Source organism: Ranitomeya imitator, chromosome 1, assembly GCF_032444005.1.
Source record: "Ranitomeya imitator isolate aRanImi1 chromosome 1, aRanImi1.pri, whole genome shotgun sequence".
NCBI lineage: Eukaryota > Metazoa > Chordata > Amphibia > Anura > Dendrobatidae > Ranitomeya > Ranitomeya imitator.
In genome coordinates, this window is record NC_091282.1 from 422,159,086 (window position 1) to 422,277,039 (window position 117,954).

The 117,954-nt window shown below is 44.4% G+C and overlaps 1 protein-coding gene across 1 annotated transcript; it reads left to right on the plus strand.

Moving 5' to 3' along the window:
* The first annotated feature begins 34,823 nt into the window (after nucleotides 1-34,823).
* On the plus strand, nucleotides 34,824-99,540 carry NMRK1 (nicotinamide riboside kinase 1). Its single transcript, XM_069763207.1, has 9 exons — nucleotides 34,824-34,909; nucleotides 53,726-53,779; nucleotides 54,725-54,815; nucleotides 57,195-57,243; nucleotides 60,809-60,962; nucleotides 67,386-67,457; nucleotides 88,273-88,379; nucleotides 96,401-96,469; nucleotides 99,140-99,540. The coding sequence occupies exons 2-9, from the start codon at nucleotides 53,751-53,753 to the stop codon at nucleotides 99,157-99,159; spliced, it is 591 nt and encodes a 196-aa protein (XP_069619308.1). The 5' UTR covers nucleotides 34,824-34,909; nucleotides 53,726-53,750; the 3' UTR covers nucleotides 99,160-99,540.
* The last annotated feature ends 18,414 nt before the right edge of the window (nucleotides 99,541-117,954 follow it).

The following is a 117,954-nucleotide window of genomic DNA, read 5'->3' on the forward strand; positions in this document are numbered from 1 at the left end:
ACCTCCCACCGGCAGCAACACTTTTGCGTACTATGAGAGGCCCTGTGCCAGTGACGTCGCCAACTAGTATTCCTCCCCCCACCTGATGAAGGAACCTGCACTTTCATCTGCACCTTCCTCTTTGTCCCCGTGTAAGGTGGTATGGTATGCGGGAAGAGGAACCTGACTTTCAGCAGGGTCACAATCTTGCTGTGTAGCGTGCACGGGGAATTTTGCGTTATGGGTCAATGTACCAGCAGACTCATCTATCACTGGCTGGGCAATGGGCAGGATGAGGAGGAAACACAGATATAGGCCCAAAGAATAAAGTTGGCTAAATGCAGTTCAAAATTGGTAACACAGGACTAACCAGGGGGCATTGCAGTGGAGGACAACTGGAATGAGAGGCTGACACAGAGAGTAGGCCCAAATCAGTAAGTATTCTAAATGCAGTTCAAAATTGGCAACCGTAGTAAACAGGCGGCACAGCTTTGTTCAGTGGAGGAGAACAGCAAGGAGTGGCAGACACCGATAGTAGGCCCCAACCCAACTAGTAGACCAAATGCAGTCTAACATTAACAACTACTTAACGAGCGCCTGAAAACGGAATTTCAGGACAGGAAACCAGGAGAACAGCAACGAGCGGCAGACACTGTTAGTAGGCCCCAAACCAACTAGTACGCCAAATGCAGTTGTTCCATTTAACCACAATTTAATGAGAGCCTGAAGATAGAAGCTCAGGAAAGGCAACCTGGAGAACACCTTGGAGTGTAACACACCATCTCTCTACACCCCATACCCAATTTGTAGGCCTAATGCAGCGTAGTTTTCAACAACTACTAAACGAGAGCATGAAGATCGAAGCAATGGAGAGGAAACCTGGGGAACACCTTGGAGTGTAACACACCCTCTCTCTACACCCCATACCCAATTTGTAGGCCTAATGCAGCGTAGTTTCCAACAACTACTAAACGAGAGCCGGAAGATCGAAGCTCAGGAAAGGCAACCTGGGGAACACCTTGGAGTGTAACACACCCTCTCTCTACACCCCATACCCAATTTGTAGGCCTAATGCAGCGTAGTTTCCAACAACTATTAAACGAGAGCCGGAAGATCGAAGCTCAGGAAAGGCAACCTGGGGAACACCTTGGAGTGTAACACACCCTCTCTCTACACCCCATACCCAATTTGTAGGCCTAATGCAGTGTAGTTTCCAACAACTACTAAACGAGAGCCGGAAGATCGAAGCTCAGGAAAGGCAACCTGGAGAACACCTTGGAGTGGAACACACCATCTCTCTACACCCCATACCCAATTTGTAGGCCTAATGCAGCGTAGTTTCCAACAACTACTAAACGAGAGCCGGAAGATCGAAGCTCAGGAAAGGCAACCTGGAGAACACCTTGGAGTGGAACACACCATCTCTCTACACCCCATACCCAATTTGTAGGCCTAATGCAGCGTAGTTTCCAACAACTACTAAACGAGAGCCGGAAGATCGAAGCTCAGGAAAGGCAACCTGGGGAACACCTTGGAGTGTAACACACCCTCTCTCTACACCCCATACCCAATTTGTAGGCCTAATACAGCGTAGTTTCCAACAACTACTAAACGAGAGCCGGAAGATCGAAGCTCAGGAAAGGCAACCTGGAGAACACCTTGGAGTGGAACACACCATCTCTCTACACCCCATACCCAATTTGTAGGCCTAATGCAGCGTAGTTTCCAACAACTACTAAACGAGAGCCGGAAGATCGAAGCTCAGGAAAGGCAACCTGGGGAACACCTTGGAGTGTAACACACCCTCTCTCTACACCCCATACCCAATTTGTAGGCCTAATGCAGTGTAGTTTCCAACAACTACTAAACGAGAGCATTAAGATCGAAGCTCAGGAAAGGCAACCTGGAGAACACCTTGGAGTGGAACACACCATCTCTCTACACCCCATACCCAATTTGTAGGCCTAATGCAGCGTAGTTTCCAACAACTACTAAACGAGAGCCGGAAGATCGAAGCTCAGGAAAGGCAACCTGGGGAACACCTTGGAGTGTAACACACCCTCTCTCTACACCCCATACCCAATTTGTAGGCCTAATGCAGCGTAGTTTCCAACAACTACTAAACGAGAGCCGGAAGATCGAAGCTCAGGAAAGGCAACCTGGAGAACACCTTGGAGTGGAACACACCATCTCTCTACACCCCATACCCAATTTGTAGGCCTAATGCAGCGTAGTTTCCAACAACTACTAAACGAGAGCCGGAAGATCGAAGCTCAGGAAAGGCAACCTGGAGAACACCTTGGAGTGGAACACACCCTCTCTCTACACCCCATACCCAATTTGTAGGCCTAATGCAGCGTAGTTTCCAACAACTACTAAACGAGAGCCGGAAGATCGAAGCTCAGGAAAGGCAGCCTGGAGAACACCTTGGAGTGGAACACACCATCTCTCTACACCCCATACCCAATTTGTAGGCCTAATGCAGCGTAGTTTCCAACAACTACTAAACGAGAGCCAGAAGATCGAAGCTCAGGAAAGGCAACCTGGGGAACACCTTGGAGTGTAACACACCATCTCTCTACACCCCATACCCAATTTGTAAGCCTAATGCAGCGTAGTTTCCGACAACTACTAAACGAGAACATGAAGATCGAAGCTCAGGAAAGGCAACCTGGGGAACACCTTGGAGTGTAACACACCCTCTCTCTACACCACGGAAGGGCTGATTCTTAGGAAAGAAGGCTGTCGGAAAGAAGCAGGGCGCGTCCGAGGGTGATTATATTCTTATTAGGTATATACTCACCCTCGGACGCGCCCTGCTTCTTTATTTGTAATGAATGTTTATTTGCAATGTGCTTTTGACTTACTCTATTTTTTTGGTAAATAATGATTTTATTATTTTCATTGTTTTGCATCTTCTTGGCAATAATATAAAGAAGACGCGACAGGACAACACTCGGTGGATGCCATATCTGTGTTTTAAATTGAAAAAAACTTTCAGTTAACTACTTGCAGGAGAAAGTTATTGTAGCTGGTGGCCATTTTTAGTACTGTACCAGATTTTTGTTGTATGTGTTTGTTTTTAATGTTAAAATGTCTGCATTTGATATCTCTCCAGTATTTTCTTTTTTATAAGCAAAATACTTATTTTTATATTTTCTGATGTTGGTTCAAGGGGTACACGGGCAGCAGTAGACAGGTCAGTGGAGGCCTAGTGGAAGGAGGGACCGCAGATGCGCCAATGTTTCCCCCATACCCAATTTGTAGGCCTAATGCAGCGTAGTTTCCAACAACTACTAAACGAGAGCCGGAAGATCGAAGCTCAGGAAAGGCAACCTGGGGAACACCTTGGAGTGTAACACACCCTATCTCTACACCCCATACCCAATTTGTAGGCCTAATGCAGCGTAGTTTCCAACAACTACTAAACGAGAGCCGGAAGATCGAAGCTCAGGAAAGGCAACCTGGGGAACACCTTGGAGTGGAACACACCCTCTCTCTACACCCCATACCCAATTTGTAGGCCTAATGCAGCGTAGTTTCCAACAACTACTAAACGAGAGCCGGAAGATCGAAGCTCAGGAAAGGCAGCCTGGAGAACACCTTGGAGTGGAACACACCATCTCTCTACACCCCATACCCAATTTGTAGGCCTAATGCAGCGTAGTTTCCAACAACTACTAAACGAGAGCCGGAAGATCGAAGCTCAGGAAAGGCAACCTGGGGAACACCTTGGAGTGTAACACACCATCTCTCTACACCCCATACCCAATTTGTAGGCCTAATGCAGCGTAGTTTCCGACAACTACTAAACGAGAGCATGAAGATCGAAGCTCAGGAAAGGCAACCTGGGGAACACCTTGGAGTGTAACACACCCTCTCTCTACACCACGGAAGGGCTGATTCTTAGGAAGGAAGGCTGTCGGAAAGAAGCAGGGCACGTCCGAGGGTGATTATATTCTTATTTGGTATATACTCACCCTCGGACGCGCCCTGCTTCTTTATTTGTAATGAATGTTTATTTGCAATGTGCTTTTGACTTACTCTATTTTTTTGGTAAATAATGATTTTATTATTTTCATTGTTTTGCATCTTGTTGGCAATAATATAAAGAAGACGCGACAGGACAACACTCGGTGGATGCCATATCTGTGTTTTAAATTGAACACGGGCAGCAGTGGCCTGGTCAGTGTAGTAGTAGTGGAAAGAACGGGCCGCAGACAGGCTTCAAAGGCCTAACATAATAAATTGGGCTGGCTGTAGGCAATTTAAAATTGGTTCCAGGGGAACACGGGCAGCAGTAGACAGGTCAGTGGAGGCCTAGTGGAAGGAGGGACCGCAGACAGGCTTCGAAGCCCTAACATAATAAATTGGGCTGGCTGTAGGCAATTTAAAATTGGTTCCAGGGGAACACGGACAGCAGTAGACAGGTCAGTGGAGGCCTAGTGGAAGGAGGGACCGCAGACAGGCTTCGAAGGCCTAACATAATAAATTGGGCTGGCTGTAGGCAATTTAAAATTGGTTCCAGGGGAACACGGGCAGCAGTGGCCTGGTCAGTGTAGTAGTAGTGGAAAGAACGGGCCGCAGACAGGCTTCGAAGGCCTAACATAACAAAAATTGGGATGTAGGCAATTTACTATTTGTTCCAGGGGAACACGGACAGCAGTAGACAGGTCAGTGGAGGCCTAGTGGAAGGAGGGACCGCAGACAGGCTTCGAAGGCCTAACATAACAAAAATGTCAATACAATGGTATTGACAGTGCCAGGCATTGAAGGATGTCAGCGCATAGACTAAACATTGGTGGAGCTGTGAGAGAAAATTTTGCAAGTGGTAGAGCACTGTTTGAGCTGGGGGGGGGGGACTGTCTTGTGGCCGGCGGTACAGGCCCAGGGCCCCTCATATTACAACGGTGTGTCTGACGTTGGGTGCGCACCACCACCGCCAGACACTTTATTGTACTATGAGGGACCTAGTGGCAGTGCCGTCGACCAAAAGCGGGCACACCCACCTCTTCAGACAAACAGTACTCTCACGGGTGCTGGCGCCATGTGGCGATACCACGGCCCCGTGTGGGGACTTTGGCCATTTACGGAGGTGTTAACATGTCGGATGCTGGACAATCAGGTGCTGCAAATTACGAGATTGGAAAAGTCGTTCAGAATAGTCCACAGGCAAGACCTTTACATAGGAAAGCTAGGTGTCAGCCGGGCAAGGTGGGGCAAAAGATTTCGAAATCCAGTTGTGGTTCATTTTAATGAAGGTTAGATCATCTACATTTTGGGTAGCCAGACGAGTCCTTTTTTCTGTTAGTATTGAACCTGCAGCACTGAATACTCTTTCTGATAGGACACTAGCTGCCGGGCAAGAAAGCTCCTGCAATGCATATTCTGCCAATTCTGGCCAGGTGTCTAATTTTGATGCCCAGTAATCAAATGGGAATGACGGTTGAGGGAGAACGTCGATAAGGGAAGAAAAATAGTTAGTAACCATACTGGACAAATGTTGTCTCCTGTCACTTTGAATTGATGCTGCAGTACCTGTCCTGTCTGCGGTCATAGCAAAATCACTCCACAACCTGGTCAGAAAACCCCTCTGGCCAACGCCACTTCTGATTTCTGCCCCTCTAACACCTCTGGTCTGCTGGCCCCTGCAGCTCGTGTGAGAACGTTCACGGGCGCTGTGTGCAGGGAATGCCAGAAGCAAACGGTCAACAAGAGTTGATTGTTTGGTTGCTATTATTAGTTCCAAGTTCTCATGTGGCATTATATTTTGCAATTTGCCTTTATAGCGAGGATCAAGGAGGCAGGCCAACCAGTAATCGTCATCGTTCATCATTTTTGTTATGCGTGTGTCCCTTTTGAGGATACGTAAGGCATAATCCGCCATGTGGGCCAAAGTTCCAGTTCTCAAATCTGTGGTTGTGCTTGGTTGAGGGGCAGTTTCAGGCAAATCCACGTCACTTGTGTCCCTCCAAAAACCAGAGCCCGGCCTTGCCGCGCCAACAATTTCCACTGGCCCCGGAAAAGCTTCCTCATTAAAAATATAATCATCCCCATCATCCTCCTCGTCCTCCTCCTCCTCTTCGCCCGCTACCTCGTCCTGTACACTGCCCTGGCCAGACAATGGCTGACTCTCATCAAGGCTTTCCTCTTCCTCAGCTGCAGACGCCTGATCCTTTATGTGCGTCAAACTTTGCATCAGCAGACGCATTAGGGGGATGCTCATGCTTATTATGGCGTTGTCTGCACTAACCAGCCGTGTGCATTCCTCAAAACACTGAAGGACTAGACACATGTCTTGAATCTTCGACCACTGCACACCTGACAACTCCATGTCTGCCATCCTACTGCCTGCCCGTGTATGTGTATCCTCCCACAAAAACATAACAGCCCGCCTCTGTTCACACAGTCTCTGAAGCATGTGCAGTGTTGAGTTCCACCTTGTTGCAACGTCTATGATTAGGCGATGCTGGGGAAGGTTCAAAGAACGCTGATAGGTCTGCATACGGCTGGAGTGTACGGGCGAACGGCGGATATGTGAGCAAAGTCCACGCACTTTGAGGAGCAGGTCGGATAACCCCGGATAACTTTTCAGGAAGCACTGCACCACCAGGTTTAAGGTGTGAGCCAGGCAAGGAATGTGTTTCAGTTGGGAAAGGGAGATGGCAGCCATGAAATTCCTTCCGTTATCACTCTCTACCTTGCCTGCCTCAAGATCTACAGTGCCCAGCCACGACTGCGTTTCTTTCTGCAAGAACTCGGACAGAACTTCAGTGGTGTGTCTGTTGTCGCCCAAACACTTCTTAGCCAATACAGCCTGCTGACGTTTGCCAGTAGCTGCCCCATAATGGGAGACCTGGTGTGCAACAGTGGCAGCTGCGGATGGAGTGGTTGTGCGACTGCGGTCTGTGGACGAGGTCTCGCTTCTGCAGGAGGACGAGGAGGAGGAGGAGGGGGTGCGAACGGCTACAGCCAACTGTTTCCTAGACCGTGGGCTAGGCAGAACTGTCCCAAACTTGCTGTCCCCTGTGGACCCTGCATCCACCACATTTACCCAGTGTGCCGTGATGGACACGTAACGTCCCTGGCCATGCCTACTGGTCCATGCATCTGTTGTCAGGTGCACCTTTGTGCTCACAGATTGCCTGAGTGCATGGACGATGCGCTCTTTAACATGCTGGTGGAGGGCTGGGATGGCTTTTCTGGAAAAAAAGTGTCGACTGGGTAGCTCGTAGCGTGGTACAGCGTAGTCCATCAGGGCTTTGAAAGCTTCGCTTTCAACTAACCGGTAGGGCATCATCTCTAACGAGATTAGTCTAGCTATGTGGGCGTTCAAACCCTGTGTACGCGGATGCGAGGCTAAGTACTTCCTTTTTCTAACCATAGTCTCATGTAGGGTGAGCTGGACTGGAGAACTGGAGATCGTGGAACTAGCGGGGGTGCCGGTGGACATGGCAGACTGAGAGACGGTGGGAGATGGTATTGTTGCCGCCGGTGCCCTAGATGCAGTGTTTCCTACTACGAAACTGGTGATTCCCTGACCCTGACTGCTTTGGCCTGGCAAAGAAACCTGCACAGATACTGCAGGTGGTGCGCAAAATGGTGGCCCTACACTGCCGGAAGGGATGTTGCGTTGATGACTAGCATTGGCCGAGGGTGCTACAACCTTAAGGGACGTTTGGTAGTTAGTCCAAGCTTGCAAATGCATGGTGGTTAAATGTCTATGCATGCAACTTGTATTGAGACTTTTCAGATTCTGCCCTCTGCTTAAGGTAGTTGAACATTTTTGACAGATGACTTTGCGCTGATCAATTGGATGTTGTTTAAAAAAATGCCAGACTGCACTCTTTCTAGCATCGGATACCTTTTCAGGCATTGCAGACTGAGCTTTAACCGGATGGCCACGCTGTCCTCCAACAGGTTTTGACTTTGCCACGCGTTTTGGGCAAGATACGGGCCCGGCAGATGGAACCAGTTGCGATGTTGATGCCTGCTGCGGCCCCATCTCCTCCGCTTCAGAACTGCTGCCGCCTGCACCCTGTTCCCCCAATGGCTGCCAATCGGGGTCAAGAACTCGGTCATCTATTACCTCTTCTTGTAGCTCGTGTGCAACTTCGTCTGTGTCACGGTGTCGGTCGGTGGTATAGCGTTCGTGATGGGGCAACATAGTCTCATCAGGGTCTGATTCTTGATCACCACCCTGCGAGGGCAATGTTGTGGTCTGAGTCAAAGGACCAGCATAGTAGTCTGGCTGTGGCTGTGCATCAGTGCACTCCATGTCAGATTCAACTTGTAATGGGCATGGACTGTTAACTGCTTCACTTTCTAAGCCAGGGACGGTATGTGTAAAGAGCTCCATGGAGTAACTCGTTGTGTCGCCTGCTGCATTCTTCTCTGTTGTTGTTTTTGCTGAAGAGGACAAGGAAGCGACTTGTCCCTGACCGTGAACATCCACTAACGACGCGCTGCTTTTACTTTTACCAGTTTCACGAAAGGAGGCAAAAGAGCTAGAGGCTGAGTCAGCAAGATAAGCCAAAACTTGCTCTTGCTGCTCCGGCTTTAAAAGCGGTTTTCCTACTCCCAGAAAAGGGAGCGTTCGAGGCCTTGTGTAGCCAGACGACGAACCTGGCTCCACAGCTCCAGACTTAGGTGCAATATTTTTTTTCCCACGAACACCTGATGCTCCACCACTACCACTACCCTCATTACCAGCTGACAATGAACGCCCCCGGCCACGACCTCTTCCACCAGACTTCCTCATTGTTTTAAAAACGTTAACAAACTAACGGTATTTGTTGCTGTCACACAACTTTCACGGTGAGCTATAACTTCAGTATGATTTAGCTACCCCTTTACAGGTGGGTGAGACCACAACGAAAATCAGCCACAATGTTACACACTCTGTTGTTGTTGGCAACAAATGAGAGAGATGCCACACACGCAGGACTGTCACTGAAGCGCAAATGTATAAATTAATCTCCCACTGATTTGTGTTTTTTTTTTTTAAAAGGGAGACTTTAGAAAAAAAAAAAAGAATAAAAAAAAAAAAATTTTAAGGAAGAATTTATAAACCAAATAAAATAAAATGATTGTTTCAGGGAGAATTTAGAAAACAAATAAAAAAAAAATAGGCTTTGTAGGACCCACTGAGTGAGAGAGGACGCACACAGGAGTCAGGAGTGGCACACAAGCCCAGAGGCCAATATTTATCTCACACTGATTGATGTAGTGATTTTTTCAGGTAGATTTTGGAACCCAAATCAAGCAAAAAAATTAATAGGCTTTCTATGGCCCACAATTGGAGAGAGAGAGATGGCACACCCAGGAGTCAAGACTGGCACACAAGCAGAAAGGGCTATATTAATCTCCCACTGATTGATTTAGTGATTTTTTCAAATAGATTTTGGAACCCAAATCAAGCAAAAAAATTAATAGGCTTTCTATGGCCCACAATTGGAGAGAGAGAGAGAGATGGCACACCCAGGAGTCAAGACTGGCACACAAGCAGAAAGGGCAATATTAATCTCCCACTGATTGATTGAGTGATTTTTTCAGGTAGATTTTGGCACCCAAATCAAGCAAAAAAATTAATAGGCTTTCTATGGCCCACAATTGGAGAGAGAGAGATGGCACACCCAGGAGTCAAGACTGGCACACAAGCAGAAAGGGCAATATTAATCTCCCACTGATTTGATTTTTTTTTTTCAGGGAGACTTTAGAAAAAAAAAAAAAAAAATGAATTTTCCAGGAACAATTTAGAAACAAAATAAAATAAAATGATTGTTTCAGGGAGAATTTAGAAAACAAATAAAAAAAAATAGGCTTTGTAGGGCCCACTGAGTGAGAGAGGACGCACACAGGAGTCAGGAGTGGCACACAAGCCCAGAGGCCAATATTTATCTACCACTGATTGATTGAGTGATTTTTTCAGGTAGATTTTGGCACCCAAATCAAGCAAAAAAATTAATAGGCTTTCTATGGCCCACAATTGGAGAGAGAGAGATGGCACACCCAGGAGTCAAGACTGGCACACAAGCAGAAAGGGCAATATTAATCTCCCACTGATTGATTTAGTGATTTTTTCAGGTAGATTTTGGAACCCAAATCAAGCAAAAAAATTAATAGGCTTTCTATGGCCCACAATTGGAGAGAGAGAGATGGCACACCCAGGAGTCAAGACTGGCACACAAGCAGAAAGGGCAATATTAATCTCCCACTGATTTGATTTTTTTTTTTTTTTCAGGGAGACTTTAGAAAAAAAAAATGAATTTTTCAGGAACAATTTAGAAACAAAATAAAATAAAATGATTGTTTCAGGGAGAATTTAGAAAACAAATTAAAAAAAATAGGCTTTGTAGGGCCCACTGAGTGAGAGAGGACGCACACAGGAGTCAGGAGTGGCACACAAGCCCAGAGGCCAATATTTATCTACCACTGATTGATTGAGTGATTTTTTCAGGTAGATTTTGGAACCCAAATCAAGCAAAAAAAATAATAGGCTTTCTATGGCCCACAATTGGAGAGAGAGAGATGGCACACCCAGGAGTCAAGTCTGGCACACAAGCAGAAAGGGCAATATTAATCTCCCACTGATTGATTGAGTGATTTTTTCAGGTAGATTTTGGAACCCAAATCAAGCAAAAAAATTAATAGGCTTTCTATGGCCCACAATTGGAGAGAGAGAGATGGCACACCCAGGAGTCAAGACTGGCACACAAGCAGAAAGGGCAATATTAATCTCCCACTGATTTGATTTTTTTTTTTTTTTTCAGGGAGACTTTAGAAAAAAAAAAAATGAATTTTTCAGGAACAATTTAGAAACAAAATAAAATAAAATGATTGTTTCAGGGAGAATTTAGAAAACAAATAAAAAAAATAGGCTTTGTAGGGCCCACTGAGTGAGAGAGGACGCACACAGGAGTCACGAGTGGCACACAAGCCCAGAGGCCAATATTTACCACTGATTGATTTAGTGATTTTTTCAGGTAGATTTTGGAACCCAAATCAAGCAAAAAAATTAATAGGCTTTCTATGGCCCACAATTGGAGAGAGAGAGATGGCACACCCAGGAGTCAAGACTGACACACAAGCAGAAAGGGCAATATTAATCTCCCACTGATTGATTGAGTGATTTTTTCAGGTAGATTTTGGAACCCAAATCAAGCAAAAAAATTAATAGGCTTTCTATGGCCCACAATTGGAGAGAGATGGCACACCCAGGAGTCAAGACTGGCACACAAGCAGAAAGGGCAATATTAATCTCCCACTGATTTGTGTTTTTTTTTTACAAGGGAGACTTTAGAAAAAAAAAAGAATAAAAAAAAAGATTTTTTAAGGAAGAATTTATAAACCAAATAAAATAAAATGATTGTTTCAGGGAGAATTTAGAAAACAAATAAAAAAAAATAGGCTTTGTAGGGCCCACTGAGTGAGAGAGGACGCACACAGGAGTCAGGAGTGGCACACAAGCCCAGAGGCCAATATTTATCTACCACTGATTGATTTAGTGATTTTTTCAGGTAGATTTTGGAACCCAAATCAAGCAAAAAAATTAATAGGCTTTCTATGGCCCACTATTTGTGAGAGAGATGGCACGCTCAGGACTGGCACACAAGCCCAGAGGCCAATATTAATCTCCCACTTTTTTTTTTTTTCCAGGGAAAATTTATAAACCCAATAAAAAAAATAATAAATAGGCTTTCTATGGCCCACTATCTGAGAGAGAGAGATGGCACGCTTAGGACTGGCACACAAGCCCAAAGGCCAATATTAATCTCCCACTGATTGATTTATTGATTTTTTCAGGTAGAATTTAGAACCCAAATCAAGCAAAAAAAAAAATAGGCTTTCTATGGCCCACTGAGTGAGAGATGATGCACACAGGAGTCAGGAGTGGCACACAAGCCCTGAGGCCAATATTTTTCTCCCACTGATTGATGTTGTGATTTTTTCAGGTAGATTTTGGAACCCAAATCAAGCAAAAAAATAAATAGGCTTTCTATGGCCCACTGAGTGAGAGATGGCACACACAGGAGTAAGGAGTGGCACACAAGCCCTGAGGCCAATATTTTTCTCCCACTGATTGATGTTGTGATTTTTTATGGTAGATTTTGGAACCCAAATCAAGCAAAAAAATAAATAGGCTTTCTATGGCCCACAGAGTGAGAGATGACACAGACAGGGATGGCACTCTAGCAGAAATGCCAATCTTAATCTCCCACAAAAAAAAAAAAAAAAAAGGAACTGTCCTTTCATTACTATCTCCCTGCAGTAATCTCAGCCAGGTATGGCAGGCAGCAATAAGGAGTGGACTGATGCACAAATTAAATAAAAAGTGTGGACAAACAAACAAGATAGCTGTGCAGAAAGGAAGGAACAAGAGGATTTGTGCTTTGAAAAAAGCAGTTGGTTTGCACAGCGGCGTACACACAGCAATGCAGCTATCAGGGAGCCTTCTAGGGCAGCCCAATGAGCTACAGCGCTGAGGAAAAAAAAAAAAAAATGTAGCTTCCACTGTCCCTGCATACCGAAGGTGGTGTTGGGCAGTGGAAATCGCTACAGCACAAGCGGTTTGGTGGTTAATGGACCCTGCCTAACGCTATCCCTGCTTCTGACGAAGCGGCAGCAACCTCTCCCTAAGCTCAGATCAGCAGCAGTAACATGGCGGTTGGCGGGAACGCCCCTTTATAGCTCCTGTGACGCCGCGGACAGCAAGCCAATCACTGCAATGCCCTTCTCTAAGATGGTGGGGACCAGGACCTATGTCATCACGCTGCCCACACTCTGCGTTTACCTTCATTGGCTGAGAAATGGCGCTTTTCGCGTCATTGAAACGCGACTTTGGCGCGAAAGTCGCGTACCGCATGGCCGACCACGCACAGGGGTCGGATCGGGTTTCATGAAACCCGACTTTGTCAAAAGTCGGCGACTTTTGAAAATGTTCGACCCGTTTCGCTCAACCCTACCTATGACTAAACAAGAAAAGACTAGAGTCACAAAACAGCCAAGAGGTGCTTACAAACTTATTGTTAGTGACAATACCCCTATGAATTTGCTGGGAGCAGAGTTGAGTGCTGTCTAGGCACTATACAGTGCTCTCCTGAGGGTATTACAGTCACAAGTCCACTTTCATATAAACACTTGTGGCAGAGGGACGCCAGGGTCTTCCACGTGCACATTATACCACAGGTAAATCATGCCCTATTGTAGTTATACTTAATTCCATTCATTTGCCAGTTTTAGTAGTCTCCTTACACAAAGATGGTATAGTTACTGTGTATTTCTAGGTTGTCTTCATATGATATATAGTTTTTTTAGCCATTCATTATATTGGCTCAAACCATAGTCACTGTTTATTTGTCTTTTCCAGTTCTTATACCTTATCGCAGGCAACTGACATCGATATTTGGTATTTTTCAAATCCCTTCTTTTTGTATTTGGAACTGTTAGTTATGGATTTATATAGGGCTGTTACTTTCTTAGAATAAGCTTGTGCTTTGCCGTGGCCTATGGCATTGTGCTCCCCCGTTTTATGACTCAGTATCTTTCGTAATTATATATATAATTTTCTTTTGGTAACATTTTGTGAATCAAATTTAGTTTTTTTTTTAAGGGGTACTCTACCCAATCAAATACGGGTATAAATATTTGGACATTAATGTGTGACTTATATAAACACTTGTGTAATATTGCAGAAATGGTGTATATGGCAAGAGTAGTGAAAGTAACACCTGACACCAGAATGTCTGAGGACAGGGAAAAGAGTCAGGTACCAGACACCGTTTGGGCAAGGGGAAAATCTGATATGGGTCGGCTGCCCATTCCCCCTGTCATGATAAATCAAGAGAAGTAATCACTCCTCTTTGGTTAAGGCAATACCCCTTAAGTCTAGTCAAATCAATGACCCTGAGCAGGAATATTAAAGAGTATGTTAAGGCAGGGGTTCTAGTGCAGAGATATTCCCCCTGCAACACCCCTTTGTATCCCATTAAGAAAAAAATAAGGACCCAGGTTCCCCTGACACTTACAGAATAGTTCATGACTAACGAGCTATTAATGATGTTACAGTGAGTGTGACATCAACTGTCCCTAATACACACACCGTACGGTCACAGATCCCCGCGACGTCAAAATGTTTCACAGTTATTGACTTGGCAAATGCATTCTTCTCTGTACCACTGCACTCTGACTGTCAGTATCTTTTGTCTTTCACTCACGAAGGTAAACAATACTGTAGGACGGTCCTCCCACAAAGGGGGAAAGAACTCCCCAACCATCTATTCAACAGCGATGGTAGGGATTCTTGAGCAGTGGAAACCACCTCATCCACAGATTGTACTATTACAGTACGTGGATGACCTCTTGCTCTGCTGCCCGGACCAGATGTCCGGAAGCTACAGTTTCCTTGCTGTGTTTTTTTTTTTTTTTTTGGCAGAAAAGGGTTGCAGAGTCTGACGTGACAAATTACAGTATTGCAAACAAAAGGTGACATTTTTAGGACATTGTATTGCTGAAGGTACAAGACACCTGACTGAAGACAGAAAACAGGCAATACAAATCTCCCTTTACCCAGGTCACACCAGCATCTACGTACTTTTCTAGGTTTGGTGACCTACTGTAGGCCTTGGATAAGGTCTGCTTCATAAATGATGCACCCACTCTATGACTGTTTGCCATCAGACACCTACAATCTCACTCAAGAAGCAATTGATTTCTTCCACTCTCTCAAGCTGCTCATTGTGTCAGACATTCCAAACTATGATCAGCCATTTTTCTTATTTTTCACAGAGCAGGGTGGACATGCTAACGCAGTACTGACACTACAACATGGAAAGAAACAGAGACCGATAGCTTACTACTTAGCACAATTAGACCCCATGATTAGAGGGTCTTCTACATGTGTACATGCTGTAAGAGCTGCTGTATTACTGAAAGGCATGTGAGATCACACTGACTTTTTCTTTTTGACAATTTGTTCCCCACGTGACATTAATGCCATACTCGTACAAGTTCAACCAAAATACCTGTACCCAGGCCTCCCATGGATAGGCAGATCAGACAGATCAGACTTGAATGTGCTCTAATACTAATTCCTGAATATGTCACCCTCAAAAGACGTAATGTTCTGAATCCAGCCACTCATCTGCCTGTGGATTCAGAAAAGGGGGAATTGGTGACAGCATTGGCAGGTGGGAAAGAGAACATGACATGACGTTGACATGACGCACGAACATGACTGCATAGGAACTGATGAGTCAGGAGACAGTGGGTTTTACATATGTTCATGGGAAGAAAAAAAAAACCTTTTCCTAATGCATATTTTGAGGTTTTTTATTTTTGTAGATGGCTCCAGATACCACCAGAATGAGCGACTCACCATTGGATATGCAGTAGTATCCTCACATGAGGTAATCCGAGCTGAACCACTCGCTCCTCACATGTCGGTGCAGGAGGCAGAGTTGAAGGCACTCACTGAGGCGTGTAGAGTTGCTGCAGGTAAAGTCGCTAACAGTTACAAAGATTCAAATTGTGCATGGGGAATATCCCATGATTATTGCCCTATCTGAAGAAGCAGAACGTTTCTTACATCAGCCGGTAAGCCCATTAAAATTGCAGAGCTGGTGAAACAATTAGTGGAGGCATTGACGTTATCAGTCCAGATTGGCATCGTCAAGGTAAAAAGCACACACGGACGGTGACTCTGTGGAGGAAAAGGGCAACAGAAGGACGGACGAGGCTGCTAAAGTAGCAGCAAGGCAGCCTAGGGAGCAGTGGACGGTGGCGGGGAGTCAGCGTATTCCAGCCAAACTGAGCCTAGATGTCCTGAAATCCCTCCAGCTGCCCAAACAGAGAAGGAACACTGAGAGAATGGGAGCTGAGCTGAACTCAGAAAGAGTATGGGAGAATCAGGATAAATCGTATATACCAAGATCCCTGCTCCCAGTCATGGCGCAAGCAACACAAGATGCCTTCTGGATCGCTCCCGGTTTCAGTTACGCAGCCGCAAAGCTCGTACGGTCATGCCTCATCTGTGCACAGCACAACCCAGGTAAAACAGTAAAAATCCCTAAGAAAGCGACACCCAGGCCTCTCTACCCGTTTCAGAGACTGCAGACTGGCTACATACAGCTACCCAAGGTAGGAGTGTGTGAAAAATATCCTAGTATGTGTAGATCTCTTCTCTGGTTGGCAGGAAGCCTATTTTTGTAAAATGTGCAAATACTAAAGCGACTGTAGACAAACTCATGAAAAAAAAACTGATCTGCAGGTATGGTGTTCTGGAAACCATAGACAGCGATAGGGACACACACTTCACGGGAAAAATAATGAGGGAAGTCATGCAGGTCCTGGGAGTACAGCAAGCATATCATGCACCATATAGACCACAAAGTAGTGGGAAAGTGATGAGACTAAACGGGACACTTAAACTGGAAAATCAAAGGCCATGGCAGACAAAGGAAAGAGCGGGGTAGAGTGCTTGTCTCTTGCACTCTTTTCAGTCACACACACTCCAAATAGAAAGACAGGCTTGTGTCCTTTTGAAGTCCTGTTTAGTAGTTTGCCAGAGGCTGGTCTGTACTTCCCACAGGTGCTACAAAAGCAACACGGTGCTATGACAGCCCATGTCCAGGCCTTACGGAAAAGACTTAATGTGGTGCATAAACATGTGTTTTCATCCATTCCAGATCTTAATGCCAGTGCAGACGTACATCAGCTGAATCCAGGTGATTGGTGGTCATACACAGATGTACATCAGCTGAATCCAGGTGATTGGTGGTCATACACAGACGTACATCAGCTGAATCCAGGTGATTGGTGGTCATACACAGACACGTGAGAAGGAGCCTAGATCCACGGTTTGACGGCCCGTTTTAAAGTCCAGCTGACCACATTCACCTCAGGGAAACTTGAGGGAAAGCCCACCTGGATCCTTGCCAGTCACTGCAAAAAGATCTTTTCACCAGCAGAATGACTGTTGTCCTAATCACCTTGCTGGCAGTGGTAGCATGTTTGCATCTTACAGCGACACTGGATAAACAAACTTATTCAACATCTTGCTTTTCTTATAAAAGACGCGGAAGGACAAAAACTGCTGGACTGTTGGATCTGTGCACACAGCCCAGTATCTGCAAGGACTATGCTGTACTTAGCCTTACCCCAGGAGCCAAGGAAGGTATTAACACCACACTGCATGCACAGTGAGACTTGGACTCAGATTTTCGTGGTTCCTTAAGGCTCTTAATGAGACTAATACAATATAGAGACTCCTTTTTAAATCCAGCCAATTGGCTTAGCGGCCTAGCGGATGGATTATTTTTGGTATTTTACAGACTTGTATGCAAATTTTGTTGCTTTGCTTATTGTTTTATGTAGCCGTAAAAGCGCTAATATATATATTACCTAAGCTATGGAATAATGTAGGTGTAGAAAAAAATCTAAGGCTGAACCTTCTGTAGTGTATCATAGGCCCCGTGTAGCCACTGCTGACGGGGGAGGTGAGTGTCCACACTGAGGGTGGATGGGCGAAGCAGGTAGGAAGTCCCCTTGTGGGTACTAGACCCATCAGACAGTAGCTCCTTTGTGGACATCAGCTGACCCCGTAGCAGAGGTTATACCATTTACAAAAGGGGGAAATTGATATAGAAGGGTTAATAGTTTGCCTTTAACTACCTTGCCTTTAAGTGCCTTTTGCCTTTAAGTGTTAGAATTACTAGAATCTGTTGACTCAGTACTCTGACGGTCTCCTCTTCAAGGAGACTGTACTTCTTATCATGTATGTTCCCAATAGTCAGTCACAACATGCTCCGGGTACGTGAGAGAATAAAGGTCAGTATGACCCTGGGTGATGATGGGGGCTACATGAGTTACATTGAAATGCATAATGTGCAAATGGTATAAAATATTGCTTCTTCCTCTTTTACTTCAGATATAAGTGACTTGCTCACAGGATATGTGTGAGGTGTCTTTTTGTCTCCAAGCGCGCTTGTAAAATGACGGGCGTAACTCCACAATTTGGTCTCACTGGTGATCTGTAAGCTGACATTTGGGTCAGAATGAAAAACAGCTATAACACTGCCTATGCGCGCTTAAGTGTCGCTATGTGTGACAGGGCCTTAACACTATTGACGTGCGGGCACGTGCCCGCACGTCAATAGTAGCCACCAGCCAATTGGAGGCTGATCCAATCAGAGGCGTCTGATGTCATTTTCAGTCGCCGGTGAGTGCGCGCTTCAGCTGCGAGGAGGGAGCTTCGCCGAAGGAGCGCGGACAGGTGAGGAGAACTCTTTTTTTATTGCGAACGGCAATCCGGGGGGCCCGGGCCAGAATGCTGGACACTGGGGGCAGAGATGCTGGACGCACTGCGGGCAGAGATGCTGGACACACTGGGGCTATATGCTGGACACATTGGGGGCTATATGTTGGACACACTGGGGGCAATATGCTGGACACACTGGGGCACATTGCTGGACACACTGGGGGCAATATGCTGGAGACACTGGAGGCAATATGCTGTACACACGGGGGCAATATGCTGGAGACACTGGGGGCAATATGCTGGACACATTGAGGGCAATATGCTGGACATTGGGGTCAGAGATGCTGGACATTGGGGGCAGAGATGCTGGACATTGGGGGCAGAGATGCTGGACACTGGGGGCAATATGCTGGACACACTGGGGGCCAAATGCTGGACAAACTGTGGGCAATATGCTGGACACACTGTGGGCAATATGCTGGACACACTGGAAGCAATATGCTGGACACACGGGGGCAATTGTTCTGAATTCTGTGGCTGAATTCACTCCTGTGGTCACAAGTGGTACTGCAGCTTCTGAGCTTCCTCCCTCAGGTGTTCTGGTGAGCTCGTTAACTGCTTCATTACTTAACTCCGCCTGATGCTGCTATCCTTGCTCCTTGTCAATGTTTCAGTGTTGGATCTGAGCTTCTCCTGATTGTTCCTGTGACCTGCTGCTCTGTATAGCTAAGTGCTTTTTGCTATTTTGTTGCTTTTTTTTCTGTCCAGCTTGTCTTTTGTTTTGCTGGAAGCTCTGAGACGCAAAGGGTGTACCGCCGTGCCGTTAGTTCGGCACGGTGGGTTTTTTTTGCCACCTTTGCGTGGTTTTTGCTTTAGGGTTTTTTGTAGACTGCAAAGTTCGCTTTACTGTCCTCGCTCTGTCCTAGAATATCGGGCCCCACTTTGCTGAATCTATTTCATCCCTACGTTTTGTCTTTTCATCTTACTCACAGTCATTATATGTGGGGGGCTGCCTTTTCCTTTGGGGAATTTCTCTGGGGCAAGTCAGGCCTATTTTTCTATCTTCAGGCTAGCTAGTTTCTTAGGCTGTGCCGAGTTGCCTAGGTAGTTGTTAGGCGCAATCCACAGCCGCTTTTAGTTGTGTTTAGGATAGGATCAGGTGTGCAGTCTACAGAGTTTCCACGTCTCAGAGCTCGTTCTTGTATTTTTGGGTATTTGTCAGATCACTGTGTGCGCTCTGATCGCTAAGCACACTGTGTCTCTGGATTGCCTTCATAACACCTGTCATTAGCAAACATAACAGGCAATATGCTAGAGACACTGGGGGCAAATATGCTGGAGACACTGGGGGCAATATGCTGGAGACACTGAGGGCAATATGCTGGACACACTGGGGGCAGTATGCTGGACACATTGGGGGCAATATGCTCGACACACGGGGGGCAGAGATGCTGGACATTGGGGTCAGAGATGCAGGACACTGGGGGCAGAGATGCTGGACACTGGGGGCAGAGATGCTGGACACACTGGGGGCAGGCCTGGAGACATGGGCAGAATGTAGATACGGGGCATGATTGGAGAATGAAAGACATGGGGCAGGATTGGAGATAGATCATGCAGGATCATGGGACAGGATGGATACGATGGAGACTGATGGGGCAGGATGGGGAGATCATATGGGGCAGGATGTATACTCATGAGGGCAGGATGGGAGAACAAATGGCTGGAGCCAGGAATGAGATACACGGGGCCAGGATGGGGGATATTATTATTACCATAGGGGCTAATTAAGGGATATGATTACTACAGTGATGTATTTATTTTATTTTTTGAGGACACTGTTTTAAATTGGGCGGTCCTGTTACTGTGTAGAGTGACACTATGTTGCCTCTTTTTCTTCATGTGGTGTAATGTAGAAGTTGATAAAAATTAATTAATTGTTATTTCCTGCAGAGACGAGTCCTGGCTGAATGAAGTGATGGCGGTCTGTGATGGATGAAAGATGAAGGACTTCACCTAGAGACGTCACTGGTGAGTCAGTGTTACCTATACACTAACACTATACACTGTACACTATATACTGAACTGAAGGGTAAATTGACTAGATCAATGGATGTTTGACAGGTTATAGTTTCACACAGCAACTATTTTTCTGGAATAATCTGGTTCAGGTAGAGTTATATGAAAAAGTTTGGGCACCCCTATTAATCTTAAGCTTAATGTTTTATAAAAATTGTTTTTTTTGCAACAGCTATTTTAGTTTCATATATCTAATAACTGTTGGACACAGAAATGTTTCTGCCTTGAAATTAGGTTTATTGTACTAACAGAAAATGTGCAATCTGCATTCAAACTAAATTTGACAGGTGCATAAGTATGGGCACCCCACCAGAAAAGTGACATTAATATTTAGTAGATCCTCCTTTTGCAAAAATAACAGCCTCTAATCGCTTCCTGTAGCTTTTAATGAGTTCCTGGATGAAGGTATTTTTGACCATTCTCTTTACAAAACAATTCCAGTTCAGTTTAGTTTGATGGTCACCGAGCATGGACAGCCCTCTTCAAATGATCCCACAGATGTTCAATGATATTCAGGTCTGGAGACTGGGATAGCCATTCCAGAACAGTGTAATTGTTCCTCTGCATGAATGCCTGAGTAGATTTGGATCTGTGTTTTGGATCATTGTCTTGCTGAAAGATCCATCCCCTGCGTAACTTCAACTTTGTCACTGATTCATGAACATTATTGTCAAGAATCTGCTGATACTGAGAGGAATCCATGCGTCCCTCAACTTTAACAAGATTCCCGTTGCTGGCATTGATGGAACCTCCACCAAATTTTACTGTGGGTAGCAAGTGTTTTTCTTGGAATGCTGTGTTTTTTGGCCGCCATGCATAACGCCTTTTTGTATGACCAAACAACTCGATCTTGGTTTCATCAGTCCACAGGACCTTCTTCCAAAAAGAAATTGGCTTCTCCAAATGTGCTTTTGCATACCTCAGCCGACTCTGTTTGTGGCGTGCTTGCAGAAACTGCTTCTTTCGCATCACTCTCCCATATAGCATCTCCTTGTGCAAAGTGCGTTGTGTAGTTGACCGATGCACAGTGACACCATCTGCAGCAAGTTGATGCTGCAGCTCTCTGGAAGTGGTCTGAGGATTGTCCTTGACTGATCTCACCATTCTTCATCTCTGCCTTTTTGATGCTTTTCTTGGCCTGCCACTTCTGGCCTTAACAAGAACTGTACCTGTATTCTTCCATTTCCCTACTATGTTCCTCACAGTGGAAATTGACAGGTTAAATCTCTGAGACAGCTTTTTGTATCCTTCCCCTGAACAACTATGTTGAATAATCTTTGTTGTCAGATCATTAGACAGTTGTTTTGAGGAGCCCATGATGCCACTCTTCAGAGGAGATTCAAACAGGAGAACAACTTGCAAGTGGCCACTTTAATTAGCTTTTCTCATGATTGTGTACACCTGGCTATGAAGTTCAAAGCTCAATGAGGTTAGAAAACCAAAAAAAGTGCTTTAGTAAGTCAGTAAAAAGTAGGTAGGAGTATTTAAAACAAGAAAATAATAAGGGTGCCCATACTTATGCACCTGTCAAATTTAGTTTAAATGCAAATTGCACATTTTCTGTTAGTACAATAAACCTCATTTCAAGGCAGAAACATTACTGTGTCCAACAGTTATTAGATATATGAAACTGAAATAGCTGTTGCAAAAAAAACAATTTTTATAAAACATTAAGCTTAATAGGGGTGCCCAAACTTTTTCATATAACTGTCTATGATGACCCCATAGCATGACCCCATCACATGACCCCATCACATGACAGGGGGGGTCATAGTGTCTGAACAGCTCGGGGCCCTGGCTACTCTTAATCCACCCTTGTGTGGACGCTAAAAAAAATGGTTTTGTAAATTTTGCTGCTAAAATAAAAAATTGCTGGTCAACTTTTATCCCTTATAACTTCCTAACAAAAAACCAAAAAAAATTTTTGTTCCAAAATTGTGCTGATGTAAAGTAGGCATGTTTGAAATGTTATTTATTAACTATTTTGTGTGACATATCTCTGTGATTTAAGGGCATGAAAATTCAAAGTTGGAAAATTGTGAAATTTTTGCCAAATTCCCATTTTTTTCACAAATAAACACAAGTCATATCAAATAAATTTTACCACTGTCATGAAGTACAATATGTAATGAGAAAACAGTGTTTCGCAATTTTCCAACTTTGAATTTTTATGCAATTAAATCACAGAGATATGTCACACAAAATACTTAATAAGTAACATTTCCAACATGTCTACTTTACATCAGCATAATTTTGGAACCAAAATTTTTTTGTTGTTGGGGAGTTATAAGGGTTAAAAGTTGACCAGCAATTTCTCATTTTTGCAACCCCATTTTTTTTTTAGGGACCACATCTCATTTGAAGTCATTTTGAGGGGTTTATATGATAGAAAATACCCAAGTGTGACACCATTCTAAAAACTGCACCCCTCAAGGTGCTCAAAACCACATTCAAGAAGTTTATTAACCTTTCAGGTGTTTCACAGGAATTTTTGGAATGTTTAAATAAAAATGAACATTTAACTTTTTTTTCACAAAAAATTTACTTCAGCTCCAGTTTGTTTTATTTTACCAAGGGTAACAGGAAAAAGTGGACTCAAAAGTTGTTGTACAATTTGTCCTGAGTACACCGATACCCCGTATGTGGAGGTAAACCACTGTTTGGGCACATGAAAGAGCTCGGAAGGGAAGGAGTGCCATTTAACTTTTCAATGCAAAATTGACAGGAATTGAGATGGGACGCCATGTTGCGTTTGGAGAGCCACTGATGTGCCTAAACATTGAAACCCCCCACAAGTGTCACCATTTTGGAAAGTAGACCCCCTAAAGAACTTATCTAGAGGTGTGGTGAGCACTTTTACCCACCAAGTGCTTCACAGAAGTTTATAATGCAGAACCGTAAAAATAAAAAATCATATTTTTTCACAAAAATTATTTTTCGCCCCAAATTTTTTATTTTCCCAAGGGTAAGAGAAGAAATTGGACCCCAAAAGTTGTTGTACAATTTGTCCTGAGTATGCGGATACCCCATATGTGGGGGCAAACCACTGTTTGGGCGCATGGGAGAGCTTGGAAGGGAAGGAGCGCCGTTTGACTTTTCAATGCAAAATTGACAGGAATTAAGATGGGACGCCATGTTGCATTTGGAGAGCCACTGATGTGCCTAAACATTGAAACCCCCCACAAGTGACACCATTTTGGAAAGTAGACCCCCTAAGGAACTTATCTAGATGTGTGGTGAGCACTTTGACCCACCAAGGGCTTCACAGAAGTTTATAATGCAGAGCCGTAAAAATAAAACAAAAATTTTTTCCCACAAAAATTATTTTTAGCCCCCAGTTTTGCATTTTTCCGAGGGTAACAGGAGAAATTGGACCCCAAAAGTTGTTGTCCAATTTGTCCTGAGTATGCTGATACCCCATATGTGGGGGGGACCACCGTTTGGGCACATGGTAGGGCTCGGAAGGGAAGAAGCACCATTTGGAATGCAGACTTAGATGGAATGGTCTGTAGGCGTCACATTGCGTTTGCAGAGCCCCTAATGTACCTAAACAGTAGAAACCCCCCACAAGTGACACCATTTTGGAAAGTAGACCCCCTAAGTAACTCATCTAGATGTGTTGTGAGAGCTTTGAACCCCCAAGTGTTTCACTACAGTTTATAACGCAGAGCCGGGCAAATAAAAAATATTTTTTTTCACAAAATTATTTTTTAGCCCACAGTTTTGTATTTTCCCAAGGGTAACAGGAGAAATTGGACCCCAAATGTTGTACGCTGATACCCCATATGTAGGGGTAAACCCCTGTTTGGGCACACGGGAGAGCTCGGAAGGGAAGGAGCACTGTTTTACTTTTTCAACGCAGATGTGCCTAAATAGTGGAAACCCCCCAATTATAACTGAAACCCTAATCCAAACACACCCCTAACCCTAATCCCAACGGTAACCCTAACCACACCTCTAACCCAGACACACCCCTAACCCTAATCCCAACCCTATTCCCAACCGTAAATGTAATCCAAACCCTAACCCTAACTTTAGCCCCCACCCTAACTGTAGCCTTAACCCTAGCCCTTAACCCTAGCCCCAACCCTAACTGTAGCCTTAATCCTAACCCTAGCCCTAACCCTAGCCCTAACCCTAATGGGAAAATGAAAATAAATACATTTTTTTAATTTTTCCCTAACTAAGGGGATGATGAAGGGGGGTTTGATTTAGTTTTAAAGCGGGTTATTTAGCGGATTTTTATGATTTGCAGCTGTCACAGCACTCTGTCAGATCAGCGATCTGACTTACAGCAGTGCAGGCTTACCAAGCGCCTGCTCTGAGCAGGCACTTGGTAAGCCATCTCCCTCCCTGCAGGACCCGGATGCCATGGCCATTTTGGATCCGGGCCTGCAGCAGGGAGGAGAGATAAGAGACCCTCGCAGCAACGCGATCACATCGCGTTGTTGCGGGGGTCTCAGAGAAGACCGCAGGGAGCCCCCTCCCTGCGCGATGCTTCCCTATACCGCTGACACACCGCGATCATGTTTGATCGCAGTGTGTCGGGGGTTAATGTGCCGGGGGCGGTCTGTGACCGCTCCTGGCACATAGTGCCAGATGTCAGCTACTATCCCGTTGGTGGTCATGCGGGCCTACCCCACCTCGACGGGATAGCACGTCATATGTCAGATAGGGGTTAATCCCATAGAGAATCTATGGGGTATTGTAAAGAGGAAGATGAGAGACACCAGACCTCACAATGCAGACAAACTGTAGGCTGCTATCAAAGCAACCTGGGTTTCCATAACACCTCAACAGTGCCACAGGCTGATCACCTGCATGCCATGCAGCATTGATGCAGTAATTGATGCAAAAGGAGCCCCGACCAAGTATTGAGTGCATTTACTGAACATACATTTCAGTAGGCCAACATTTTAGATTTTAAAATCATTTTTTCAAGCTGGTGTTATAAAGTATTCTAATTTTCTGAGAAAATGACTTTTGGGTTTTCATTGGCTGCAAGCCTTAATCATCCTCAATAATCAGAACTTCCCACTCCCGTCTCCAAGACTTTACACGTGCTGCGCCGATTCTTTGGAATGCACTACCCAGGTTAATACAATTAATCCCCAATCCCCACAGTTTTAAGTGTGCCCTAAAAACTAATTTGTTCAGATTGGCCTACCGCCTCAACGCATTAACCTAACTATTCCTGTGTGGCCCATTAAAAAAAAAAAAACTTAAACCATAATCAGGTTCCTTGCATCATGTTCTCATACACTTTATACAGTTAATAGCCTCTGTGTCTGTACTGTTAAATACTTTGGCTACGTTCACATTTGCGTTGTTGGGCGCAGCGTCGGCGAAGCGTCGCAACCAACAACGCATGTACACACCGCAGCGTTTTGCGACGCATGCGTTGTCTTAAGATCCTACAGATCAGGAATTTCGGCGCAGGGAAAACGCTACAAGTAGCGTTCTCTGCACCCTGTCTTGTGCGTCTATATGACGCATGCGTCGGAAAATGCAGTACAACGCATACCGGCGCATGTCTATGCGTCCCCCCATGTTAAAGATAGGGGCGCATAACGCATGCGTCGGTATGCGTCGCCGACGCTGCGCCCAACAACGCAGATGTGAACGTAGCCTTAGGCAGTTAACTGGTTCATGCAGCTTTACATGAACACCTGAGCCTTATACTATGGCTGGTCCGAATAACTAAAGCAATTGTTACCATCCACCTCTCGTGTCTCCCCTTTTCCTCATAGTTTGTAAGCTTGCGAGCAGGGCCCTCATTCCTCCTGGTATCTGTTTTGAACTGTATTTCTGTTATGCTGTAATGTCTATTGTCTGTACAATTCCCCTCTATAATTTGTAAAGCGCTGCGGAATATGTTGGCGCTATATAAATAAAATTATTATTATTATTATTATCATCAACATTAACAGAAATAAACACTTGAAATAGATCACTCTGTTTGTAATGACTCTATATAATATATGTAATTCACTTTTTGTATTAAAGAAATAAAATAAATTAACTTTTTGCAGATATTCTAATTTTGTGAGAAGCACCTGTATAAGGTATCTTATATGCGTATTGCAGCCCCTTTCTATTGGCCATCCTGTAAATACCAATATTTTTCATTTTCCTTATTTGCATGTATATTTTAACAAAAAGGTGCCTGTGCACCCAAGCACGCTGCTCATCCCTGTGGTTTTTGTGCTTTTTTTTTTTAAGTCTTCTATGTTGAACCTAAATAAAACGCATGTAAAATTTATTACATTACTTTATTAAAGGGAACCTGTCAGCAGGATTGTGCACAGTAACCTTCACACAGTGTCAGGTCGGCACAGTTATACTGATTAACCTCTTTCTGCCAGCTGATGGAATAGTACGTCAGCTGGCAGAACCCCCGCTTTGAGGTGGGCTCCAGAGGTGATCCCACCTCAAAGCCGCGACATGTCAGACGCTACCGTTATCGGAAAATTGCGCAATTTTTTTTTTTGCAAACTTTGGAATCTTTTTCCACCACTTAGATAAAAGAGAACCTAGACATGTTTGGTGTTTATGGACTTGTAATGACCTGGAGAATCATAATGGTAGGTTAGTTTTAGCATTTAGTGAACCTAGCAAAAAAGCCAAACAACAAGCCCGTTTTGTGTTACACGACATGGTAAAACCAATGGTATCATTCAAAAGTACTACTCGTCCCGCAAAAAATAAGCCCTCACATGGCCATATTGATGGAAAAATAAAAAAGTTATGGCTCTAGAAATAAGGGAAGAGAAAAACAAAAACAAAAAAAGCTCCGGGGGTGAAGGGGTTAAAATGAGACCTTGGTTGATGAAATCCGTCTTGTGTTGTTTAATCTGTATTTGTAGTTTTCAGTTAATGATATGCTTGTGCTCTGGGGCGGCCTGTGGGGGTCTGCATGTGGTGCTCTGATTAGGCATTCATCTGTATGGATTCTCACCGGTCACTGATCCCTCACTGACCTGCCCCCTCTTACATACTGAATATTATATGTATTGGAAAAACAAAAAATCATCTGCACTGCTGCATGATCGCATGTATAATGTGCATTTATTTGTTTTATTTGTTGGTATTAATAAATTCCTGAAAAAAAAAATAGTCTCAAAATGGCACCGGCTATGCAGTAGCATCTATCTTGGTGGAGACCATTCTTTTTTCTCTGGCAAGATGGTGCCACTGGCGCCTGCGCAGTAGCCACTATCAGATTGCCGATAGAGGCTACTGAGCAGGTGCAACCGACGCCATTTGAGACACAATTTTTTTTTTTAGAAATTTATTTATACCAGCAAATAATTAAATTATACATGTGATCATGCTGCAGTGCAGGCGCCGCCACTGGGGATGCCAGAAGGTTAGAGATCTTCAGCCTCCCTTCCAGCCGTCAGGTACCACTGACTTGCACTCTGGACCAGAGACCCAGGAATCCATCCACTCTTCTCTAGCCCCAACTGTCCCGGATTCAGTGGACAGTCCCTGATTCAGCGAACAGTCCGGATTTGGGTTTGTTGTTGTGAATTCCGCCCTTGGGCTCCCTCCGGTGGTTGTAAGTAGCATTTTTGTGAGTTCTGCTCTTTGGCTCCCTCCTGTGGTTTTGAGTGGTATGGCTGCTTCTTGGATTTAGCTTCAGCAGCTGTTTTCACTGATCGTCTTTCTGGCTCGGCTATATTAGTCTGGCCTTATCCCTCATTCAATGCCAGTTGTCAATTGTTCCTGCCTGGAGTCATTGCTCTTAGGACTTTCCTGACACTCTGACCAGTTCATCAAAGCTAAGTCCTTGCTTGTCCTTTTGCGGTTATCTTGTTGTGCACTTTGTTGTTCAGCACTTTCTTTGTTTTTGTTCATTTGTCCAGCTTTTCAGTATGGATCTATTCAGTTAAGCTGGAAGCTCTGGGCAGCAGAGTTTGCCCTCCACACCTTTAGTCAGGTGTGGAGATTTTTGCATTTCTCTGCGGTGGACTTTTTCTAGTTTTTATTATTGACCGCACAGCGTTCTGTCCTGTACTATTTCTATCTAGCTAGAAGTGTCCTCCTGTGCTAAATCTTGTTTCATACTACGTATGTCATTTCCTTCTCCTCTCACAGTCATTATTTGTGGGGGGCTAATCTATCCTTTGGGGATTTTCTCTGAGGCAAGATAGTTTTCCTGCTTCTATCTTTAGGGGTAGTTAGCTCTTAGGCTGTGACGAGATGCCTAGGCCGAGTTAGGAGCATTCCACGGCTATTTCTAGTGTTGTGTTGAGCTTAGGGACTGCAGTCAGTATAGTTGCCACCTGCTCAGAGCTAGACGCATGTCGCTTCTTAATCACCAGATCATAACAGTTTGTGCCCTGGAGTCTCGGGCATCTGCTGAATTTCCCTCACTACCACCGCCCCTCTGACAACTCCTGCCGGGGGGAGAAAGAAATGGTAAATGAGCTTGGATTGCGGTGTGGCCAAAATTTGCCACCACGCATTTTGCATGCCACATGATCTGTCCCTCTTTCTGTTCTTCAAAAGTTGGGAGGTACGCATTTACACAAAGCATTGCCCCATATCTCATTGCTCCTGCAACAGCCATCATTGAACAACAGTCCGATGTGGATCTAATCCAAGGTAATGGATCTTTTACCCATCCTACCGGCCGTCTGTGGTTTGTGACATTGTGCCATGAAAAGAGGTCCTTAGCATGCGTAGCGTGAATCTGCCTAATGTAGCATTGTAAATGCAGAAATATGCCTGTGGACACCCAGTGGTGGTGCCCTGTTCCTCTAACATCTGCTGTTCAGTATATTGTGCAACTTATACATCTGTGGTCACCCTCCATTGTGCAATGACCTTATTTGACTTTTGCGTTTCCTTCACCCAATCTTTTTTCGGCATTCATTTAGCGAAAAATAATCTAAACTAAATTTCTTCTACATTTTTTACAAGTTTGTTTTTCTTATTCACACATGCAGTTTTCTTAAGCATTTTCCTGACGTCTAGTGAAGGCTATGGGGAAACACCTGAAAAATTCAATATCTACAGCATGCTGCGCTTTGAGAAAAAATTACACAACAATGGTAAAAATGCACAAACACAACATAAAAGCCACACAAAAAAGCTGCTTTTAGTGGTTCATTTCCCTATTGACATCACGATAATATCTGCCCACAGTGTTTTTTTTTCTGCTATTCTGTTTATAAAAAAAGGTAAGAAAAATGCAGCATTTTTTCTTAAAACATGAGTGAAACCACCCTGATGTAGGATTCCCGTAAGAGGAAAATATTTTGACGTTGGCAAATATTGTTTAATATGAACCTTTGAATGCTTCATTTTTTTGCTGACTTTTTAATTTTACATCGTAGTAAAAGTTACAACTAGAATCTCTACTGCGACTGTCCTAGACCAGGATTAGGCTGGAATCACACCGGAAGTTTTTAATGCAGAACATAGGAATAGCTTAATCCCTTCATCCATGACTATTTTCTGTTTTTGCACTTTCATTTCTTGCTCCCCTTCTTCCCATAGCCATATCTTTTTTATTTTTCACCAACATGGCCGTGTGAGTGCTTGTGAGACAATACCATTGATTTTACTATATCCATATAATGTACTGAAAAAAAGAAAAAAAATCCCAGCTATACAAAATTGCAAACAAAAGTGGTCAGTGATCGGCAGCGCTTTGGACGCAGCACATGTCCGCTCCGTCCAAAGCGCTGCCGGTTTTTGAACACAGGTGATTCCTCATGTGTTCATTGAACTGTGTGGAATCACCGCACCCATTACATTGGACTAGTGATATTTATCTTGCGAAGACTGAGCGTCTCCGCAAGGTAAATAGACATGCTGCGGTCTGGAAAGGCGCGTTGCATGTCCGTCTCTGCAGGGAAGCCGAAGGCGACCGTGAACGCATAGCGGACATGGGATTTCGTGAAATCCCATCCACTATACTGTAACACCTGGCCGCTGTGAGTTTGACGCTGTGTATGTACACAGCGTCCGGCCCACAGTGTTTACTGACCGTGTGAAGATACCCTAAGTGTACAATTGAGAGCTGATATTAACAGCCTGGGAAGCTCCATGGGTATTACCCCTTTCCCAAGCAGTACTAATTGTATTTGTCACAGACATCTGTATATCTACCTATTCTATTTGTATTTTCTGTATGTAATCCATCTCTTCTATCCTGTCGGCTCCTGCAGTGATGTTACAGTACACAGCAGATGAATTGCCGACTTTTCTTCAATCTATCTATGTATGTAATATACAATGGGTACGGAAAGTATTCAGACCCCTTTAAATTTTTCACTCTTTGTTTAATGGGAGTCTGTCATCCCCCACTGGCATTTTTAACTAAAAGAGCCACCTTGTGCAGCACTAATGCTGCATTCTGTGAAATTGGCTCTTCTTTTTGTGGTCCCTTCCAACACTGCAATATTACTTTTTATAATTTGAGCGCCATACGTTTAGCCTGACCGGGTGGCACGTCTTTACCCCCGGACACGACCACCCCCCAGCCATCACTCAGCCCCTACGGGCGCCGCCTCCTCTGCCTTCAGTAACGTACCCGGTGTCTGCGCTGTGCTTTCCTTTTTCGGGCATGCGCCGTTTGCCTGAAAAAGGAAAGCACAGCGCAGGCGCCGGGTACGTTACTGAAGGCAGAGAAGGTGGCGCACGGAGGGGATGATTGGCGGATGGTTGTGTTCGGGGGAAAAGACATGCCCCCCGGACAGACTAAAGGTATGGCACGCAAATTATAAAAAGTAATATTGCAGCATTAGAAGGGGCCACAAAGCGAAGAGCCACCTTCACAGAATGCAGCATTAGTGCTGCACAAGTTGGCTCTTTTAGTTAAAAACTTGCGCATCAATACCCGGCACTGCCACGACACTCGATATTTCTATGCAGCCGCACACTCCGGTCCCAAGTGCCTGCGTCAGTGCCGGGTATTGATGTGAGAGACTCGTGCGAGTTTCTCGCATTGCAAACCCAAGTGTGACACTGACCCTTCAGAGATATCCTGGATGAAAACCTCTTCCAGAGTGCTCTGGACCTTAGACTTGGCCGAAGGTTCAATTTCCAACAAGACAATGACCCTTAGCACACAACTAAAATAACAAAGGAGTGGCTTCACAACAACTCTGTGGTGATTCTTGACTGATCCAGCCAGGACCCTGACCTAAACCTACTTGCCTCTTCAGAGAAAAAGAGGATTTAAACTCTATAGCGCCACCTGTGGGAAGTAGCGATCCTACAAGTCACAATCAAACCTTTAACGAGTCTTGCAATATCTATAATATAACGCTGGGAGCGTCACTCTGTCCGAAGCCTCTATAGACTGCGCAAGCGCAAGCGCCGGCGCAGTCTGCGCCTCACAGAGCGACACTCCCGGGAGATCGCGGTGTGCGTTCACACTGAACGCACACCGCGATCTCCACCGCAGAAGCAGGGACCGCCAGGAGGGTGAGTATCGGCCTATATTCACCTGTCCCCATTCCATCGCTGAGCGCCGCCATCTTCCCGGTCTTCGGCCTGTGACCTTCAGTTCAGAGGACGCGATGACGCGCTTAATGCGCGCCGGCGCCGCCCTCTTACTGAACAGTCACGACCAGGAGACCGGGAAGATGGCGGCGCTCAGCGATGGAACGCCGGACAGGTGAGTATAGTAAGTGCTGGGGGGGCCTGAGCTGGCGGCGATACCGGCACCTGACCCCCACAGCGCGCCGGTGTCCCCGCCTGCTCAGGCCCCCCCAGCACTCGGCGCCGAGCGGGTCAGAGGCAGTATGGGGACGCAGGATGGAGCAGCACATAAGGATGGGGACGCAGGATGGAGCAGCACATAAGGATGGGGACGCAGGATGCAGCAGCACATAAGGATGGGGACGCAGGATGGAGCAGCACATAAGGATGGGGACGCAGGATGGAGCAGCACATAAGGATGGGGACGCAGGATGGAGCAGCACATAAGGATGGGGACGCAGGATGCAGCAGCACATAAGGATGGGGACGCAGGATGGAGCAGCACATAAGGATGGGGACGCAGGATGGAGCAGCACATAAGGATGGGGACGCAGGATGGAGCAGCACATAAGGATGGGGACGCAGGATGCAGCAGCACATAAGGATGGGGACGCAGGATGGAGCAGCACATAAGGATGGGGACGCAGGATGGAGCAGCACATAAGGATGGGGACGCAGGATGGAGCAGCACATAAGGATGGGGACGCAGGATGGAGCAGCACATAAGGATGGGGACGCAGGATGGAGCAGCACATAAGGATGGGGACGCAGGATGGAGCAGCACATAAGGATGGGGACGCAGGATGGAGCAGCACATAAGGATGGGGACGCAGGATGCAGCAGCACATAAGGATGGGGACGCAGGATGGAGCAGCACATAAGGATGGGGACGCAGGATGCAGCAGCACATAAGGATGGGGACGCAGGATGGAGCAGCACATAAGGATGGGGACGCAGGATGGAGCAGCACATAAGGATGGGGACGCAGGATGGAGCAGCACATAAGGATGGGGACGCAGGATGGAGCAGCACATAAGGATGGGGACGCAGGATGGAGCAGCACATAAGGATGGGGACGCAGGATGCAGCAGCACATAAGGATGGGGACGCAGGATGGAGCAGCACATAAGGATGGGGACGCAGGATGGAGCAGCACATAAGGATGGGGACGCAGGATGGAGCAGCACATAAGGATGGGGACGCAGGATGCAGCAGCACATAAGGATGGGGACGCAGGATGGAGCAGCACATAAGGATGGGGACGCAGGATGGAGCAGCACATAAGGATGGGGACGCAGGATGCAGCAGCACATAAGGATGGGGACGCAGGATGGAGCAGCACATAAGGATGGGGACGCAGGATGGAGCAGCACATAAGGATGGGGACACAGGATGGAGCAGCACATAAGGATGGGGACGCAGGATGCAGCAGCACATAAGGATGGGGACGCAGGATGGAGCAGCACATAAGGATGGGGACGCAGGATGGAGCAGCACAAAAGGATGGGGACGCAGGATGGAGCAGCACATAAGGATGGGGACGCAGGATGGAGCAGCACATAACGAAGGGGACGCAGGATGCAGCAGCACATAAGGATGGGGACGCAGGATGCAGCAGCACATAAGGATGGGGACGCAGGATGCAGCAGCACATAAGGATGGGGACGCAGGATGCAGCAGCACATAAGGATGGGGACGCAGGATGGAGCAGCACATAAGGATGAGGACGCAGGATGGAGCAGCACATAAGGATGGGGACGCAGGATGGAGCAGCGCATGACAGGATGGGGACGCAGGATGGAGCAGCGCATGACAGGATGGGGACGCATGATGGAGCAGCGCATGACAGGATGGGGACGCAGGATGGAGCAGCGCATGACAGGATGGGGACGCAGGATGGGAGCAGCGCATCACAGGATGGGAGCAGCGCATCACAGGATGGGGACGCAGGATGGGAGCAGCGCATGACAGGATGGGGACGCAGGATGGAGCAGCACATGACAGGATGGGGACGCAGGATGGAGCAGCGCATGACAGGATGGGGACGCAGGATGGAGCAGCACATGACAGGATGGGGACGCAGGATGGAGCAGCGCATGACAGGATGGGGACGCAGGATGGAGCAGCGCATGACAGGATGGGGACGCAGGATGGAGCAGCACATACCAGGATGGAGACCATATACCAATCTAAATGCTCGCCACCCGGGCGTAGAACGGGTTCAAGAGCTAGTGACAGTATAAGAGCCAAATCAGTATCTCAATTCGCAGACAAATGAAGGGGATAATGTATAGGGGAAGCTAGAGAGTAAGCTGTAGTGTACAGAAGCTACTCACAATCCAGGAATAAAAAAAATTAAATAAAATAGGATGCCTCAAATAAAAAGTGTGTGGAATAAATCCTACAAAATCTTCTACAATCTTAGAAAGCACTGCCTTAATCCATGTTTGGTCATACATATTATAAGTCCACCTAATAAGAAGCTGCCGATAATTGTACTATGTCATGTTATTTGCTTGGTGTCATCTCTTTATATTCCACAGTCCTTTCCCCTCCAGACGTCAGTGAATTAAACTAAGACTGGAGATTCACGGCCATGTAAGAAAATCTGTCACAATCTCCTCCAGAAATGTGGGATGATTATGTTGTCACTTGTCACGTGTGTCAGAGTGATGTCCGATAAAACATCATATAGCACTTGCCCGAGTCAGGCTGCCGTCACACTAGCAGTATTTGGTCAGTATTTTACCTCAGTATTTGTAAGCCAAAACCAGGAGTGGAAAAATTAGAGGAAGAGTATAATAGAAACATATGCACCACTTCTGTATTTATCACCCACTCCTGGTTTTGACTTACAGATACTGATGTAAAATACTGACCAAATACTGCTAGTGTGACCGCAGCCTTATACGCTCCTGTGACTCCTGTGTAATTTGTCTCCCTTTTTTCTATCTATAGGGCCATTTTCCCTTTCGGTAGTGAATCTCCACCCATCAGCTCCATGAGCACATGATGTGTGACTATGACAGCCATGTGAGCTCGTCCTGCCCACTTCCACTGAGAAGATAGGAGGCGTTCTCCATTGCCCTAAACAAGGTAAGCAGGCGTCATATGCAATGTATTCTCTATAGTAGGCGACACTATTTCAGCTGCATTCAAAAGTGAATGTTAAAACTTCCTATATATTTACCCAAAATAAAATGTATCTGTCTCCTAAATAGAGAGTCCTCAGTGCTGGATACAAGCTTACGAGACTACTTAGCTGTATGGTATCCGGAGAGTCACATATTTACACAACACGACATAGGAATAGTGTAGGAAATAAGACGAGGCGTGATACTAATCATTACGGCAATTATCCGACTTCTCTGAATGTATTTGTGTATTGTATCTGCTCCTTGCTGTAGACATTACAGCATGGCTATAGGAGAACGAGAGCTGTGTCTGCGCAGCTCCTCACCTCAGTGGGAAGATACTACAGGGTATGTTCCCATGTGGCAGACTGACCCAGAGCTATCTACTTTATAGGTAATATACAGAGTGATTCAAAAAGGATGATCCAAACATGATAGCCACCGTGGAACATGTCAAGCATTTATAATACTTGGACGGATAGTGTGTCTTTTCATCTATAATTGTAAAGCGCTGCAGAATATGTGCGCTGTATAAATAAAATTATTATTATCTATACACTTCGGATGTTCAATAGTGAGTTACATTTTTGTCTCAGACCAATTCAGCAATGTTGCACTAGCCTCCATGATCACCAGATCTAACACCCTGTTAGGAGTCGAGTTTTCTCTGCCGCACAGGGGGAATCTCCATCCGTGTCTGCTGCGGTCTCCCATTCTGCATCGGCCGCAGTGCAGCCTGCTCAGCGGAGACGTCGCTCCCAGCGTCTCGCTGAGACTGGTACTGTGCAAAGGGTTACTACTGCCTCTCCAGGCTCTGCTATTGTACCCTGCACTGATCTGCAGCGAACAGGCTTTTCTGGACTAAGTCCTGCTTTACACACACTGAGCATGCCCAGGGCAAGATTTCTCAGTGGAGATCTAGGGTCACATGCTCAGGAAGGTCCTGTAGGTGCTAGGACTAAGTTCTGCTTTGCACACACTGAGCATGCCCAGGGCAAGATCTCTCAATGGAGATCTAGGGTCACATGCTCAGGTACTGCTGCAAATCCATTGGTCCTTGTTTGAAGGGTCCTGAACGTGCTGCAGCTATATAAGCTTCGCATGGCCGCACGACCATGCGCTAGTATACAATTGTTATCGTGTGTGTGTTGATGAGCGCAAGTCGTTCCTTAAAAAACTCATCCCTTGTGTATGACTGTTCACTTAAAGTGTATGGCTGCAATCTAGCACCCGGCTGAACTCACAGCTTTGACACACGAAGCAGCGTCTAACTGCTGTGACCGCCAGTGCAGCGGCGTGCGCTATTAGAGCGCTTACCTTACCCAAGTCTGGGTGGTTAGTGGCATCCGCTAGTGTGGTACAGCATGCACTTCTGTGCATAATAGTTACCTCTGATACCCCAATTGTGGTGTCGATCGCAAGAGGTCTACACTAACTCTAATCCTGTGTCCTGGGATAGAGTTCTGTGGTTCCTTGCTTGCGCTCTCTGTGCGGTACCGCGACCCTGTGACTTAACAGGGATCGCTTCCTTCACACAGGGTGAAGTTAACCCGTGTGTTTATCACATTGTACCGGCATATAGTGCCGCCATTCACTTAGCAGCAGGTTCTTTCCTGCACGGTGGATCCCGAGTGGCGAACGCACCAATCTTACTTAATAAATATAATCGGTGCGTTCCGCCAACCCTAACATTATACTAGCGCCAGGATCTGGCTAAGTAATGGCGGATTAACAGCGATTGCAGGGGTACATCCAGCTGCTGGAGGGCCGGTTGGCGTCTCTTGAGCGTGCAACCTCGGCGGTGGATGTTATCGCAATTGCTGTTCAGGCTGCTAGCGTGGCTGCAGCAGCTTTACCCACTGTCACCCCTGTTCCAACTCTATCTCGCCTCCCTTAGCCTGAGAAATACTCTCAGCGGGCAAAGGTGGGATTCATAATATCTCTCTTGTCGGACAGGGCATTGGAATGGGCTATGCCGCTGTGGGAGCGCAATGATCATGTGGTGCGGAGTGTTCCTCGGTTTCTGGACACTCTGAAACAGGTCTTTGTAGGACCTCAAGTCACCAATGATACAGCGCTCCAACTGCTCGCTTTGACTCAGGGTTCAACCATGGTCAGCCATTTTGCTGTTCACTTCCGGACATTAGCGTCTGAGTTGGAATGGCCAGACAAAACCCTCATTCCTGTATTTTGGAGGGGGCTGGCTGACCATGTGAAGGACACTTTGGGCACTAGGGAGATTCCCGCCACACTGGAGGAGCTCATAGCTGTATCAACTCGCATAGACCTTCGTTTTCACGAGCGAAGGTTGGAGCGAGCCCAGTGTAAGCAGAGGTTTGGGCTGGCTCCCACCTTCGCCAAACCTTTGGAATCTCCAGTCCAGGCGTCCGAGTCACATAAGGTTTGTCATGCTTGCCGGCAGTCAGGACATCTTGCCTCCAAGTGTCCTCAGCGGTCGGGGAAACATCAGCGTCTGGTAGCAGTAGGAGGAGGTACGCTAGACACGGCGACGTTTGCCTCAAAGTTGTCCTTCAAGGGGACAATTACCATAGGCCCATCCACTCTTATGGTAGAGCTATGCGTGTATTCGGGGGCGAAGGGTAATTTTATGTCATCCGCTTTCGCCAAGCAATACCCCTGGTGATGCTCACCAAGCCAGTAACCGTTCGAGTGGTAAATAGGTCGACACTACCCTCACAGATTACCCACCAAACCATTCCTATCACGCTTTTTGTGTCTCCATCACATCAGGAGATTATCTCCCTATTAGTCATTCCTGAGGGAATTGATGAGGTCCTGTTGGGGATACCTTGGCTACGCTATCATTCTCCTCATATAGAGTGGTCCTTTAGGGAGAATTTTGGGATGGAGTAAATCCTGCGAGGGTAGATGTCAGAGGGAGTGCGTTCAGGTTGCTACAACACAGGCACCCGCAGATCTTTCCTCTCTCCCCAAGCACTATTGGCTCTATGCAGACGTGTTCTCCAAAAGGGCTGCAGAGACTCTTCCGCCTCACCCCCTGTATGATTGTTCTATTGACCTCTTGCCTGGTGCTCAGCCTCCCTGGGGTCGAGTCTATCCGTTATCTCTGCCGGAGACGGAGGCAATGTCTCAGTACATTCAAGAGAATCTGGCTAGAGGATTCATTAGGAAGTCAGTGTCACCTGCAGGGTCTGGTTTCTTCTTCGTAGAGAAGAAGACTGGAGACTTACGTCCATGCATAGACTACAGGGGTCTTAACGCCATCACCGTTAAGAACAAGTACCCATTACCCCTGATATCTGAGCTTTTTGATAGGCTACGGGGAGCAAGGGTATTTACAAAATTAGATCTGCGGGGTGCCTCCAACCTGATTCGCATCCGTGAGGGGGATGAATGGAAGATGGCTTTTAACACTAGGGATGGGCACTATGAATATCTGGTGATGCCCTTTGGGCTCTGTAATGCCTCAGCCGTTTTCCAAGACTTTGTGAATGACATCTTCTGGGATATGCTCACCACCTCGGGCATAGTCTATCTGGATGATATTCTCATCTACTCTCCAGATACTGACTCCCATCGGAGAGATGTTCGCAAAGTCTTCGGCCTCTTACGGGCAAACTCCCTCTACGCCAAGTTGGAGAAGTGTGTGTTTGAGCAGGAGTCCTTGCCTTTCCTTGGTTATATCATCTCTGCCCAGGGTTTGGCTATGGATCCTGCCAAGCTACAGGCTGTGATGGACTGGCAGGAACCCCATTCTCTTAAAGCGGTGCAGCGCTTTATGGGGTTCATTAATTACTATCGCCAGTTCATTCCACACTTCTTAACTTTGGTGGCTCCTTTGGTTGCCCTCACCAAGAAGGGGGCAAATCCCAAGTTGTGGTCAGAGGAGGTCTCCAAAGTCTTTCTCTCGATTAAGTCACACCTCGCTAGCGCTCCCATCCTACATCGCCCCGATGTAGATAAACCATTTATCATGTAGGTGGATGCCTCATCCGTTGGTGCTGGAGCAGTCCTTTTCCAAAAGGATGCTCAAGGTCGGAAGCATCCTTGCTTCTTCTTCTCCAAGACCTTCACACCAGCGGAGAGGAATTATTCCATCGGGGACAGGGAGTTGCTAGCCATGAAGTTGGCTTTTTCTGAGTGGAGACATCTCTTGGAGGGAGCTCGCTTTCCCTTCCAAGTGTTCACTGACCACAAGAACTTGGTATATATACAGACGACCCAGCGGCTGAATTCTCGCCAGGCTAGATGGTCCCTGTTCTTCTCCCGGTTCCATTTTACTCTCCATTTTCTCTCCGGGGAGAAGAACATTCATGTCGACGCTCTCTCCCGCTCCGTATTGTCATCTGAGGAGGAGGAGCCTCGGCTTATTGTCCCTTCAAAGAGCCTGAGAACTGTGGCTCCGGTTTCGCTAGAGTCCGTGCCCCCGGGCATGACTTTCGTACCAGCGAATTTGCGACCAGAGGTTCTCTCTTGGGCTCACTCGTCCAGAGTGGGTTGACATTTTGGGACCAAGAGGACATCTGAGCTTTTGGCGAGGACGTACTGGTGGCCGCATATGGCCTGTGAAGTCAGAGACTATATTCGGGCATGTGTCTCCTGCGCCCAGAATCGGTCTCCTCGGCAACGGCATGCTGGGTTACTTTACCTCATGCCGGTGGCAGACAGGCCCTGGGAGATGGTCGGGATGGACTTCGTGGTGGGCTTACCCAAGTCTCGTAGCTGCACCATTATCTGGGTAGTCACCCATCATTTTTCTAAGATGGTGCATTTGGTGCCGCTTCCACGGTTACCTTCTGCACGGGCCTTGGCGGTGTTGTTCATAAAACATATTTTCCGCTTACATGGAATGCCTGATAAAATTGTCAGCGATCGGGGTCCCCAGTTTGCGTCTCCGTTTTGGAGAGAGCTCTGCCGTTTACTCAGCATAGAGCTGAATCTCTCCTCGGCATATCATCCCGAGACGAATGGGTTGGTAGAGAGAACCAACCAGAGTCAGGTGACATACTTGCGACATTTTGTCTCTGCTAGGCAGGATGACTGGGCATCTGTGCAACCTTGGGCGGAATTTGCATTGAACAACGCCGTAGCCAATTTCACTGGTCAGACTCCTTTTCTCCTTAATTACGGCCAGCATCCGCGTGTCCCTGTGCCCATGCCCGTGTCATCCACCGATTCTAGGGTGGCAGACTGGGCGGTGGAGGCACGTGACATCTGGGACCGCACTCAGGATGCCCTCCGGGCCTCCAAGGAGAAAATGAGGGTTTCGGCTGATACACACCGGCGCCCCGCTCCGACCTTTGCTCCTGGCGACTTAGTGTGGCTCTCCGCCCGTAACATCAGGCTGCTAAGTTTGCGCCTCGCTACATTGGCCCGTTTAAGGTTCTGGAACAGGTCAACCCTGTGGTCTACCGTTTGGCTATTCCTCCATGCCTTGGTATCACCGATACTTTTCACGTTTCCCTCTTAAAGCCTGTTCATTTGTCCCGGTTTTCTGAGTCATCTGTTATGTCTGCTAATGAAAGGTGTAATGAAGGCAATCCAGAGACACAGTGTGCCTAGCGATCCGAGCGCACACAGTGATCTGACAAATACCCAAAAACAAAAGAACGAGCTCTGAGACGTGGAAACTCTGTAGACTGCACACCTGATCCTATCCTAAACACAACTAATAGCGGCTGTGGATTGCGCCTAGCAACTACCTATGCAACTCGGCACAGCCTAAGAAACTAGCTAGCCTGAAGATAGAAAAATAGGCCTGACTTGCCCCCAGAGAAATACCCCAAAGGAAAAGGCAGCCCCCCACATATAATGACTGTGAGTAAGATGAAAAGACAAAACGTAGGGATGAAATAGATTCAGCAAAGTGGGGCCCGATAATCTTAGACAGAGCGAGGATAGTAAAGCGAACTTTGCAGTCTACAAAAAACCCTAAAGCAAAAACCACGCAAAGGGGGCAAAAAAGACCCACCGTGCCGAACTAACGGCACGGCGGTACACCCTTTGCTTCTCAGAGCTACCAGCAAAACAAAAGACAAGCTGGACAGAAAAAAAGCAACAAAATAGCAAAAAAAGCACTAAGCTATACAGAGCAGCAGGTCACAGGAACAATCAGGAGAAGCTCAGATCCAACACTGGAACATTGACAAGGAGCAGGGATAGCAGCATCAGGCGGAGTTAAGTAACGAAGCAGTTAACGAGCTCACCAGAACACCTGAGGAAGGAAGCTCAGAAGCTGCAGTACCACTTGTGACCACAGGAGTGAATTCAGCCACAGAATTCACAACAGTACCCCCCCCTTGAGGAGGGGTCACCGAACCCTCACCAGAGCCCCCAGGCCGACCAGGATGAGCCGCATGAAAGGCACGAACAAGATCGGGAGCATGAACATCAGAGGCAAAAACCCAGGAATTATCTTCCTGAGCATAACCCTTCCATTTAACCAGATACTGGAGTTTCCGTCTAGAAACACGAGAATCCAAAATCTTCTCCACAATATACTCCAATTCCCCCTACACGAAAAGCAGGGCAGGAGGCTCAACAGATGGAACCATAGGTGCCACGTATCTCCGCAACAACGACCTATGGAATACATTATGTATGGAAAAGGAGTCTGGGAGGGTCAAACGAAAAGACACAGGATTGAGAACCTCAGAAATCCTATATGGACCAATAAAACGAGGTTTAAATTTAGGAGAGGAAACCTTCATAGGAATATGACGAGAAGATAACCAAACCAGATCCCCAACACGAAGTCGGGGACCCACACGGCGTCTGCGATTAGCGAAAAGTTGAGCCTTTTCCTGGGACAAGGTCAAATTGTCCACTACCTGAATCCAGATCTGCTGCAACCTGTCCACCACAGAATCCACACCAGGACAGTCCGAAGACTCAACCTGTCCTGAAGAGAAACGAGGATGGAACCCAGAATTGCAAAAAAATGGAGAAATCAAGGTAGCCGAGCTGGCCCGATTATTAAGGGCGAACTCAGCCAACGGCAAAAAGGACACCCAATCATCCTGGTCAGCAGAAACAAAACATCTCAGATATGTTTCCAAGGTCTGATTGGTTCGTTCGGTCTGGCCATTAGTCTGAGGATGGAAAGCCGAGGAAAAGGATAGGTCAATGCCCATCCTACCACAAAAGGCTCGCCAAAACCTTGAAACAAACTGGGAACCTCTGTCAGAAACAATATTCTCAGGAATGCCATGCAACCGAACCACATGCTGAAAGAACAAAGGTACCAAATCAGAGGAGGAAGGCAATTTAGCCAAGGGCATCAGATGGACCATTTTAGAAAAGCGATCACAGACCACCCAAATGACTGACATCTTTTGAGAAACGGGAAGGTCAGAAATGAAATCCATCGAAATATGTGTCCAAGGCCTCTTTGGGACCGGCAAGGGCAAAAGCAACCCACTGGCACGAGAACAGCAGGGCTTAGCCCTAGCACAAATCCCACAGGACTGCACAAAAGTACGTACATCCCGTGACAGAGATGGCCACCAGAAGGATCTAGCCACTAACTCTCTGGTACCAAAGATTCCAGGATGACCAGCCAACACCGAACAATGAAGTTCAGAGATAAGTTTATTAGTCCACCTATCAGGGACGAACAGTTTCTCCGCTGGACAACGATCAGGTTTATTCGCCTGAAATTTTTGCAGCACCCGCCGCAAATCAGGGGAGATGGCAGACACAATGACTCCTTCCTTGAGGATACCCGCTGGCTCAGATAAACCCGGAGAGTCGGGCACAAAACTCCTAGACAGAGCATCCGCCTTCACATTTTTAGAGCCCGGAAGGTACGAAATCACAAAGTCGAAGCGGGCAAAAAATAACGACCAACGGGCCTGTCTAGGATTCAAGCGCTTGGCAGACTCGAGATAAGTCAAGTTCTTATGATCAGTCAATACCACCACGCGATGCTTGGCTCCTTCAAGCCAATGGCGCCATTCCTCGAATGCCCACTTCATGGCCAGCAACTCTCGGTTGCCCACATCATAATTACGCTCAGCGGGCGAAAACTTCCTGGAAAAGAAAGCACATGGTTTCATCACTGAGCAATCAGAACCTCTCTGTGACAAAACCGCCCCTGCTCCAATCTCAGAAGCATCAACCTCGACCTGGAACGGAAGAGAAACATCTGGCTGACACAACACAGGGGCAGAACAAAAACGACGCTTCAACTCCTGAAAAGCTTCCACAGCAGCAGAAGACCAATTAACCAAATCAGCACCCTTCTTGGTCAAATCGGTCAATGGTTTGGCAATGCTAGAAAAATTACAGATGAAGCGACGATAAAAATTAGCAAAGCCCAGGAACTTTTGCAGACTTTTCAGAGATGTCGGCTGAATCCAATCCTGGATGGCTTGGACCTTAACTGGATCCATCTCGATAGTAGAAGGGGTAAAGATGAACCCCAAAAATGAAACTTTCTGCACACCGAAGAGACACTTTGATCCCTTCACAAACAAAGAATTAGCACGCAGGACCTGAAAAAACATTCTGACCTGCTTCACATGAGACTCCCAATCATCTGAGAAGATCAAAATGTCATCCAAGTAAACAATCAGGAATTTATCCAGATACTCACGAAAGATGTCATGCATAAAAGACTGAAACACAGATGGAGCATTGGCAAGTCCGAACGGCATCACTAGATACTCAAAATGACCCTCGGGCGTATTGAATGCAGTTTTCCATTCATCTCCTTGCCTGATTCTCACCAGATTATACGCACCACGAAGATCTATCTTAGTGAACCAACTAGCCCCCTTAATCCGAGCAAACAAGTCAGATAACAATGGCAAGGGATACTGAAATTTAACAGTGATCTTATTAAGAAGGCGGTAATCAATACACGGTCTCAGCGAACCATCCTTCTTGGCTACAAAGAAGAACCCTGCTCCCAGTGGTGATGATGATGGGCGAATATGTCCCTTCTCCAGGGATTCCTTCACATAACTGCGCATAGCGGCGTGTTCGGGCACGGATAAATTAAATAATCGACCTTTAGGGAATTTACTACCAGGAATCAAATTGATAGCACAATCACAATCCCTATGCGGAGGTAGGGCATCGGACTTGGGCTCTTCAAATACATCCTGATAATCAGACAAGAACTCTGGGACCTCAGAAGGGGTGGATGACGAAATCGACAAAAATGGAACATCACCATGTACCCCCTGACAACCCCAGCTGGATACCGACATGGAATTCCAATCCAATACTGGATTATGGGTTTGTAGCCATGGCAACCCCAACACGACCACATCATGCAGATTATGTAGCACCAGAAAGCGAATAACTTCCTGATGTGCAGGAGCCATGCACATGGTCAGCTGGGCCCAGTACTGAGGTTTATTCTTGGCCAAAGGTGTAGCATCAATTCCTCTCAATGGAATAGGACACCGCAAAGGCTCCAAGAAAAACCCACAACGTTTAGCATAATCCAAATCCATCAGATTCAGGGCAGCGCCTGAATCCACAAACGCCATGACAGAAAACGACGACAAAGAGCATATCAGGGTAATGGACAGAAGGAATTTGGACTGTACAGTACCAATGACGGCAGACCTAGCGGACCGCTTAGTGCGCTTAGGACAATCAGAAATAGCATGAGTGGAATCACCACAGTAGAAACACAGCCCATTCAGACGTCTGTATTCCTGCCGTTCAACTCTGGTCATAGTCCTATCGCACTGCATAGGCTCAGGTTTAACCTCAGGCAATACCGCCAAATGGTGCACAGATTTACGCTCGCGCAAGCGTCGACCGATTTGAATGGCCAAAGACAAAGACTCATTCAAACCAGCAGGCCTAGGAAATCCCACCATGACATCCTTAAGAGCCTCAGAGAGACCCTTTCTGAACAAAGCTGCCAGCGCAGATTCATTCCACTGAGTGAGTACTGACCATTTCCTAAATTTCTGACAATATACTTCTATATCATCCTGACCCTGGCACAAAGCCAGCAAATTTTTCTCAGCCTGATCCACTGAATTAGGCTCATCGTACAGTAATCCGAGCGCCAGGAAAAACGCATCGACACTACTCAATACAGGGTCTCCTGGCGCAAGAGAAAATGCCCAGTCTTGAGGGTCGCAGCGCAAAAAAGAAATAATAATCAAAACCTGTTGAATAGGATTACCAGAAGAATGAGGTTTCAAGGCCAGAAATAGCTTACAATTATTTTTGAAACTTAGAAACTTAGTTCTATCTCCAAAAAACAAATCAGGAATAGGAATTCTTGGTTCTAACATAGATTTCCGATCAATAGCATCTTGAATATTTTGTACATTTATAACGAGATTATCCATTGAAGAGCACAGACCCTGAATATCCATGTCCACACCTGTGTCCAGAATCACCCAAATGTCTAGGGGGAAAAAAAATGAACACAGAGCAGAAAAAAAAAAAATGATGTCAGAACTTTTTCTTTCCCTCTATTGAGAATCATTAGTTTGGCTCCTTGTACTGTTATGTCTGCTAATGAAAGGTGTAATGAAGGCAATCCAGAGACACAGTGTGCCTAGCGATCCGAGCGCACACAGTGATCTGACAAATACCCATAAACAAAAGAACGAGCTCTGAGACGTGGAAACTCTGTAGACTGCACACCTGATCCTATCCTAAACACAACTAATAGCGGCTGTGGATTGCGCCTAGCAACTACCTATGCAACTCGGCACAGCCTAAGAAACTAGCTAGCCTGAAGATAGAAAAATAGGCCTGACTTGCCCCCAGAGAAATACCCCAAAGGAAAAGGCAGCCCCCCACATATAATGACTGTGAGTAAGATGAAAAGACAAAACGTAGGGATGAAATAGATTCAGCAAAGTGGGGCCCGATAATCTTAGACAGAGCGAGGATAGTAAAGCGAACTTTGCAGTCTACAAAAAACCCTAAAGCAAAAACCACGCAAAGGGGGCAAAAAAGACCCACCGTGCCGAACTAACGGCACGGCAGTACACCCTTTGCTTCTCAGAGCTACCAGCAAAACAAAAGACAAGCTGGACAGAAAAAAAGCAACAAAATAGCAAAAAAAGCACTAAGCTATACAGAGCAGCAGGTCACAGGAACAATCAGGAGAAGCTCAGATCCAACACTGGAACATTGACAAGGAGCAGGGATAGCAGCATCAGGCGGAGTTAAGTAACGAAGCAGTTAACGAGCTCACCAGAACACCTGAGGAAGGAAGCTCAGAAGCTGCAGTACCACTTGTGACCACAGGAGTGAATTCAGCCACAGAATTCACAACAGTCATCTGCCGGGACATCGGGTTCATCCATGGATGAGTTTGAGGTGAATGCTATCGTGGGGTGCAAGGTGGTACGTGGCAAGAAATTTTATCTGGTGGACTGGAAGGGTCACGGCCCAGAGGATAGAACCTGGGAGCCTGTGGAGCACATTCGGGCTCCGCTGCTCATTGCAGCTTTTGAGCGTAGCGAGGCTCAAGGAGGGGGGACCCTAGGAAGGGGGTAATGTTAGGAGTCGAGTTTCCTCTGCTGCACAGGGGGATCTCGATCCGTGTCTGCTGCGGTCTCCCATTCTGCATCGGCCGCAGTGGAGCCTGCTCAGCGGAGACGTCGCTCCCAGCGTCTCGCTGAGACTGGTACTGTGGAATCCCCCTGTAAATTTTCAAACCCAAAAATAACATTTTAAATAAAATTTAGTCTGCATCTAAAAAGCAGTGATCACACCTTGTAGAGCTGTTGCACCAAGTGGACTGACATGAATCATGGCTCCAACACGAGAGATGTCAATTGAAACAAAGGAGAGGATTATCAAACTCTTAAAAGAGGGTAAATCATCATACAATGTTGCAAAAGATGTTTGTTGTTTACAGTCAGCTGTGTCTAAAATCTGGACCAAATACAAACAACATGGGAAGGTTGTTAAAGGCAAACATACTGGTAGACCAAGGAAGACATCAAAGCATCAAGACTGGAAACTTAAAGCAATATGTCTCCAAAACAGGAAATGCACAACAAAACAAATGAGGAACGAATGGGTGGAAACTGGAGTCAACGTCTGTGACCGAACTGTAAGAAGCCGCCTAAAGAAAATGGGATTTACATACAGAAAAGCTAAACAAAAGCCATCATTAATACCTAAACAGAAAAAAATAAGGCTACAACTGACTAAGGAAAAGCTATCGTGGCCTGTGGATGACTGGATGAAAGTCATATTCAGTGATGAATCATGAATCTGTATTGGGCAAGGTGATGATGCTGGAACCTTTGTTTGGTGCCGTTCCAATGATAATTATAAAGATGACTGCCTGAAGAGAACATGCAAATTTCCACAGTCATTGATGATATGGGACTGCATGTCGGGTAAAGGCCCAGGGGAGATGGCTGTCATTACATCTTCAATAAATGCACAAGTTTATGTTGATATTTTGGACACTTTTCTTATCCCATCAATTGAAAGGATGTTTGGGGATAATGAAATCATTTTTCAAGTTGATAATGCATCCTGCCATAGAGCAAAAACTGTAAAAAGATTCCTTGAAAAAAGACACATAAGGTCAATGTCATGGCCTGCAAATAGTCCGGATCTCAATCCAATTGAAAATCTTTGGTGGAAGTTGAAGAAAATGGTCCATGACAAGGCTCCAACCTGCAAAGCTGATCTGGAAACAGCAATCAGAGAAAGTTGGAGCCTGATTGATGAAGAGTACTGTCTGACACTCATTAAGTCCATGCCCCAGAGACTGCTAGCTGTTATAAAAGCCAGAGGTGGTGCAACAAAATACTACTGATGTTTTGGAGTGTTTTTTTTTTGTTTGCTTGGTTTTCATGATTCCATAATTTTTACTCAGAATTGAGTGATTCCATAATTTTTTCCCTATGCTTGGTTAAAAAAATTAACCATTACTGACTGGCACATTTTTTGTTCTTGATTTCTTTTAGTGTTTCTTAAAGCCAGAAAGTTGCCATTTAAAATGACTTTAGTTTTGTGCCATGTCTGTGAGCTGCTTTTTTTCTACAAAATTAAACAACTGAATGAACATCCTCCAAGGCCGGTGATTGCATAATTTTTGCCAGGGGTTGTAGTAATCCTTCTCATGTTGATAAATGTATGTTATGTTTTCTCAGTAGAACATTTTTTTAAATCTTTTTTTATTTCATTATTAATGAAGGAATATTCCCTATGGGATGTGCACAGAGGCTATTACGGTACATTTAATTGATGAGCTGAGTAGATTAGTAAACAGCTCACATGTTCTCCTTTATGCATGGTGCGCAGCATGACAGATTAAAGATTATATACTGTACTAGATGGTGGCCCGATTCTAACGCATCGGGTATTCTAGAATATGCATGTCCACGTAGTATATTGCACAGCCCACGTATTATATTGCCCAGCCACGTAGTATATTGCCCAGCCACGTAGTATATTGCCCAGTCACGTAGTATATTGCCCAGCCACGTAGTATATTGCCCAGCCACGTAGTATATTGCCCAATCACGTAGTATATTGCCCAGCCACGTAGTATATTGCCCAGTCACGTAGTATATTGTCCAGCCACGTAGTATATTGCCCAGCCACGTAGTATATTGCCCAGCCACGTAATATATTGTCCAGCCACGTAGTATATTGCCCAGCCACATAGTATATTGCCCAACAACATGATATATTGCCCAGTGACGTAGAATATTGCCCAGCCACGTAGCATATTGCCCAGTTACGTAGTATATTGCCCAGCCACGTAGTATATTGCCCAGTTAAGTAGTATATTGCCTAGTGACATAGTATATTGCGCAGTCACGTAGTATATTGCCCAGTGACGTAGTATATTGCCCAGTGACGTAGTATACAACACAGAGCAATGTAGTATATTGCCCAGTTACGTAGTATATTGCCCAGTGACATAGTATACAGCACAGAGCCACGTAGTATATTGCACAATGATGTAGTATACAGCACAGAGCCATGTAGTATAATGGCCAGTTACGTAGTATATTGCCCAGTCACGTAGTATATTGCTCAGCCACATAGTATATTGCCCAGTCACGTAGTATATTGCCCAGCAACGTAGTATATTGCCCAGCCACGTAGTATATTGCCCAGCCACGTAGTATATTGCACAGTCACGTAGAATATTGCCCAGTCACGTAGTATATTGCCCAGCCACGTAGTATATTGCCCAACCACGTAGTTTATTGCCCAGTGACGTAGTATATTGCCCAGCCACGTAGCATATTGCCCAGTGACGTAGTATATTGCCCAGCCACGTAGTAAATTGCACAGCGACATAGTATATTGCCCAGCCACGTAGTATATTGCCCAGCCACGTAGTATATTGCCCAGTCACGTAGTATATTGCGCAGCCACGTAGTATATTGCCCAGTTAAGTAGTATATTGCCTAGTGACGTAGTATATTGCACAGCCACGTAGTATATTGCCCAGTGACGTAGTATATTGCCCAGTGACGTAGTATACAACACAGAGCCACGTAGTATATTGCCCAGTTACATAGTATATTGCCAAGTGACATAGTATACAGCACAGAGCCACGTAGTATATTGCACAGCGACATAGTATACAGCACAGAGCCACGTAGTATATTGGCCAGTTACGTAGTATATTGCCCAGTTACGTAGTATGTTGCCCAGTGACGTAGTATACAGCACAGAGCCACGTAGTATATTGCACAGCGAAGTAGTATACAGCACAGAGCCATGTAGTATATTGGCCAGTCACGTAGTATATTGCCCAGCTACGTAGTATATTGCCCAGCCAGGTTTGTCACAGGTTAAAAAATAAACATATACTCACCTTTCCGAGGGCCCCTTGTAGTCCACGGCAGCTTCCAGTCCCAGGGTTCGTATGAGCGCAGGGCCTGTGATGACGTCGCGGCCACATGACCGTGACGTCATGGCAGGTCCTTCTCGCACAGGCGCATGGGGCCTGTGATGACGTCGCGGTCACATGACCGTGACATCATGGCAGGTCCTTCTCCCATACCATCTTTGCCAGCAGAACCTGCAACGGAAGATGGCGGCCGGCGCAAGCGACTACGGAGGGTGAGTATAGCAGGTTTTTTTTAATTATTATTTTTAACATTAAATTTTTTACTATTGATGCCGCATAGGCAGCGTCAACAGTAAAAGTTGGGGGGACAAAGGGTTAATAGCAGCGGTAACGGAGTGCGTTACCCGCGGCATAACGCAGTCTGTTACCACCGGCATTAACCCTGTGTTAGCGGTGACCGGAGGGGAGTATGCGGGCGACAGGCACTGACTGCGGGGAGTAAGGTGCGGCCATTTTCTTCTGGACTGTGCCCGTCGCTGATTGGGTGCGGCAACCATGACAGGCAGCTGGCGAGACCAATTAGCGAATGAATAACCATGTCAGACAGAAGGACAGACAAACGGAAGTGAACCTAAGACAATTATATAGTAGATGTACAATGGGTGAAATAAGTATTTTTTCCACCACATACACAGTACCTATCTCTTTATATCCAAATACAGGATATATGTATATTTTTCCTGCCCACTTAAGGTACATACAGTGAGACAAATACGGTATTTGATACACTGACGATTTTGCACGTTTTCAAGCCTACAACGAATGGAGAGGTCTGTAATTTTTATCGTAGGTACACTTCAACAGCAAGAGTCAGAATCTTAAAAAAAAATCAGAAAATCACATTGTATGATTTTAACGTAATTAATTTGCATTTTATTGCATGAAATAGGTATTTGATACAATAGAAAAACAGAACTTAATATTTGGTACAGAAACCTTTGTCTGCACTTACAGCGATCAGACGTTTTCTGTTGTTCTTGATCAAGTTTGCACACACTGTAGCAGGGATTTTGTCCCACTCCTCCTTGCAGATGTTCTCCAGATCTTGCAGGTTTCAGGGCTGTCGCTGGGCAACATTGAGTTTCAGCTCCCTCCAAAGATTTTCTATTAGGTTCAGGCCTGGAGACTGGCTAGGCCACTCCAGGACCTTGAAATGCTTCTTACGGTGCAACTTCTTAGTTGCGATGGCTGTTTCTTTGGGGTCACTGTCATGCTGGAAGACCCAGTCACAACTCATCTTCAATGATCTTACTGAGGGAAGGAGGTTGTTGGCCAAAATCTTGCGATATATGACCCCATCTATCCTCCCTTCAATATTGTGCAGTCCTCCTGTCCCCTTTGCAGAAAAGCACCCCTAAAGTATGATGTTTCCCCCCCCACCATGCTTAACGGTTGGGACGATGTTCTTGGGGTTGTACTCATCCTTCTTCTTCCTCCAAATATGGTGAGTGGAGTTGATACCAAAAAAATATTTTGGCATCATCTGACCACATGACATTCTCCCATGCTGCCTCTGGATCATCCAGATAGCTATTTGCGAACTTCAAATGGGCCTGGATATGTGCTGGCATTAGCAGGGGTACCTTGTGTGCCCTGCAAGATTTTAAGACATGACGGCATAGTGTGTTACTAATGATAATGTTTGAGACTGGTCAAAGCTCTCTTCAGGTCATTGACCAGGTCCTCCCCTGTAGTTCTGGGCCAATTGCTGACTTTTCTCTGAAGAATCCTTACCCCACAAGGTGAGATCACATGGAGTCCCAGGCCAAGGAAGATTGAGAGTCATCTTGTGTTTCTTCCATTTTCTAATAACTGTGCCAACAGTTGTTGCCATCTCATCAAGCTGCTTGCCTATTGTCCTGTAGCCCATCCCAGCCTTGTGCAGATCTACCATTTTTTTCCTTTGGTCTTAGCCATGGTGGAGAGGTTTGAGTGTGACCGATTGAATGTGTGGACTGGTGTACTTTATACAGGTAACGAGTTGAAACAGGTGCAATTAAATACAGGTAATGACTGCAGAGTAGGAGGACTTCTTAAAGAAAAATGTAAATGTGTGTGAGAGCCAGGATTCTTGCTGGTAGATGGTTGACCAAATACTTATTTCATGCAATAAAATTCAATTTAATTATTTAACAATCATGTAATAAGATTTTTTGTTTTTTGAAATATTGAACACATAACCAATTTTCTAAGTAAATATGTTTCTAAAGGTGCGATTAACCAAACCATAGATGTCCATAAATGAAGTTATGTGTAATAATGAGAAATGACACAGGGAAAAAGTATTGAATACGCTTAATTAAATTTCAGTAATACTTTGTACAAAAGCCTTTGTTGGTGATGACAGCTTCAAGACACCTAGTTGTATGCATTTCTCAGGTGTGATTTTGGCCCATCCTTCCACACAAACACTCTTCAAATCCTGAAGGCTCTGTGGGCTACTTCTATGGACTCTGAACTTTAATTCCTTCCATACATTTCGCTTGGATTCAGGTCAGGTGATTGGCTGGGCCATTTTAGCAGCTTTATTTTCTTTCTCTGAAACCAATTAATAGTTTCCTTGGCTGTGTGTTTGGGATTATGGTCTTGTTCAAATGTTCACTCTTGTTTCATCTTCATTATCATGGTAGATGGCAGCAGATTTTTATGAAGAATGTCTCGGGACATCTGTCAATTTATCCTTCCTTCAATTAAATGAAATTTGCCAGTGCAGTGTGCTGAAAAAAACAGGCCCACAATATGATGTTCCAACTTCAAAACTTCACTGTTGGTATGGTTTTTTTGGGGTGATATGCAGTGCCTTTTGGCCTCCAAACATGGAGTGTATTATGGCATCCAAAAACTTAAATTCTGGTCTCATCTGACCAGACTATATTCTCTCAGTATTTCACAGGCTGGTCTAAATGTTGAGCAAACTTTAAATGCCCTTGAACATGCTTTTTGTTCAGCATTTGAGTTTTTCATGGTGAGTGTCCATGCAGGCTATGCAGGTTGAGTGCATTCCTTATAGTTTTCTCTGAAACAATTGTACCTGCTGATTCTATATCTTTCTGTATCTCTCCTCTGGTGGTCCTTGGTTCTTGGACAACTTTTCTGATAATTCCTTTCACTCCTTTATCTGAAATCTTGTGGGGAGTACCTGCTTGCGGCAGGTTTATGGTGAAATGTCCATAAATTAAGTTATGTGTAATAGTGACCGATGACAAAGGGAAAAAGTATTGAACACATGAAGAAAGAAAGGTGCAAAAATTCATAGATACTTAAATTTTGACTCATCAGTCCTAAACACCTGCTTCCATTTTTCTGCACTCTGTTTCTACATTTTCATGCATAGTTTAGTAACTTTCCATTCTTTCCTTATCAAAGTCATAGTATTTGGTCAAAATTCTTCAATGAGGACCCACTTTTGGCCAGACTTCTCCAAATAATAGATGGGTGTTGCTGGGTCCCACCTGTTGCTGCATTTTATCAGCTGATAGAACTGCGTGACATCTTCCGTTTTCCATGCTGTTAGCAATGGCACCACATGGAAAAGAAATGTCACAAGACATGAGAAAATTGTTGGATTCAGGACTGGGTTCAGGAGCTGCAGGACTACAGGAGACTCGACAGTACCCTGGCAGATCATGACACTTCATCTATCAAGCAGCACAATGTTACCATGTGACAGTATCATTGCAAATGGTGTCCATAGTTATGCATAGGACTGCAGGTATCATCTACAACATTATTTGTATGCTGAGAGGTAGAACTGTGTTATCTGTAGTGTTACTTTTCTATTTTTGGATTGGGGTGACCTTTGCACCACCCCTGGTGTTAGATTATTTAAAAAAGTTTATTTTTAATGAGTTCTTATTGACTTTTATTTAACAGAAAGTGACATTTCTGAATATGATATTTAACATACTATTTTCTGATGTTTTAAACTGTCTGTAAAATATAATACCTTCTTGCATTGTTTTAACACAGAAGTAGAAACAAAGAAGGGCAGGCCATGAAAACGTTCATTGTTGGAATTGGTGGGTAAGTGTTCTTACAATAACATAGCAGATTATACTATACTATAAATGTGGATCCTTAATCACCGCTACATCTTGCCAGTGTCATAAGGTTGACTCTCCTTTCTGCATGGAGCCACCAGATACTGCAGGGTCAGGGTCTATCATAGGGCACGTGCATTATATATAATCGACACAAACATATTTATACAGCTCATGTTAGAACTGTCTGTTCTTCCATATATTTCAGTCAGCCACAATCAGATTATTATATTCAGTAATATACGGTACATATGGAGGATACGATGAGGCTGGTGTACTTACTATGAAAATCCATGATAGAATGGCTGTATAATCTTAATTTTTAAAGTTTACACACACTCTTCCTCCACCTAGCCTGATTGACAGCTCCTTCTCTAGTGTCCAGCCCCGTTCTGCTTAGTTTTTCAGTGACGTCACTGCAATTCAGACCAGCTGGCGGAAGCCGGAAGTCTCTTTTACAATGTAAGTCTATGGAACCTCATCCTGATGCTACATAGACTTACATTGTAAAAGCCACTGCGCTATGCGTGACCTAGAGATTCTGCAGAGTGGAGAAGGTACTGAGAAGCAGAGCACAATAACACAGGATACCGGCGAGAGCACCACTAGGCGAGTATATTAATACACCACACTACATTATATACATGCATATATACACACAATATTCATGGGAGGGATTCTTTAATATATTGTGTTTCAATTGCTCTTCTTGGGAATATTGTTTCCTTTCAGAGACTGGACATTGTTTTAGTGTATCCAGGCAATCTTCTTCCCATTTTTGGGAAAAGCTGTAACAGATCTGGATAGTCATGTTCTCTGCTTCCCTTTATTGTTTTATCCATAATGTTGTTATTATTATTATTATTATTATTATTATTATTATTATTATATATGTGGATTTTGACATATTACCTTTTTATTTTGGTAGTGTGACAAATGGTGGAAAAACAACACTTGCCAATAAACTTCTGAAAGCGCTTCCCAACTGCAGTCTGATCAGCCAGGATAACTATTTCAAGGTATCAATGACAGTAACCATATTGGAGGATTACAATCTCTAAAAGGTAATTCTCAAGTTTCGAAGCAATCCCCTCTCCATGGAATAGGGAATAACTTCTTGATTGCTGGGGGTCCTATACCTGACTGGGATGTCTATCGATTTCGAGAGCTGGGGAAGTGTGAATGGAGCGGAGGTCGATCATGCATGCTGCCTCTCCATTCATTATTATGGGACTGCTGCCGACCGGCTGAGCACACCGCTCCGCTGTATCTAGCGGTCTTATTAACAAATGGAATCCGCAGTGTGCATGATTGACCTCCGCTCTATTTACACGGGGCTCTTTAGAGCTCCTGTTTATGGGATCAGTGGAGATTTCAGTGCAAGAGCTTCAGCAATCGGGAAGCTATCCCCTCTCTCATGGATAGCGAAGAACTTCAAACCTTGGGAATACCCCTTTAATGAACTTTACCTACATGTTTTGGACTTTATTACACAACATCAGAGTATTTTGTTATATTATATGTTTATTTAATAACAAAAAAATCCATCCAAAAAAATGTGTATCCCAATGTGTACTTTTTAGTCTGAAATTTGTGTCACTTCAACAGAAGAAGGCTGTAATACCAGTCAAAGCCACTATTAAAAGTATAGCCCCCCGCCCGGTAAACAATAGAGGGGATTTAGCCCTTGGTGTATGGCTTCACCCTCTCATAGACAGCTGCCGTGAGATCTGACATTGATGGTTATCCCTAAGGATAGGCCAAGAATATTGTTTTTTTGGAAAACTGCTTTAAAGCGACGGAATGACTGTTCAAACCAAGTTCTGTGCGTCATGGTGGAACCAGTCTTTTATATACACCTTCCCATTTGCTTGTTTTCTCTCTATCTCCACCACCCTCTTGTTTGATTGACAGCTCTGGCCTCATGAAACCAGAGAAGGGAGGAGATAGAAGGAAACCAAGCAGGTGGGAAGGTGTATATAAATGATTGCCCCCACCATGAAGTGCAGCGCCCCAGAGACCTGGTCGTTGCAGTAATGTCGCTCTGCCACTAAGGGGAGTGATGGTACGTCTGATGGCACTAAAGGAGTTCACCTGACGAGGTGTCACCAGCACACAGTACACTTCACACTCCGGCCACTAGGGGGGAACAAAAGGTTCTATTTATTAGGCCTCTCCTCACACTGGTAAAACTACGGGTTGGATAGGAAGTTAGTTAGAAGCTGACTGGGTTTTGTCCAGGCAACATCCCGTGGCAGGGGGTGTTGCGGGGAAGATTCAGGGGGGTCCCTGTCAGGCGTGGGAACCTGGCAGGTACCTAGCGACAAGGCAGAACGTTACGGAGCCGCGCCTGCACTACCTTGCGGCGGCATCTAAAGAAAGGACACGAAGCGAAGGTTATTGTGGACAGTGAGAAATGAGATCAAGCACAAAGGAGAGCAAGTAGGAGTCGTTCCCGGAGAACGGCAACATCCTACTGAGGCGTGTAGCCGGTGCCCGGAACACCAAGGAAGTAACTGACTTTATGCCTTACTTCAAATACCGCAGGACAGTTAATTATAGGTTGGCTGTCTACCTTACATCACCTAAGTAGACATAGGGGGCAACCGTGGAGAGGGGCATCTCTAGGGTCCCGGAAGAGCTCCGAGCCTACCCGTCAAACGGGTGCGTCCTAGCCATAACAAACTTGGGGGACGGAGAATAGAAAGAACGAGAAAGAACTACAACTGCTCTGGATTGAGGACCCTGAAGTCACCAGTAAAGAGGTAAAGAGACTGCAACCCTGTGTCCTCGTTATTGACTGCACCTCACACCATCGTCACCTACACTACTGGGAAGCCCTGGGGACGTACTTCACCTGGGGAAGGTATACCATCCAGCTGCCATTCCATCACCGCAGCGGACCCCAAGCAGCGTCGGTCACCCTGACCGAATACCACAGGTGGCGTCACGAAACCTTGACAGACTTGTTTCACCTTTTATTGGACGCCCCTTAGCAGGGTCACGGACCGGGTCCAGCCACCGTGACAACCCCAGAACTGAGCCAGAGAGGACCGGTACCGAGTAACCCGCGGCCCTGCGTCTGGGGGCGCTCCAGAAGCACCGAGCGGTGGGATTTATTTTGAACAGACATTGTGTGCTGACAGAGTCCCTTTAAATCAGGGGCTGCGTAGAAAGCAATCCTACTCCTTTATGAAAAAGCTGTCGCTCTTCTTACAGACAAAATTTTCATATGTTTACTAAAGAAAACATTTTCAAAATAATAATTTTTTTCTTTGCACTTATTTAAACTTCATCATACTGTTTGGGCTTTTTTTTCTCAGAATTTTATATTCTTACTCTTTTTTTTATGGACATGTCATTATGTGACTGTTACATTTTTATCATTTGGAGTTTAGCCAGAGGAAGAAGTTGCAACAGATGAAAGAGGATTTAAACAGTTTGATGGTAAGAACTTGTGTTATCACTATATGCGCTCATAAATGAAGTACGCTTAATTGTCATATCCATACATAGACCTATATACTGTGTATACATAGAAAGGTTTGGATTATCTGTCATTATTATTGCTCTGATCTATGTAAGAATGCTGATAGTGATAATCATATAGAAAGGATCTATGTGATCTGCTAATTATCAGACCTACAGAACATATGTCCCTGATCTGATCATCATATATGCTGGAGGTGCAGAATAGCAGTGATAAGAGGGGTAAACAGCAGTGCTCTAATCCTACCAAACGAAATATTCTGGGTACCTTTGTGATATTCCGATACCTGTAGCGTCTCTAATTTTCATGATCTCAGGTCGGGTGAGGGCTTATTTTTTGTGTGCCAAGCTGATGTTTTTATTGATACCATTTTGGAGCAGATATGATATTTTGATTGCCCGTTATTGCATTTTAAAGGAATGATGTAGCAAACAAAAAAAAATGTAATTCTGGCATTTTGACCTTTTTTTTTCCGCTACGCCGTCTACCAATCAGATTAGTTCTTTTTATAGCTTGATAGATCAGACTATTCTGAACGCGGCGATACCAAATATATGTATGTTTGATTTTTTTTTAATTCTTTTATTTTGAATGGGGCGAAAGGGGGGTGATTTGAACTTTTATATTTTTTTTTAAATATTTTTAAAAACTTTTTTTTCACTTTTGGCATGCTCCAATATTCTCCATGGGAGACTAGAAGCTGCCATTACTCGATAGTTTCTGCTACATACAGGCGATAATCAGATCACCTGTATGTAGCAGAATTACTCACTTGCTATGAGCACCGACCACCGGGCAGCGCTTATAGCAATCTGGCTATGACAACCATAGAGGTTTGCAGGAGACCTCTGGTTCTTGTGCCAACCCATCATTTGTATTTTTTTAGAAACTGTGGATTTTTTTTACACCACTTAAAAAAGAACCTAGACATGTTTGGTAGCTACAAACTGGTAATGCCTTGGAGAATCATAATGCAAGGTCATTTTTAGAATTTAGTGAACATGGCAACAACAAAAGCAAAACAAAAAACAATTGTGAAATTGCATGTTTTTTGCAATTTCACCACAATTGTTTTCCCGTTTTCCAGTGCACGATATGGTAAAATCAGTGGTGCTGTTCCAAAATAAAACTCGTCCTGCAAAAAAGCAAGCCCTCACATGGCCACATTGAAGGAAAAATAAAAAAGTTATGGCTCTGGGAAGAAGGGGTGCAAAAAATGGAAACTCTTAAACGGAAAAACCCAATGCGGTGAAGGGGTTAAATATATACTTTTGAGGTTTCGGTCTGCAATGATCTTCAAATGAAGATGTGCAATTATATTTATATTGTAGCTGTCTCAGGATTAAGCAGCTAGAAAATAAATATAAGGATTCTAGTTGTTTATGGCTTAATGATTTACATTGGAAGCTCTTAAGTAAAATCGATAGGATGACAATTTTCTAAACGTTAGATGCACGTAGAGACAAAAATATCCAAACTGTTCCAACACTTGTATATTTCTATAACCTCTTAAAAGAGTAGATGGCAACATTAATTCATACATTACACATTAGCATAAATAAGCAAAAATGTAGGTGCACAGAATACAGTGCCTTGCGAAAGTATTCGGCTCCCTGGAACTTTTCATCATGCTTCAAACATAAGGATACCAAATGTAAATTTTTGGTGAAGAATCAACAACAAGTGGAACACAATTGTGAAGTTGAATGAAATGTATTGGTTATTTAAAATTTTTGTGGAAATTCAAAAACTGAAAAGTGGGGCGTGCAATATTATTCGGCCCCTTTAAAGTAATACTTTGTTGCGCCATCTTTTGCTGCTATTACAGCTGCAAGTCGCTTGGGGTATGTCTCTATCAGTTTAGTACATCGAGAGACTGAAATTCTTGCCTATTCTTCCTTGGCAAACAGCTCGAGCTCAGTGAGGTTTGATGGAGATCATTTGTGAACAGCAGTTTTCAGCTTTTTCCACAAATTCTCGATTGGATATGTTTACTTGTGAACCATTCCATTGTAGATTTTGCTTTATGTTTGGGATCATTGCCTTGTTGGAAGACAAATCTCCATCCCAGTCTCAGGTCTTTTACCGAATCAAAAATGTTTCCTTCAAGCATGGTCCTGTATTTGGCTCCATCCATCTTCCCATCAACTTTAACCATCTTCCCTGTCCCTGCTGAAGAAAAGCAGGCCCAAATCATGATGCTGCCACCACCATGTTTGACAGTGGGGATGGTGTGTTCAGGGTGATGAGCTGTGTTGCCTTTACGCCAAACAGTTCAATTTTGGTTTCATCTGACCAGAGCACCTTCTTCCACATGTTTGGTGTGTCTCCCAGGTGGCGTGTTGCAAACTTTAAATGACACTGTTTATGGATATCTTTGAGAAATGGCTTTCTTCTTGCCACTCTTCCATAAAAACCAGATTTGTGCAGTGTACGACTGATTGTTGTCCTATAGACAGACGGTCCCACCTCAGCTGTAGATCTCTGCAGTTCATCCAGAGTGATCATGGGCCTCTTGGCTGCATCTCTAATCAGTCTTCTCCTTGTTTGAGATGAAAGTTTAGAGGGACGGCCGGGTCCTGGTAGATTTGCTGTGGTATGATACTCCTTCCATTTCAATATGATCACTTGCACAGTGCTCCTTGGGATGTTTAAGGTTTTGGAAATCATTTTGTATCCAAATCCGGCTTTAAACGTCTTCACAACAGTATCACGGATCTGCCTGTTGTGTTCCTTGGTCTTCATGATGCTCTCTGTGCTTCAAACAGAACCCTGAGACTATCACAGAGCAGATGCATTTATAAGGAGACTTGATTACACACAGGTGGATTATATTTATCATCATTAGGCATTTAGGACAACATTGGATCATTCAGAGTTCCACAATGAACTTCCGGAGTGAGTTTGCTGCACTGAAAGTAAAGGGGCCGAATAATATTGCACGCCCCACTTTTCAGTTTTTGAATTTCCACAAAAATTTAAAATAGCCAATAAATTTCATTCAACTTCACAGTTGTGTTCCACTTGTTGTTGATTCTTCGCCAAAAATTTACATTTGGTATCTTTATGTTTGAAGCAAGATATGTGGGAAAAGGTTGAAAATTTCCAGGGAGCCGAATACTTTCGCAAAGCACTGTATGTAGGCATCCAAAATAGTTAAATATGAGCCTCTTTTCGGTGTCTAATTATCACTCCCAGGCAATGTAAAAATGAAAATTTTATCGAGGAGAGACATGCCAAAAGAAGAATGAAAATATTGTGGACAAGAATGGAGAAAGACAGATATACAGACAAGCTTCACTCCAGGAGTGACTGGTTGTACATTGTGTATTGGGGGCCATGTTTAATCTAATTAGGCAACAGTCGTAAAAGATCAATAACAACCGTGGCTAAAACTTATTAAAACTTACGGACATAATGGTTTGATTATTTTGTGACCTTAATCACCTATATCCTATAATACAAATATATTTATAAGAATCTAATTCTAATGAGTAACGCAAATATATACTATCTTTGTAGTGCTCGAGGCCTTAGAAATGGAAGCAATGATGTCAGATGTACTTTCATGGACCATGCAGCATAAAGGAAAGAAACAACCAAAAACATTACAAGAAAAATATGAAAAACCTGTGCACTTTTTGATAATTGAAGGCTTTCTTCTTTACCACTACAAGTATGTTGTAACAACTCTGCTGGCATCACGGCATGGCCTCACATCTCTCACACAATCTTACCCACTGCTCCAGGCCATGATGTGGTTTCTGTTTCATGCCAGCTCCATGTTCTGTGTCTCTGCTCTGTGCATGCTTCATGGCTATGTGTATAGGGGGCCGGCGCCTGAACTCTCTGGTTCTTATAGGAATCAGGTGCATCTGTCTAATCAGTTCCTGACCAATTACCAAGAGGCCTCCTGTATATAGTGAAGCTCCACCCTGTGGTCTGGGCCTGTGCAACTTACTCCCTCAGTCAGTTCTTGCTGCTGAGGTGCCAGGTCCTGTCTCGGTTACACTCTCTTGTCTGCCACCCAGGGGGGCGTTGTACCCTGGTCTGAGTCCTGTGTAGCCACCCAGTGGGGCTTAGTACCCTGGTCTCTGTCTTGTGTAGCCACCCAGCGGGGCTTCGTACCCTGGCCTTTGTCTGCCACCCAGAGGGGCATCATACCCTGGCTTGTGTCTATGTCTCTGTGTCTTGTCTCGTTCCTGACTCTGTCTTAGTCTAGTCCTATTCCACTTTTTCTGCGCTGTTCGCCACTGTCTGTGGCTCTGCTTCTCTTTGCTCAATTCTACCACAACCTGTGCTTCTGTGTCTCTCAGCTTTTCCCTCAGCTCTGCTCTCTGTAACCTTGCTCTGCACTCTGACCTTGCTTTACACTCTGTGGCTTTGCTCTCTGCTCTGCACTCTGACCTTGCTTCGCACTCTGTGGCTTTGCTCTTGGCTCCGCCTCCAGCATCTCCGCTCTTGGCTCCGCCTCCAGCATCTCCGCTCTTGGCTCCGCCTCCAGCGTCTCTGCTCTTGGCTCTGCCTCCAGCATCTCCGCTCTTGGCTCCGCCTCCAGCGTCTCCGCTCTTGGCTCCGCCTCCAGCGTTTCTGCTCTTGGCTCCGCCTCCAGCATCTCCGCTCTTGGCTCCGCCTCCAGCGTCTCCGCTCTTGGCTCCGCCTCCAGCATCTCCGCTCTTGGCTCCGCCTCCAGCGTCTCCGCTCTTGGCTCCGCCTCCAGCGTCTCCGCTCTTGGCTCCCCCTCCAGCGTCTCAGCTCTTGGCTCTGCCTCCAGCGTCTCTGCTCCTGGCTCCGCCTCTTGCGGCTCCATCCTTGGCTTTGCCTTCTCCTTCTCTTCTCTTAGTTCCACCTTCTACTCGTACTCAGCCTCCTGCGTTTCTGTTCTTGGTTCTAGCTCTTGTGCTTTCGCTCTGCATCCGCTCTTGCGGTCTTTCTCTACTTGTTACTTAGTCCTCCTGTCTGAACAGGTTCCTACCTGTTTCACATACCTGCCTGCCGACCGGTCCCTACCGGTTCTTCCTATGTTCCAGCCGTACCTGCCTGCCTACCAGAGAGCCAGTCGTGTCCGCCTGCCTGCCAGTGTCTGTTGTACCCGTCTGCCTGCCTGTGTCCCAGCCGTGCCCGCCTGTCAGCCAGTGTGCCAGCCGTGCCCGCTCCGTTCTTTAGTGGGATCAGCAGCCACAGCCAGACATTACCCTGGAGTGGCACCTGGTAGCTTCCTATTGCACAAGTCTGACCTCACCATCAGAGGCTCCAGCGAACACCTAGGAAGCTACTTAGTTACGCCCCTTCCAGGGAAGTTTGGTCTGTGGTCCAGTGGGGCCACACCCCCGTATGCCCGCGCCAACCAGTCTGGGCGCGTGCGTGACATATGTAAGTTTTCCTGGCTAGTAATACCTGGTTTATTGTCTACTGCTTATTGCCCGGGTTACAGGCTACCTCTGGAATCAATGAGAAGTGGTTGGTCTCCTAGGCAAGGAGCGCCATGCTTGCAATTTCTTTGCTATGGAATTTGGAAGCTAGCCAGATCTGACTGGCTTCTTTGTCTATGCAGCAGTGGATGAGTGCAGGGGCAAAGCAACAGACAGAATGAGCTGGTAGCGCAAAGATACCCTTGGTCCACATGGTCAGTCAGGAGCACACATCCTCGGCAAGCAGGAAGCTGGGAGGCTGAGGAGAGGTGCACTCCTGCTACACAACTGGAGACAACCCCATCAGCTACAATTCATTGCAACAGCTATAAACTCAACACCATGTTGCACTGTCTACACAGTCCATACAGGAAGGAATTGTGCATTTTCATTTATTTCAGTTCTTTATTACAAAAAGTCAAACTCATATTATATAGTCATTACAGAGTGATCTATTTCAAGTGTTTATTTCTGTTAATCAATAAAAGAATGAAGAAAGACGTGGCAACACTCACCGATCCTGTGAAGCAGATAATGTCCTTTATTCAAGCAATGGTGAAGCCGTGTTCACGGCACGGGGGAGCAAAATACAAGAGGTGAGCGGGGAGAGGACAACAGCCGTTTCGCGCCTACACCGGCGCTTCTACGGGTCCACACTGGAATGGAACAACGCCAGGTGAGATAAGTGCAGAAGCACCGCCCCCCTCTGACGTGTATTCCGTCCAGCGCAGGCAGAAATCAGGTGCACATCGGAGAAGTAAGTGAAAACACATACATATTAAAAACAATGGGAGACATAAATATTACGATGTTATACATATACACCTGGAGTAACGAAACATAGAAAATAAACATTAACTATATACAGTCATGTTGCGCTGGGGACGAAATCATTAAATATTACATTTTTTGTAACATAACCCAGATATCAATAAAGACTGGTATTCAATCTAATTCTGATCTAATTATTAGTCTATTTTAAGCGAGAATTTACGCAATTTGAGAGAAAGAGGGATAATGAGAAGAACGGTCATAATGCACGATAGCGCTTATTTAGCAAACTGGAATTTTAAAGGAACACGGACATGTCAATTTTTTCATTAAGACCGGCCGGCCCTGTCACCTTCTTTCTCATGATCCATCTAGCCTCTCGTTGTAACAGCAATTTTTGTAGGTCGCCTCCTTGTTTCGGTAGAAAGACTTTTTCGATCCCTGCAAATGTTAATACATCAGGATCTCCTGCATGACATTCTCTGACATGTTGAATAAGTCTGGGAACACCTTTCCCTGACTCAATAGATCTTTGGTGTTCTCTGAATCGTGTGAACAGGTTTCTGATTGTCTTCCCTATATAAAATCTCCTGCAGGGACAGAAAATAACATAAACCACGTGATCCGTCCTGCAGGTGATTAATTGTAGAACATAATGCATACAGGGACCAATATGGAGAACAGGAGCCTGAATATGGAAACGACAGTATCGACACTGTCCACACCTATGATTCCCTTTCGGTGTCATCTGTTCTAACCACGTACTTTTATGTTCAGTGATACGGTTTCTCACCAATACATCTCTTACCCTTTTACCCCGTCTGTTGGAAATGAGAGGGCCCTCTATAACGATGTCAGTCAATTCTTTATCTCTTTCCAGTATGTGCTAATGCTTCCTTATTATGGATCTAATGTCCCTATCCATGGAACTGTATTGGAAGCAAAAATTAAAACGCCGGGGAGTAGTTTTTATGTGATCTATCGTTTGCGGACGGGTGTTAACTCGTCTTATGGCATCCTCTATGATTTCTTCAGGATACCCTCTATCTCTAAATCGTTGACATAGATCTTTAGATTGTATTTCAAACCCTCTAGCTGTATTGTTGACTCTTTTAGTCCTTAATAATTGGCTATATGGCAATGACCTTTTTACATGGGGGGATGAAAACTGTCATGGTGTAACAATGAATTGATAGCGGTTGATTTCCGATATACCGATGTACACAGTTTACCTTCCTGGATGCAAACATTGACGTCCAGAAACTCCAGTTTATCACCGCCAAAATTAGAGGTGAAAGACATACCCATTGTGTTACTGGTATTGAGAAGGTCGACAAACTGATTGAATTCATTTTCAGTCCCATCCCAAATGAGGAATATTTCATCTATGTATCTCAAATATGTTCTAATATGCTTCAAAAAAATATTTAGATTTGAGTATACATAGTCTTCCTCAAAAACGACCATGTACAAGTTAGCGAACGTACATGCAGCCGGGGTCCCCATGGCAGTCCCAGTGATCTGCCTATACCACACATCGAGAAAAGTAAAAGTATTGTGAGTCAAAATAAATAATAGACTTTCACAAACGAAATTAACGTAATTAATACTTTTATCTGTTAATGTTGATGATTATGGCTTGCAACCAATGAAAACCCAAAAGTCATTATCTCAATAAGTTAAAATAATTAGCAAAAAACACCTGCAAAGGCTTCCTAAGCATTTAAAAAGGTACCTTTGTCTGTTTCAGTAGGCTCCACAATCATGGGGAAGACTGCTGACTTGACAGATGTCCAGAAGGCAGTCATTAACACACTTCACAAGGAGGATAAGCCACAAAAGGTCATTGCTAAAGAAGCTGGCTGTTCACAGAGTGCTGTATCCAAGCATATTAATGGAAAGTTGATTGGAAGGCAAAAGGGTGGTAGAAAAAGATGGGATAACCACAGCCTTGAAAGGATTGTTAGGAAAAGGCCATTTAAAAATTTTGGGGAAATTCACAAGGAGTGGACTGCTGCTGTAGTAATTGCTTCAAGAGCCACCACACACAGATCCAGGATATGGGCTGCAAGTGTCCCATTCCTTGTGTGAAGCTTATGACCAATAGATAACGCCAGAAGCGTTTTACTTGGGCCGAGGAGAAAAATAACTGGACTGTTGCTCAGTGGTCCAAGGTGTTGTTTTCAGATGAAAGTCATTTTGCATTTTATTTTGAAATCAAGGTCACAGAGTCTGGAGGAAGAGTGGAGAGGCCACAATCCAAGCTGCTTGAGGTCTAGTGTGAAGTTTTCACAATCAGTGATGGTTTGGGGAGCCATGTCATCTGCTGTAGACCAAAGTCAGCGCAGTCGTCTACCAGTAAATTTTACAGCACTTCATGCTTCCCTCTGCAGACCAGCTTTTTGAGGATGTAAATTTCATTCTCCAGCAGGACTTGGCACCTGTCCACACTGCCAAAAGTACCAATTCCTGGTTTAAAAACAACTGTATCACTGTGCTTGACAATCTATGGGGTATTGTCAAGAGGAAGATGAGAGACACCAGACTCAACAATGCAGACAAGCTGAAGGCTGCTATCAAAGCAACCTGGGCTTCAATAACATCTCAGTAGTGCCACAGGCTGATCGCCTCCATGCTACGCCGCATCGATGCAGTAATTGATGCAAAAGGAGCCCCGACCAAGTATTGAGTGCATTTACTGAACATACATTTCAGTAGGCCAACATTTCGGATTTTAAAATAATTTTTCAAGCTGGTGTTATAAAGTGTTCTAATTTACTGAGATAATGACTTTTGGGTTTTCATTGGCTGTAAGCCATAATCCTCAACTTTAACAGAAATAAACACTTGAAATAGATCACTCTGTTTGTAATGACCCTATATAATATATGAGTTTAACTTTTTGTATTGAAGAACTGAAATAAATTAACTTTTTGATGATATTCTAATTTTGTGAAAATCACTTGTACACCTAATTTCTAAAACTTATAGGGGTTGTTCGACCTTAGGGTAGAAGTCTGGGATCACTCTATATGGCTGCAGACTACAGGTGAATCCATCACTGCACGCTGTGAGAATTTACCGGCGCTGGGAATGGTGGTCATGTGAACCCAAGTATGAGTATCTGGCCTACAGTTCTAATCAGTGAGGCCGTGCACGTATACTCAGCCCCTGACTGCATGTATGCAAATCATATACTTGCGATCATGCGCCCGCTTGCTCCAGGCACTGGCACCAGACTGTGTGTGCGGTGTGAGGACTCACAAGTCTGCAGTCACATACAGTAAGTTGTTCGCTATCCATTAGAAAGGAGATAATGTATTATTTTGAGTTTAATACTTTACAGGGATTGTCCTGAGTTAGGCTAAGTTCACACTAGATATTTTTGCCGCGTTTTTTTCTGCAGCAAAACCTGCACTCTTGGCAGAAAAAAGCAGCAAAACGCAGCAAAAATTAGCATAAAAAAGCAGCAAAAAGCCTAGTGTGAACTTATCCTAACTCAGGACAACCCCTGTAAAGTATTAAACTCAAAATAATACATTATCCTATCTAGTGGATAACGAACAACCTACTGCTGAGACCAGCAGGGATCTCTTGAACCAGAATGTGCAGAACATGGGCTTGAGTAGTCAACCTCCACGCCATTCATTGGGACTACTGGATAAAGCCAATAGACACTTGTGGTTTCTGGAAGAGACTGAAGTATTTTAATGAGATACTAGATGCTTTTGATTTTTCTGATAAGATATATTACAAAGTTGCTTATTTTCCCATGTTCTATTGATTTATGTAATAAAAATGAAAATTATAGGTACAGTTTAAATAAATGAAAGTAATATGCTGCCATGTGCGATAAGAATTTAAAATGATTTACATTTTGTTTATATGTGAAAATAATCCATGATGTATTGTTTTAGGAATTTGGATGATGTATTTGACCTAAGGTATTTTCTAACTATTCCATACGAGGAATGTAAGAAGAGGAGAAGGTATGTGTAACATTCTATCACCACTGCATTTATCATCACAATAATATTCTGAAATGTGTGGCAGCTTATTTCAGATGAGAATGGAGAGCTGATTTGCAACACATTAGGAAATTTTGAAATCTCTGATGTTAAAACAATACATTCCACTATTTTATTAATATCATTGCAGATACCTACATATCAACTGCTCCAAAATAGTCTTATCAATTATCCATCTCATCTCGGGAAGTTATCACCTATATCACCCCAAAAAATCTGGGCTCTGAAATGCTCTGTTTCAAATACTGAGCAGATCTTTCTTCAAGAGAACCTGTCACCTTGGAAAACACTACATAACAGCATTCAGGGCCGCTATCAGGGCATTACTGCCCTTACTGGCATATAGGGCTGAATGAGCAGAAGCAAGGAGGGTCAGGATTCAGACGATTCAGTAACTGAATGTGCATCCTTGGACTAATGCTCAGTTAAAATCTATTGCCGTCAGAGGCCGGCAGCTGATGTCAGCATGCACATCACTGGCCTACGACCTCATTGCCATGTGCTGGCGTGTCTGCTTCTCATATGGATGAGTAAGAGGATGCCACTGGACCACGACCAGTTAAGGAGAAACTTTTAGTTTTTTTTTTTGTATGGGGCCAGGATGGGAGATCATATGGTACTTGGGGGCAGGATGGGAGGACAAATGGGGCCTGGGGGCAGGATGGAGCATATATGGTTGCCAGGGGCAGGATGGAGACACATGAGGCCAGGATGGCCATCTCTCTTCTGACATGATATGCATGTCAGAGGAGAGAGAAATTAGGTCCTCAAGTCACCCCTGGTACCTCCGCCAACTCTTCCTGAAAAAAAAAAATGGTTGTGACATGCGCAGTGCGCCTGCCGAGAATTGCCAGCTGGCACCCGGTAACAGCAGGGATTTTTCTTACTGGTTCATTTTCACTTTGATAGACTCTATCACAGTGATCAAAAACCAATAATTAGTATGCCCCCCCTTCCCGTGTCACCTCTTAGTCAGATTACATGTTTTTTTTTTCATTTTTATTTCTTTCATTCTTTACCATTAGGGTTAGGTTAGGGTTAGGTTTGGAGTTAGTCTAGTGTTAGGGTTGAGGTTAGGTTAGGTTTGAGGTTATGCTAGGGATAGATTTAGGCTAAGGTTAGGGTTAACATTTGGGTTAAGGATTTTTCAAAAGCAAAAAAAATGACGATATGACAACTAGTGTTGAGCGCAAGTGCTTGCTACTTGAGTTTGCATCGGGGTCACTTGAGATACTAAGTGCATGCCTGAGCACCCGATCCAAACTAACAACACTAATGATAACATATTCAATATGACAGCCTAATGTTATCAAATTCTGTGTAGTAGGTTTGGGTTAAAAATCCTCACTATACCCCTGGATAAAATTCTTGAGGGGTGTAATTTCCAAAATGGGGTCATTTGTGTTTTTTTTCCCTCTTTATGCACATCAGGGACTTTCCAAACATAACATGGCATCTGCTAATGATTCCAGTCACCCAAATAGTACACCCAAATAGTAGGTTTCCCACACATATGGGGTATCTGCGTACTCAGGAGAAATTGCACAACAACTTCTAGGGTCCATTTTTTCATGTTACCCTTGTGAAAGTATAAAGGAGGCTAAAGCAAAGTTTTTGTGAAAAAAGTAAAATGTTCCTTTTTTCCCTTCCACATTCCATTAATTCCTTTGAAGAAAACTGAAGGGTTAATACACTTCTTGAATGTGTTTTTCAGGACTTTTGAGGATTATTTTGCCTGGCATACCTCTCTGATTTAAGGGCATAAGAATGTTAAGTTTAAAATTTTTGGAAATTTTAATTTTTTTTGCCGAGTTTTCAATATTTTCATAAATATACGCAAATCATATCAACCAAAATTTACCACTAGCATGAATCACATGGTCATGGTCAGATAAGGGCTCGCAACCGGCAGCTGGGCTTACATCATAGCCCAGCCCCAGCTGTCACTGTCAGGAACGGTGCCTGCACTGCCCCTGGCTGTTTAACCCTCTAAATGCCACAATCGATATCGATCACAACATTTAGGAGGCTAGGAGAGGGAAGGAACTCCGTCACCCTTCCGATTGGCACCCCCTACAACATCATCGCGAGTGCCTGATCGTTGTCATGACGACCTCTGGCTCTGCCAGGTACGGTAGATTGTTTAGATAATGCCAGAAGTATAGTCTAGGATGCTTCTGTCAGTGCAGCATTGATATGTATAATGCACTGCTATGCATTACACAAGCAATCAGAGTAATAAAAGGGTTCGGTCGAACTGTAGGTCAAAGTTCGGTGGCCTTGAATTTGACCCCAAACTCCATAGAAGCCAAAGGGGACCCGAACTTTTGTGCTGCAAAATAGTGATAGTAAGGGGTAGAGTGCTGCAAAAGGAAGCAAAATGCGTGTAAGAACAGGATAGTTGCACAGCAAACAAATGTGGATAGGGAAATTACTTAAAATAGAGTAACAAAAATAATAATAATCTTGCACCATGAGGCAGAGGTCCAAGTGGAGGAGGTAGCCAAAACTGTTTCTGTGTTTTTTTGTTTTTGTTTAGGGAAATTACTTAAAATAGCATAGAACAAAAAATAATAATCTTGAACCAGGAGGCGGAGGTCCAACTGGAGGAGAGGGTTGAGGAGGTGGACGTGGCGGTGAAGGTGGAAAAGGCAAACCAGGAGGTAGAATACACTGGTTTTGTTTTGTTTGTTTTTTTAACACTGGGAATGGGAAATCGAACTATTTGCTGTGGAGTTTAACAATGACTGGGTGCGGATGGTATACTTTTCCAGGCAGCCAAAAGTATGGACAAGTCCTGTGGGATCAATGCATGGTTGATTTTAAGCAATGTGAGCTTGCCATGTTGGCTGTGAACAGGCAGATGCAAACACATGTTCCTACAGAACACTTGTTGCAGGGCGGGCCAGTACATTCAAGGTGTAAAGGGCATGCTCAGGCCATGTGTTCAGTTTTGAGATGCAGAAGTTAAATGGGGCAGACTCCTCACTCAGTATGTCGAGACATGTGGACACATACTCTTCCACCATGTTGTTAAAATGCTATCTCCTGGTAATATGAACCATATCAGATGGTGGTGCAGGATGTTGCAACATGCTGAGGAAGGTTTTCAACATTTTGGCCAGGCTGACCCTCCCTTCCAAAGTGGTTCCAGTGTTCCAGTGGTGTTGGCAACTTCCTCCTCCTCTGCCTTGTGCTTCCACTGAGACCCCACCGTTAGGTGGGAACGCCGTCAGTAATGCGTTTACCAGTGTGTGCTTGTATTTCCGCATTTTCTGATTCCCTTTTACTGTAAAGAAGGATGTAAGTAAGGATGGTACGTTGTCCTTGTAGCGGTGATCCAGCAGGGTGGCCACCCAGTAATTGGCAATAGTAACAATCTAAGTAACTTGACAGTCATTGCGCAGGCACATCAGCATGTATTAGCTCATGTGTGCCAGGCCCCCCAGAGGAAACGACAAGCTGTCCTCAGTGGGAGGTGTATTGTCTGTCTCCTCCCAGCCATGCTCCAGTGATGCCCGTGAGCAGCTTTGAGTACCACCCTACTGTGAACACGGTTCCTCCTCCTCAAAAACTGTCCACTGGCTAGACAGTTGTGTACCAGGCTGCTGTTGGTACAGGAACCCACCCTCCAAACCATGTGTGGACCACTGGCCTGATAATGGTGTGAATGGTCCATGTTCTTCCTCTTCTTCCTCCTGTGCCACCACCTCATCCAGCATCACCTGAAGCGTTTTTTCAGGGAGGTATAGAAATGGGATAGTAATGCTAATGATCTTGGCATCACCGCTGGCCATGTTGGTGTAATAGTCGAAGCAGCGCAAGACAACACACATGTCCCGCATGGAGACCCACTTGTTGGTCGTGAAGTGGAGTTGTTCCGCAGAGCGACTCAACTGTGTGTGCTGCAGCTAAAGCTTCATTATTTCCTGCTGCTGCTCGCATAGTCTCTCCAGCATATGCAAGGTGGAGTTCCACCTAATTGGCAGGAAGACAGAAGTGACAATGCAACGCAAACAGGTGAGCAGCAGCAGGGTGAGAATGCCAAAAGCATGCACAGACAGCCCATACTTTATGCAGAATCTCTGACAAATCAGGATAATTTGTCAGCACCACTAAATTCAGCCTATGCACCAGGCAAGGGATGTGTGTCAAGCCAGCTAGGCCCAGAGCTACTATGAGATTTTGTACACCATCAGGCTGAGCTTGAGGTTCAGCGACACCAACCACTCATTGGTTTGTTGTTTGATCCCTGTCCACAGCTCCTGGGCGGTGCGAGAGGAGTTTCAGAACAGCCTGCTGTCATTTCTCCTTGGCTGTGCAGGTGTTATGCTGACAGGATGAGGAGGCAGTGGTGGAAGCGGAGTAGGAGGAGGAGACAACATGGACAGTGAAACATCAGCAATCCTCGGTGGTGATAGGAAATGCCCCAGAATGCCTTCCGACTCAGGTCCTACCTCCACTACTTTTACCAAATGGGCAGTTAGGGAGATATATCATCTCTGCCCATGCTTACTGGTCCAAGTATCGGTGGTTATGTGAACATTGCCACTGATGATGTTGAGCACTGCACACCTGATTTTAGTCAGCAACATGTTTATGTGGGGTAGGAATGGCTCGCTTGGAAAAGTAATGGCAGCTGGGCCGCACATACTGTGAGACAGCCACCGCGATCAGTTTTTTAAAACTTTCTGTCTCCACCTGCCAGAATGGCAGCATTTCAAAGCCAAAAATTTCAAAGGCCAGACATTTTGAAATACTGTCATTCAGGACAAGGGCTTGTGGCTGTGTCGGGGGTACGTCTCCTTTTTTCCAGTATTTGGGGGATGGACAGCTGAACACTTCCATGGGATGGTGTAGAGATGCTCAGTGACGCTGGTGGTGGTGCTTTGGGGAGCCAAGTGGGAGAGGGAGGAATATGCCAAGATCACAGCTGAAGAGAGAACAGGAGGAGCCTCAGATCTTTCTTGGTTTTTCAGGTGTGTACTCCACTGAAGCTCATACTTTAAATTCAGATGCCTCTTCATGCAGATGGTGCTCAGGTTAAGAACATTTATGCCTCACTTCAGGCTCTGATGGCACAGCGTGCAAACCACCCGTCTCTTATAGTGAGCATATTGCCTAAAGAAATGCCACTCCAAGGAGCTCCTGTGAGCTGGCTTTGGTGTGCTCAGTTCATTGGCATGGCAGGCATTAGCAGGTGACGTATTGGCTAGGATCCACCTGGTGTGTTTTTGCACACTGCTTCCTCTTTTGCTATGCAGCTGTGGTAACGTGACCTCCTCCTCTTCTTCTGAACTGCGCACGTCAATCGGATGGCCTTCACTCCATGTGGGGGAGAGGACCTCATTATCACCCACATTATCTTCCACCCACTCCTCACCCCTGTCCTCCGTGCCGGTCTGCACACAGCAGAAAGCTGCAGCAGTTGGCACCTGTGTTCGTCAACATCAGAGATGTGCTGCGGTGGTCCACTGACTGTTTGCACTAATTCCCCCATGTACTCATCCTCCAACGGAGCACATAGTTGGCCAGCAATGCACTCAATCTCTTCCACTTGTGGAGCAGGGCCAGGTGGTTGGGCCACAGAGCTAGTGGAGTAATCAAAAAATAGAAGTCACTGCTGCATGACGTTTTTATCCATTTCCATGTGAAAATGTAAAATCTGGAATTAAAACAAAATTAATGAATTCATTGAGAAGTGTAGTTTGTAAAATGAGGTCACTTATGAAGGGGTTCTGCTGCTCTGGCACTTCAAGGGCTCTGTCAATGTGACATGGCACCCTCAAACTATTTCAACAAAATCTGAGCTCCAATATGGTTCTTCTTCCCTTCTGAGCTTTACACTGTGCTTCAAAAGTAGTTTTTGCTCACATATTTTGTTTTGGTGTATTGAGAAGAAATTGGGTAACAAATTGTACAGTCCATTTTCTCCTTTTAACCCTTTTGAAGATTGAAAACTTGGGGCCAAACAACATTTTAGTGAACAAATTGGTCATTTTCCATTGACTCAGCCCATTTTTGAAACGTGTAGTTTCAAAAATGAGGTCACTTGCGAGGGTTTCTGATGTTATGGCATGTCAGGAAAAAGTAAAATTTTAATTGTTTCCTTCCACGTTGCTTTAATTCCAGTGAAGCCCCTAAAGGTTTAATAAACTTCTTGAATGTGATTTTGAGCACTTTGAGGGATTCAGTTTTTAAAATGGTGGCACTTTTGTTTCTTTCTGTCATATAGGCCCCATAGGCTGTGTGCACACGTTACTGTTTTTTTGCGTTTTTTCCCGATAAAAACGCTATAAAACCGCAAAAAAAACCGCATACAATAAGCATCCCATCATTTAGAATGAATTCCGCATGTTTTGTGCACATGATGTGTTTTTTTCCGCGGAAAAAACTCATCGCGGTAAAAACCGCAGCATGTTCATTAATTTTGCGGTTTATTTGCGAATTTCCCACTACAAAATGCATTGGGAAATGTCCGGAAAAAAACACGGCAAAACCGCGGCAACACCACGGCAAAACCGCATGCAGATTTCTTGCGGATTTCTTGCAGAAAATGTCCGGTTTTTCTCAGGAATTTTCTGCGAGAAATCCTGAACGTCTGCACATAGCCTTGAAGTTACTTCAAATGGAATGTGGTCCTTAAGAAAAAGTGGTTTTGTAAATTTTGTTGGAAAATTGAGAAATTGCTGATAAAAGTTTAACCCTTCTTCCTTATTAAAAAATATAATTTAAAAATTGTTGATGTGAAGTAGATATGTGGTAAATGTTATTTATTAACTTTATTTTGTGCTATAGCCATCTGGTTTAAAAAGTCAAGGTTTGAAAATTGCTAAATTTTCACTTTTTGTTCATAAATAAACGCAAATCATATCAAACAAAATTTACCACTAACATGAAGTACTATATGTCTCGAAAAAACAGTCTCAGAATCAGTGGGATTCGTTGAAGCATTCCAGAATTATTACCTCACAAAGTGACAGTGGTCAGATTTAAAAAAAAAATAAATGGCCTGGTCAGGAAGGTGAAATCAGGCTGGGGGGGTGAAGGGGTTAATAACCACTTTAACAGATGTATTGCAGGACATTGGAGAATGCATGATTTGTAAATGACACTGAAACTGGAGCCCAAAGCAGGGTGTAAGTTCTTTCATTTTGACCGACTCAGCATTGGTAAAATTGTTAAGGGAGGATCTGAAGTAACCCTTCACGGTTGACAGAGTTATTTTCAAATTGATCCAGTTGCCGGCAACTGAAAATGACTAGACAGAGACGTGTGTCTCTGTTTGGGGGAACGAGCACATCTCTGAACCCCCGTTTATTGTGTCACACTTTTCATAATCTTAACAAGTTACACTTCTGTTGTGAATGCCGCTCTTGGGCTCCCTCCGATGGTTGTAAGTAGGGTTGAGCGACTTTTATTTTTTTAGGGTCGAGTCAGGTTTCGCGAAACCCGACTATCTCTAAAGTCGAGTCGAGTGAAATCGGCCGATTATGGCGAAAAGTCGGGGATCGACCGAAACACGAAACCCAATGCAAAGTGAATGGGATTTTATTTTTATTGTTATTTATTTTATTTTTTTTTCCTCTCTCTCTCTCTCTCTCTCCTCCGTCCCTGAACAGAAAAACTGGTGTTACACATTTCAAATCGCTACAGCGCACAAGCGACAAGATGACGATAAGCGTCCACGACTTTGGCGCGAAAGTCGCGTACCTCATGGCCGACCCCACACAGGGATCGGGTCGGGTTTCATGAAACCCGACTTTGCCAAAAGTCGGCGACTTTTGAAAATGAACGATCCGTTTCGCTCAACCCTAGTTGTAAGTAGTATTTTTGTGAGTTCTGCTCTTGGGCTCCCTCCTGTGGTTTTGAGTGGTATGGCTGCTCCTTGGATTTAGCTTCTGCAGCTGTTTTCACTGATCGTCTTTTGGGCTCGGCTATATTAGTCTGGCCTTAGCCCTCATTCAATTCCAGTTGTCAATTGTTCCAGCCTGGAGTCATTGCTCTTTGGATTTTCCTGACACTCTGAACAGTTCTGCAAAGTTAAGTCCTTGCTTGTCCTTTGCAGTTCACTTATTGTGGTCTTTTGTTGTTCTGTACTGTCTTTGTTTTTGCTCTTTTGTCCAGCTTATCATTATGGATCTATTCAGCTAGGCTGGAAGCTCTGGGCAGCAGAGTTTGCCCTCCACACCTTTAGTTAGGTGTGGAGTTTTTTGCATATCTCTGCAGTGGACTTTTTCTAGTTTTTATTACTGACCGCACAGTGCTCTTTCCTGTACTATTCCTATCTAGCTAGAAGTGGCCTCCTGTGCTAAATCTTGTTTCATACTACGTATGTCATTTCCTTCTCCTCTCACAGTCATTACATGTGGGGGGCTATCTATCCTTTGGGGATTTTCTCTGAGGCAAGATAGTTTTCCTGCTTCTATCTTTAGGGGTAGTTAGCTCTTATGCTGTGACGAGATGCCTAGGGAGTGTTAGGAGCATTCCACGGCTATTTCTAGTGTTGTGTTGAGCTTAGGGACTGCGGTCAGTATAGTTCCCACCTGCTCAGAGTTAGTCTCATGTCGCTCCTTAATCACCAGACCATAACACACTTCAACCAATCAACATAGGAACACGCTCACAGTTCTTAGCCTATAAGAATGCAGGAGCAGCCTGTACGTCAAGGTCCCGTAGAACAATACACCTAGTAACAAAAATTTATCTTAAAACAGCAAGATGGAGTCGAAAAGCACAAAATGAAGCCTGCTTTAATTTTTCTTAGTTTAACCCTTCACATACCCCTTAGATACATTTTGTTAACTAATATGCAGCATCAGAGGTACTATCCCGAGCTATAAGCTCGAGGGGTATGGTCTTCACATGACTGGTGCCATGTTACCAGCCATGGCTGTTGCGGCGCACCCGTCCCCCCTGTATGCTACAATTTATGGATAACAATTTTTGATGAAGGTGGAGAAGGTCTTTTGAAGGTAGCCATGCACTTGACTGAAATCGGTGTAGAGAAGAGCAGGGGTGGCAACGCTTTTGGTATCATCATTAGTTGTCCTAGTGCAGAATTTCCTAATACATACAGAAATACACCAAAGAACAAGTTTTAGTATTACATACATGACAAGGATAAAGACAGCGGTGTAACAAACTTTGAAAGATTCCAGCTAACCAGCCCCCAAGTCCCTCAAACCAATTGGCTGGATTGAGAAAGGAGAAGGTGTCTGCTCACCAACTGTCCTTATTACGGTCATTGTCTTTATCATATTGATCTCTGAGTCTTTGAATGTCCTCTAACTTTAACTTTAACTTCATAGTGCTATTGGGATCTATATAATGACAGCAAGTGGGTCCAATAACCTGACACATACCGCCCTGTGCTGCTGTTAAGTAATCCAGTACTATAGTATGTTGATTAGTGACTATGATAAGATGGTTTTGGACAGCAAAAGTAGTATTAAGTATATCCAATATATCCCAAATTTGATCATCTAGATAGTCTGTGGCACTAAGTAATTTATCCCACATTTGTGTAATCATAGGGTAAATTAAAATAGAACTGACAATTTTATTGGCTATACCCATCTGTACTACTAATCTTTCATGATGTTGTACAAACTTATTATTCAAGGATGTTGGGGAATTTAGGCTGTCCCATGTGGTTACCAATGTTATTATATAAAATATGAAAAACCAAAACATTATGTCCCCTTTATCTGCCACTAGTCTGTTTGACCAGATGCAGTGCGATGCATGGATCCACATCGGTCTTCCTTCCAGTTTCAATGACGTAGGAGTAATAAGGAGGACCTGATAAGGACCGTCATACAAGGGTTCCAGTCCGTGTTTTCTGACATGCCTTTTCACAACCACAAAATCACCAAACTTCAAGTTGTGACAAGTGTCGGTTTCTGCTGAATCTGGAAGGGAAGAAGAAACTAAAGCATGGGTGTTAGCAAGATTTTTACTATGCTGAATAACATATGGAACAGCACGGTCAGTTTCCTCTGATAACTGCTGAGGCTGGAAATTTGGAACTGGGGCCTAGCACCAAACAATATCTCATATAAGGACAGGCCATGTTTTGCAATAGGGGTAGTACAAATGTGGTACAGTACAATGGGTAGGAGCTCTTGCCATGGGCCGTAGTCTCCTGCATCATTTTGGTCAATTGTCCCTTCAGTGTGCCGTTAAGCCTCTCGACTTTCCCACTAGATTGTGGATGGTACGGAGTATGGAGGGCTACAGTGGATCCAAGCATTGTCAGAATCTCCTGATACACATGAGAAGAAAAGGCCGGACCTTGGTCACTTTCAACGACTTCTGGGACAACATATCTCCATATGACTTCCATCACCAGTTTCTTTGCTGTAGTTTTTGCAGTTATGTTGGTAACGGGGAATGCTTCCGGCCAACTGGAGAACATGTCGACAACCACCAGGCAATATTCATACCTTCCAGACTTAGGCAACATGATGTGGTCCACCTGGAGCCTTTGGAAAGGATAGTCGGGCTTAGCAAGGTACTTCGGGGATACATGTTGAAGTTGACCGGGATTGCAGGTCTGACAGATGTTACATGCACGGTTGAGTGCTGTCAGGACTGTAGAAATACCTGGAGCCCAGTAGAATTTTTGTACCAGGGCTAGCACCTGGTTTTTTCCTCGATGTGTGGGCCCATGTGCCCACGAGGCAATTTCAGGGTACATCTTAGGGAGACACACAAGTTGGTCCTTTTTCCAGACACCACTGTCTATACGTGCGCCATCAGCCTTCCACCGCTTCACTTCTTCATTTGGGGACATTCTCTGCATCGTCATTAAGCGGTCTCGCGTGGTCCAACAGAAAATCTCAGTCTGGCGCAGATCATCAGGTTCCTGTAGTCAGTGTTTCTTGTAACTGTTTACGCTGAGAGCGTGTGGTCACCATAGTTGGTATGGTCGGTTCAATGGGTAGGAGAGCAGAAGCTTTTGCTTGCATATCCGCAAAGGCGTTACCAACAGTCTGTGGACTGTTCCTAGGACCGTGTGCCTTGACCTTGATAATGGCAACCTGGGTAGGTAATTTGATTGAGTCCATGAGGGTTTTAACAGCTTCAGCATCCTTCACTGGAGTAACGGCGGTAGTAATAAACCCATAGGGCTCCAAAATCATGAGCAATATCAAATGCATTCTGTGAGTCCGTGTATATATTTGCCCGCCTGTCTTTGGCCAGAACACATGCAGTAGACAGAGCCTGAAGTTCTGCTTCTTGTGCTGACTGTGAGGGCAGGAGCGCAGCTGCGTGCACTACAGTGTCTTCTGTAGTAACAGCGTATCCTGTTTGGAATCTGCCAAACTCATCAGCATATCTTGAACCATCCGTGTATAACACCAGATCAGGATTTGGAAGGGGATTTTCGCTGACATTTGATGGAGTAGCTGTCTCTTCAGTCAGGGGTTGGGAATGTTGGAGATAATCCTCATCACTGCCATCCTTCTTGGGGACCGGCAGTAAAGTAGCGGGGTTGATTGTAGTACAGTGATGCAACTTGATGTAGTCAGGCAAAAGGAGTGAACACTGCAGCCGCAAGTGTCGTTGTACAGTCAAATGTCTTGCCTACTGGTTTAACCTTTGCCTTTCCTGCTGATGCAGAGCGGGCTAAGTTCTTCTGAAAACTTTTGACTATTTTCAATGCATCATCCGGAGTGGAAGTCTCGATGTCAGGTCTAACTGACATTATTGCCTCTTCAAATTCAGATTTAAGGCCGGACATTACAGCTGCCACAAAAAGGTGTGAATGGGCTTTATTATACAATGAGAATCCCAAATCTTTAAACTCTACCATAAGACACCCATAAAACTTCTCGGCAATCTTCCCCCTTGTCCTGTGTGACATCTGTGAGGGAGGTAGCTTGGTCCGCTAATCTATCTTGTGCCCAAACTTTTAAAGCATTGCAGAAATCAACACCACTCTCATACGTTCCCCCATCCAGGTTCACATTATACGTTATGCCACCCTCAATAATTGGAAAATACCCCTCCCCAGCCTTCACTTGGAGTAAGTGTAACAGGGGAGTGGAATAAATCTCTCGATTCGCTGCCATTTGTCTATAGAAGGCCATGGGGGAGCTTTCTGGATTGGGTAACTGGTTACTTTGGCCTGTCAGGCGTAACTTTCACATCTTCTTCAAACTCTGATATTACTGATTTGGGGAGGGAGGAGATGGCGGCAGTACGGGTACAAGAGGCATCTGCTGCGGAGGCGGGGCAGGAGGCTTTGTTACAGTTAGAGATTGTATTGCCTGACTGGCCGTTAGGCAGCTATCGAGGACAAATCGGACCTCCCATTTTATGGGGTTTTCCTGTATACACCGCTCTATTGCTGATACTATGACCATGGTGGCATACTTCCTGGGATATTGAAAGATACTGTCAGAGATTAATGGTATAGCCATTGTATGTTGAGGCATCGTACCGGGGGGACAGATACATTTCCTGGAAATCTTCTATCTCCTCTGTATATCCCGTCTCTGACTGAGTGACTAAGGTAGGAGGGGGCGGATACTCATAACAACTAGCAATACTAGGCATGACAGGTGCTGGCGGTGGCCGATAATAAGTGCCGTCAGCGTTTAGGAAGGGAAAGATGGGGGCTACAACTCCAGGTCTTCTCGCTTCACAACTGTAACAGACCTCTCTCCACTGAGAATTTGTAACTCCGCATACATCACAAATCCACCCGGCAGGATCATAGGGTGGGGGCACACTAAGTTTTGGCAACCCAGGATATATTGGTGCTTTGGGATTGAGGGGCACGTAGCTTACAGTCGGGAAGAGAGGTTTGATTTCCTGGGGAGGGACCATATCACCTAACAGGGAGCCCCCCTGTCCCAGATCATTATTTTTAATTATTTGTCTTTCTAGCACATTACCCTCAATCACTTCCTCAATTCCTTCCTATACCACAAAACATCCAGCCACTTTCTCAGTCTTTGTCATAGTAGTAGACAGCTTTCCTTTTTCAACATAACAATAACAGAAACAGTCAGAACTCACTTCCTCTGTTGATCCTCAATTTGCTGTATATATCAATCACTCAACTTGAAGCAGGTGAATCTTTTACCAATCTTTCAATCACACTGATAACCAAACAATCACTTCTAAAACTAGGCACCATATTTTACTTTCAACTTCCAACTTCAACTTACAATATTTCTTTCTACTTCAATACAGTAGTGTTGCTTTAAGCAAAACACAGATCTCCCAGCACGTACTACACCAAGGAGAGAATATACAGAGAATCTTGAGCGCAGCTACATGCCCCATCCCATCCAAGACTTCAGCGGAGATAAGAACTCATAGCATCTCTCCACACAGAAAGGAGAAAGCAATCGCGCAGCTGCTTAGCCTGCCCCCTCCCATCAGATTTTTAAAAATTTCACACAGAAACAGAATGCAGCAGTTCTCAGACTTAATTAATTTCTACAAAACCTTCATCACGCAAATTCTTCTTTTTCTTTCATGGAAACTGATTCTCTTTTAGAGCTAAATATCCTTACTTCATTTGTGCACAGTACTAGAGCGGCCGTATAGTCTCTTCCACCGGGTCTACCTGTCTGTTGTGAGTTCTGTTTTTGGGCTCCCTCTGGTGGTTACTGATGGTACTGGGTGACTTGTGCTTTCTGCGGTCTCTGGGTTCCACCTGTTCCATCAGGATATGGGAGTTTCCTATTTAACCTGGCTTTCTTGTCATTTCCCCGCCGGCTATCAATGTAATCAGTGTGTCTTGTTTCCTCTGCTACCGGCTTCAGTAATCTTCAGGACAAGCTAAGTTCTGTTTTTTCCTGTTTCACGTTTTGTTTAATTTTTGTCTTGTCCAGCTTGCAGATTTGTGATTCCTTGCTGCTGGTTGCTCTAGTGGGCTGTAATTACTCTTCATGGTCCATGAGTTGGAACATGAGTTCAAGTAATTACAGGATGGTTTTTTGAAGGGTTTTTAGCTGACACCGCAGTTCTCTTTTGTATCCTCTGCTATCTAGCTTTAGCGGGCCTCATTTTGCTGAATCTGTTTTCATACTACGTATGTGCTTTCCTCTCATTTCACCGTCATTATATGTGGGGGGCTGCTATTTCTGTGGGTGATTTCTCTGGAGGCAAGAGAGGTCTGTGTTTCTTCTAATAGGGGAAGTTAGATCTTCGGCTGGTGCGAGACGTCTAGGATCATCGTAGGCACGTTCCCCAGCTACTGTTAGTTGTGTGTTTAGGTTCAGGGTCGCGGTCAGCTCAGGTTCCATCGCCCTAGAGTTCGTATTGTGTCTGTGCTTGTCCTTTTGTGATTCCCTGCCATTGGGATCATGACAGTATAGCCGGCCTAAAAGTGGTAATCATTTTGGCTGAAGTAGGAGGAAAAGTAGTCTGAGGAAGGTTTTTTTTTTTTTTTTTCTCCTCCTCAGAGTTTGCTGCCTAGCCTTAATTGCAGCCTGGCTGTTCTTTTTTTTTTTTCCTCCTCTTAATCCTTGAATGGCTCTGACCTAAGCTGTTTATCATGGACGTCCAGAGTTTAGCTTCCAGCCTGAACAATCTTGCTGCTAAGGTTCAAAATATACAAGATTTTGTTGTACATGCTCCTATGTCTGAACCTAGAATTTCTGTCCCAGAGTTTTTTTCTGGAGATAGATCTAGTTTTTTGAATTTTAGGAACAATTGCAAGTTGTTTCTTTCTTTGAAATCTCGCTCCTCTGGAGACCCTGCTCAGCAGGTCAAGATTATTATATCTTTCCTGCGGGGTGACCCTCAGAATTGGGCATTTGCATTGGCACCAGGGGATCCTGCGTTGCTTAATGTGGATGCGTTTTTTCTGGCATTGGGTTTGCTCTATGAGGAACCAAACCAAGAGATTCAGGCTGAAAAAGCTTTATTAGCTCTCTCTCAGGGGCAAGATGAAGCAGAAATTTATTGTCAAAAATTTCGGAAGTGGTCGTTGCTTACTCAGTGGAATGAGTGCGCCCTGGCTGCAAAGTTCAGAGATGGCCTTTCTGAGGCCATTAAAGATGTTATGGTGGGGTTCCTTGCGCCTACAGGTCTGAATGAGTCTATGACTATGGCTATTCAGATTGATCGGCGTTTACGGGAGTGCAAACCTGTGCATCATTTGGCGGTGTCTTCTGAACAGTCACCTGAGATAATGCAATGTGATAGAATTCAGTCCAGAAGTGAACGGCAAAACTATAGGCGGAAAAATGGGTTGTGCTTTTATTGTGGTGATTCGGCTCATGTTATATCAGCATGCTCTAAACGCACAAAAAAGGTTGATAAGTCTGTTGCCATTAGTACTTTACAGTCTAAGTTCATTCTGTCTGTGACTCTGATTTGTTCATTGTCATCCATTTCCGTCGATGCCTATGTGGATTCAGGCGCTGCCCTGAGTCTTATGGATATGTGGGCGATCTAATAACCATGTATAAGTATATAAGGGGACAATACAAATATCTCGCTGAGGATCTGTTTATACCAAGGAAGGTGACGGGCACAAGGGGGCATTCTTTGCGTCTGGAGGAGAGAAGGTTTTTCCACCAACATAGAAGAGGATTCTTTACTGTTAGGGCAGTGAGAATCTGGAATTGCTTGCCTGAGGAGGTGGTGATGGCGAACTCAGTCGAGGGGTTCAAGAGAGGCCTGGATGTCTTCCTGGAGCAGAACAATATTGTATCATACAATTATTAGGTTCTGTAGAAGGACGTAGATCTGGGTATTTATTATGATGGAATATAGGCTGAACTGGATGGACAAATGTCTTTTTTCGGCCTTACTAACTATGTTACTATGTTACTATGATTGGTCATTTGCCAATCGCTGTGGGTTTAGTCTGGAGCCTCTGGAAGTCCCTATTCCTTTGAAGGGAATTGACTCTACACCTTTGGCTATGAATAAACCTCAGTACTGGACACAAGTGACCATGCGTATGACTCCCGTTCATCAGGAGGTGATTCGCTTCCTGGTACTGTATAATTTGCATGATGTTCTAGTGCTTGGTCTGTCATGGTTACAAACTCATAATCCAGTCCTTGACTGGAAAACAATGTCTGTGTTAAGCTGGGGTTGTCAGGGGGTTCATGATGATGCACCTCCGATTTCTATCGCCTCATCTATTCCTTCTGAGGTTCCTGTGTTTTTGTCTGATTATCGGGATGTTTTTGAGGAGCCTAAGCTCAGTTCGCTTCCTCCTCACAGGGATTGCGATTGTGCTATAAGATTTAATTCCTGGCAGTAAATTTCCTAAAGGTCGTTTGTTCAATCTGTCAGTACCAGAGGATACTGCTATGCGGGATTATGTTAAGGAGTCCTTGGAAAAGGGACATATCCGTCCATCTTCGTCCCCTTTGGGAGCAGGTATTTTTTTCGTGGCCAAAAAAGATTTTTCCTTGAGGCCTTGTATAGATTATCGTCTTTTGAATAAGATTACCGTAAAATATCAGTATCCTTTGCCATTGTTGACTGATTTGTTTGCTCGTATTAAGGGAGCTAAATGGTTCACTAAGGTTGATCTTCGGGGTGCGTATAATCTTATACGAATAAAGCAAGGTGATGAGTGGAAAACCGCATTTAATACGCCTGAGGGTCATTTTGAGTATTTGGTGATGCCTTTTGGACTTTCTAATGCTCCTTCAGTCTTCCAGTCCTTTATGCACGATATTTTCCGTGAATATCTGGATAAATTTATGATTGTGTATTTAGATGATGTTTTGGTTTTTTCTGATGACTGGGAGTCCCATGTTCAGCAGGTCAGGAAGGTGTTTCAGGTCCTGCGGGCCAATTCCTTGTTTGTAAAAGGCTCAAAGTGTCTCTTTGGAGTCCAGAAGATTTCTTTCTTGGGGTATATTTTTTCCCCTTCTACTATTGAGATGGATCCCGTCAAGGTTCAGGCTATTTGTGACTGGACGCAGCCTACATCTCTTAAGAGTCTACAGAAGTTCTTGGGCTTTGCTAATTTCTATCGTCGTTTCATAACTAATTTTTCTAGTGTTGTTAAGCCTTTGACGGATTTGACTAAGAAGGGTGCTGATGTTGCTGATTGGTCTCCTGCGGCTGTGGAGGCCTTTCAGGAACTTAAGCGCCGGTTTTCTTCTGCTCCTGTGTTGCGTCAGCCAGATGTTTCGCTTCCTTTTCAGGTTGAGGTTGATGCTTCCGAGATTGGAGCGGGGGCGGTTTTGTCACAGAGAAGCTCCGATGGCTCAGTGATGAAGCCATGCGCGTTTTTTTCTAGAAAGTTTTCGCCGGCTGAGCGGAATTATGATGTTGGTAATCGGGAACTTTTGGCCATGAAGTGGGCATTTGAGGAGTGGCGTCATTGGCTAGAGGGTGCTAGACATCGTGTGGTGGTCTTGACTGATCACAAAAATCTGATTTACCTTGAGTCTGCCAGGCGTTTGAATCCTAGACAAGCTCGTTGGTCACTGTTTTTCTCTCGTTTTAATTTTGTGGTTTCATACCTGCCAGGTTCAAAGAATGTGAAGGCGGATGCTCTTTCTAGGAGTTTTGTGCCTGACTCCCCTGGAAATTCTGAGCCCACTGGTATCCTTAGGGATGGGGTGATTTTGTCGGCTGTCTCCCCAGACTTGCGACGTGCTTTGCAGGAGTTTCAGGCGGGTAAACCTGATCGTTGTCCGCCTGAGAGACTGTTTGTTCCGGATAATTGGACCAGTAGAGTCATCTCCGAGGTCCATTCTTCTGCGTTGGCAGGTCATCCTGGAATATTTGGTACTAGAGACTTGGTGGCCAGGTCTTTTTGGTGGCCTTCCTTGTCGAGGGATGTGCGTTCTTTTGTGCAGTCTTGTGAGGTTTGTGCTCGGGCTAAGCCTTGCTGTTCTCGGGCCAGTGGATTGTTGTCACCTTTGCCTATCCCGAAGAGGCCTTGGACGCACATTTCCATGGACTTTATTTCAGATCTTCCTGTCTCTCAAAAAATGTCCGTCATCTGGGTTGTGTGTGATCGCTTTTCTAAAATGGTTCATCTGGTGCCCTTGCCTAAGTTACCTTCCTCCTCTGAGTTGGTCCCTCTGTTTTTCCAGAACGTGGTCCGTTTGCATGGGATTCCGGAGAACATCGTTTCTGACAGGGGATCCCAGTTTGTGTCTAGATTTTGGCGGACGTTCTGTGCTAAGATGGGCATTGATTTGTCCTTTTCGTCTGCATTCCATCCTCAGACGAATGGCCAGATGGAACGAACTAATCAGACCTTGGAAACTTATTTGAGGTGTTTTGTTTCTGCTGATCAGGATGACTGGGTTACCTTTTTGCCGCTGGCCGAGTTTGCCCTTAATAATCGGGCTAGTTCTGCTACCTTGGTTTCTCCTTTCTTCTGTAATTCGGGGTTTCATCCTCGTTTTTCCTCTGGTCAGGTGGAGCCTTCTGATTGTCCTGGAGTGGACATGGTGGTGGATAGGTTGCATCGGATTTGGAGTCATGTGGTGGACAATTTGAAGTTGTCCCAGGAGAAGGCTCAGCAGTTTGCTAATCGCCGTCGCCGCGTGGGTCCTCGACTTCGTGTTGGGGACTTGGTGTGGTTGTCTTCTCGTTTTGTTCCTATGAAGGTCTCTTCTCCTAAGTTCAAGCCTCGGTTCATCGGTCCTTATAGGATCTTGGAAATCCTTAACCCTGTGTCGTTTTGTTTGGATCTCCCGGCATCATTTGCTATTCATAATGTGTTCCATCGGTCGTTGTTGCGGAAGTATGAGGTACCTGTTGTTCCTTCGCTTGAGCCTCCTGCTCCGGTGCTGGTGGAGGGAGAATTGGAGTATGTTGTGGAGAAGATCTTGGATTCTCGTGTTTCCAGACGGAAACTCCAGTATTTGGTCAAGTGGAAGGGTTATGGTCAGGAGGATAATTCCTGGGTGGTTGCCTCTGATGTTCATGCTGATGATTTGGTCCACGCCTTTCATAGGGCTCATCCTGGTCGCCCTGGTGGTTCTCGTGAGGGTTCGGTGACCCCTCCTCAAGGGGGGGTACTGTTGTGAGTTCTGTTTTTGGGCTCCCTCTGGTGGTTACTGATGGTACTGGGTGACTTGTGCTTTCTGCGGTCTCTGGGTTCCACCTGTTCCATCAGGATATGGGAGTTTCCTATTTAACCTGGCTTTCTTGTCATTTCCCCGCCGGCTATCAATGTAATCAGTGTGTCTTGTTTCCTCTGCTACCGGCTTCAGTAATCTTCAGGACAAGCTAAGTTCTGTTTTTTCCTGTTTCACGTTTTGTTTAATTTTTGTCTTGTCCAGCTTGCAGATTTGTGATTCCTTGCTGCTGGTTGCTCTAGTGGGCTGTAATTACTCTTCATGGTCCATGAGTTGGAACATGAGTTCAAGTAATTACAGGATGGTTTTTTGAAGGGTTTTTAGCTGACCGCGCAGTTCTCTTTTGTATCTTCTGCTATCTAGCTTTAGCGGGCCTCATTTTGCTGAATCTGTTTTCATACTACGTATGTGCTTTCCTCTCATTTCACCGTCATTATATGTGGGGGGCTGCTATTTCTGTGGGGGATTTCTCTGGAGGCAAGAGAGGTCTGTGTTTCTTCTAATAGGGGAAGTTAGATCTTCGGCTGGTGCGAGACGTCTAGGATCATCGTAGGCACGTTCCCCAGCTACTGTTAGTTGTGTGTTTAGGTTCAGGGTCGCGGTCAGCTCAGGTTCCATCGCCCTAGAGTTCGTATTGTGTCTGTGCTTGTCCTTTTGTGATTCCCTGCCATTGGGATCATGACACCTGTCCCCCACTGGGACAACCCCCAAAACGCGGTACTCAGTGAAAGGAGGAGGGAGTCTCAGACTAACCCTCCGGACACCTCTGGGCATATATATATATATATATATGTATTCCTGAATTACGTATCCTACCCAATCTTCGATCACCTCACCACCCCTGATTCTAACAGTGATCAGGATATTTTGACGATAAAGAGAATTATAATCACTGGTCAATCCGGGGTGTCCATCCCTTATGAGTTACGGTTTGAGCACTGGGCCCCCAACGGAACTACACTGCTATATAATTCCATCCAAGAATCACCCCACCATTGGGGACAACCTCAGATCCTCTTTGCAGCAACAAACACTGGAAAACCACACAAAACGGTCAGTCTGAACAGTATAACTGCCAACTTACCGTGATTGTTGTGGGGGATGATCAGTCCCAATTTGCAGTGCCTGTGTCCGGTCTGAGGGTCCTTTTGTCTTGTTGTCCTCCGGGGGGCAGAAGCGTTCCTGTTTGGGGCCCCATGTTTGGATGCCAAGCTGTTGAGGGAGGATCTGAAGTGACCCTTCACGGTTGACACAGTGATTTTCAAATTGATTCACAGGGCGTTGCCAGCAACTGAAAATGACCAGATGGAGACTCTGTGTCTCTGTTTGGGGAGATCAAGCAGATCTCTGAGCCCCTGTTTATTGTGTCGCACTTTTCATAATCTTAACAAGTTACACTTCAACCAATCAACATAGGAACACGCAGTTCTTAACCTATAAGAATGCAGGAACAGCCTGTACGTCAAGGTCCCGTAGAACAATACACCCTCAGTGTCATATCTTGTTCAGGCTGGAATAATCAAGGTCTCATAACAACTATGAACTTTTACCTAGTAACAAAAATGTATCTGAAAACAGCAAAATGGATTTAAAAAGCACAAAATGAAGCCTGCTTTAATTTTTCTTAGTTTAACCCTTCACAAAATAACCTAAAACATTCAGAAAAATATAGAGTAAATTATAATATGTGCTGTTGATGAGTTGTACTGAAAAGTAATTAATTTGCCTGTTCACAGCACACGGGTTTATGACCCTCCAGATCCTCCAGGATACTTTGATGGACACGTGTGGCCCATGTATATAAAGCACAAAGAAGAAATGGACAAGCTTCCCAGGGAAATAGGTATTGGATATCTACATTACATACTACATTTATATTTGTGGGGCATATAAGATTACAGAAATTGCAATATGCTCAAAAACATTTAGCTTTTATTCCAATCATTTTTGAGTATTATGTGATACTAGATGGTGGCCCGATTCTAACGCATCGGGTATTCTAGAATATGTATGTATGTATGTATATAGCAGCCACATAGTATATATCACAGGCCACATAGTATATAGGAGCCATGTAGTATATAGCAGTCAAATTCTACGTGGCCTTTGCTATATACTATGTGGCTGCCATATACAGTCATGGCCAAAAGTATTGACACCCCTGCAATTCTGTCAGATAATACTCATTTTCTTCCTGAAAATGATTGCAAACACAAATTATTTGGTATTATTATCTTCATTTAATTTGTCTTAAATGAAAAAACACAAAAGAGAATGAAGCAAAAAGCAAAACATTGATCATTTCACACAAAACTCCAAAAATGGGCCATACAAAAGTATTGGCACTTTCAGCCTAATACTTGGTTGCACAACCTTTAGCCAAAAACAATGCGACCAACCACTTCCGGTAACCATCAATGAGTTTCTTACAATGCTCTGCTGGAATTTTAGACCATTCTTCTTTGGCAAACTGCTCCAGGTCCCTGATATCTGATGGGTGCCTTCTCCAAACTGCCATTTTGAGATCTCTCCACAGGTGTTCTATGGGATTCAGGTCTGGACTCATTGCTGGCCACCTTTAGAAGTCTCCAGTGCTTTCTCTCAAACCATTTTCTAGTGCTTTTTGAAGTGTGTTTTGGGTCATTGTCCTGCTGGAAGACCCATGACCTCTGAGGGAGACCCAGCTTTCTCACACTGGGTTCTACATTATGCTGCAAAATTTGTTGGTAGTCTTCAGACTTCATAATGCCATGCACACGGTTAAGCAGTCCAGTGCCAGAGGCAGCAAAGCAACCCCAAAACATCAGGGAACCTCCGCCATGTTTGACTGTAGGGACCGTGTTCTTTTCTTTGAATGCCTATTTGTTTCTCTTGCAAACTCTATGTTGATGCCTTTGCCCAAAAAGCTCTACTTTTGTCTCACCTGACCAGAGAACATTCTTCCAAAACATTTTAGGCTTTTTCAGGTAAGTTTTGGCAAAATCCAGCCTGGCTTTTTTATGTCTCGGGGTAAGAAGTGGGGTCTTCCTGGGTCTCCTACCATACAGTCCTTTTTCATTCAGATGCCGACAGATAGTACGGGTTGACACTGTTGTACCCTCTGACTGCAGGGCAGCTTGAACTTGTTTGGATGTTAGTCGAGGTTCTTTATCCAACATCAGCACAATCTTGCGTTGAAACCTCTTGTCAATTTTTCTTTTCCGTCCACATCTAGGGAAGTTAGCCACAGTGCCATGGGCTTTAAATTTCTTGATGACACTGCGCACGGTAGACACAGGAACATTCAGTTCTTTGGAGATGGACTTGTAGCCTTGAGATTGCTCATGCTTCCTCACAATTTGGTTTCTCAAGTCCTCAGACAGTTCTTTGGTCTTCTTTCTTTTCTCCATGCTCAATGTGGTACACACAAGGACACAGGACAGAGGTTGAGTCAACTTTAATCCGTTTCAACTGGCTGCAAGTGTGATTTAGTTATTGCCAACACCTGTTAGGTGCCACAGGTAAGTTACAGGTGCTGTTAATTACACAAATTAGAGAAGCATCACATGATTTTTGAACAGTGCCAATACTTTTGTCCACCCCCTTTTTTATGTTTGGTGTGGAATTATATCCAATTTGGCTTTAGGACAATTCTTTTTGTGTTTTTTAATTTAAGACAAATTAAATGAAGATAATAATAACAAAGTATTTGTGTTTGCAATCATTTTCAGGAAGAAAATGAGTATTATCTGACAGAATTGCAGGGGTGTCAATGCTTTTGGCCATGACTGTATATACAATGCATACATACATATTGTAGAATACCCGATGCATTAACACAGCCCAAACAGTATATAGCACAGCCCACGCAGTATATAACACAGCCCACGTAGTATATAGCAGTGTGGGCACCATATCCCTGTTAAAAAAAATAATTAAAATAAAAAATAGTTATATGCTCACCCGCCGGGATCCAGCGAAGCTGTGCCGATGCGCGTGCGGCTGCCGCAATCTTCCGCTCTCAGGATGCATTGCGAAATTACCCAGATGACTTAGCGGTCTCGCTTGTTCTGCAAAATCTAAAAATATTTTTCCACGTAAGTAATTTTTTCCACGTAAATCATTCTAAGTATGTATGAGATGTAAAGCCAAGGTAATAAAATACTTATTAATGATGGTCGAGCACTAAAATGCTCGGGTGCTCGTTGCTTGGGTCGAACAAATTGGAATACTCGGGTACTCGGCCAGAACAAGGAGCCCAATGTAAGTCTATCGGAGACCCGAGTATTTTTACAGTGATCCCCCCCTGGGGGTCCTTTTAAGGTCTAAAAACGTTTGAAAATGATGGAAACACTGATCAAATGACACAGGAACCTCATGGGGATCACCCCTGGAAGCATTCCTGACTCCTAGTTTACAGCCTTAATCATTTTTTTCCGAGATTTCTGCCATTTTTCCCGGTGCACACAAAAAACACATGAAAATGAAGCCAAAACGGGTTTTGCTTGGAAATATGTCAAGGTACATCCTTTGCAGGTTAATAACTTGCCTGTAAGGCCAAACATTTAACCCCAGACCGAAAATTTCCACTCCCACTTAGGCTTAGTTCAGACAGTGCGTTTTTGAAGCGTTTTTCAACTTTAACATTGCTTTCAACCACTACAAATGCATTCACTGGGAAATGTCATTGTAACATTTAACACGCCTAGCTGGCCATGTGGTGTGTGACACATAAGCAGACCCATCTAGATTCATTTACGAAGGAGGGACTCTTAAAGTAACAGGGCCTATTTTTACTGGTGCATCAGGCGGCATTAATCTTCTTAAAGGGCCATTGTGAAACATTGGGTCTCCTAAGCTGTTGTAGCCTATGCTGTGAGTGGATGGGCTGCCAAGAATTACGACGCACCACAATACCCCTGTCATAAGATGTCCAGGGGGACTCCTGAAAAAGTGTTGCATTGAATTCAAGGCCTGTCCTGCTACCAATTCATATGCACCCCAATAAGCCTTTGAACCCAAATACTGGATGGGCCCAGGAAAATCCACTTCACAATATGCATTTTGTGCTCCATACTCCTTTGATTTATACATTGGCGGCAAGGCCAGCCCTGCTGCATAGTCAGTCATATGCACCCCATTACGCCTTGGAACCCACATACTGGATGTGCCCATGAAAATCCACTTCACAATATGCATTTTGTGCTTCATACTCCTTTGTTTTATACATTGGCAGGAAGGCCAGCTCTGCTGCATAGTCATATGCACCCCATTAGGCCTTGGAACTCACATACTGGATGGGCCCAGAAAAATCCACTTCACAATATGCATTTTGTGCTCCATTCTCCTTTGTTTTATACATTGGCAGGAAGGCGAGCCCTGCTGCATAGTCATATGCACCCCATTAGGCCTTGGAACCCACATACTGGATGTGCCCATGAAAATCCACTTTACAATATGCATTTTGTGCTCCATACTCCTTTGTTTTATGCATAGGCAGGAAGGAGACTATTGCTGCATAGTGATATGCACCCCATTAGGCCTTGGAACCCACATACTGGATGGGCCCAGAAAAATCCACTTCACAATATGCATTTTGTTCTCCATTCTCCTTTGTTTTACACATTTGCAGGAAGGCGAGCCCTGCTGCATAGTCATATGCACCCCATTAGGTCTTGGAACCCACATACTGGATGAGCCCAGGAAAATCCATTTCACAATATGCATTTTGTACTCCCATACTCCTTGGTTTTACACATTGGCGACCAGGCCAGCCCTGCTGCATAGTCAGTCATATGCACCCCATTAGGCCTTGGAACCCACATAGTGGATGGGCCCAGGAAAATCCACTTCACAATATGCATTGTGTGCTCCATACGTCTTTGTTTTAGGCCGGTTTCACACGTCAGTGGCTCCGGTACGTGAGGTGACAGTTTCCTCACGGACCGGAGACACTGACTCACGTAGACACATTAAAATCAATGTGTCTCAGCACATGTCAGCGTGTTTTCATGGACCGTGTGTCCGTTTGGAAAACACGGAGACATGTCAGTGTTCATGGGAGCGCACGTATTACATGGACCCATTAAAGTCAACGGGTCCGTGTAAAACACGTATCGCAAACGGATGTTGTCCGTGTGCAGTCCATGTGCCATGCAGGAGACAGCGCTACAGTAAGCGCTGTCCCCCCAGCTTGGTGCTGAAGCCGCTATTCATTTCTTCTCTCCAGCATCGTTTGCTGGAGAGAAGATATGAAAAATCTTTTTTTGTTGTTGTTGTTTTAAAAAAAAGATCCCCCCGAGGTCATTCATCCCTATGTTTATGTGTGGAATCTGACCCGAAATTCGACGGCCTTGTTGATGTTGGTAGTCAACAATGGCCCTCTTCTGCTCACAAATCCTTTCCAACATATGCAGCGTAGAGTTCCAGCGCATGGGGACATCACTCAACAGTCGGTGAGCTGGAAGCTGAAACCGCTGCTGAAGCACGGCAAGGGCAGCTGAAGCTGTAGCTGACTTTCTGAAATGGGCAGACAGACGGCGTACTTTCACTAGCAGATCCGGCAGCTCTGGGTAGCTTTTCAGAAAACGTTGAACCACAAGGTAAAGCCTGATCATGCTGGTGGTGGTCAGGCTGGTTGTTTTGCTACCCCTGTTGATGCGAGCATGGCAGGTGCTGCAAATGGCCTGTTTGGGGTTATCGGCAGAATCTTTAAAAAATAGCCAGACTCGGGAAGATCTCACAGGTGGAATGGCAACTTCACTCAAGTTGGTGTTTCGGGGAACGGATGCACGCCTTCTGTCTGTGGCCACCACACTGCTTCTTCATGCCTGTTGGGGGATATGCCTCCTTCCCCATTTGTGCTGTTGTCCTCGCTATGCATGTCCTCCAGCCAGGTTGGGTCAGTCACTATGTCATCCACCACCTTGTCTTCCACATCCGCACCCTGCTCCTCCTCCTGACTTTCTGGCAATTGTGTCACATCATCGTCCACCTCTTGTGACACTTTCTTACCATCGCTTTCATGTGACCGGGGCTGGTCAAAGCTTTTGGCAGCTCTACATGCAATCTCATCTTTACCCACTTCAAGGTGACCGGCAGAGATTTCTGAATCTTGAAATGGAAAACTGAACAGCTCTTCAGAGTGTCCAAGTGTGGGATCAGTTGTCTCAGGGCACTCGGCATGGTGGGAGGAAGGAGGATCAGGGTGGGAATATCCTGGCCACACTCACGGCTACTTAGACTTGACCGTGCGGAAGACAAGGTGGTGGTGGTGGCTAAGTGACTGGAAGCATTATCTGCTATCCAACCAACAACTGTTTCACACTGCTCTGGCTTCAATAGTGGTGTGCTGTGGTTCCCCAGAAACTGGGACAGGAAGGTCGAGCGAGAAGATGTGGGTCTTTGTTGTTGACCACTTTCACCTTGCCCACGGCCTCGTCCTCTGGATGCACCATCAGCATCACGTCCACTTCCCCTTCCCTTGCCTTAACCATTTTAAATGGACTACTGCACTATTTCAAATGCTCAACACAAATGTCTTTATTACTAGCGAAATAATATGTGATCACTATGCCTGCAAATCTACGATTTTTCAAACCCAAACACCAGGCAGGCCTCAGCCTGACCTAACAGACTGTATTCATTTTTTTTTTAAAGTTAATTTATGCTAAATAGCGCTGTATAGAATTAGAGTATCACACAGCCAAAAAATAAGTACACCGGCCTCCAATGCTCAAACTTAGAGCACAGAGATATATGACGGCTGTAACAGAAATACCACACTGGCAAATCTGTGGCCTTTGAATTTTTTGGGATGCTAAATTGCGCCGTATAGAATTTGAGTACCACACTGCTACAAAATAAGTACACCGGCCTCCAATGACCTAACTTGAAGCACAGAGAAATATGACGGCTGTAATGGAAATACCACACTGGCAAATCTGTGGTCTTTCAATTTTTTGGGGAGGCCAAATAGCGCTGTATAGAATTCGAGTATCACACAGCTATAAAAGAAGTATACCGGCCTCCAATGACCTAACTTGGAGCACAGAGATATATGACGGCTGTAACGAAAATATCACACTGGCAAATCTGTGGCGTTTCAATTTTTTTGGATGCTAAATAGCGCTGTATAGAATTTGCGTATCACACAGCTACAAAATAATACACCGGCCTCCAATGACCTAACTTAGAGCACAGAGATATATGACGGTTGACGGCTGTAACGGAAATACCACACTGGCAAATCTGTGGCCTTTAAATTTTTTTGGATGCTAAATAGCGCTGTATAGAATTTGAGTATCACACAGCCATAAAATAAGTACACTGGCCACCAATGACCAAACTTAGAGCACAGAGATATATGACGGCTGTAAGGGAAATACCACACTGGCAAATCTGTGGCCTTTCAATTTTTTTAATGCTAAATAGCGCTGTATAGAATTTGAGTATCACGCAGCCACAAAATAAGTACACTGGCCTCCAATGACCAAACTTGGAGCACAGATATATATGAGGCCTTTTTCGGTGAATTTAAAACACCAACAAAAAAAAAAGGGGGCACAAGGGTAGCACACACAACTATGCTATGTGTGCCTGACAAACTATCACTTTTCAACAGGCCTCAGTCTGACAGAACAGACTGTATATATTTTTTTTTTGGGGGGGGGGAGGATTTAAAAAAAAAAAAAAAAAAAAAAGGTACATAGACAGTAAAAAAGCTGCAGCAGCAACAGCAGCAGGCAGTTATGGAGCTTTGGGAAGGATGCAGTGGGACCAATGGACGCACATACAGTGCCTGCAGGCCTTGCACTGATGTGGATATGCTGTGCCCTGCCTACCTAGCGCTGCAATATCGGGACCCACGAATTAGCCCTAAAAAGGACTGTTGGTTTCTGAGGAGTTGTGGATGTAAGAGTTGCAGACCTACACTAACTCTAAAACCACGATTCTGACCCTATCTCGGCAGCAGCTCTCCCTACTCTCGCTGAGACAGGAACAGAATGCGGAGAGCAGAGCGGTGCCAGGTCTCTTATACTCAGGATGATGACTGCACGACCACAACAAACATGGCTGCGGTGTTTCATGGCCTGGCAGACAATCCCTGCACCGTGATTGGGTCTCTAAAGTCCGCCAAAACTGCTGGGTGGAGACTGCAGTTACCGTCGAATAATCACGGAAATGCTCACTGCTCGCCAAGTACACCGAGCATAGCGATACTCGGGCGAGTAACGAGTAGTGGCGAGCACGCTCGCTCATCACTAATATTTACCAATTGCCATCTTCCTGGTTTGCAGTGTCACTCCTGTCCTCTTTTATGTCACGTTACCTGAAAACAGAGATGCTGGATCACACATGGGTTTATATGTGGACCAGAAAACGCTTTCATAATGTAAGTCTACAGAGCCTCGTCATTAGGGTGCAGTCAGACTGCCGTATTACTCCCACAAGGATCGCAATCCTCGGACTGGCTGTCAGCTCTCCTGACTTGAATGTGACAGCTACATAGAAATACACAATGCCACGCTTAGGAGAGTGACTGGCCAGTCCGAGGATTGCGATGTGATCCTCGTGCGAGTAATACGGCCGTCTGACTGCAACCTTAGTCTAATAGACTGACATTGATTGGAGAGGAACCACACCACACAGCTGTCTTTGTGTGAGCTGGTAAGAGAGGCTCGCTCACGTGACCCAGAAGCTGACCCATAGCGGCACTGGATTACATCTCTTACATAATTAGATCAAACTAAGGGAAAAAAATAAATGGGACTTCTTCTTTAATAAATGATAGTGATTTCTTCTTTAATTAGAAAATTATACACTGCCAAGCCTCTGATATATATATATTCCTGTTTATTTTTTAATCATTATTTGCTTTTTTAGTTTTTGTGGATGGCATGAGCACAAAAGAGGAAATTTTCTGTAGCGTGTATGCTGACATTAAAAAAATTGGTAAGTTACTTTATTGAATATATATTACTTGCATGATTACCATAAGTCTATTGACCATTTACATATTGCTGGTATATAGTTTTTTTTTTTTTTACAATAAACACTCCTTAACATTGAAATTGTGACACCAAAAAGGAAAAGTTGTGAAGTATGATAATCATAGGATCCATCAACATGTTATTGATTTACAAAAAAATGAGAAATGAAAGCAAAATTCCAAAACAACTCGATTTATTCAGTATGACATGTGAGCACCATGTGCAGAAGTACACACACTTACACACTTTGGCTGTGATCATTGAGGTTATTAATGATTGTCGGTGGAGTGTTCTATCACACGGAGTGTTCTTGGACACACAAGTCATCAAGATCTGCTGCTGGCAGTTCTCTTTGCAATTGCCGTCCAATAACGTCCTATTTGTCTTCGATGGAAGAAAATGTAGGCGATGCTGCATACCATGGTTGCACATTTAGGCCACACCGGCTGCTCATACTATAGTTGCACAAGCAACATACAACCTGGCATTGTTGTGTTGAAAAACAGCCCATGGGACACTCTGGAGAAATGATTATAACACTGTTTCTATGACCAAATCAATGTAATGCTAATCTGTTAGTATACTTGGAATGAAGACTATTTCACCCTGTTAAAGCCACAGACGCACCGAAAATTGCTCCAATCAATATATAAAAAAAAATATAAAATATGTGTAAAAAGTGCAGATTCAATAATCCGATGCTCTGTGAGAGAAGTGAAAACCACAAAACCAGGAGAAACAGCTCAAACAACCACTCTGTGGATTACCAGGGAAGCATCACACAGGACTGGATTATAAGATGCCTTTATTGAATATTGATGGCAAAGTAAAAACAGCAAATATCTGTGCGCATAGCAGGACTAGGAAACAACACATATAATTGTTTCACAGCCTAGGTAATATTGGCTGACCTAATTTATATATGGATAAATCCATCTAGAGTGAAAAATAATGTGCAATAATATAACACAAAAAGTAAAAAAATACAATTATCAAAAAAGTGCAATGTGCAAAGCAGCAATTCACATCCAAAACTGGTGTAAATATATAGCAGTATACTCAAATAATTCATAGGTACAATATATCAGATCCAGATATAATATAATATATTATCCAAAGTGCAATGTGCAAAGCAGCAATTCACATATCAAAACCTGGTCGCACAGCAATTGTATCAATAAACTAAAAGTGCTATGTGCAAAAGGAGGGATAAAAAGTACTCATTATCTACCTTAGGGAGTCGCCACGTCCTTTATTTGCGGACCCCTATTATTTTACCCTGCACCTTAATCCCAGAAGTAGGACCAGTGTGACGTTCCCTCATGAAAGCCTTTTTTATTATGGTGCCCATGTGTTCTCCTGACTACTCTCCAGCTATCATTGCATTCAAGACAAAAGAGAGACTCCTCACTACAGAAGATAGACCTCCATTCCAGCCTGCATTGCACCATTACAGCCTTTGAGAGCGGTGGATAATAATCTTTATTTTTATATAGCACTAACATATTCCGCAGCGCTTTGCACACATTATCATCACTGTCCCCGATGGGGTTCACAATCTAAATTCTCTATCAGTATGTCTTTGGAGTGTGGGAGGAAACCGGAGTGCCCGGAGGAAACCCACGCAAATACGGAGAGAACATACAAACTCCTTGCAGATGTTGTCCTTGGTGGGATTTGAACCCAGGACTCCAGCAGTGCAAGGCTGCAGTACTAACCACTGAGACATCGTGTGAATGAAACACCGGTAGCTGGATGTCTAGCTCATAGCCCAGGGTTATTCAAGCATCTTCTGATGGGTTGTGTAGACACTGTTTGACACGTTAGGCTTGGTGTGCGACGTCCAATTTCACTTGCAGTACAGAATGGATTAGTAGTGGAAGTAGTGGTACAGCCATTTCTCCAAAGTGTCCCAGGAGCCAATTTTCAAGACAACAACGCCAGGCCACATGTGGCTCGTGCTACTGTGAGCAGCCTATAAATTATGAACATATCTATCAGTTCTACAATTTGCATAACTCCATGAGTTTTCCTTCTTGGCGTTGCAATTTAAATGTTGAGTAGTGCATAGTATTGAGTGTATAATGAAAGATAATATAATGTGCAGCTTCATGTCATTAGTTTGTTAAAGGGTTTGTGGCACGTTTTTAAAAAATGACCCTATCCTCTGTATAAGAGATAACTCACTGATCGCTGTTGAGCTGACCACTGGGACCCCCAAGGATCCTAGGAACAGGTCACGGTTCAGGGAGCACATGCCCATTCACCTGTATTCAATAGCCGGCAGCGCTTTGGATGCAGCAGACATTGGCGCTGCCAATTACTGACCTGCGCACCTGCCCTCATACATAAGCTACTCTCTGTACCCTTGAGAAGCTGGCCACTGCAGCACTCATTCTTATTTTCTTATTACAATACATTACTATTTTAAAGGAGGTTTCCAGCCTGATGTAAAAACCCTCAGGCTTTATACAATGAAAGTTTTTTAATTCCTCTGTAAACTAAATGCAGTTGCAAAAATGCGCATCTCTGGATATATGTAAAAATGGCCCTGTACAGACACCAAGATTTTCAGGTACTAAGATTATAAGGAGTTTATTGAACTGTAATTAATTTGTCTCTGTTTTTAAAGCTCTACACTGTACATCCTAAGGACTCTAAGAAACCGAAGAGCAACAAAAACTGTGGACCAACAGACATAAAGCAGCTCCTGTAAAGATGTAGAAGAGGCCTGTGTGCTACGGGCTGTGTTCTGGCTACAGTCACACTACACTTCTCGTCGCCGGTATACGGCCACATCAAAGTCGCACATGCAGTGCCAGCACTGCTTTCTTATGAATTGTCGAAGCAATGAAAGCGTTTTCTCAGCTTTTAAAAAAATAAACTGACAGCTGCATATGTGATAACATAGTGAAAATAATACTATGCTAAATATGTAATCCCCTCATCTTCAGGTCTCCTAGTTTGTGGTCTCTCTATGTTCTATGCTAATATTACCCATGCTGTACAGGTAATAAACATTCAAGACCATCACTGGTGGAGTAGATACTGACATTACTGCAATGATTGGCTGGAGCCGTCACATATCGGTGCAGCACGTCACAGCTTCAGCAAAACAAGTGCAGGTCGGACAGGGACCATGGACTTGGAAATTTATTGTGGCAAGTACAAATACACTGCTCAAAAAAATTAAGGGAACACTAAAATACCACATCCTAGATATCTCTCGGAATGAAATATTCCAGTTGCAAATTTTTATTCATTGCATAGTGGAATGTGTTCAGAACTATAAAGCATAACAATTATCAATGCAAATCAAATTGAATATCCCACGGAGGTCTGGATTTGGAATGATACTCAAAATCAAAGTGGAAAATCAAATTACAGGCTGATCCAACTTCAGAGGAAATGCCTCATGACAAGGAAAAGATTCTCAGTATTGTGTGTGGTCTTTACGTCAGGGGTGTCAAACTGCATTCCTCGAGGGCCGCAAACAGGTCATGTTTTTAGGATTTCCTTGTATTGCACAGGTGATAATTTAATCACCTGCACAGAATGATTCCAGCACCTTGTGTAATGCAAAGGAAATCTTGAAAACACGCATGGTCTGAGACCCTCGAGGAATGCAGTTTGACACCCCTGCTTTACGTGTCTGTATGACCTCCCTACTGTACAACTCCTGGGCATGCTCCTGATGAAGCGGCGGATGGTCTCCTGAGGGATCTCCTCCCAGACCTGGACTAAAGCATCCGCCAACTCCTGGACAGTCTGTGGTACAACGTACCGTTGGTGGATGGTACGAGACATGATGTCCCAGATGTGCTCAATCAGATTCAGGTCTGGGGAGTGGGCGGGCCAGTCCATAGTTTCAATGCCTTCATCTTGCAGGAACTGCTGACACACTACAGCCACATGAGGTCTGGCATTGTCCTGCATTAGGAGGAACCCAGGGCCAACCGCACCAGTATATGGTCTCACCAGGGGTCTGACGATTTCATCTCGGTACCTAATGGCAGTCAGGCTATCTCTGGCGAGCACATGGAGGGCTGTGCGGCTCTCCAAAGAAATGCAACTCCACACCATTACTGACCCACTGCCAAACCGGTCATGCTGAAGGATGTTGCAGGCAGCAGATCACTCTCTATGGCATCTCCAGACTCTGTCATGTCTGTCACATGTGCTCAGTGTGAACCTGCTTTCATCTGTGAAGAGCACAGGGCGCCAGTGGCGAATTTGCCAATCCTGAGGTTCTGTGGCAAATGCCTAGCGTCCTGCACGGTGTTGGGCTGTGAGCACAACCCCCATCTGTGGACATCGGGCACTCAGACCATCCTCATGGAGTCGGTTTCTAACAGTTTGTGCAGACACATGCACATTAGTGGCCTGATGGAGGTAATTTTGCAGTTTTGCAGGGCTCTGGGAGTGCTCCTCCTGTTTCTCCTTGCACAAAGGCGGAGGTAGCGGTCCTGCTGCTGAGTTTTTGCCCTCTTACGGCCCTCTCAACGTCTCCTGGTAGCGCCTCCAGCCTTTGGACACTACAGAAGTTTTAATTTCTTGGAGTTATATTCTGTTGTTTAAGTGTTCCCTTTATTTTTTTGAGCAGTGTACATTTTAAGGCTATAGACATTATTTAATTAGGTTATTCCATATACAACTAATTGTATTTTATTTTTTATGTGCAGAAAACTAAATTTAAATCTCAATGACCCAATTGAGTGACCAAAGTTGGGTGACTACTTAATGACTACACTTTAGAAATACTGGACTTTAGTGTGCATTGTGTTTATGAGTCGCCCTGCGGGCTAGGGGTACTCAGTACCGGGTCTGGTATTTCACAGGGGGATGTCATGGTGTCTGTGACCCGGTCCGTGGCCCAGGGCACTCATGTAAAAGGGAAAGGTCTTTAAAGGGATAGAGTTTATATTCGTGACGCCACCTGTGGTATTCGGTCAGGGTGACCGATGCTGCTTTAAGAGGTCTGCTGGGGTGATGTTATGGCAGCTAGATGGTATACCTTCCCACAGGTGAAGTGTATTCCCAGGGCTTCCCGGTGTGTAGATGGTAGAATGGTGAGAGGCGCAGAGAAGAACGAGGACACAAAGTTGCAGTCTCTTTACCTTTACTGAAGACTTCAGCATCCACAGTCCAGGGCACCAGATTACAGAGCAAGCAGAGTCCGGCCGGATTGGAGGCAAGTCCAGAGTCCCCTTGTCCAGGTGGAAATCAGTAGCCTTCCTTTGCGCTGCAGTGTTGTAGTCCCTTACTGCTAAGATTCTCATAAAGTCCTCACAACTGTTGTAGACGTTATGTCTCTCTCTCTATGTCCCCTGGATAGGATAGGACAAACCCGTATGACTGGTGGCTTGAGGCATTTTATAGGGACTCTAGCATGCCCCAGCTTCTAAGGGGTGCCACCGTGCCTCCTGGGTGTTGGGCGGACAAGTAACGCGAAATTAGCTGTCCTGCCGGTCTCTGGAGCAAGGCATAAAGGTCGTTACTCCCTCGGTGTTCCGGCTACCGGGCTTCTGCGCCTCAGAAGGAGGCAGCCTGTGTAGGGCTGGTCCCCTCCTGATATCCACTCCTTTGCTATGACTTCTTTGCATGCTCGCTTCAATACAATTCTGCCTTCGATGTCTCTTTCTAAGAACTGCAGCTCTGAGGGCATGCACAGCTCTGTATCCTTCTCCTTTGCTCACTGACAGGATCCCACCCCTGCCAGGGACCAACTAACTGAGCGGAGCTCAGCTAGCAACTTACTAACTTTCCCTAAAGCAGCAACTGACTAACTATCCCTACAGGCCACCAGTTTTACCTATGTGTGGGGAGTGACCTAATAAATAGGAGCAAGGCTCCCCTGGTGGCCTGGAGTGTGAAATGTGTTGCATGTTTGTGGTACCTGGTTGCAGTTATCCTTCATTGCCTCCAAATGTAGCATCACTCTCCCCAAGAGGAAAGCAATACCACTGCGACGACCAGGACCCTGGGGCACCGCATTTACAATACACAAAAAGATTTTATTCCAACCATGTTTAAAGTAGGTCTCTATCCAAAATCCTGATTACTACACATCTACTTAGGAAACAAAGATAATTAGTGAGTAAGGCCACATTCACACGTTCAGTATTTGGTGAGTTTTTTTACATTAGTATTTGTAAAACGAAACCAGGAGTGGAACGATCAGAGGAAAAGTATAATAGAAACTCGTCACCACTTCTGTATTTATCACCCACTCCTGGTTTGGGCTTAAAAATACTGAGGTAAAATACTAACCAAATACTGCTAGTGTGAATACGGCCTAAAGTTCAAATACTGGTGGATTAGTTGAGCTATGAGAGACCTTCTGGAGAGCCATAAATTTGGTAGTCTATGGTTAACATCCCAAAATTATTGGATTACCAACAGGAAATCAAGTAATCCATCTACTATTTTTATTTTCATTGAGCCTTGTGTAAGATCCTGTGCTATCCCAAGAGTGTCTCCATCTGGATGGCAGGTGCAACATTACAAATGTATTATTGTCAAATACGCTGCTCTGACATCACATGTGGGTTTCAATCAGGTGAACTACTGTGATGTCACAATGGTATTTCTGCCATGTAAGTTGCTGTGACCTCGATGTGATTCAGACGTCCATTGTGATGTCACAGTATTTCATACCTCCCAACTTTTGAAGATGGGAAAGAGGGATAAAGTCTGTGGCGCGCAACGCATGCCACGGCAACTTTTAGGCCATGCCTCTGACCACACCCATTCATAACTAGTCACACCCATATCCACGTCCCAACCACACCCATTTAGCACTGCTGATCACACTGTTTCATAAAGAATAATTATAAACCAAAAAATATGGCTACACAGTGCTCCATACTGTATAATGGCCACACATGATGTTCCATACTGTATAATGGCCACACATGGTGCTCAATACTGTGTAATGGCCACACAGTGCTCCATACTGTATAATGGCCCCACAATGCTCCATACTGTATAATGGCCCCACATGATGCTCCATACTGTATAATGACCACAAATGATGCTCCATACTGTACAATGGCCCCACATGATGCTCCATACTGTATAATGACCGCACATGATGCTCCATACTGTATAATGGCCACATAGTGCTCCATCTATATATATAATTGCCTAATGTTTTTTCCGTCTGTCTGTCTGTCTGTCTGTCCTGGAAATCCCACGTCTCTGATTGGTCGAGGCCGCCAGACCTTGACCAATCAGCGACGGGCACAGCGACGATGATGTCATAAAGGACGTAGAAATCCCGCGTTTCTGATTCAGCTACGGGCACAGTATCGACGTAGATGTCATAATGGTTGCCATGGCGATGATGATGTCATAAAGGTTGCCTCGACCAATCAGCGACGGGCACAGTCTGCCGCGAATTCTGGAATCATCATTGTCCATATACTACGGGGATATGCATATTCTAGAATACCCGATGCGTTAGAATCGGGCCACAATCTAGTACTGTATAATGGCCACACATGATGCTCCATACTGTATAATGACTGCACATGATGCTTCATGCTGTATAATGGCCACACATGATGCTCCATACTGTATAATGGCCACACATGTTGCTCCATACTGTATAATGGCCACACATTATGATCCATACTGTATAATGGCCCCACATGATGCTCCATACTGTAATGACCGCACATGATGCTCCATACAGTATAATGACCCCACATGATGCTCCATACTATATAATGACTGCACATGATGCTCCATACTGTATAATGGCCAGACATGATGCTCCATACTGTATAATGGCCACACATGATGCTCCATACTGTATAATGGCCACACATGATGCTTCTTACTGTATAATGGCCACACATGATGTTCCATACTGTATAATGACCGCACATGATGCTCCATACTGTATAATGACTGCACATGATGCTCCATACTGTATAATGACTGCACATGATGCTCCATACTGTATAATGGCCAGACATGATGCTCCATACTGTATAATGGCCACACATGATGCTCCATACTGTATAATGGCCACACATGATGCTCCATACTGTATAATGGCCACACATGATGCTCCATACTGTATAATGGCCACACATGATGCTTCTTACTGTATAATGGCCGCACATCATGTTCCATACTGTATAATGACTGCACATGATGCTCCATACTGTATAATGACTGCACATGATGCTCCATATTGTATAATGACTGCACATGATGCTCCATACTGTATAATGACTGCACATGATGCTACATACTGTATAATGACTGCACATGATGCTCCATACTGTATAATGGCCAGACATGATGCTCCATACTGTATAATGGCCACACATGATGCTCCATACTGTATAATGGCCACACATGATGCTTCTTACTGTATAATGGCCACACATGATGTTCCATACTGTATAATGACCGCACATGATGCTCCATACTGTATAATGACTGCACATAATGCTCCATACTGTGTAATGACTGCACATGATGCTCCATACTATATAATGGCCAGACATGATGCTCCATACTGTATAATGGCCACACATGATGCTCCATACTGTATAATGGCCACACATGATGCTCCATACTGTATAATGGCCACACATGATGCTTCTTACTGTATAATGGCCACACATCATGTTCCATACTGTATAATGACTGCACATGATGCTCCATACTGTATAATGACTGCACATGATGCTCCATACTGTATAATGGCCAGACATGATGCTCCATACTGTATAATGGCCACACATGATGCTCCATACTGTATAATGGCCACACATCATGCTCCATACTGTATAATGGCCACACATGATGCTTCTTACTGTATAATGGCCACACATGATGTTCCATACTGTATAATGACTGCACATGATGCTCCATACTGTATAATGACTGCACATGATGCTCCATACTGTATAATGACTGTACATGATGCTCCATACTGTATAATGGCCACACATGATGCTCCATACTGTATAATGGCCACACATGATGCTTCTTACTGTATAATGGCCACACATCATGTTCCATACTGTATAATGACTGCACATGATGCTCCATACTGTATAATGACTGCACATGATGCTCCATACTGTATAATGGCCAGACATGATGCTCCATAATGTATAATGGCCACATATGATGCTCCATACTCTATAATGGCCGCACATGATGCTACATACTGTATAATGACTGCACATGATGCTCCATACTGTATAATGACCACACATGATGCTCCATACTGTATAATGACTGCACATGATGCTCCATACTGTATAATGGCCGCACATGATGCTCCATACTGTATAATGGCCACATATGATGCTCCATACTGTATAATGGCCGCACATGATGCTACATACTGTATAATGACTGCACATGATGCTCCATACTGTATATTGGCCGCACATGATACTTCGTACCGTATAATGGCCACACATAGGTACTCCTACACACGCGGCTGCGCTCCGTACACTTTGCACACACGGCTCTGTTCCGTACACCTCGTACATATGCGGCTACGCTCCGTACACCTCGTACACGTTCAGCTCCGCTCCATACACCTCATACACACACGGCTCCGCTCCGTACACCTCGTACACATTCAGCTCCGCTCCATACAACTTGTACACATTCAGCTCCGCTCCATACACCTCGTACACATTCAGTTCCGCTCCATACACCTCATACACACACAGCTCCGCTCCATACACCTCTTACACACATGGCTCTGTTACATCCACACTGTTAACAACTCCTGACCCCACACACAAGGCAGCTTACTTACCTCATCCAGCAGCACCATGGCAAGATGGCAACCAGCACAGCCGAGTCCTCCACCCTGTGACCTCATCACAGGTCCTGTGCCCACTGAGCAGCCAAAATGTGGTGTGCTGTGCTCAGGCTGCTCTGCGGGTGCAGGGATGAGGCTGACTGCCTGATATTGCAGCACACCTCCCAACCAATGCGGGACAAATAATGTCCTGCCCGGGATTGCGGGGCTGACTGTCAAAATTAGGACAGTCCCGCTGGATCCGGGACGGTTGGGAGGTATGTATTTTAACCTAAGGCTGAATTCAGATGTTAGTGTATCATGGTCTGAATATGGACTGCGATTTACACACACAGGCTGCCCACAAATGTCCTGACCTGAACTTGACTGTCAAGATCAGGTCAGGTGACCCGCCACCAGTCTATGCATCTGCATCGTGGTCTATAATTATATATTATAATGGTACCGTGACACATGGACGTCTTATTTCAGCCTCAGGTAAAGATATTGCGACATGAAAAAAATCAATCAAGTGAAACAGATTTTTTGTATAGAGCACTTGTGTTTAACCCCTTCACCCCAAAGCCTGTTTTCACCTGATAGGGCCAATTTTTACAATTCTGACCACTGTCATTTTATGAGGTCATAAATCTGAAACGCTTCAACGGATCCTGGTGATTCTGACACTGTTTTCTCGTGACATATTGTACTTCATGATAGTGGTAAAACTTCTTCGATATGACTTGCATTTATTTGTGAAAAAAAACAAAAATTTGACGGAAATTATGAAAATTTAGCAATTTTCAAACTCTTAGTTTTTATGCCCTTAAATTAGAGAGTTATATCACATAATATAGTTAATAAACAACATTTCCCACATGTCTGCTTTACATCAGCACAATTTTGGAAACATAATTTTTTTTTGTTAGGGAGTTATAAGGGTTAAAAGTTGACCAGCGATTTCTCATTTTTGCAACAAAATTTGCAAAACCATTTTTTTACGGACCACCTCACACTTGAAGTGACTTTGAGGGGTCTATATGACAGAAAATGCCCAAAAGTGACACCATTCTAAAAACTGCACCCCTCAAGGTACTCAAAACCACATTCAAAAAGTTTATTAACCCTTCAGGTGCTTCACAGGAATTTTTTGAATGTTTAAAAAAATTGAACATTTAACTTTTTTTTCACAAAATTTTTACTTCAGGTCCAATTTGTTTCATTTTACCAAGGGTAACAGGAGACATTGGATGATAAAAGTCGTTGTACAATTTGTCCTGAGTACGCCGATACCCCATATGTGGGGGTAAACCACTGTTTGGGCACATGGCAGAGCTCGGAAGGGAAGGAGCGCCATTTGACTTTTCAATGCAAGATTTGCTGGAATTGAGATCGGAGCCCATGTCACGATTGGAGAGCCCCTGATGTGCCTAAACAGTGGAAACCCCCACAAGTGACACCATTTTGGAAAGTAGACCCCCTAAGGAACTAATCTAGATGTGTGGTGAGCACTTTGAACCTCCAAGTGCTTCACAGAAGTTTATAATGTAGAGCCGTAAAAAAAATTTCATATTAATTTTCACAAAAAATGATTTTTTGCCCCAAATTTTTTATTTTCCCAAGGGTAACAGGATAAATTGGACCCCAAAAGTTGTTATGCAATTTGTCCTGAGTACGCCGATAATTCATATATGGGGATAAACCACTGTTTGAGCGCATGGCAGAGCTCGGAAGGGAAGGAGTGCCATTTGACTTTTCAATGCAAAATTGGCTGGAATTGAGATCGGACGCCATGTCGCATTTGGAGAGCCCCTGACGTGCCTTAACAGTGGAAACCCCCCACAAGTGACCCCATTTTAGAAAGAAGACCCCTAAGGAACTTATCTAGATGTGTGGTGAACACTTCTAACCCCCAATTGTTTCACTAAAGTTTAGAATGTAGCATTGTGAAAATTAAAAAATCATTTTTTCTTTCCACAAAATGATGTTTTAGCCCGCAATTTTTTTTCCCCAAGGGTAACAGGAGAAATTGGACGACAAATGTTATTGTCCAATTTGTCCTGAGTACGCTGATACCCCACATGTGGGGGGGAACCACCGTTTGAGTGCATGGCAGAGCTCGGAAGGGAAGGAGCACCGTTTGAAATGCAGACTTAAATGGAATGGACTGCAGGTGTCATGTTGCATTTGCAGAGCCCCTGATGTACCTAAACAGTAGAAACCCACCACAAGTGACCCCATATTGGAAACTAGACCCCCCAAGGAACTTATCTAGATGTGTTGTGAGAGCTTTGAACCAACAAGTGTTTCACTACAGTTTATATTGCAGAGCCGTGAAAATAAAAAATATTTTTTTTCCACGAAAATGATATTTTATCCCCTATGTTTTTATTTTCCCAAGGGTAACAGGACAAATTGGACCCCAAAAGTTGTTGTCCAGCTTGTCCTGAGAACGCTGATACCCCATATGTTGGGGGGAACCACTGTTTGGGCGCACAGGAGAACTCGGAAGGGAAGGAGCACTGTTTTACTTTTTCAAAGCAGAATTGGCTGGAATTGAGATCGGACGCCATGTCGCGTTTGGAGAGCTCCTGATGTACCTAAACAGTGGAAACCCTCCAATTATAACTGAAACCCTAACCCCAACCCTAGCCCTAACCCTAACCCTAGCCCTAACCCTAGCCCTAACCCTAACCCTAATGGGAAAATGGAAATAAATACATTTTTTTACATTTTATTATTTTTCCCTAACTAAGGGGGTGATGAAGGGGGGTTTGATTTACTTTTATAGCGTTTTTTTGGCGGATTTTTAGGGTTGGCAGCTGTCACACACTAAAAGACGCTTTTTATTGCAAAAAATAGTTTTTGCATCACCACATTTTGAGAGCTATAATTTATCCATATTTTGGCCCACAGAGTCATGTGAGATCTTGTTTTTTGCGGGACGAGTTGACGTTTTTATTGGTTTTTATTGGTTTTTATTCCGATTTTTGGGAGGCGGAATGAACAAAAACCAGCAATTCCTGAATTTCTTTTAGGGGGGGCGTTTATACCGTTCCACGTGTGGTAAAATGGATAAAGCAGTTTTATTCTTCATGTCAGTACGATTACAGCGATACCTCATTTATGTCATTTTTTTATGTTTTGGCGCTTTTACACAATAAAAACTATTTTATATAAAAAAAATAATTGATTTTGCATCGCATTATTCTGAGAGCTATAACTTTTTTATTTTTCTGCTGATGATGCTGTATGGCGGCTTTTTTTTTGCGGGACAAGATAGCAGTTGTCAGCCGTCGCGGAGTGGGGGCGCCAAATAATCTATCAGGGTGCCAACCTCCACTGATAGGAAGGGACAGCAGGTGAGCGTAGGGTTATTGTATGAGGACAGGTGCACTTAATAGATTCTAGTATATATCATTTAATATTTTTTTCTGTCTTCACTGGGAAGTGGTATTTTTAAAAAAAATATTTGAATAAAATATATGTTTTTAAGGGGATTATACGTTACACGGTTTCTGATTTTCCCTTTTTATGTATCCTCTTTGATGTGTCTACTTTTTTTTACCATTACCATACAGGTTCATTAATTTTATAATTTGATAATTTTGATAGACTGGATTTTTTTGGGCTGCAATGATAATATTTGTTTTTACATTTTTTTCTGTTTAAAGAGGAAGAAGGGGGAATGATACTATTATTTTGTATTATTAAAAACTTTTATTTTTTAGTCCCCTTAGGAGACTGGAATCTGCAATTACCTGATCACTCATATTCTATACTGCAATACTGTGGTGGATTGTTACATTTGTACAGAATCAGAACTAATAACAGTAGAGGAATACAATAACCAACATCAGCACATGAATGCAGCACTAGTACCACCATCAGTATATGAATACTGCATGAATGAGAACGAACATCAATGCATGGATACATCACCAGAACCATACTTAGAAAATGAATACAGCACCAAAACCACCATCATTACATGAATGCATCACCAGAACCACCATCAGTACTTGAATACAGCATCTGAACCATCACTGATGCATGAATACAGCCCCCAAACCACCATCAGTCCACGTATGCATCACCAAGCTTTGTATAGCAATCAATTGAAATGTCAGCACATGTCCCGCCATAAACATTTGCATCACATGAACCTACAACTACCAGTATGTCCTTAACAATGGTAAGAAGATGCTGGTAGTTTCTATGTGGTCCAAACACCATGATGACTTTTAACATCCACAGCTTGACTGTAAACTTCCCTCTGCTATACAGCACATCTCAACATGGCGCTCTTAAAAATAGATGCATCATCAGAATGCTCCTTGTATAAAAATATCTGCCTATGCTGTGCCCAAGACAATTGCCATGTGCTGTGTTCCTGCACAAAACATGTTCCCCACACTGTCCATCTCATGGTATATTGCCTCCATCCTGTCCTCTCCTGTAAAATTTTGCCTCAACTTTTTCCACCGTTATGAACTAAAACCGACAGAATGTCTGAACCCACTTTTGAACTACAGTGGCATGTAAAAGTTTTAGCACCCCTGGTCAAAATTACTGTTATTGTGAACAATTAAGAAAGTTGAAAATGAAATGATCTCTAAAAGACCTAAAGTTAAAGGGTTATTCCCATCTTCAAGATCATATCCCAATATGAAGTAGGTGTAATAATAATATTAACAAATACCTCCAATTGGAAATGTAGTATAGTTTTTCTGGTTTGCCATATCTCTTTCCTCATATGTAGTGTTGAGCATTCCGATACCGCAAGTATCGGGTATCGGCCGATACTTGCTGTATCGGAATTCCGATACCGAGATCCGATATTTTTGTGATATCGGGTATCGGTATCGGATCAATAGGGATGTGTAAAATAAAGAATTAAAATAAAAAATATTGATATGCTCACCTCTCCGGCGGCCCCTGGACTTCACGCTGCTAACCGGGAGGCTTCTTTGTTTAAAAAGCGCGCCTTTCGGACCTGGGAATGACGTCCCGGGTTCTGATTGGTCGCGTGCCGCCCATGTGACCGGCACGCGACCAATCAGAAGCCGCGACGTCATTCTCATTCACAAAACTCCTAATTCTAGGAATTGAGGACCTGCGAATGACGTCCCGGCTTCTGATTGGTCGCGTGCCGGTCACATGGGCGGCACGCGACCAATCAGAACCCGGGACGTCATTCCCAGGTCCTAAAGGCGCTCATTTTAAACAAAGAAGCCTCCCGGTTAGCAGCGTGAAGTCCAGGGGCCGCCGGAGAGGTGAGCATATCAATATTTTTTATTTTAATTCTTTATTTTACACATCCCTATGGATCCCAGGGCCTGAAGGAGAGTTTCCTCTCCTTCAGACCCTGGGAACCATGAGAATACCTTCCGATACTTGATGTCCCATTGACTTGTATTGGTATCGGATATCGGTATCGGCGATACCCGATATTTTTCGGGTATCGGCCGATACTATCTGATACCGATACTTTCAAGTATCGGACGGTATCGCTCAACAGTCAACACTGCTCATATGCAAGCATTGCAAGACCTTAGGTATCCATCGTTATGACCACTAGAAACTAGCTGTCGGTATATCAGTGTTCGTAACCATGGATACCTAAGGTCTTGCAATGCCTGCACATGAGGAAAGAGACATAGTAAATCAGAAAAACGACACTACATTTATAATTGGAGGTATTTGCTAATATTATTATTATTATTACTCCTACTATATATTGGGATCGGATCTTGGAGATTGGAATACCCCTTTAAAGACAACACATTTCCTTTGTATTTTAGTCAAATATATATATACAGTGGGGCAAAAAAGTATTTAGTCAGTCAGCAATAGTGCAAGTTCCACCACTTAAAAAGATGAGAGGCGTCTGTAATTTACATCATAGGTAGACCTCAACTATGGGAGACAAACTGAGAAAAAAAAATCCAGAAAATCACATTGTCTGTTTTTTTATCATTTTATTTGTATATTATGGTGGAAAATAAGTATTTGGTCAGAAACAAAATTTCATCTCAATACTTTGTAATATATCCTTTGTTGGCAATGACAGAGGTCAAACGTTTTCTGTAAGTCTTCACAAGGTTGCCACACACTGTTGATGGTATGTTGGCCCATTCCTAAATGCAGATCTCCTCTAGAGCAGTGATGTTTTTGGCTTTTCGCTTGGCAACACGGACTTTCAACTCCCTCCAAAGGTTTTCTAAAGGGTTGAGATCTGGAGACTGGCTAGGCCACTCCAGGACCTTGAAATGCTTCTTACGAAGCCACTCCTTCGTTGCCCTGCTGGTGTGCTTTGGATCATTGTCATGTTGAATGGCCCAGCCACGTTTCATCTTCAATGCCCTTGCTGATGGAAGGAGGTTTGCACTCAAAATCTCACGATACATGGCCCCATTCATTCTTTCATGTACCCGGATCAGTCGTCCTGGCCCCTTTGCAGAGAAACAGCCCCAAAGCATGATGTTTCCACCACCATGCTTTACAGTAGGTATGGTGTTTGATGGATGCAACTCAGTATTCTTTTTCCTCCAAACACGACAAGTTGTGTTTCTACCAAACAGTTCCAGTTTGGTTTCATCAGACCATAGGACATTCTCCCAAAACTCCTCTGGATCATCCAAATGCTCTCTAGCAAACTTCAGACGGGCCCGGACATGTACTGTCTTAAGCAGTGGGACACGTCTGGCACTGCAGGATCTGAGTCCAAGGTGGCGTAGTGTGTTACTTATGGTAGGCCTTGTCTCATTGGTCCCAGCTCTCTGCAGTTCATTCACTAGGTCCCCCCGCGTGGTTCTGGGATTTTTGCTCACCGTTCTTGTGATCATTCTGACCCCACGGGGTGGGATTTTGCGTGGAGCCCCAGATCGACGGAGATTATCAGTGGTCTTGTATGTCTTCCATTTTCTAATTATTGCTCCCACTGTTGATTTCTTCACTCCAAGCTGGTTGGCTATTGCAGATTCAGTCTTCCCAGCCTGGTGCAGGGCTACAATTTTGTTTCTGGTGTCCTTTGACAGCTCTTTGGTCTTCACCATAGTGGAGTTTGGAGTCAGACTGTTTGAGGGTGTGCACAGGTGTCTTTTTACACTGATAACAAGTTTAAACAGGTGCCATTACTACAGGTAATGAGTGGAGGAAAGAGGAGACTCTTAAAGAAGGAGTTACAGGTCTGTGAGAGCCAGAAATCTTGATTGTTTGTTTCTGACCAAATACTTATTTTCCACCATAATATGCAAATAAATTGTTAAAAAAACAGACAATGTGATTTTCTGGATTTTTTTTCTCAGTTTGTCTCCCATAGTTGAGGTCTACCTATGATGTAAATTACAGACGCCTCTCATCTTTTTAAGTGGTGGAACTTGCACTATTGCTGACTGACTAAATACTTTTTTGCCCCACTGTATATATTGTCATCTTTTAAATTTTAAAGATTACAAAAAGGAAAATAAGCTGATGTAAAAGTTTGGGCACCCTGCATGGTTAGTACCTAGTAGCACCCCCTCTGAAAAGTATCACAGCTTGTAAACGCTTTTTGTAGCCAGCCAAGAGTCTTTCAATTCTTGTTTCAATCCATTCTTACTTGGAAAATTCTTCCAGTCCTGTGTCGTTTTGCATGCACTGCTATTTTGAGGTCTAGCGACAGATTTTCAATGATGTTCAGATCAGGGGACTGTGAGGGACATTGTAAAGCCTACCAGTTTGAGCATTTTGAGGTAGTCTATTGTGGATTTTGTAATATGTTTAGGATCATTATCCACTTGTAGAAGCCATCCTCTTTTGAACTTCAGCTTTGTCTTACAGATGGTGTTATGTTTGCATCAAGAATTTGTTGAGTTTCATTGAATCCATTCTTCCCTCTACCCGTGAAATGTTCCCCCATGCCATTGGCTGCAACACAACCCCAAAGCATGATTGATCCACCCCCATGCTTAAGGCCGGCTTCACACACAGCGTATGCAAATACGGTCCGTATATTACGGCCGTAATACACTGAAAAGTCCCGAAAATAGTGGTCCGTAGCTCCTCCGTAGGCAGGGTGTTTCAGCGTTTTTTGCGCATGGCATCCTCCGTATGTAATCCGTATGGCAGCCGTACTGCGTGTTTTTATCGCAGGCTTGCAAAACCGACATACGGCTATACAAGGGATCCATGTGTAAAAAAACAAACAAACATATATACTGTCTATATATATATATATATATATATATATATATGTCAGTAGACACATATATGTATATATATTAATATTTATTCCAGCGCTATACAGCTTGAAAGCCGGTAATTCAATTACCGGCTTTTTCTTTCTCCTTCCTAAAACCCGACATGATTTGAGACATGGTTTACATACAGTAAACCATGTCTTCTCTCCTTTTTTTTTGCAGATTCCAAACTACTAATGTCAGTAGTGTGTATCTGCAAAATTTGGCCGTTCTATCTACTAAATTAAAGGGTTAAATGGCGGAAAAAATTGGCGTGGGCTCCTGCGCAATTTTCTCCGCCAGAGTAGTAATGCCAGTGACTGAGGGCAGATATTAATAGCCTGGAGAGGGTCCACGGTTATTGGCCCCCCCCGGCTAAAAATATCTGCTCCCAGCCACCCCAGAAAAGGCACATCTGGAAGATGCGCCTATTCTGGCACTTGGCCACTCTCTTCCCATTCCCGTGTAGCGGTGGGATATGGGGTAATGAAGGGTTAATGCCACCTTGCTATTGTAAGGTGACATTAAGCCTAATTAATAATGGAGAGGCGTCAATTATGACACCTATCCATTATTAATCCAATTGTAGTAAAGGGTTAAATAAAACACAAACACATTATTTAAAATTATTTTAATGAAATAAAAACAATGGTTGTTTGAGTATTTTATTCTACGCCCAATCCAGTCACTGAAGACCCTCGTTCTGTGAAAGAAAAAACATAATAAACCAACAATATACTTACCCTCCGCAGATCTGTAACGTCCAACGATGTAAATCCTTCTGAAGGGGTTAAAACATTTTGCAGCAAGGAGCTGTGCTAATGCAATGCTACTCCTCGCTGCAAAACCCCGGGCAATGAGGCTAAATATAGATCAATGATCTATATTTAGCTTCATTTGCGGTGAGGCGCCCTCTGCTGGATGTTCATAGATCGTGGGAACTTACCTAGAAAGCTCCCTGGCTTTCTAGGTAATTTCCCACGATCTATGAACATCCAGCAGAGGGCGCCTCACCGCAAATGAAGCTAAATATAGATCATTGATCTATTTTTAGCCTCATTCCCTGGGGTTTTGCAGCGAGGAGCAGCATTGCATTAGCACAGCTCCTTGCTGCAAAATGTTTTAACCCCTTCAGAAGGATTTACATCGTTGGACGTTACAGATCTGCGGAGGGTAAGTATATTGTTGGTTTATTATGTTTTTTTACTCACAGAACGAGGGTCTTCAGTGACTGGATTGGGCGTTGAATAAAATACTCAAACAACCATTGTTTTTATTTCATTAAAACAATTTTAAATAATGTGTTTGTGTTTTATTTAACCCTTTACTACAATTGGATTAATAATGGATAGGTGTCATAATTGACGCCTCTCCATTATTAATTAGGCTTAATGTCACCTTACAATAGCAAGGTGGCATTAACCCTTCATTACCCCATATCCCACCGCTACACGGGAATGGGAAGAGAGTGGCCAAGTGCCAGAATAGGCGCATCTTCCAGATGTGCCTTTTCTGGGGTGGCTGGGGGCAGATATTTTTAGCCAGGGGGGGGCCAATAACCATGGACCCTCTCCAGGCTATTAATATCTGCCCTCAGTCACTGGCTTTACTACTCTGGCGGAGAAAATAGCGCGGGAGCCCACGCCAATTTTTTCCGCCATTTAACCCTTTATTTTATGAGCTAGAATGGCCAAATTTTGCAGATACACACTACTGACATTAGTAGTGTGGAATCTGCAAAAAAAATGGAGAGAAGACATGGTGTACTGTATGTAAACCATGTCTCAAATCATGTCGGGTTTTAGGAAGGAGAAAGAAAAAGCCGGTAATTGAATTACCGGCTTTCAAGCTGTATAGCGCTGGAATAAATATTAATATATATACATATATGTGTCTCACTGACATATATATATATATATATATATATATATATATATACCTATTCTATGTGTACACATTTATTCTACCTATTCTACTGTAAGCTGTCAGTGTGATTTTACTGTACACCGCACTGAATTACCGGCTTTTCTCTCTAACAGCGCTGTGTATTTCTCGCAAGTCACACTGCTTGTCCGTGTGTAATCCGTATTTTTCACGCTTCCATAGACTTTCATTGGCGTATTTCTTGCGCAGTACGGTGACAAACGCAGCATGCTGCGATTTTGTACGGCCGTAGAAAGCCGTATAATACTGATCAGTAAAATACGGCAAATAGGAGCAGGGGCATAGAGAATAATTGTGCCGTATTTTTTGCGAGTTTTACGGACGTAGTTTCTGCGCTCTTACGTCCGTAAAACTCGCAAGTGTGACGGCGGCCTAATGGTTGGCAAGATGTTATTTTCCTGTAATTCTGTGCCCTTTTTTTCTCCACATATGCCTTTGATTATTGTGGACAAAGATTTGTATTTTAACCTCATAGGTCCACAGGACTTGTTTCCAAAATGCATCAGGTTTGTTTAGATGTTCTTTTGCATACTTCTGATTCTGAATTTTATGGTGAGGACGCAGGAGAGGTTTTCTTCTGATGACTCTTACATGAGGGCCGTATTTGTGCAGGTATCTCTGAACAGTAGAACAATGTACCACAACTCCAGAGTCTGCTAAATCTTTCTGAAGGTCTTTTGCAGTCAAGCAGGGGTTCTGATTTGCCTCTCTAGCAAACCTACGATCAGCTCCCACTGAAATTTTAGCTTGGTCTTCCAGACCTTATCTTGTCCTTCACTGTTTCTGTTAAATGACATTTCTTAATTACGTTTTAAACTAAGGAAAGGGCAACTTGAAAACACTCTGCTATCTTCTTGTAGCCTTCTCCTGCTTTGTGGTCCTCCACCATTTTCATTCTCAGAGTGCTAGGTATCTGCTTAGAAGAACCCATGGCTGCTATTTTTTGGCAAAAGGTTAGAGGAGGCTTTTTATAAAGCTTGGAAATTTGCAAAACCTGGTCTTTAGTAACGGTGATTTGCATTGGCCCATGTTCCTTTCTTGGAATTTTTAACGGCTTCTTGACCGCCAACAGTAGATAAACATCAGCTCTAGTAGGGTTTGTGCAGCGCTGACGTTTGTCTACCGTCGGTAGTTTTATGCTGATCGGGATCTTATAACGCGTGAATTCCGATGCACAACGCTGGCTGTGACCCTTGACCTCATTGAGACCTGATTGGTTCAGGTCCTGATGACGTCAGCGTCACACCAGCCAATGAGACAAATCACTGGGAAAGTTTGTTGTGGCCGCAAACTTTCCCGTGCGATCTGCCTCATAAAAACGCTGATCTCTTGAGAGATTAGAGGAGAAACCGTGTGACAAGTGCAGCTGGCAAGAGATGTCAGTCAGCGATCTTGTTATAAAATAAAAAAATATATATATATGTTTGGTGTCTGCGTACTTGTACCGACCTGGAGAATCATAATGGCAGATCAGTTTTACCATGTAATGAACATGGA

Excerpts from the sequence above, each read along its gene's own strand:
- NMRK1 (XM_069763207.1), top strand. The coding sequence starts at position 53,751 with ATGAAAACGTTCATTGTTGGAATTGGTGG. Across the intron at positions 57,244-60,808 it reads AGGATTTAAACAGTTTGATG|TGCTCGAGGCCTTAGAAATG; the intron begins GTAAGAACTTGT and ends CTATCTTTGTAG. Across the intron at positions 88,380-96,400 it reads CAAGCTTCCCAGGGAAATAG|TTTTTGTGGATGGCATGAGC; the intron begins GTATTGGATATC and ends TTGCTTTTTTAG.